A 118,574-nucleotide genomic window follows, 5' to 3' on the forward strand; every position below is an offset into this window, starting at 1 on the left:
AATTCCACGCCAAAGAACCCCTAGACCTTGTATAAATTCCCTTGCTTTTTTGGGCTCGGGGTCGACTTCCCTGTCTCCTGCTTGAGATAAAAGTCGTCCCAAAGTTTCGTCAATAAAGCCTCTTGTGATTGCAGCGAGTGGATCTGGTGTGAGTTGCTCAGGGTTGTGCCCGGTCTGGGAAAAGCCCTAGTTTGGGGTCTTTCACCTGCAGCCAGGAAACGGAAAGACATATTGCAATGGGAAAGTCTGTAACAATGTCACTATGGAGACTAAGGTGCGCCTGATACAGGCCATGGTCTTTGCATTCACTTGTTATGCATCAGAGAGCTGGACAATGACCAGGGATGGAAGAATTGATGCCTTTGAGCTGTGGTATTGGAGAAGAGTATTGAATATAACATGGACTGCTAAGAGAATGAAGTTTCATTCTAGAGGGTTAAATCAGGTTGCTCCTTGGAGGTAAGGATTCTGAAGCTTCGTCTGACATACTTTGGACATGTTGAAAGGAGGGACCAGTCCTTGGAGAGGGATGTCATGCTTTGGAGGGTAGAGGGATAGCTCAGGTGAGGAAAACCCTCTATGAGATGGCAGTGACTGGGGTAATGGAGGTAGGTGTGTTGGAGACAGATTGGCACAGGATAGAGCAGGGTTTTAGGGCTGTTGTATATAGGGTTGCTATGAGTCACAAGTGACTAGATGGCACATAACAATGTTAAGACATGTCATTACTAAATATATTTTCCCAGGCTGTGGCTTTCCTTTCTACCCTGTTGGAGAAGTTTTTTGGTGTGCATAGGATTTTATTTTTTTAAGGGATTGTATTTTTTTAAATTTAGTTTTTCATTTCAATGAACATCTACAGAGATTTTGGAATTCCATTCATTGTTGCACCCTTCTCTCCGCACAAACCCCTCCCCCTCCCCCCACCCGTTGCTCCTCTCCTTGAAAAGCAAAACTCCCTCATTGGTACACAATCCCCCCCACCACCTCCCCAAACCCCACCCCCTACCTCAATATAATCCACTCTGCAACCCTCATTGCGTACTCCTATGATAAAAATAATGCCCTAAAATAGAATACTTTTAGACTATTCTCTCCCCCATAGACTTCAATGTCGTAGGGATTGTATTTTTAAAAGGTCCCATTAATCTATTTTATTCTCTGCTGGTTGCAGGCAGCATTGTTTGTTGCCCTGCTGCACTTTGCTCTTGTGCCTGGGGTATTTTGTTTCTCAACCTTTTAAAACTCATGCGTCCTAATTAGTATTAAGATGTCCTTTTTTTAAAAAAAAATTATTATATTTTGTGTGCGTACCATCAAATCGGGTCTGACTGGTACAGGAGGAGGAGATTGCTTCTCCTTCTCCAGCAGAGCATTTGGTGGGTTTGAACTTTGTGCCTCTGGGATTGCAGTGCAGCTTCTTGCCACTAGACCATCAGAGCTCACTTAAGATGTTCTTTAATATTGGGTGTTTCAAAATCAACATAAAAACATAGATAGTAGTTAAGGCAATGTCTGTATTTCTTCTATTAACTAAAATTCTCTGCTCTCTTTCTCAACAGGTTTGGGATAAATGCTGTCACTTATCCCAACTGATGTCTCAGTTTCAGCAAGCAAGGTTGTGTCATCCGCTTAATGCAGGTTGTTGAGTCCTCCCTTCAATCCTGATGCCACACTCTTCCTCAGAGAGCCCAGGGTCCTGGATATGTTCTGCATATACAGTGGAAGGTATGGGGACAGATGCATCCTGTGCAATACACTGCCTCTGACAAACTGCTGGAGGGTCAGTTATGGGTCAGTTCTGCCCGGATGGCACACCACCACCGCAACAATACTTAAATATAGGAATGCTTAGTAGGTAATTACTACATTTGAAACTTTTGGTATTAGCATTAGATTTCCTGAGCTTCTGAAAACATAAGGAACAGTTAACCAACAGGGTCACTGGCAATATGTGGAGAAAACACACACATCTTTCTGTCACAAGCCTCTTCTGGCTCCCTCAAGTACTACAGAAGGTGTTGTACTCAGGAGGGAGGAGGCGCCACTCCCAGGGAGGCCTCATGTGGGAAAGGCAGGGCAAAGCCCATGTAAAAAGAATAGCACACATGTACATTAATGATAATAATTTATTTTCAGCGTTTATTACATTATATGATTCTACAGTACAGTTTTTTTACATAATGGTAAACAGTTCTGAAATCAGGATACAATGGATGGAATGACAATTTTGACGTCTTTTCTAAAACCAAGTGTCACAGTATTGAGTCACCAAAACCAGAATCCCAGGAGAGGGAGTGCAACCTGCCACCAATGAAGTTGGCCCCAGACACCCCGCACAGGTCTCAGGGCTACTGTGAACCCAAGTGTGCACCACACAACATGTCTGAAGAAACAGAGACAGCAGTATGGCTTACACGCTCAACCCCGGATCATGCATTAATGGACAGTTTCACAAATATCAAATAAGCAACTTGATTGATGCACTTAGTTCCAAGTCAGAGTGATGTCCACTGTGACGAACAGACTGCCTCTGTATTCTCTTTCTATCACAGCAGCAGCTCAGGTGTACAGTGTGTCACGGTGATCACTCCAGGCCAGAGCAGCCTCTGACCTGTCCACCTTCATCTGCCTTCACTGTCGCTGCCACCAGCTGACAGAGTCAGGCTGTCCAGCACTTCTCTGGAAGGAGACAAGCAGAGGTTACACTTGAGCTCAGCCTGGGGACTGCAGCTGTTGGTGGCTCACATGCTCACCTGTGACGTATCTACCATTTCTGGCATAAAAAGGGGGAGAAGCAATGACAGCCACATTAATCTTTAACAGGCCCCGACAGCATCCTTTCCTGGTATGAGTAACTCATAAATGAATAAACATTTTACAAGGATAGAATTAAGAGGCTAAAAAGCTAAGGATATTTTAAAGAACAAATGGCCCGCTACATTTTTGCCCTTTTCCTTAAACATGAAGACAGAACCACTTACTTCTGTTCCTGGCTGAGCGTGAAGTCTGTGGCCACTCTACGGGAGAGGTGCTCGCACACAGGCAAGCTGAAGGCACTGGCCAGCTGCACCACCTCAATGGCCTGTGTGGGGCTGCCTGCGGCTGCAGCACTGTCCATAAACTCATTCAGCAGTTCATTTCTGCAAACACAAGCCAATGTGAAACCTGCCCCTCAGGATACCAAGCCATGGGGCTGACCCTGGTTGTAAGCAGACAGTGCCGGCCAACAGCCACTTACCCGGGGATCTTATTGTGCTTCCTGAAAAGCTCCAACATTTTCCTGTTTATGGTGAGACAGGAGAAAAATTAGGAAGAGAAAAACAGAAGAGAGCCAGCTGATGGGCACATTCTTTTTCTGGAATCAGCAGTAATATGACTATTCACCACTATGGCGTTAGCTCCTGATGGTACTAATCTGTGGCTCCCAGCCCCATCTGCACCAGTCGTCTCCCCCACGTCTATGCACCTACTCTGCACCTTCATTGTCAATCTGTCATGCCACCACCTGACAGGCTCCTAGAATATTCAGCATGAAGGAAAGGAGACGGCAAAGAGAAAAAGAGAAGACAGCAGACAAGGAACAGAGCTTAATAGAACAGTTTGAGAAAATGCTGCATTCTGACCACTAAATGCACTCAAAGGTCGGCTTCCACCCAAGTGAGCAGAGGCGTAAGTGGTACAGAGAACAGGGATCTGGGTTCACTGTGGCTGGAGCACTGTGTCCCTGGGGAAGCCCTGTACGTGTGGAGCAACTGAGGCCCAGGCAGCTCAGCAAGTGTGCTCGGACAGCAGGTCCCGAGAGTTGGCTGGCTGTCCTAACCTCCACCATTGAGAGCAGGCTCAGATCAAGGCATCAGTCTCATGTAAGTGCTCACCATCCACCTGCCACGTGCAGGACGAAGGAGAGACACTGACATTCAGCTCCCATGGCTCAGCTGAGGTCCGTACCCCTGCGCCAATCATCACAGCCTGATCCATGGTGAAGGGTGTGCTTGCCCGGGTCAGGGAGCACCCAGCTAGGCCGTGCACCAATAAGCCCACTGCTCAGGCCAGGCCCCAAGCTCCATTTATTAAAAAAAAAAATAATCACATGGCTGGGTGATCACATTTCAAATAAGAAGTGTTCCTGCAAAGAAGCCACATACTCCCCTAAATTGTGACTCTCGAGTGGACATAATTAGACCTGCAACAAAACGCAGCAGACCCATCCTGAGATAACGCCCTTGGCTGACAACTCCCCCTCAGGAAAATCATCCTACACAAGGTCACCACACACAGCTACACAATGAACTAGGGGCTGGAAAGACATGCTAAGTGATGAACACACTCAGATGGATGCTCCAGTCATGAAGCCACACTTCAACGAAGCTGGGTCCAGAAGTCCAGGTACCCAGCCCACACCCACAAATAAAATGCTACACAATTTTCACCACCAAAACATTTAAAAAATTCAATTACTTATAAAGTTTCCACTGAAAACTCATTTTACATAAAACTTGTCACACTAGTTTCTAAAAGAAAAAAGAAACTATGATGACGCCACCAGTGGATTCTGAGACCCCTCCCTATAGCACACAGAAGTGCCCAGCGTGGGTTTCTGTGGCTCCAGTTCCATAAGTAGCGGACAGTTTCATCTACATCCTGCAGTGCAGCTGCGGTTTCAATCCCCTCCTTTTCCCCCAGACCAATACTTAACCCATTCTGCCACCAGAGCAGAGTTTAATTAGAGGCGTCTGCTGCCCAGGGTAAAAGCACACTCACCAGGCTTCCCGGGTTCTACCCGCCCTGAGGAAGAGGACAGCGAGACAGTGCAAAGGCCTGGCTGGCCAGTCCAAGGCAGGCTGCCTGGCATCTTGATGTTCATAAGTGGACTTGATGTCTGCGGCACAGTCAGCAAATGCTATCTGGAGCTGAGAGGCTCTGAGTCAATTAAATGGTGTGATTATCTGATGACTGACATTCTTAAGACATCACAGGGCCATTATGGTTTTGAAAAATGGATTCTACCATTTGAACATTCATGTCTACAACACTCAACTGACATACCAAACAGACTGCCAAAGAATACAACCTACTCTTGGATAAAGAATTCATTTTTCAACTGCGCTCTGGATTTTCTTGTAAAGTAACAATCACTTGAACATGCTGTTAATCATTAAGGCAGAGAAGCTATTTTTCATAAAGCTTGCTTTAGGCTGGAGTGACTGCAGAATTGGACTGTTAATGACTGGTCTGTTCAGGGCAGCCCAATTCTAATGTACTAATCTGGGCGGGACACTCTCCACTATCAGAGCCTGCAGTGTCTTTCAAGGACTTCTTCAGTTTTAAGGACTTAATGGTTAGTGCACATCTAGTAACACCAATTACCCTTACCTCTGTTGGGTGCTTGTCCCTGGCCATGAGCGCCAGGACCTCCCCTCTCAGATCACTGCGAAAGGTGTGACCATATTCTTTACTATCTTAAAACAGAAAGGAACATGACCGTCATCATGTGGGGAAAACGTGTTTTGGCTAAACCCTGTCATCCATTATTTCTCAGTGCATGAAACTAAATTGCTAACATTATCTATTCCAGAAAGCCAGCAGGATAATTCATTGCAATACAAAAAGCAGAGCATGGATATCTAATACCAGTGACTGTGCCCATCAAGTGCTGTCTAAGGGGCCTAGCGTCCTCCCCCTAACCCAGCACACAGTCTCCCTGGCAGCAACCACCTCCTGTGGGAATTCCTAATGTTTTTTGTTCACAGGCTTTTTAGATCAATCTTGTGAAGGAGCAAGGCACAGTTTCTGTTTCTCAGACATGGGAACTAGGGCAAACAGATAAGACTTTTTGCTAATACAATAAACACCTAGTGGAAGAGATAAAACCATCTATGTATTCCACAAATCAATTCCTGTACACAACACAGCCCAATACAGTCAAACCATGATAATGACTGCTCCTTAGAAACAGAAGCACCACCGACTCTAGTGAAACATTAAACCAACAGTAATGTAATGGGTCTGCAGTTAAGAGATGTGCAATCAAGTTTAGCTCCTGCCAATTAACTAGTATTCACATTAATCTTCTCTGGGCCATGCCACAGTGTACAAAGCCCAGCATCTCCCTGTGTCACAAACAGACTGACCTAAACGGTCTTCAGGATCTTGTTATTTACAAAATTCAATGTACACCACGAGCACATGACACAAAGAAGCTCTAACCAGCGCAGTCAACTCAGTCAGAAAGGGGCAGTTTTATCATAAACAGCAACATAACAAGTTTCTTAAGAGGCCTGGGCAGACAAGTAGAAACTGACCTTTCCAAATTTTAGGAATCATTTCTAGTCGATTGGCCACGTCTAATGCTTGGAGAAGGTTTATCAATGTTTGGGCACTGGGAAAGAAGACCTGATTAAAAGAAATTAACATTTTTTAAATCAAGAAAAGACACTCAAAGAACATCTCTACAATGAAAAATAAATAATGAACTATCTTACCGAAGGTATCAGGTCCTTATACCACTTCAAGGTCACATCAATTTGTTCCATCAGACAAAGCAAATGGAAGAACTTGGAACTGGGACAGAGAAGAAAGGTAAATTCAGTCTAAAACCCCTACAGCTCTCTTAACATTAGGGCAGTAAATGAATTAAGCACAGCTACAGGCTGACAAGTTCCACAGAAGGCAGACTACTGAATGCTGTAGTCATCTGAAAAGCATTTAACGTGAGATGCATGTGGTATGGAGGGCCTCAAACAGCCTCTAGCTGCACAACACAGGCTTAAACAGAAAAGATAAAGCAGGTCCTCTGCTAAAGCAAAGGCATATATTTCCAACACACTTACAAGTAGTAACTACATCGATGATCAGTTCCAATGAATTTCCGGTTCTCACCAGTATTTAAAAGGCCATGTACTTGGTAAGCAAGTTGCAGATCTCTGAGGGAGGAACACTAAAAATGTGCAAGCATTAATGTCACTCTGAGATAATCATAAATAAAGTCCAGAAACACAAAAGCCTAGAGTAATACTCAAGTAGTCTCATTATATTATTGGCTGATGGAAAAAAAGAAAACCATTAATTCAAGTTACTAATCAGGAAAAAAGCGGCATTCTGACGCCGTATGTGGACAGATACAGAAAAAAGGCAAATGATACAACAGTGATCACATAAAGACATTATATGCTTAAAAACTACAGATTTTAGGGAAAAAAAATTAGATATAAACAAAAGTTAGAAGTGAAAGGACCAGAGCAAGAACACAGGTGGAGACAATGAAGTTCAAGTATAGGGAAATTCAGGATGCAGGTTAAAGAATTACTGTTGTGTACCATCGAGTCGGAATCGACCCACAGCTGACCGTCTGGTGGGTTTTCAGAGGCGCTTCATTACACGGGAGATTGCCCATCCTTCTCCCATAGAGGGTTAAAGAATAGGGAGAAATAAACAAGAAAAGGTACTTACAACTCTCATTGCTGACTGAAAAAACATATCTGGAAAAAAATTCATGAGAGAAGCCTTGGTCACTATGGATTAGTTAACAGATTTCCCCAAGTAAGTTATATTTAAAAAGTCCTGGCAGTGGACCTGGTCACACGTTAAGGTGAAGCCGAAGGATTGAAAACTCCAGAGGGCAAGCACAGCTCACCTTTGAACAGCATGAGTCTAAGGCCAAGTGTTTTCAAGAAACACACAGCAAGGTTTTTTGATATCTGTGACTGGGCAACAGTGATAATTTCAAGGCCACCACTTGTTGCTGTCACACGCTCACGCATTATAAGGATCTACTTAAACTATATGACACTATCTCCTTGTGAGCCATGTGTCTTTTCAGTAAGTATCAGAATCACAGTTAAAAGTGACCCCTGTGGTTTGTGCAAAAGTTTCATCATACTTATGAGTGCAACACTGGAAACCCCAAGTAACCCCAAGGGATCCAGAGCTAGTGATGCCAAAGTGCCTCCAGGAAGTGGAAAAAAAGTGACCATCTGTTACATGGCACAGACCACAGTCTTTATCAGTGACCAATTCAAGAGAAAACCTAGCACAAGAGCACTTAAAAAAAAAAAAAGAAAAAAAAGGGAGGCTCATGAGGATTTTGTAAAACATCTTTTTATTTAAAATGTAGCTTTTCTGTGGTTGAAGAACTATTTTTAAACAAAGCAGAACAGAAGAGACAGGCTTTAGAAGGAGCTCTAGAACACAATACATAGCATGTTAGGCTGTTCACCAAGAGGCTTTTGGTTTGAATCTACTAGCGTCCCCAGAAAAGATCAGTCTCCTCCTGTGGAGACTGAAAGCATCAGAAGCCCCACAGAAAGATTCTGTGTTGGACTTGAATTGGTGAGATCTAGGGAAGACTGAACCACTTTTACCAAGTTAACTGCTGTAAGACAAAGCTGAAAGAAACAGTAAAGGATCTAAAACTGGAGAACTGAATGCTAGCAAATGATCTGATAATTTGAGGAAAGGTTTTGGCTTCAAGAATGCCAAGAATAACAGAAGCAGCTTTTGTGGATGAAAAGACAGCAGAGGAGTTTGCAAACATCATTTAACAAACCACTGAAGAGTGAGCTATTTCCCTGAGCAGACCTCTCTCCCAGTGTCCTACTCTGTTAACCAACTGTATGTGCTAGTGATTAAAGTTCGAACTTGAAGCGAGCTATTAGTTAATTGAGTTTGAGGGAAATAAAAAGTTACTGGTGGACCTTCTACCATGTGAAGGGTCAGTGTCCCTAAACTCACACTGTGTAAGAGTTAACTATTTACAGCCAGGTGGCCATCACCGTCCTCATGAAAAGAGAGTGAGCATTATCTGTACATACCGTCATCTAGGTCCTTTGAGGAAAATGTCTTCCCTGCAATTTCATTCATAATATCATAGATTACGTGGGAGAACATTTTTGAAGAGTCTTCTGCAGAGAACAGAAATGGATTTCATGAGTCCATTTTCCACATGACCCTAAACCCCTTTCCCCTCCACAGCGCAGGGCTGACAGAATGAATACACCCTGCAGTGTTGCTGACAAGTGGGTCCACCAGGAGCTCTTTTTCCTTTTGTAAGAGAACTGACATTAACTGGGGAATGGGAGAGAACCACAAACATCCACAAATCCGTACATCTCAAAGAAAAGTGATGAAGTACAAAGAGGGTAAGAAAATCAGGGGAAGGAGAGCAGAATAAATAAATATGAGCAGCCCTTTAAAAACCACATCTGCTGGCGAGCTTTGTGGCCTAGTGGCAAGAAGCTGCAACTGCAACCTCAGAGATGCACGGTTCTAAACCACCAGATGCTCTGCTAGAGGAGGAACAATCTCCTCCTGTACCAGTCAGATCTGATTTGATGGTACACACAAAAAATAATGAAATAAATTATTTTTTTTAAAAAACAAAAAACCACATCTGCTAAGTATGAACAAGTTAAGAAAATGTATTTGTGACAGTGTCACACAAACAAATCATTATCTACTACATTCTTAGCAAAGTGATCCCACTGTTTCAATGACAGCACAGATAAGCTTTTTCTTTTTTGAAAAACTTTTTTCTTCTTGTTGTGTACCATTGAATCGGATCCAACTGGCACAGTGGGACATTGCTCCTTCTTCTCCAGCAGATGATCTGGTGGATCCAAACTGTACCTTTGGGACTGCAGCACAGCTTCTTCCAACTAGGACATCAGAGCTCCCTTAGACATGCTTTTTCATAACACTTTGGCATGTTTCCATTTGTTGGAATTCCTAACTACTTTATTAGCTACATAATAGTCTATGTAAAATGTACTGCTTTCCTATTTTAGGTGTTCTCTTTGAAGCAAACTCTTAGAATTATTAACGGTCTTACTTTGCAGCCAATTAATAAACAGTACATTCTGTGGTTAAGTACACATAGAATATAGAGCAATTTCTACATCCTCTCGGAATATGAGCAGGGCCAAGACACTCAGAAGATGACCATGTGTGAACCGAGGGTTCTCTCCATATAGGAAGAGAATAACAAGACCCAGCAGGTTCCGAGTGCCTGCTGTGTGCCTCCCGCTGAGTAATACACGAGGTGTAATGAACATTATCAGTACGATGCTGGCAGTGTTGGTGAAGCAGGGAGCCATATAACGTAGTGGGTAAACGTCAAGAGTTGAAATTTCAACTCTGTTCCAAAGTCCATCTCATAGATCATAACTAGACCTAAAAGCATGGTGACTTTAAGAATCTATCAAAAGGCCTCAGAATAAGCACATGCAGATCTGGAGCAGACTGCCCAACTGGAGCCCCTGGCATCAAGCACTAGTTGAGCCAACTCTGGGACTTTTCGTATTACCTGTGTTAAACAGCTCCACTCAGCTCTCATTCTACAGGCCAACATAAGGGATTCCAGACAAAAATATCTAATGGAACAGCAGCATTCTTTTTCATAACCCCCTCTTCCAGTTCAGGCTGCACAGCACAAGCAACTTGCCCCAGGATGATAAACAGATTAAGTTGTTATTCTTAAATCATATGCAGAAAAGGTAACGTGGAGCAGCCACTCACGGAAATGGCAAAGGGCTGGTCAATTTGCTACCGGAATTAATATAATACAAGTAATACATACCAGCGGGATAAAAGATTTGAATGATATAGTGATATGTTGCAAGTGACGGTTCTTGAGTTATCCAATGGAGAGAAAATGAAAAAGAAAATTAAGTCAAAACAATGTTACCTGAAACACATACTAATATAGGTGCTGACCTAAAAACACACTGAGGCTGGTACTCATCAAGATGTGCAGAGATGAAGAGCTAAACCACAGCACTACTTCAAAGTCAAAAGGTCAACTACAACATGTTACAGTTATAAAGGCATGCTGGTGGCACAGGCCAGCACAGCACTACCAGCTGAAGGCCACACCGTCTGGCAGGAGAAGGATGGGCAGCCTCCTCCCGTGTGATTTAAAGCCTCAGAAAACAAACTGATCTGTTGAGTAGGCTCCAACTCAATGGCATGACTTTTCACTGTCTAGCACATGGTGCATTATATCTGATAATACTAAAGCTTTCTGAACGAATGCAAAATTTAAGTAATTACCAGGGAGAAAAGAAAAAGATATAAAAACACTAGCCCACATAGCGCAATTATGCTGGAAAATGTCATGGAATTAAAACTAGCTTACTCAAAGTGAACAATTCTTTCCAGAATTAAGAAACCCACAAACAAGTATTTAAAAGTCTAACAAATCTATTATGAGAATGAAGATGACAAAAGGGATCCCAACATAGTAATAAACATATTCATCAGTTATGTGAGATGTGAAAACAAAATTTATAACATTTCTGTGGTAAATAATAAAAATTAGCATTTACAGCGACCTCTATGAGCGTCTGGATGGGAAGCTGCCTGTCAGCAGGATCTTTGAGTGAATTCAACAGCATTCTTACCTATTCCAACGGCCTTCATTTCACGTAGAGTCTGCAAAGCTGGTACTTTCCCAAATAAACGAAACCTTCGAAGGCATTTGAGGATGGTATTAAAAGTCTGTAGGTTTGGTTGCACCTTCTGTGCAACCATTTGTTTCAAAAGCTCCTGGGTGGATCAAAAGCACAAAGGTGTTTTTATGCCAGGGGAGAGACGTCACCCAGTAGCCTAGTACCTCAACCTTAAGTAAGAAAATAACTAGGTATTCAGGTATTTCTAAAGCAAGTTAGTAAGTACATTTCTAATTTTAGAATTCTTTAATAGTTAGTGACTTTGCTGGAAAAGCTTTTGAAAGAAGCCCTGTCTGTGCCACCCTATGGCGGCTAACCAAGTGTCCAACTGTCGTTATCCTTGACCTATCTAGTCAGTGAGCCCTGGCAGATAAAGAATCAATACAAGGACATAATAAAATGGATTTGGTTTTGCTTTTTACAATTATTTTTATACTAATAATTGTAAAAATTGCTTTTTACAATTATTAGTATAAAAACAGAGTTTTGGCAGCCTAGTCCGAAGGGAGTTGTGTTGCTAAACCAAAACCACAAGTTTCCACGGTAGATAAGAAGCAATCCAGAGACTTCAATTTTTTTTTCTGAGACTTCAATTTTTAAAATCTCTTTTTTTTCTGAGTACAGTATACTTTATTGATGGTACATGACAAGATGGGCTCTCTAAGCCCCTCCCCTTGCTCAGGGCGACTGGATGGAAACTGTATCAAGGATGTGAGATTCTCAATGTGTGGAGGGACCGAGTTGGGGCAAGTACTCCCCAACAGCTGGGGGTCTTTCTCTCTTCTAGTGCTATTACTGGGGCTGGTGGTCCAAGGGGACAATTCTTTGGAGGCCAAGTGACCCATCAGGTCGACCACTTTTTTGCTGTAGCCAAATTCACTGTCATATCAGGAAACAAGTTTGACAAAGTGGTCGTTCAGGGCAATGCCAGCTCAAATATCAAAGGTGTAAAAGTGAGTGTCATTGTTACACAGGAGACAATAAATTTTTAAAATCTATCTGATGATAATTTTACAATACCCATGTGGTACTGTTATGATTAAATCAGAACCGCCTATAGCCCAGTCAACAGGAAACAAAGTGGGAGTTTCCGCTTACCTGTATATTATCCCATCTCTCCTCATATTTCTCATTAGCTGCCACTGCTTTTGCTTCAATCAAAGCATTAAAGGTGTACACATCAGCTATAAAAGAAAACGGTATTATTAACCTAATTTGGGGTTGAAGATCAACTACTAAGTAGCTCAATTTAAGGAAAAGTGGCCCTGCCTAAGGACTACTGCCACAGGTCCAGGACTCTCCTCTCTGAATCTCTGTGTTTGGAGTACAGAAAAAGAAACGCAGATCATGAGGCAACGCAGATCATGAGGCAAAAGTCAAAACCTTCACACAGACTTTCGGATCCGACTGGCACAGGAGGAGATTGTCCCTCCTTCTCCAGCAGAGCATCTGGTGGATTTGAACACGTGCCTTTGGGATTGTAGCGCAACTTCTTGACACTAGGCCACCAGAGCTCCCATCACATCAACTCTTGAAACAGAATGCAGAGGAGAAAAGGAGAGTTCCTAAAATACTCACCTCTGAGCCTGTTGTTCAATAATTCAGTGTAGAGATTTAATGCTTGCTCATTAGCTTGGTGCTAGAAGAAACAGAGATAAAAATGAGACCTAATTCCTTTCAGCTGTAGCTTGAGAATACAGCAGGAACAAAAAGTCCTTTTTCTCAGGAACCTGTAATATATCTACAGTACTGATGCTGAGAAACCCACATTGTTGATGGAAATTAGGGATTGAAAAGAAAGTTAACTTTACCTTCACCATTCCCCGGATCATTGTGCAGTAAGAATGGGCATTTTTCTCTGGCATTAAAGCAAAGATCCTCTCAGCATTGTTTTTATCTCTAGATAAAAGAGATAAAAGTGAGCAAAGGCAAATATCTATCTACCACAATGTGTGTGAGCTCATGGGTTCCAGGCCCTATGCCAACCCCTGAATTCTCATCACTGAAAGAGGAAAGTAGGGCTATTATAATTCTAAAACCAAGAGGCCTAGCACCCCCTCGTGTGTTTCTCCATGCAATGGTTTCTTCTGAATCCTAGGCATGCTGTAGTGCATGTACATTTATCCTCTTTTTAAGTAACTGTCAAAAGTACTCCACATTATATAAACAATTCTTGATGTCATTTTTCTGGAATCATATAGAACAAAGACTGGAGTCAAAGTCCATTTCTTTTTTTTTTTAATTTAGCAAAACAAGAGCAAAAAGTTTATTAAAGCAACAAGAGAGAGGCATAGCTAGTGTAAGGTGGATCATACAGGAATTAAGGTATAAAAGAAAAAGGAGGGAGGAGGCGGACAGGACCCCTGGAAAGACGGGATGAGCCTATAGACTTTACAGCATAGCATGCTGTCAGTAGAAAAGGAAACTAGAGGCCAAAGGCTATTTCTTAATCACTGTAAGTACAATCTTACTACAATCTACTCCAAGAAATTTTATTTTAAATTACATTAATCCATTAAAACAGATCTGATATGAAGGATGGCTTTCCTTCTCTAGATTTTACATAAGAAATACCTTTCTTTTATTTAGGTTCTTGAACTTAAGTTTGTTTTTTTTTTTAATCTATCTTTTAAAAAAATTATTAACTATTTACAAAACTCGAATACATTGTTTTCCAGAACAGATTCCTCCATTTCTCCCCCCATTAATACCCCCTCCCCTTGCACATCCTCGACCCTCTGCTTCCACCATCCTCCCAACCCCTGGATCCTTACATACATTCTACAATAATGGTTTTTTGAACTTAAGTTTTAATTTTCATATGTAACTAAATGTTACATGAATTTTCTGTTTGAAGCTGAGTTTTTACTTGTCACACAGTGTTTTTTACTTGATTTATTACCACATTCCAGTGTATATGTATTTTTATAAAAATAAATATATACCACACCTTTCTGAATAGAAGTGGTTTAGGCATGCACTGCAAGGCAGCACAGGTGATGACACTACCAAGGGAATCTTAATGTGTGTGAAGGTTATTGAGACTTAAATGGGAGACAAACAAAACAAAACAAAACAAAACACCAACCTGTACAGATTCCTGTGCTACTGGGATCTTACTAAAAATGGTCCAAATATATATGGATAGAAATTTATAATGTGCAGGAAGACAAGATATATTTATCTCAGAGTACGTTATATGGGTGGGGAAAATGATAGGAGGCAGTCAGTGCAGTGTAATGGCAAGATTGGCCTTTTGTTATGTAAAACAAAAATTCAAGTAAGGCGCCAAGGTGGAACACTGGTTAAGGAGCGCTCACCCACTCAAAGGAAGGTCAGCTGTTTGAACTGACCAGCTCTTGACGGACGCCTGGCATCTACTCTCCAATATTCACTATCACAGCCCCTGAGTTGGTTCCAACTCATAACCACCTGCCACCAGGTCTCTTAGGACTCTCATCATTCAGGAAGCAGACTGCTTTTCTCCTGATGACTGATGGACAGGAATGACCAGCGGTCTGAAGTCTTCTGGTCAGCAGCACTATGGACACACAATGGGCTCTGCACTAGAACTCTTTTCACAGAGATTAGGTGGGAAAAGCCCAGGAACTGCTGAGGGCAGTTCTACTCTGTCCTGTAGGGCCACTCACTTTAAGTCACAATCAACTCAATGGCACCAATCAACGTACCTCCAAGTGACTCCAAACTGATGACTGTCCTTCCTCCTGGGTTTCTCATTCTGTTCGTCTGTGGCCTCTTCCTGAAGTGAATAACCACCAGAATAAAGAAAAATCACCAATGGAAAGCAGTCATGCAGCTCAACTCAACTCCCTATGGTCAAGCTAGAACCGACTCGTAGCTGACCCACTAAGCAGGCTTCTGAAAGCTGCAAACGGCACAGGAGAATGCCACCTTTTCTCCAGGGAGTCACAGTGGACTGGATCACCAGAGGGACATCACTCTTATGTGTCATTAGCACTCTTCCAGGTGGACCACTCAAAATCAGGAAGGCCAAGTGAACGCCAGGAAAGTCAAGGGAAAAAAAAGATACAGCAGAAATCAAACAGGATATGGAATATACATTTATCCCCTAAGGGTAAATCAGCTAATTTACAGAAGAAAAGCTGGCTTTTCAGCAACAAGTGATGATGGGGGGGAGGGGAAGGGGGAGCGCAGAGACTAAAACCAAGTGGTTTCTTCAAAGGCAGCATTTTCAAGAGTCTGGCTTAAACTTTATAAAAACACTGTCGATTATCACAGTGAAAGAATGAGAACGTGTATCTGGAGAGAGATATCTGCTTTACAAACTGGGCTACTGCTGGAGGGGAAAGGGCTGTGGATGACAGGTGTGTATACACCTCACTGTCTATGCACTTTAAAAGCTTAGCTCCTGCACAGAAGTGAGGGGGGGAAATCCCCACCCATAATCCTATCACAATTTCATAATTATTCTTTTCTTATGCATATAGATTAACAAAAATAGAATACACAAAGTTACATGATGTTTCTCCGCTTATTAAATATACAGAAGAACGCTGGTGGCGCAATGGGTAAACACAGAGCTGCCAAACAAAGGCCCACAGACTGAATTTATCAGGGGGTGGAGCAGCTCACTCTGGAAAGATCAGCCTTGCAAGCCCTATGCCTTTTGCTTTGTCTTAAGTTCTCAAAACTGAAAGATACTCAGTAGCAGTGAGCTTTTAGGATATCCAAGTAGTGATACACTGGCATTTTCAAATAACTACTTAACACTCTACTATCATGATTGAGTCAGCCTCCCATTGGACATGGCCATTTTTCTTTAACAATTATAAATATATTTCTTTCTTTTTTTTTTTTTAAATCTTCTAAGGAACTTCACTTATAGATCTTTGTTCTTTGGGATCTACGTATAAAAACTGAGCTCTGGGTGGAGCCCAGCCATCAGCCCGTCAGCCCTAATTGCATACGCTGCCCAGACCTTTCCCCTCCCCCAGTCCGGCCTAGCAAGCTCCCTCTTCTCAGCCTCTGTGTGCATGAGGGCTGCAGCCAGATGATTTTTCTGTTTATGACACATAAGTGATAACAGAGAGCCTTACTGAAGAAATTCTGATCAAAGCTTTGTCTGTGTGTGGTGGGCTAGTTTAGGGTTTTTTTTTTTAAGTTTTAATTTTATTTGATGACTTATTTATTCTTGAGTTTTTGTTTCTTTAGTTTCTTCTGGGAGATCTTTTTCTTCTGGGCAACCTCCTCTTCTGGTTTAGGAACAATCTGTTCCTTTTCAGTAAGGATCATCTCAATATGGCAGGGGGAGCTCATGTAGGGGTTAATCCGACCATGAGCTCTGTATGTGCGGCGGCGCATCTTGGGAGCTTTGTTCACCTGGATATGCTCAATGACCAGAGAATCAACATCTAAACCCTTAAGTTCAGCATTACTTTCAGCGTTTTTAAGCATATGCAGCAAAAACTCGGCACTCTTTTTGGGCCACCGACCCTGTGTCCAACCCCACTGTTTGGCCTGGGCACACCTACCAACTCCACCATTGTATCGTCGGAAAGGCACACACTGCTTTTGCAAAGTGACATCTTTCAGATACTTGGTGGCTTTCCGGATATGCATACCCTTGATTTGCATGATTTTGTGGGGTTTTCCGGGTCAAGTGAGTAGCGAACCATGTTGGCAGATTACCTGAAGCCGCTCACAGGAAAAGGAAGAATTTAGGATATTTTTAGAAAAGGGAACTAGGATTAAAGTAATTGTTTAAATCTCGTTTCACATGCACAACCTTTACCAAGGCTCTACATCTCAGCAGGAGGCCCTTGCTCTGTCCTGATACATGGCAAAAGACTCTTCTGAAGATATTTAAACAACAGTATCTTTATGAATGCTAGGGGGTAATTACCGAGTCTTCCGCTTTTTCAGTTTGTTGAAAATTATAATCAGCAGGGGGCTCCTGGTCACCATAGTAACACAATAAATCCAAGAGACCATTAGTTGTTTCCAGGGACACGGAGGTTCCTTTGGGGGGGAGAGGGAGAGAGAGAAAAAAAGAGACCTTGAAACAGTGAAGAGTCACCAGCTCTTTGACAATCTTCTATGATATTGCTGGCCACACTTAATAGCATCCACCACTTTATCAATCTATTAGGTATTCATTCAATACTGCTGTATAAAAAAAAAAAAATTCAACCCCTATAACCATGTTGTCTGACACAAAACCTTCAGGTTGACCCTCCCCTCTCGCCCAAGACTCAAGTTCTTGGCTACCCTTCTGACCAGGAACTAAACACCCTGTGGCTCAACTTTCTGCCAAACAAGGGACAGGGCCAGAAGGTGACAGTAAAACCAAGCAGATACTAACTCTCTAGGACCACCAGCAACACAAGACCTACAGGGAGCGTCCCACAGGCAGTGTCCGCCTGGGATCCAGGGCGGACAGGGACAGAGAAGGACAGACAAGTTCCTCCTTTCCACAGCAAAGCACAGGGAAATAGCAGCTAGAGTGCAATTAGAAAGTGGACTGCTGAGGACTGTCGTCAAACAAAGGTGCATAAAACAGCTAAACAGAAAATCGGGTTGCTCTGAATTTTCACTTAAATCACTTGGGGTTGTGGGAGTGAAGAGGGATGGGACAGGGTGAGGAAGCTGAGCCCCAAGCTCACTTATTTCCCATATTCATACCCTGAGAGAAATCAGTTTCACCTTTCATCTGCAAAATGAACACTCTGCAAACTACTTGCCTTAATCCCCTCGGTCTAGTTTTATTTTCACAAATATGATTGGAGGGATTCTACCTGGCCTTAGGCCCCTACTGAAATGCTGATACAGAAAATCTAGCTGGATGTGCCCAATACAGAACTTACTTCTCAAAACATTATGTTCTCATCTTGAGAAAACAAATTAAAATATTCTGATAGTGTAAGTGCCCCTATGGACATTTTTAAAGGTATAAAGATAGAACAGAATGGAGGATACAGGGTATAGAATTCAAATGCAGCATTTCAGAGCTGCACTAACCTGGGAAAAAAATACTGAACGAATTATTTTCTTACTGACACTGCTGGCCCTGTTATCCAAATATACTTGAGGACATTCTGTGTCCCTTACAAAAAAAGGAGGAAAAGTACATATATGCAGGACATTTTAAGTTCAACTTGTACTCATCCAATGGTAAAAACTGACATGGAGCTCAGTAAGAATGGTTCTATAACTCCTGTCTGTAGTGAAGCATCAGAAGATGCTAGAAAATCATCAGAAACTAAGATAGTGGCAACTCCACCTCATCTGTAAAATGAAGTTCAAACAGAACCTCAATTTTACAGCCATCTAACAATGTAAGGACTTGGAACTCCACAAAACTCGTGAAATTAATGACTCACTCATCTTAGGTTATTTTCTTAGTGACTTTTAAATAAACTTGCTTACCTGCTTGTAAGAGTTGATCAAACATATCCACTGAAGCTTTAACTTTTTTGAGCTTAATACGTTCCTTCAGGGCAGCTTCACTTATGTCTTCAATCTGAGGTTCAAAGTATTCGGGCATTAAACACTGAAAAACAAAAACCAAACCACACCACTCAACAAATATTGAATGTTACTACAAACAGGTAAATGTAATATGATAACTAAGTATGATAAATTTTTATTACCTACACTGTCCCAATTTATGTTTCCTGTACTAGACTTATTTAGCATGTCTATCTGTATTCCTTTTATCTACATAATCACACTGGCATTTTAATTTTTATTTAGGAGTCAATGAAAAGCAGATGTCTTTTGTGGGAATGTTTTGGGAAGGAGAAATATGAAAGGAGGGAATGGTTTTGGACAGGACAAGCCTGGTTTTTACTGGTAACTGCAGGCACATGTCTGGCTTACACTGGACTGAAGCTCTAACCAACACTGCATGCACTCACTAAAGAGGCAAAGAACAAAGAGGAAGTGGGTGGCAGTGCTCCACGGAGGAGGGGCAGGGTTAGATATACAAAGACATCAGACAGGTTGCACATTTTATCCAAGCAGAAAAAGCACACACATGGAGTAAGAGGAAGATGTTGAGCAGGAAACCGCTAAGCAGGAAATCTGGTGCTCAAGGCCAGAAGTAGAAAAAAAGGCTCAGTTACAAAGTCAGGGGTCAACAGACACCAAATGGGGGAAATACATACTGCCACACCCCCAAAGGTTTGTCATTCAAGCGAGCAACCAGTATTCACGCTTGCTTAAATATCAGTCCCAAAAGTGAGATTTCACTTACATTTATAGATATTCTATCAAAATTGAATTACCTCTCCTTACCGGTATATGGGGTTCAGCTATGTCCTTCTGAAAAAATTTAGGATGTAAATTCATAATAAACTTTGCTGCATTTTCGCCAGACTTCTTCGCCAATAAAAATGAACGCTATTTGGGGGGGGGGGAGAGACAGAAATTGTTATTTACATCTAATTTACACCCATGGAGATCAAACAATCACCATAATCAAGTCCTCAAAAAACAAACAAACAAAAACAACACAAAACAAAAAACAAAGCACAATAACTCGGAAATTCAATTAGAAATAAATTACGTATCCATTTCTCCTATAGAGCATTCTATAACTTCAGTTCACATCTTTTAAACAGTTCAAGGTGTACAATGCATTTAAACTTGTGTGAAAAACCAATATATGTGTAAAAAAATCCTCTCCTCCACAGACAATGCTTTTAAATAGTTTTTACAAAATCACTAAAGAAAAGAGAAAGCATATGAAATTCTATTAGCATCTGTAAACGCTAAAAAAATTTTACAATATAATTAAGATGCAGATGCATTCTTCTAACGGATACTGCAAGACTGATATTAAAAACTCCCAGGAAGCACTCACAGATTCCACAGCAGATGTTGGTATGAGGTAAGGATCATCCTGAAAGGCATAAGGCACAGCGGTGGCATCCTGTGGAAAGACAAGAGAGGTCTCTACTGGGGTTTGGTAAGAGGGCCACAGGAGCTTTCGATGGTGATCAAAGATTCTATGCCATCAATTTAATTATACATGTATTATAATATACACAAGTGGCACAGAATAAAGATATATATACACGTTGTTATGTGCCATCAAGTTGCTTGCGACTCATAGTGACCCTATGTACAAAAGCCCTAAACTCTGCTCTATTCTGTGCCAACCTCACTGTCTCCGACACACCTAGCCCCATTACCCCAATCACTGAATCGATCTAGCTCATCGAGCTGTCTCATCTCATCTCCTGCGCTGTCCTTCCACTCTCCCAAACATGAAGTCTCTCTCCAAGGATTGGTTCCTCCTTGCAACATGACCAAAGTATGTCACTCAGACAAAGCTTCAGAATCCTTACCTCTAAGGAGCAGCCTGGCTTCACCCTCCCCAGGACAAACTCGTTTGTCCTCCTAGCAGTCCATGGTATATTCAACACTCTTCTCCAGCACCACAGCTCAAAGGCATCAATTCTCTATCATTCCTAGTCACTGTCCAGCTTTCTGATGCATAGCACATAACTGCAAAGACTATAGCCCGGATCAGGTGCACTTTAGTCTCCAGCTGGATGTCACTGCTCATCAATCTCTGGAGCTGACAACTGAGTTTCCCAATGCAACACATACACACAAATATATACTGACACATCCCCCCCACCCCCATCTTATAGAGGAAGTGACAGGAGTCCAGTGGTAAGAAACTGTGCTGCCATTTCAAAGGCATGAGATTCAAATCCACCATCTGCTCCATAGGAGGAGGTCAGGCCATCTCCTACAGGCAATCTGCCTCTGAAAACGCACTGGAGGGTCAGCTATGGGTCAATTCTCACTCAATGGTACACAACAACAATTCTCCACATTATGCACAGTTCCACAAAATTTGGCTAATTATGCAGTTTAAAGTCAACAAAGGCTCAATCACCTGGAACTGCTTTGTCAAAAATGCATCTTCCTATTCATTGTAATAGTTCCACTAGGAACTATTAAATTTTTAAACTTTAGGCAAGGACTGTCCAAGTTAACTAAACCCAAAAAAACCAATGTCCTTCCTCCAGGGTATGATCACCATCTGCACTACATTCAGCATCACCTAAGAGACCCTCCTCATATGGGCATGAATACACTGAGCCCTGAGGGTAGAACACAGGAATACTGGTCTCTGTACCCAGGTAGAACTTTGAACAAAAGCATTATCTGAGACCACCAAACCCCCACTTCCTTCTTCTTCTCCTCTCTCAGAACTCCCTTTCCTTGACCTTCTTCCTTTGGGAAAGGAAAGAGGAGAAGAATCACCATGAACTGCTCTGTGTCCATGCCAATTTGTATTAAGTTGGAGTTACCTGAGCCCACTTGCAGTGCTCAAAGAAGGCTATGCTCAAACCCAGGCAGATTTTTTGGTCCTAGCTTCCTTCTGCCACTTTCAAAGCCTCCATCCCTCTACCTTCATTTCTTCTTCAGTTAAGTGCATGGCTGCTAATGAAAAGGCTGGCAGCTGGAACCTACCTAGCAGCTTGGTGGAGAAAAGGCCTGACAATCTGCTTCCATACTGATTATAGCCAAGAAAATCCTCTGGGACACTACTGTAGCACTTGGGGGAACCAGGACAATACTTAAAATAAGGTATGCTGTGCAGCCAGACACACTAGGTCTACAAAGGCAAGCAAGTGACAGCAATTCTAGGCTCTGCATGACTCTCGGAAGACATGGAATCAGCTCTCATTCATCCTTAGAGATGACTGTCTTGGTATCTAAATAAAAACACTTCATTTTGGTGACACATCTGACTTCTTTCTACTCACCTGCCAATTCTCCTCCCTTACTGATGTGCATACTCTTCCTGACCTCAGAGAAACAGGAATGTCAAACTCAATTCTGCCTCAAGTGGCATTTCCCTGGCAACCTGCTCTTCTTCCTACCCTTTCCAGCTGTAAGTAGCACTGGATACTCTGAAGTTCAACCCCAAAAGCTTATTTCATTACTTCTAATCAATTCCTTTTGCAAAGTTCTTTTGCAGCATGACAAGTACAGAATTTCTTCAAGCTGTTCTCTGCATCACTTGAATTTTAGTCACCAAACTCAAACCATCCTCAAGGAGGACACATTTTAACGACCTATTCAGCTGCTGACATTTAGAGATCACTGCTGAGGACTGGTTAGCAGTGAACGTGGGGACAGGAGACAGGGACTCGTGCTAAGGCTTTAACATCCTAAGCAACCTTGGGTGCTCACCTCAAGTCTTTAAAAAAAGGGCTAGTCTCTTTTATCAAATAAAGAGAACTGATTAGAAAATTTCCAAAACTGTAGATAGGCGAACAGTTGAATTCTCAACAATGAGGAGGTATGACCATGAAATACATTATTACCTGTTAGATATAAAACTCTGTAAATCCTACTCACCCGGGTTACTGTGGATGCAAGTGCCTGAAGAACAGCCACTTTATCCCTAAGAATGAGAAAAAGCAGTCAGCCACACACTAGATGATTTCTAGTCTCTGCACAGATAGCCTTAATTGGCTATCTGTGCAGAGATTAGAAATTGTATGTTTAATTACATATAAGTCTCAACTGGAGGTAGTATCTATCTCAGATTAAATCACAAAACAAGGAAAAAGTCTAGTTCTTTTGCCTTAATGTAGTATGTTTCCATTAAGGTAAGCTTGTCATATCTGGATCAACATGTATTTATATGCCTATGCTATAAATGCTTTTCAGTTCAAAAAAAGGGAAAAAAATACTAAACAAACTAAACCAAAAGTTAACTCAGTTAAATACAACATGCACAAGATTGTCACTTAAAACACAAAAGTTTCTACTACATCACAATTAAATAATGTCAGATGTACAGAATACTTGTTGAGTTTATTTTTAAAAGTTACATTTAATATAATTTTAGCCAAGAGTGACAAAGACATTTTCTTTCAGTATTCTCTAATTAACACATTTTCACAACTTACAGAACAAATGACTATATGTTCTTTGCTACAGAACTGAGGATGACTCATAATGACCCTCAGATTGAACCCTGTCCTATCTTGTGCCATTCTCACCATCTCTAACAAACTCTAGTTCACTGCTGCAGTCATCTGTGTCAATTCATCTCCTTGTCAGTCTTATTCTCCTTGGCTGACCCTCCACCTTTCCAAGCATGGTAACTTTCTCCAAGGAACAGCTCCTCCTATCAACATGTCCAAAGGACATGAGATGAAAGCTTGCTACCCTTTTCTCTAAGGAGCACTCTGGCTGCACTTTTCCTAAGACATATCTGTTCTTTTGGTAGTCCATGGGATATTCAGTACTTTTCTCCAATATCAGAACTCAATGGCCTCAATTCTTCTCTAATTCTTACTTACTGCCCAGCTCTCAGATGAATAGCAGGTGGTTGGAAAGATCACAGGCTAAATTACTCAAGTTAGTCATTCTTTAGGATTTTATTAAAGCTATAGACCTCCTAATTGCCTTCTGACTGCTATTACCAAGGGTGCTGATTATGGATCCAAGTCAAGATGATATTGTTGACAATTTCAAAATTTTCTCCATCTATTATGATGAAACCTACTGGTCCAGTGGTTTTCATGATGCTGAGATGTAATCCATATTGAAGGCTGTGGTCTTGATCTTCTACATCAAGTGCCTCAAGTCCTTGTTTTCAGCCAGCATGGCTGTATCATCTGTGCAATGCAGGTTATTTAGTCTTTCTTAGTCTAATCCTGATGCCCCAGTCTAGATAAAGTCCAGCTTCCAGAATGATTTGTTCAGTATACAGGCTGAACAAGGTTTGGAGACAAGATACAGCCCCGATGCACACTTTGATTTTAAATCATCTGTCTGATGATATCAGTGTTCCCTTGCTGTTAAGACACCAACTTCTTGGTTTAAGTGTAGATTTCATATAATCGGAATTAAGTGTTCTGGGATTCAGAGTTTGCTATGATTCACACAAATGCTTTTACAGTCAATAAAACACAGACATTTTTTTGTCATTTTTAATTTTCAGCCAAGATCCATTTGACATCATCAATGATATTCATAGTGCCACAGCCTCTTCCAAAGCCACCTTGAACTTATGGCAGCTCTCTGCCAATGTACAGTTCTAGGTGTTTTTGGATGATCTTTAATTTTTTGAAGAAAATTTGCTTGTAGTCACAGAGACACAAATATTGTATTGTTACCACTGTTGTAGAATGGGACTGACATCAAGGTTGTGGTAAGACTGAGAAAAACTGAATAAATTATGTATACTGCATTGAAACAGATGAGGGAGAGAACAGTTTAAAAGCGATAGATGATAGGGTATTATGGCCATCACAGGAGTCCAGAATTAAGGTTGCATAGTGTACTCGGAGGGGAGCTGTAGTGGCCGAGTGGCAAGAAGCTGCACTGCAATCCCAAAGGTACGGGGTTCAAATCCACCAGATGTTCTACTGGAAAAGGAGGGACAATCTCCTATACCAGTCAGATCTGATTTGGCGGTATAAGCACACAAAGATTCTCACACTGGACCAACTGGTAGCATCAGGATGGATGGCAAAGAGATTGAGACTGTTCACAGCTTCAGTTTGCTCGGCCCCACAGTCAACACTCTCGGCACCAGCAGCCAGAAAATCAAAAAACGTATTGTGATGGGAAAGTCTGCTATTACGGACCTCTCTAAAGTACTCAAGAGCAACGGTGTCTCTTAGGAGACTAAGGTGTGCCTGATACAGGCCATGGTTTTTGCAATCACTTGTTATGCATCAGAGAGTTGGACATTGACTAGGGAGGATAGAAGGAGAATTGACGCCTTTGAGCTGTGGTGCTGGAGAAGAGTATTGAATGTACCATGGACTGCCAGGAAAACAAACAGATTCATTCTAGAGAGGGTTAAACCAGGCTACTCCTTGGAGGCAAGGATTTTGGGGCTTCGCCTGACATACTTTGGACATGCTGCAAGGAGACAGGTCTTTGGAGAGGGACATCATGTTGGGTAGAGTAGAGGGACAGCACAGGAGGGGAAGACCCTCTATGAGGTGGATTGATTCAGTGACTGGGGTAATCGGGATGGGTGTGTGAGAGGCAGTGAGATTGGCACAGGATAGAGCAGGGTTTAGGGCTGTTGTACATAGGATCGCTGAGTCGCGAACAACTCGACGGCACATCATAACAACAACAACAGTGTACTGGGGCGGCGGTGGTGTGGGGGTGACTGTATACCAATGAAGGAATTTTTCTTTTACTTTTCAGAGAGGAGAAAACTGGGGGGTGGGCAGGGAGAAAAATGCAACAATGAATGGAAATCCAAAATCTCTGTAAATGTTCACTGTTGTTGTTATGTGCCGTCAAGTCGCTTGCGACTCATAGCGACCCTATGTACAACAGCCCTAAATTCTGCTCTGTCCTGTGCTAATTGCACTGTCTCTGACACTCCTATTCCGATTATCCCAGTCACTGAATCAATCCACCTCATAGAGGGCCTTCCCCTCCTGCGCCGTCCCTCCACTCTCCCAAGCATGATGTCCTTCTCCAAGGACCGGTCTCTCCTCCCAACATGTCCAAAGTATGTTAGACGGAGCCTCAGAATCCTTGCCTCCAAGGAACCACCTGGTTTAACCCTTTCAAGGATGAATCTGTTTGTTTTCCTAGCAGTCCATGGTATTCTCAATACTCTTCTCCAGCACCACAGCTCAAAGGCATCAATTCTTCTATCCTCCGTGGTCATTGTCCAACTCTCTGATGCATAACAAGTGATTGCGAAGACCATGGCCTGTATCAGATGCACCTTAGTCTCCAGAGAGACACCATTGGTCTTGTACTTTGGAGAGGTCCCTAACAGCAGACTTTCCCATGGCAATACGCCTTTTAATTTCCTGGCTACTGGTGCCAAGAGTGTTGACTGTGGAGCCAAGCAAACTAAAGCTGTGTACAATCTCAATCTCTTCACCATCTATCCTGATGCTGCCAATTGGTCCAGGGGTGAGAATCTGTCTTCTTGACACTGAGCCTCAATCCGTATTGGAGGCTGAAATGTTCATTAAAACTAATAAAAATTTGCTTGTAGGTGAAATCAGTGATTTTTTTAAAAAAGGGTTTTTAACATGTTGCCACACTTAAATTGATGACTGTGCTTAGAAACACATTTTTTTGGTATTGAATAATTAACAAATAAATGCATTAGTACACTTCATATGAATGATGTTATTTGCAGCAACATGTTGAGATTTTAATGAAAGTTTATAGAGAATTTGAATTTCTATTCATTCATTCATTGTACATTTTATTCCTGCTCACCCCCCAAAATTAGTAATATTTTTCAATTATCACATTTTATTAGATCACTTTTCTCGGGAAATAGGACAAATATGGATCTCTTCTACTCACCTGGCCAGGTAGCTGTCTTCCAAATTTCCTTGCATAGACTGGTGAGCATATACAGGGCTGCATCTGTTACATTAAAACATGTCAAGTGGTTATCCTGTTGATTCCTGGGCCTTATTTTTTGCCAGTGCCTTCAGGGCAGCTTGAATCTCTTCCTCCATCACCATTGGTTCTTGATCATATGCTCCTAATGGCAATCTATCAGTGGCCAGTTCTTTTTGGTACAGTGATTGTGTTTTCCTCCTCTGTTTTGAGGTCTGTAAAAGACATGGTGTCTCAAAACCACTCAGCTATCACTGTAGACAACATATAACAAACGAGTCCCAATAAAACCTTATATATTCAACAAAAGCTGAAAAAGGAGAGGCTAATTTGTTCAAAAGGTAAATTCAGGAAATAAAGTGTTCAGCCCACACTATTTATGTACTCTCATTAAAAATGGCCAGTGCAACGAATGTGTCTGATCACCTGAGAGATGACATTCACAAGTAAAAAAAGCTTTTCTTACAGAAGTATTCATGACTTTTTATAAAGTCCTCATAAAGAATCATCCTTTGTTGAAGGACTTTTAGTTCTACTTTTAAGTCAGTCTTATTCCCTTTTACTCACTGGTCTCCAGGTTCCCCCCCACATAAGCAGTTCCTTCTTGTAGAATGTTCTCTCAATATTACTCATATTCCCATCTGACCTTTCACATCTAGTCATATTTCCTTCTAGCCCAACACCTAGATGACTGATCTATTTATTGACTTATTCTCTGATGCTTCCTACTAGAATTTAAGCAATCTATTGATGAACATATTCACACCCTATCCCTATTGTCAGTGTGGTATCCATTCTCCATACCTATTTAATCTGTTTGTTGAGCAAATTATTCGAGAAACTGGACTCTTCTACAAAGAATGTGGCATTAGGATTGGAGGAAAGCTCATCAATAACCATTGGTATATAGATGATGGCTCTGAAATTCAGGTGGGATAGACTCTAAGTCATATTTTGGTTGCCGTGGATTTGGTTTAATTTTCCTCAACTTCAGCTTGAACTTGCATATGAGTAGTTGGTGGTCTGTTCCACTATCAGCTCATGGCCTAATTTTCACAGCTGATATTGAGCTTCTCCAGCGGTTCTTTCCACAGATGTAACCGATCTGATTCCTATGTATACCATCAAGTGAAATCCATGTATATAACCTGCGTTTGTCTCTTTAAAAACTTATTTACTATGTATAAGTCATTGACTGTGCAAAAATCAATCATTCTCTCTCCAGCTCCATTTGTCACCGAGTCCATGTTTTCCAACTACTGAATCTTCTTCTCTGTTTCCAACTTTTGCATTCCAGTCACCCATTATTATCAATGCATCTTGATTGCATATTCGATCGATCTCTGATTGAAAAAGTTGATAAAAATCTTCTATATCCTTTTCCTTGGCTCTGGTTGTTGGTGCATATATCTGAATGATAGTGGTATTCACTGGACTTCTTTGTATGCGTATAAGTATTATCCTGTCACTCACAATATTGTACTTCAAGATGGATCCAGCAATGACTTTTTTAACCATGAAAGCAACTCCGTTTTTTCTCACCTTTTCATCTCTAGAGTAATATATCATATGGTCATCTGACTCAAAATGCCCCATGCCAGTCCATCTCATCTCGCCAATGCTTAGTATGTCAATATTTATGCGTTCCATTTCTTCCTTAACAACATCTAATTTTCCTACATTCATGGTTCTCACATTCCATGTCTCAATCACTAGTGTCTGCTTACAAATGCTCCTCTTCCTTTGTATTTCCATACTTGAAAGCTCAACTTCAGTTGCCCTTTCTGTTATCTACATGCATTCTGTTGTACATAGGGTTTTCAGAGGCCTCACCAAAGTACTGAAGAGCAATGGTGTCTCTCTGGAGACTAAGGTGCGTCTGATACAGGCCATGGTCTTTGCAATCACTTGTCATGCATCAGACAGTTGGACAATGACCAAGGAGGATAGAAGGAGAATTGATGCCTTTGAGCTGTGGTGGTGAAGAGTATTGAGAGTACCATGGACTGCTAGGAAAACAGATTCATCCTTGAAAGGGTTAAACCAGGTGGCTCCTTGGAGGCAAGGATTCTGAGGCTCTGTCTAACATATTTTGGACACGTTGTAAGGAGAGACCGGTCCTTGGAGAAGGACATCATGCTTGGAAGTTGGAGGGACAGCGCAGGAGGGGAAGGCCCTCTATGAGGTGGATTGATTCAGCGACTGGGATAATCAGGATGTGACTGTCAGAGACAGTGTGACTGGCACAGGACAGAGCAGAGTTTAGGGCTGTTGTACATAGGGTCACTATGAGTCGCAAGTGACTCGAGGGCACATAACAACAACAACAACATATAGATGATAAAACTTTGCTTGCTTAAAAGTAAGGAGGACTTGTACTTGCTGTGGAAAACACTTCAGCCTTCAGTATGGATTGCATCTCAATGTCAAAAAACCAAAATTCCTCACTACTCCATCATGGAAGGAGAAAGGATTGATACTGTCAAAGATGTCATCTTACTTGGACACACAATCAATGTGCTTGGTACTAGTGATCAGGAGACAAACTGCACTGAGAAAGCTGATCGTCAGAAAGTTCTCTAAACTACTGAGGAGTAATGATGTTAGTTTGAGGACTAAGGTGCACCTGATTCACGCTATGATCTTTTAAGACACCTGTTATGCATCTGAGAGCTGGATAATGTATAAGGATGACAGAAGAATTGATGCCTTTGAACTGTGGTACTGGAAGAGTAGTGAGTATCCCATGGACTGCCAAAACAACAAACTGCTATGTCTTGGAAATGGTGCAGCCAGAGTGCTCTTTGGAGGCAAAGATGATAAAGCTTCATCTCACATACGTTGAGCATGTTGCTAGGAAAGGTTATTCCTTGGGAGAGGAACATCATGTTTAGAAAGTTGGAGGGAGAGTGAAAGATAGGAAGACCCTAAACCAAATGTCTGACAGAGGATAGGACAGGGTTTAGATCTGCTATTTACAGGCTGCTATGAGCTGTACTCAATGGCAGCTAACAACCACAACATCCCTATCTCCCAACATCTAACATCATATTGTGCTCCTGAGGAGTAACCAACCACAGGCTAAATGAACAGGGATTTGAATACCCACCAAGTTTTCTTCCTTGGAATGACCACTTCATCAATACCTTAAAGTTAAAAAAAAAAAAAAGAAACAAAGTGACTCAAAGTGTCCTGATACTCTTATAACAAAGAAATACAATTTGTTATTTCTTTTTAAAAAAATTTTTTTTGTGTGTGTGCCATCAAATCAGATCCAACTGGCACAGGGGGAGATTGCCCCTCCTTCTCCAGCAGAGCATCTGGTGGATTAAAACCAAATGCCTTCAGGATTGCAGCGCAGCTTCTTGCCACTAGACCACCAGAGCTCCCTACAATTTATTATTTCTTAAAAAGGAATAATTACAGCAAGTTTTTACATACTTGTTACATCATCTCCTTCAACTTTTGAGAGGGATGCACTTCCCGAATATAACCTGCAAAAATCAAAAGGAGAAAGATAATACACATTAAAATAGTTATAAGAGCATGTCCATCTCTGCGAATCTTGATCCAAAGTTTCAATACAGTGGACGGAAACGATGGAATAATTTATGGGTTTGCAGAACATTCTCTACTGGAGACACTGCAGAGTGATCAACACTCACAAGCTATTTGTTTCTTACAACAGTAGGACACAGATCACTGTTGACTGGTGGAGGACAGCTCAGTGAAAGCAGCTGTGGTTGGGCAAAGAAATGGACAGAAAAATGCCAACACTAGGCACTAATTCCCCAGAACAGGAGGACCTGAAAAATGAGGGAGGACTACAGCCGAACAGTAACAGAAGCTATTCCTATGTATAACATTTTCTTCTTTGAGAGAGCAAAGGGGTGATGTTTACATATATAAAATAACTAAATTGATATAGCTCCTAGGATTATATGTGGAGCAGCTCACAAGGACTATACCATCAGCCACTCTGCAGGAAAAAGATGAAGTAGTTTGCTTTTCCAAAGACAGCCGCAGGAGGACCACTAAGAAATAATAATCACCAGAAGTCGGGGGTATTTTTCTGGACCAGGGCCCAGCATGATGAAACTTCTTGATATTGGAGGTCAGAACACATACATACCTCCTGAGAACTCCAGGCCCAGGGTTCTGAAAGAAACAGGGGCTTTCTGCCACAACCGAGAGAGAGAGGGGCTTTCCTTAGAGTTCGCATCCTGAACTTGGACTCCTACACTCCTAACCTATGGACTTATGAAGAATATGGCTCCAGCATCAGCAGAGGAAACTCATCAACAACCTGAATTATGCAGATACAACTCTGGTTGCTGAAACTTGAAGCACTTAGTGAAGACCAAAGCCTTCAATATGGATTTCATCTCGAAAGAAAGAACACAAAACACAAACCCACATCAAAATCACTACCACTGGAGTCCTCAACAAGTAAATTAGATTTGGATTCATAAGCAACTCCCATGATAACAGTCAGGAAACCAAAACAAGTGTTGCATTGGGAAAATCTATTGTGAAAATCCTCTTTATAGACATCACTTTAAAGACTAAGGTTCAATTGTTCTAAGCCATGGCTATTTTCAATTGCCTCCTACGCATCTGAAAGCTGGACCATGAATAAGGAAGACCAAAGCCTTTGAATTGTAGTATTGGTAAAGAGTACTGAATACCCCACGGATTGCCAAAACAATAAGCACATTTGTCTGGGAAGAAGCATAGCCAGGGTGATTTAGACGCAAAAATGGTGAAACTGTCTTAAATATACTGGGCAAGTCATCAGGAGAGGCCAGTCAATGGAAAAGGATTTCCCACTGGAAAGGTGGAAGGTCAGTGAAAACAGGAAAACCTTTAAAATACACAGTGAGAGAATACAACAATGAATGAGCTTAAGCATAGTGAAATGAGGATGGTACAGGATTAAACAATGTTTCCTATCTGCTGTAGGTAAAGTTGTTGTCAGCTGACATTTACATATCATTAAATTACTAAAAACAAAAAAAGGCCTCTGTTAACTCTGAATTCTATACCCCAAAAGAAGATAAAATACTTTACTTCCACAAAGAAAAACTGCAGTACAAAAAAAAAGTTATTCTTGACACCTCAAAGCCAGAAATGTTCACACTGTACATAAAAAAATATACAACTGTAAGTTAAAAGAAAATGAATATAGCTATTTTATTACATGCCATATAAAACTCAGTAACATGGAACTATACAAGATATAAAAAGGGACATTACATAATTATAAAAATAAAAGATCAACTTACCAAGAAGATAAAACATTCCTAAGTATTAAAGGATAGTATGTAAATACATGTACAGTCATGGAACATTTATGTATAGGATCAAATTAGTAATTCTAGTAAGAACTATACACACAAGCACACAATGAAATTCTAAATAAATATGTGATGAACGAGGTGAAATAGGTCAAACAACAGTATCACAAAAAATACTAAAGACAAAACAACTACGAGATATCATCTCCAACCCAGTAAGAATAGCAAAATTTAGCAGAACAGTAAACATCAAATGCTGGCAAGGTCGCAGAGAAACTGGAACCCTTATTTACTGTTGGTGGGAGTTTAAAGTGGTGCAACCACTATGGAAGGCTGTGTGGCGCTTTCTCAGTAAGTTGCAAATAGAAATACCGCTTGACTCAGCAATTCCACTACTGCAAATTTACACTAAAGAATCCTTAACGGCCACTGAAGCAGATATTTGCACACTCATGTATACTGCAGCTTTGTTTGCAATAGCAAAGAGCTGGAAAAAACCCTAGTGCCCATCAACAAACGAATGAATAGATAAGCTCTGGTATACTTACACAGTAGAATACTATGTTGCACTGAAAAACAAGGAACTCATGAAATATTATACAAAATGGGTGACTCTGGAGGACATTATGCTGATTGAAATATCTGAGTCACAAAAGGACAAATATTGCATAGGGCCACTGTTGTACAACGGGACTGACACCAGGGTTGGGGTAGACTGTGAAAGATGTGAGGAATGACGTATACTGCATTGAAACAGATGAGGGAGAGAACTGTTTAAAAAGAATATATGATCGGGTATTCTTGTCATTACAGAAGTCCAGAATGAAGGCTGCACAGTGGCGTGGACTTGGGGGGAGGGACTGCGTAACAATAAGAGTTTTTCTTTTACTTTTCAAGGAGAAGAGTGAATTGGGGGGAGGGGTGGACAGGGAGAAAAGGGCAACAATGAATGAATGGAAACCCTGAACCTATTAAAGAATAAAAAGCCTTAAACATACAATTATTATGCAGCAAAACCCAATATTCTTAAAATCTCAATTTTCTGTGATTTGGTGAATAATTGCTGAAAATTCAAGAGAACTATTAACAGATTTAAAAAAAAATCAAGAAGCTTGAATGAAGGGAAAAAACCCTCAACCAAAAATATTTTAAAAAACCACAAAGAAAAACACCTATACAAAGAAGGGGCATTTTTTTTTTTTAAAAAAAACAACAACAAAGATGAAGGACTTTAAAAAAGTCCCAAACAGAAAACCAAGCTAAACCGTTGCTATACACACTCGACTGATAGTTAGCTTTAGAATAGCTTCAGAGGATGGAATCTTTACTGAAGCACAACATATTCTATGGAGTGGCTAGGTTTATTTGAACGAATGACCTTTTGGTTAATAATCAAGTAATGATAAAAAATTCAGAACTAGAACCACAAATGTATAGGCACTGATTTTTAAAACAAAGTGCTTAATAATACAACAGATAAAAAAGGGGGACTTTTTGTTCTTCTCAAAGTAATATAATAATCTTTGGACTGGTTACCAAGTACTTTGTTGTCAAAACGGACTTAGCTGACTCTCCAAGAGGTTTTCAGAAGCTGTAAATCACAAGCGAAGTGAGTACCCATCCTTCGGCCTCCGAACAGCTAGCGGATTTGAACCACGTGTCTTTGGGTGGGTAGCACAGTTTAACAAAATTGTGATTTTTACCAAAGTTTACAGAAATGTTGGATTTTCATTGATTGTTGCCCATTTTCCTTCCTACTACCAGTTCCCTTTTAAAAAACATTTATGCGTTGTTGCATGGCAGCACAATTTCTTTACCCCTGGGCCACGTATGGACAATTAACAAAACATCTAGAGCCTCGGAACTGAATGGAGTTGTGACTCAGAAATGACTATGGCCATGGGATTTATAACTAATATAAATTGTAACTAATACAATGGCTCAGAAGTAGTAGAATTCTGTTGACATAAGCCTTTGCAAGTTGCGCTGTTTGCCCAAGGAGGGCGGTCTCTGATGGTTCGAAACCACCAGCCTCAAACACTCGCTGGAACGAGTCAATGAGCAGTGAGCTTGAGGGTTTTTATTTACGTGGAAAAAGACTCTCCATAAAATGGAACGGCATAGTGACTGCAACCACGGATTTAAACATAGCTGAGAATGGTGCAGATCGGGTAAGGTTCCTTATTCCATTTGTGTGACACAGGATCGCTGTGCGTTGAAGTAGACCTGAAAACATCTAACAGAATGCAAGCGCCACAAAAGCAGGCCACGTTTTTTTGCTAGGAATCCTAACTCTAGAGTACCTGAATAGCCAAAATCTTTCTAATAATTCTATTTCAAGGACATGGGCTCTGCAGCACGCGCGGGACAACAACGCACATGCGCATTTCACCACATCGCAGCAATTGCCAAGATACTCAAGAAAAAATGAAGATAGAACTAATTTGAACCTCGGGGATTTTTCGTGGGCTGCTTAGGTTTCTCTTACCTCCAACTAATGGCCCGTCCACTAAGACTTGCGCCCGATCCGGTCAGCAGGAAAGGTCTGTAATAGCCACACCACAGCCTACACGCCGCGAACGGAGCCATCACACCCCCTCCTCGCGGAGAATTCTGGGAAGTTACGTTCTCGTCACTAAAACAGCCGGAAGAGGAGTGACTGAGACGAAACCAAATGAAAGGTAACACAAAATGGGTGGTGAGAGGTTTACCACTTAAAACACTTTATTATACAATATAGAAGCTCAAAACTCTTCACTTATCATGTAGAAAATTTCCATGTTGGTTCTTTTACTGTTTTATATATCTTTACGAGTTTTAAAAAAATGTTGTTATTCTGCTCTTTCCCCATTTGAAAAATGGACTCGCCCACGTGAATCACATTCCAGCTAGCGTTTCTCTCGCGCTAGTTCAGTTCCCATCACATGGTTGTGCTGGCGGCTGAGTCTGAAGTTTACTGGTGGTGATTTGGAACATCTCTCCGGGTATCGAGACTCCTAGCTGACAGGGATGATGCTGGACCCCAAGAGCATGCCCTGGCGGCGGCTTCAGGGCATTTCCTTCGGGATGTATTCGGCCGACGAACTCAAGTAAGGAGTTGGTGGAAAAGTGGGCACGGTTTGTCGCTTGATGTCGGTGCTTAAACTACTGTTCCTAGAAACTCTTGCGCCGGTGTGTCCTCTGAGAGCATGGCGGTCTGGCCTGTGGCCTGATGGAATCTGTAGTTCTAGCCGGCGTGCTTTGCCTGGGCGCAGATTGGGCGAGGAAAAGCGGTCACGGCAGCGAAGGGGGTGACTCTAGCTTCTGTACTGCAGCATTGCCATTTGTCCCGACTCTCGCGGCTGTAGGGCTACACTGATGTCTTTTTGTGTGACTAACATGTTGCCTCTGAACACTTTACCACTCTGTGATTACCCTTAAAGACCCTGAGTTCTTCGTTACTGAATGCAGGCCACTTTTTTTTTTTTAACCTTATAAAGAATATTTTCTTTCTCCTCCTTGGAACGTCAGGAATGTGACATTTATGCAACTAAGTGCTTACTTAGCTCTCCACATGTGTGCCGTCGTCGTCCCCATCAAAGACAACCTTTTTAAAAAAAGTGTATTTTTATTTTATGTTAGTTTGCTTACAAAGTTCGTATATGTGTTATGTTTCACACTATTCTTCATTCACACTGGGTTTCATAAAATCATTCTCATGTTTTATAAAATTTATCAGCATTAGACTACGCCCATGCCCATCATTACTCTGTCCTTTCAGGTCCCTGCGGGATCTTTCCTATTTCCTTTACACCCTCTCTCCACCACCAGATTGTGAACACTGATTTTGCCCCTACCCATTCTCACCTCTCTGTGTCCACCCCTTATCCCCCAGCTATTCCACTACTAAGAATATACCCTAAGGAAATTAGAACTGAGTCACTAACAGATTTTTACACAAGTGCTCATAGTGGCATTATTCACCATTGCGAGAACATGGGAACAGCCCAAGTGCCAAACCATAACTATGGATTGAGAAATTGAGGTACATTCACATAATGGAATACTATGCAGCACTCAGGGGCAACAGTTTTAAAAAATACTACATAACTTGGGAGAGACTAGAGAGCGTTATACTGAGTGAGAAGAGGTCGCGTGGTACTAGGGATATTATAGCTAATGTTAGATGGATCTTGGCAGAAAGCAGAGAATACCAGAAGAATGTCTATCTGTGCTTCATTGACTATGCAAAGGCTTTTGACTGTGTGGTTCACAACAAGCTATGGCTGACTCTGAGAAGAATGGGTATCCCAGAACATTTAATTGTGCTAATGCGAAACCTATACTTGAACCAAGAGACAGTCGTCAAAACAGAGCAGGGAGACACTGGATGGTTCAAAATCAAGAAAGGGGTCCGTCAGGGATGTATTTTGTCTCAAGATTGGTGGAAGATCTATCAACAGTCTGCGTTATGCAGATGACACAACCCTGCTTGCTGAAACTGAGGAGGACCTGAAGCGCTTGCTGCAGAAGGTCAAGGACTGCAGTCTTCAATATGGATTGAAGCTCAATATTAAGAAGACAAAGATTCTTACCACTGGGCCAATTGGCAGCATCAGTATGGATGGTGAAGAGATTGAGATACAGTTTTAGTTTGCTAGGTTCTATAGTCAACATTCTTAGTAACAGCGGGCAGGAAATCAGGAGACAAATTGCATTGGGAAAGTCAGCTGTGAGGAACCTCTCAAGGGTACTGAAGAGCTACGACGTCAGACTGGAGACTAAGGTGCACCTGATCCATGCTATAGTCTTTGCAATTATGTGCTGTGCATCAGAGAGTTGGACAGTTAATAGGGATGATAGAAAGAGAATTGATGCCTTTGAGCTGTGGTGCTGGAGAAGAGTGTTGAATAAATATACCATGAACTGCTAAGAGAGCAAACAGGTTTGTCCTGGAGAGGGTGAAGCCAGAATGCTTCTTGGAGTCAAGGATTCTGAAGCTTCTTTTGACCTACTTTGGACATGTTGCAAGGAGGGACTGGTCCTTGGAGAGGGACATCATTTTGGGAGAGTGGAGGGATGGCACAGGAGAGGAAGACCCTCTATGAGATGGATCGATTCTGTGAGTGGAGTGGTGGGAATGAGTGTGTTTGAGACGGCAAGGTTGGCACAGGATAGAACGGCATTTAGGGTTCTTGTACATAGGGTCGCTATGAGTCGCAAGCGACTCGATGGCACATAGCAACAACAAGAAGGACAAATCCTGCGTAAGACCATTATTATAAAAATACAAGGATACACGTTAGTCTTTATTTGATCATGGGTACCATTTGATTGTCTTCACCACACTCTCTTATTGACACTTCTACCTGTAGTACCATATTGTCCTCAGGTTCATCTCCTTTTATGAAAATAAACCCCTGAAAGTGTATCTTTTACTTTATTTACGCAATGAAATAGTTACATTCTATCTGTTTTATAAACATTTTGTTACTGTCATTCATTTGGCAGAATATATGTTGAAAATGTGTGTGTGTCTATATATATATGTATATATATGTATATGTATATGTATATATATAGACACACACACACACACACGTATGTTGGGCACACTATTATGCTGAGGTGAAGTGTTCAAGATAGATGCAGATTCTGCCCTGTGGAGCTGTGTTTGAGGAAACAGGTAGTAAAGAAAGGCTTTACTCCATTTTGTATGAAAAAAAAAAAAAAGGAACTTTCAGAGAAGCTACTAAACTTAATTTTCCTTGACCTTTTTTTCTCCCTTTTTTAATCTCTTTAGGAAATTAAGTGTAAAGTCCATTACAAACCCTCGGTACTTGGACAGCTTGGGGAACCCGTCGGTGAATGGCCTGTACGATTTAGCTTTGGGCCCTGCAGACTCCAAGGAAGTGTGTTCCACCTGTGTTCAAGATTTCAACAATTGCTCCGGTCACCTGGGCCACATAGAGCTCCCACTTATGGTGTATAACCCTCTCCTTTTTGATGTACGTCCTGGCTTGGTTGAGTATATGGTATAAGGGTGCTCACAGGATTTGTGAGTTCCACTTATCTTCCCACAAGAGATGTTTACCAGGGCTAATCTCCAGACCTCAGGTCCATAAAGAGTTGTGTTCCTTACCAAAAGACCACACCGCTCCATTTCAGTTCAAATCTACCAGCAGGTCCAAGGGAGGATCTCTTCCTGTGTCACTTAACAGCCTTGGAAATGTAATGGAAGAAAGGCTGTGGAAATGTAATTTGAGTTGGTTCCAGATTATGCCACTGGAGATGGGCCCAGTGGAGTGAATTTTTGGTTGTGTGGTTCTAGATACATGAATGAAAATGTTCAGATTCTCCTGTATCTTTTATTCCCAGAATTTTGATCCCTTCACAGATCTAGGCAGTGATACCCTGGCAATAGAGAGACCTTTGGTGTTTTCTGGGTCAGCTTTCGAGTCTTCCAGACTTTTACTTGGAGAAGGGAAAGCAACAGAAGACTAGACAGATAAGAACTGGTTTACTGTGAATGTAACTGATAGTTACATGTGAATGTAACTGATAGTAAAAGCTGTCAATTAACAGCTTTTGCCATTAATTAGCCATCAGGATTTTTAACGTTATAAGGATGCCATTGTCTGTCATCTCTTGTTTGCTCTTTATATTAAAAAAAAATTTAATGAAGCACTCTGATGAAGTGGGTACCTCATTTGACTTATACACTGAAATAATTTTACTCGATTAAAGATGGATTTTAATGAATTAAAATGAAATTAAAAGAGAAAATAGAGGGGAATATTTTCTTAATGCTTGGAACCTGGAAGGCTTTTTTGAACATGGAGACAGAAGTGTGAAATTGAGAACAAGCAGTATAATGCTAAGATCATGTAAAAAGTATAAGTACATTTGAAATCACCCTGACTTACATGATTCTCTCTAATAATCCTATTTCAACAGAAACTCTACCTGCTGCTCCGAGGCTGCTGTTTAAACTGTCACATGCTGACTTGTCCCCGGGCTGTGATCCACCTTTTGGTCTGCCAGCTTAAGGTTCTAGAAGTTGGGGCCCTGCACGCAGTCTATGAACTTGAACACATTCTCAGCAGGGTAAGTGGAGAGTGGCAGTTACAGAGAGCAGACTGGTAGTGTGCGAGACATATTTCTATGTTATTTGTAAGAATTGCTATCCTCATTGACATTAGAATTTGGAGCTTTATATCTTATGCCAGGTTGTGGTGTTAGCCTAAAAGTTGGCTTTTTTAGCCATTATAGTTAGCCTCTTCTGGTCTTTACCTACCTTAACACATGGTCTTGCAAATCATCAACAGTTGTGGGACTTGGATAAGAGAAAGAGTGCTTCCCACACCAGGAAGCAGGACTTGAGGTGAGCAATGCTTGTGGTGGCAAAACTTGAGGGAGACTAGAACGAGACCTGTGTGATGGTGGTGAAGAGACTGGCAAGGTTTGACATGAAGCTGCTTAGATTTATTTTGGCCACAGTTAAAGATTTTTTGCTGTTCTTACCAGATGTTTGAAGGAGAAGCTGACTTATAACTGCTCAGAGACGAACCTTGCTGTTTGATTTGGATTTGACTGGTGAACTGAAACCAGAGCTTGGACTAATTGAGGAATTGTGCGTTGGAACTTGGGCTAAACCCTAGACTTGCATCTTTGCCTCTCCCACTCTCTAACTTACTTCCCTAAGTAAACCACATTGTTGGTGCCATAATTGTGAGTCTGTGAGTCAGCAAGAAATAAATGCACCTCTTGCTGCTGGAAGTGCTCCACAGGCACCATTGAGCTGGTCTGTGGGCTCTTTATCTGTTTTCTGCTCTGGGGTGGTAAAGGGCTGTCTTATTCTCATTCCCTCTGGCCCTTTCAGAACGACATTCATGGTCCTGTATCCCTACATCTCTTGAACTTTTTTTTAATCTGTCTTGTTGTGTGCCATTGAGTTGGGACTGACCCCTAGCTTACCCTCCCAGTGGGTTTTTTCAGGGGCAGTTAATCACACGGGAGGAGATTGTCCATTCTTCTCCTGCTAATCTGCCTTATATGATAGTAATTCTTTTCAAGACCCAGTGTCAGTTGTAAGACATCTCATGCTCTGGATTTTTCTGAGTATTTTTGTGTCTGTGTTCATTAGGGATGTTGTTATGTAATAGCTCTGAACCCTGCTCTATCCCGAGCCAGTCTCACTGCCTCCAGCACACCTACCCCCATTACCCTAGTTACTATATCAATCTATCTCCTCCAGGGTCTTCCTTTCCTGCGCTGACCCTCTACCTTTCCAAGCATGATGTCCTTCTCTAAGAACTGGTTCCTCTTGGCAGTATGCCCAAAGTATGTGAGACAGAGCTTCAAAATCCTTACCTGCAAGGCACAGCTTGGTTTCACCCTCTCTAGTACAGACCTGTTCTCTTCGTATTCCTTGGTACGCTCCATACTTTTCTCCACCACAACTCAAATATCTTGATTCTTCTATCATCCTTGTCATTGTCTAGCTCTCTGAGCATAGCATGTAATTACAAAGACCATAGCTTGGGTCAGGCATACCTTAGTCTCTGACATTGTTGTCCTTCAGCATTCTGAAGAGGTCCATGACAGCAGATTTTCCCAATGCAATTAGTCTTTTGATTTCCTGACTGCTGGTACCAGGAGTGTTGATTGTGGAGCCAAGCAAGCTGATATTGTTAACAATATCAATCTCTTTTCCAATTATTTTGATTCTGCCAATTGGCCCAGTGGTGAAAATCTTTGTTTTCTTGATATTGAGCTTCAGTCCGTATTGAAGTCCATATTTGCAGTCCTTGACCTTATGCAGCAAACACTTCAGGTCCTCTTCAGTTTTGACAAGCAAGGTTGTGTCATCCGCATAACACTGGTTATTGGTGAGTCTTCCTCCAGTTCTGATGGCACCTTCTTCATAAAGTCCAGCCTCTTGAATGATCTGTTCTGCATATTGATTGAAAAGGTACAGAGATAGGACGCATTCTTGATACATAACCGGAATTCCTGATTTTGAACCAGGCCATATTTCTTTGCTTTGTTTTGACAACTGCCTGGTTGAAGCACAGGTTTTATGTGAAAACTATTTTGGGATTGTTGTTGGTAGCCTTTGAGTCGAGCATGACTCATGGTGACCCTATGAACAAAAAGCCCCTCTACAACTATTGACATTTTTCAAAGTTCATAGTTTCTGGAGGCATGTTATTTAGGAAGTGGATGCCATGATAGAGGTCTATAATTTTCTCTTTTAGGGTTATCTTTGCCTGACTTCAGTATCAGGGTAATGCTTCATAGAATGAGTTTGGGACCATTCCATCTGGATGCTGAAGTAGTTGGAGTTATATTAGGGGAAGATCTTCTCAAATATTTGGTAGAACTCACCAGTGAAGTCTTCTTGGCTAGGACTTTTTTTGGTTGAGAATGTTTTTATGGTCTGTTAAATTTCTTTTGTGATAGATCTGTTCAGATTTTCTGTCTCATCTTTTAGGTAGTTGGTCAGATTATAAAAAAATTTGTCCATTTCCTGTAGGTTTTCAAATTCATTGTAGTTCACTTATTCACAATTCAAACTTAATTACTATTGAGTTGGAACTAACCGGGAGCTGATCCCAGCTGTACCTTGCATGGGAGGAGACTACCTGTCTTTCTCCTACAGAGCAACTGGAGGTTGCAAACCACAGCACAACATTTGGGTTTGAGGCAAAACTCTTTACAGACTGTTCCACCAGAGCTCCCTATAATTCTTCATAGTATTCTGTTCTGGTTGTTGTTATTGTTGTTGTATGCCATTGAGTCTCTTGAAATTCATAGTGACCCTATGTACAATAGCCCTAAACCTTGCTCTATCCTTAGTTCTTTTAGTTGGAGATATGCTGAATGAGGTATTGTTTGTTTTGGTGTTTTTTTTCACCAATTCTAGCTCTTTCCACATTCTGTTACAATATAATGCTTTGTCTTCTCGAGCTGGGCTTTGAAATCATCTATTCATCTCTTTTACGTTGGCATCTTTTCCCTTTATTTTGACTTCTTTATGCTCTGGTGCAATTTTCAGTCTCTTCTGATACCCATCTTGGTCTTTTCTTTCTCTCCTGTCTTTGTAATGACCTTCAGCTTTTTTGGTAAATGTTATCTTTCATGTAATCCTGCAACTCAACTGCTCTTTGATCATTAGTGTTCAATGCCTCAAACCTATTCTTGAGATGATTTTTAAATTCAGTTGGGAGAGATTCAGGTCATATTTTGGTTCTTGTGGATTTGTTTTCATTTTCTTCAGCTTATGTTGGAACCTGTACATGAGCAATTAATGATCAGTACATGGCCTTGATTTGACTGCTGGTATTGAGCTGCTCCAACGATTTATTCTGCAGATGTAGTGTGTGTGATTTATGTGTAGTCTTAATCAGGTGAAGTCCATCTGTAGAGTCACTATTTTTTTTAAAAAAGATATTTAGAATGAGTACATAACTGATTGTACAGTATTCCATCATTCAGTCTCCAGCCTCATATTTGTTCCCAAGTTCATAAATTACACTTACTGGTCTATCTTAATTTGTTTCCAGCTTTTGCATTCCAGTCACTACTTATTAATGCAACTTGATTATGTGATAGGTCAGTTCAGACTGTCAGTTTCAGAGAGTTGGTAAAATCCTTATCTTTGGCTTTGGTTTTTGGTGCATATATTTGAATAATAATGATATTAAGGGTCTTTTTGTATTTGTATGGATAACATCGTATCAGAGCATTGTATTTCAGTATAGATCTTGAAATGGTCTTTTTGACTTTGAATCCAACACATTGTTTCCTGAATTTTTCATTCTTAGCATATTAGATCATATGATTGTCTGATTCAGAGTGATCAATTTCAGGCCATCTCAGCTCACTAATTCCTATAATATTGATATTTATGCATTCCATTTAATTTTTTACATTGTTTTCCTAGTTTCATACTTTGCACATTCTGTGTTCCAGTTGTTAATGCAAGTTTTTAAGTCTTTCTTCTCATTTTTGTATGACTTCCAGTCTGGACTCTATCCTGCATTTTACAATTTTTTTTTAAAAATAATGCTGTTGCTTGTCTTGTAGACACAGCTGCCCTAAGATTTTTTGAAACACAACTAAGAGTTTAAAAACTCAGCTGCCTTCTTACCTTCACATTGGCTTCTCCTGCCCCAGAGAGGCTGACCTCAGTGGTGCAGCCATCAGATATCTTTACGATACTATATATTTTTTTCTTCTTTGCTTTCTAGTTTCTGGAAGAAAACCCTGATCCTTCTGCCTTTGAAATCCAGGAAGAGCTAAAAGAATACACAACCAAAATTGTGCAGAATAACCTCCTGGATGCCCAGGGAGCACAGGTGAGTGGTCCCTGTCTCTCTTTTCCCATCATGCTCTGTACTCAGCACAGCCGTGTTCAGTCTCGGTGTGCTGTCAACTGTGCGTGCTGTTGACTTCCCAAGGAGACCTGAACTTGAATTCTAGCTCTGCCACTTAGTTGATTGGCAACTTGACAAGTTACACAGCCTTCTCTGAGTAGCCCCTGTTTTCTCATCTTGATTTCTGCCTGTAGGGCTAATGAGAGCCCGAGGAGAGCTGGGGGTTAGGCCTGGCATCTGGCTTCTGGCCTGCAGTCTCTCACTGTGAGCATGATATTTTTGTTCCTCTTTAAGACTTAGCTAACTCTCTTGGTACACTCCTTTTCCCGAAGCAAATGCCTGTCAATTTGCTTGATGAGTGAGTGAAGTAGACTGTTGGCTTGCTGTCATTGTTGGCTGCCATTGAGCAGTCTCCTGACTTGGTGCCTGGCCAGGTAGGACTGATCTATGGGATTATGGCAGTACTGTAAGCTTTATGGACGCAGCGTTCCGTGTCTTTCCTCAGAGTTGCGAGGTGGATGATTCAAACCATCATCACCACTGATCGTAAACCACTTAGGATACCCACACACCTCCTAAACCTGAGGTTGATCTTGAGGGTGCTTGGCCAGGTCTCATAGAAGAGGTTCTGGTTTAGTTGGTCTGGAATAGATATAAGCTGACAGCACCCAGCAGCAGGAGCTCAAGTCCAGGATACTGAAGCCGTCAGGTGACTTTTCTTTGCAGCTGGATATAGACTTACACATGTGGCTCGCTTGGTGTTGTCAGCTGCCCATCCTCTGAACCCTCAGTGGGCCAGCCCTCCACCTTCACGTGGAGACATTTATGTCAAATGAAAGTAACGTGCATATTTGGAGTGCTTCGTGGAGTCCAGACACTGTGTTGTTGCCTGTCTTTTTACCTCACTGAAAACTGTAAGATGTGATTATTGTTCTCATGTTACTTGTGAGAAACTTGAGGCCTGGGGAGCTAGCGGAACAGGGCCATGTCGGGGTTCTGTGGAACCTTTGTCTAAGAGGTGAATCTCAGAGTCAGTACGTGCTGGATTCGCTTCCAGGTGGCACTCCCTGATTCCCTGACTTCCCTGACAGGTCAAGCATGTCTGTGAGAGCAGGAGCAGACTTATTGCCGACTTTTGGAAGACACACATGAGTGCTAAGCGGTGTCCCCATTGCAAGTAAGTGCTGGACCTCTCCCTCCGCCCAGGTGGGAAGGCTGTGGCCAGGGTCACCCCCAGCTGTTGGCTTGGGCTTTTGTTTTGTTTTGTTTTCTCTCCTCACTCACTCAATCCTGTGCTTGTGTGCAGGACTGGGCGGTCAGTTGTGCGGAAGGAGCACAACAGCAAACTGACCATCACGTATCCAGCCATGGTACACAGGAAGAACGGGCAGGAGGACACGGGGAGCCTGGGTAAGCTGGCCAGGCGAGGCGGGGGCTCCCCGGCCACTGACTGTGGCCCAGACCTTCAGAGTACTGATCCCCTTTACCTCACGTCTCTCAGCTTTGCAGCCTGTTACCTCATGGTGCTGTGGGGCTGAGGGGCAGCCTGTGTGTGCCTGCAGGCTTCCCCCAGTGTGTTAAGGAAGGTGCCTCTTTCTTCATGTGGACGTTTCTCTGAAAGATTTTTTAAAAAGCAGCTGACATTTATATGGCAAATATTAATAAGCTTTTTTTTAATAAAGCAAATGTGACTTTCTTTTTGAATGAAATGTAGGTGACTTTTAAAGAAAAAGAGTAAGTGTTCAGAGAGCCCTGGAACCTGCAGGCCTCTCTGCCCCGAGGAAATTTGTCAAAGCTGACTTAATACTGCCACTTTTGCAGTTGTGTGTGTGGTTGAAGTCTTTTTAAAATTCTTCTTAATTTGAAGTGAAGAGTGTTGGATAAGCTGAGCTTCGTGAAGAAGATCTGAGACCAGTGCTCGCTCTGCAGTCACGGGCTCTGTGAGTGCGAAGGGGTGATTTTCGTTTTACAGTCAGTGCGCTAAGACAGCAGGATGGCAGCCCGTGGTCCACCCTGGTTCTGCTCCTGATTCTGCGTGGTATAGATGAGGTCACCTCTCTGCACCCCGACTTCCAGTTCTGTAGAGTAGAAATAACAGAATGTCTTTTTCAAAGTTGGAGGAAATTTACAAGTATAAAAGCTGACAGTACACTGTTACCAAATTTTATTTTAGAGCTTGGGATGTAGATGTAGATTCTAAGTTAGTTGGTGGGCAGGTAAGTTCTTTCCTGACAGATGAATGTGTCGTTTACGTTCAAGGCTCTGGGAAAGTCTCTTGATGTTAGATGGATCTTAGCTGAAAGCAGAGAATACCAGAAGAATATCTATCTGTGTTTCATTGATTATGCAAAGGCATTTGACTGTGTGGATCATAACAAACTGTGGCTGACTCTGAGAAGAATGGGAATCCCAGAACATTTAATCGTGCTAATGCGAAACCTATACTTGGACCAAGAGGCAGTCGTCAGAACAGAGCAGGGAAACACTACATGGTTCAAAACTGGGAAGGGTGTACGCCAGGGATGTGTCCTGTCTCCATACCTTTTCAATCTGTATGCAGAGCAGATTATCCGAGAGGCTGGGCTCTATGAGGAAAAGCGTGGTGTTAGGATTGGTGGAAGATCTATCAACAGTCTGTGTTAGGCAGATGACACAACTTTGCTCGCTGAAACTGAGGAAGACCTCATGCACTTACTGCAGAAGGTCAAGGACTGCAGCCTTCAATATGGACTGAGGCTCAATGTCAAGAAGACAAAAATTCACACCACCGGACCAGTCGGTAGCATCAGGATGGATGGCGAAGAGATTGAGATTGTTCACAGCTTCAGTTTGCTCGGCTCCACGTCAACACTCTTGGCACCAGTAGCCAGGAAATCAAAAAACGTATTGTGATGGGAAAGTCTGCTGTTAGGGACCTCTCTAAAGTACTCAAGAGCAATGGTGTCTCTCTGGAGACTAAGGTCCGCCTGATATAGGCCATGGTTTTTGCAATCACTTGTTATGCATCAGAGAGTTGGACATTGACTAGGGAGGATAGAAGGAGAATTGACGCCTTTGAGCTGTGGTGCTGGAGAAGAGTATTGAATGTACCATGGACTGCCAAGAAAACAAACAGATTCATCGTAGAGAGGGTTAAACCAGGCTGCTCCTTGGAGGCAAGGATTCTGGGGCTTCGCCTGACATACTTTGGACATGTTGTAAGGAGAGACAGGTCTTTAGAGAGGGACAGCGCAGGAGGGGAAGACCCTCTATGAGGTGGATTGATTCAGTGACTGGGGTAATCGGGATGGGTGTGTCAGAGGCAGTGAGATTGGCACAGGATAGAGCACGGTTTAGGGCTGTTGTACATAGGGTTGTTAAGAGTTGCAAACGACTCGACAGCACATAACAACAACAACAATTAATATGTGCCTTTGAGTCAGTACCATCTCATAATGGAGCCCTCAGCTGATGGATTTGAACAACCTGCCTTTGAGTTGGCAGCATAATTCCTTACTCACTAAGCATCCATAGCTCCACTACTAAGGTTTTAATCTCTGGAATTGTTTAAACACCTACAGTATAGCGTAACATCATTAATGCCTTAATTGTCTATTACTGGAGAGTAGGTTACGTGGGACCTCTGGTGGTGCAGGCAGGCAGTATGCTGCTGGTCAGCCCATGAAGGGTGCTGCCTGGGAGGTTAGCAACATGTGTCCACACACCCGGCGTGGCTGGGGAGACCAGCCTCACAGTCTACTTCCCAGAAATCAACCATGAGAGCTTTGTGGAGCTCAGTTCTACTTAGACACACCTGGAGTCTCTGTAAATTGGGGTTCACCTCAGTGGCAGTGAACACTGATGCCTTTATTTGACTAATTGTTAAATAAATTTTGGTCCTTGGTGGCCTAGTGGCAAGAAGGTGCACTGCAATCCTGAAGGCACGTGGTTCAAGTCCACCAGCTGCTCTGTGGGAGAAAGATGGACAGTTTCCTCCCATGTAGTTAACTGCCTCTGAAAACTGGCTGGAGGGTCAGCTATGGGTTGATTCTGACTTTATGGTACACAGCAACAACAATAGTTAGCTAGGGAACTCTGTTGACCAAATGGTTGAGTTGCACAGCCAACCCAAAAGCACATGGTTTGAATCTGCCAGCTGTTCTATGGGAGGAAGATGGGCCATCGCCTCTCCTCTGATTTTACTGCTTCTCACTGGAGGGTCAGCTATGAGTCGGTTCTGACTTGATGGTACATCACAGTTGTGTGGTTAGCTAAGTTATAGATGCCTCTAAGAAAGAACTTGTGATATAATCTTTTAAAAGTTAATTTAGGCGAGTTCTGGTGGCCTAGTGGCAAGAAGCTGCCTTGCAATTCCAGAGGTGTGCAGTTCAAATCCATCAGATGCTCTGCTGGAGAAGGGGGACAATCTCTTCCTGTACTGTCAGATCCAATTTGACAGTACACACACATAAATAATAGTAAAATAATTTAATTATAAAAACCTTAAAAAAATGAATTTAAAAATAGAAGGTGAATTCAAGCTTTAAAAGAGGAAAGAAAAATGTATGGGTTTTAGTAAGAATGGCCTTAAAATACTCGAGCTAATGAACATTTATCTAGGGAGCTCTGTTGGCATAATTTGTAGAAAGTTTTACTCCTGACCTAAAGACAGCACCTCTCCAACAGTTCAAACACACACCAGAGACTCCTAGGGAGATGGACGGACAGGCTACTAGGAGATGGACTGATGCGCTTCTAGGAGATGCACTGACAGGCTTCTAGGAGACAGACAGGCACCTAGGGAGATGGACAGACAGGCTCCTAGGGAGATGGACGGACAGGCTTCTAGGGAGATGGATGGACCGGCTCCTCTCGTGCCATTTACAGCCTGGAATCCCACTAGAGGGTCAGCTGTGAGTCCCTTCTAACTGAATAACAATGAGAAGATTTATTTAATACCTTTTATGCTAGGAATACATACAAGGTGTAGGTGCTACCCTGATAAGTGTTGTTTAATTTTTGTGAGTATATCTCAAAGAAAGTGGATACTTTTTGACTTGGATTTTTAATCAGCCGAATACGTGGAACTCCACCTCCTGGATGGCAGCCCCAAGTCTGACTTTCTGAATATACCACCAATACGATCTTTTTAAAAGGAAATAGACTATGTGTATGTTTATATGGATAAATGTAAATAATATATTCATTAATTTAGAATTCTGTGTCAACCTTTTGTGCATAATACCATGTGCATAAAGATGCATAATGCCATCTATAAATTTGTAATTTATACAGTTTATAAATTGTAGCCTACCCAGACGTTCGACTGTATGCGTGTGGCTAAATAAACATTCCCTCTACTGACTATTATTTACTGACTATGGAATTGTTAATAATGTTGGTGAAGCAAAAGCTGCGTAGTAATGTGTGGACATGGTCACAAGGTGACACCAAATGTGGGACAAAGTAGCGATCAGACTTTGTCCATGCTTAACGATGAGAAGTAATGTAAAATGTACTTTTCTATCAAAGGACTGGAAAAGAATATATAAAAATGGTAGTAGGTTAGTGTGGTGGTGTTTGTTGTTGTGTACCAGTGAGTCAGAATTTACCTCTAGCTCACCATCCAGTGGGTTTTCAAAGGCTATAAATCACCTGAGGAAACTGCTCATCTTTCTCCAGCAAAGCAGTTGGTGGATTCAAACTACATGCCTATGGGTTGACAGCACGGTTACTTACCACTAGGCCAGAGTTCCCTGTTAATGTGGCGGGAGATGATTTTAGTCTTTGACTCACCTTTTTAGATCTTGCACAGTAGCTGTAATACTTTGTGTCCAAAATTATATTTGGGGGGAGACCCAGAGTTGGGGACACTCTGTCCTTGGTGTTGATTTCTTTGGTCAGATTGAGGTCTTGGCAGGGTGGGGAGAAGGAGGGTGCCTTTCACTGAATGTGTTGTGCTTTGGTTCCTTCAGGGATCGAGGATGCACAGCTGGGAAAACGAGGGTACCTGACCCCCAACAGTGCCCGAGAACACCTTGCTGCACTGTGGAAGAATGAAGGTGCTGTACTGATCTGAGAAGTAGTCTGTCTTCTCCTGGCTTTGGCTTCCTGCACTCATTTACCCTCCTTGTACTTTTTATTCTCTTTAAGCTGTGCTTGGCAGTCTCCCCAGAAATCAGTCTGTTGTCCTGTTCTTGCCTGATGGCCTAGTGGTAAGGAGATGCACTGCCAATCCTGAAAGCACGTGGTTCGAATCTACCAGCTGCTCCACAGGAGAAAGATGAGCACTCTCCTTCCTATGCCATTAACTGCCTCTGAAAACCTGCTGGAGGATCAGCTGTGGGTTGGTTCTGACTTGATGGTACTTAGTGACAACAGACTTTGGAACAATCACTGTTAGTCCTTAGCTGAAACTCACTGTCGTTGAGTCAGGAGTGACTCCTAGTTGACCTTCTGTTGGGTTTTCAAAGAATAACAGGAGAGAAAGGCCCATCTTTCTTTTGTGGAGCTGCTGGTGCATTCAAACAGAGAGGCAGGACCAGCAGTGTACCTCCCTGTGGGCGAGGCCACCAGGGCTGCCATTAATCCCTGTGGTGCCCGTTTTTATCTTTTTACCTACCACGTACATATTTTTTTTTTTTTTAATAAAGCGAAGTGTGGTCTTATTCTCTACTCCCCTGCTTTGTAGAAATTCCACTCTGCTATTTTAGGGATCATCCTTTCATGCCCTTGTTTATTGATATATGCCTTCTTCTTGGTTTCTTTCTTTTGAACACAGGATTCTTCCTGAATTACCTCTTTATGGGATTGAAAAATGTTGGCATGGACACCAAGTTTAATCCCAGTATGTTCTTCCTAGAATTCTTGGTGGTGCCGCCCTCAAGGTAATGAATGCCCTTTAATGAACTTGTTTCACTTGAGAAAGCTTGACCAAGTTCTGAGTAATGACCTGTGGAGGGGAGCGGCGGGTTACCGGCACTGGGAAGCACTCCTGGGTGCTGCATTCTCTCCTGGGTCTCAGGATGTCCAGCTCCCATGTGACCTAAGTCTGAGAGGAATGTTAACTGTGTTTCGAGCGTTAGGAGTGTGAGTTGCTTGCTGCAGTGATGGTGGGAGGATGAAGACCATGACCTTCCCTCCCATTCAGTGGTCACTAACCTCATGTGTTTGCCTGCAGGTATCGCCCTGTCAATCGCCTGGGAGACCAGATGTTTACCAATGGCCAGACCGTGAACTTGCAGGCGGTCATGAAGGATGTGGTTCTGATCCGGAAGCTGCTGGCATTGATGGCCCAGGAGCAGACCCTGCCATGTGAGGTGACGGCTCCTCTTGCAGACGAGGTGAGCACTGTGTTGGAGCTGGTGGCATGTGCACTTGCCCATTTAGTTCTGACTTGGTGTGGTGTGTAGAACACTGTGTGTGCTGGGTGATGCTGTTGGGTTGTTCTGTGTAGCGGGCAGCACCTCTTGCAGGTGAGGTAAGGGCCGTCTTAGAGCTGATGGCACGTGCACATGTCCATTTAGTTCTGACTTGGTGTGGTGTGATATGATGTATAGAATACTGTGTGTACTGGCTGGTGCTGTGGGGGTGTTCTGCACAGCGGGCAGCACCTCTCGCAGGTGAGGTAAGGGCCGTCTTGGTGGCATGTGCACTCATCTATTTAGAACACTGTGTGTGCTGGCTGGTACTGTCAAGGGTGTTCTCTGCAGTGGGCAGCACCCTTAATGTGAACTGTGCATCTGGGGGCCCCTGCACCAGAGACCAGAGTTTGCTTCTCAACCAGGGTGCCTCAGGGGCAGTCTCCGTGCTTCGGGTGTTGTCACTGCTCACCTGCCAGTGCCTGTGATGCTGAGTAGGTTTCTTTAGCTCCTACATTAAGACAGACTAGGAGGACAGGCCTGCCAATCTGCATCCCTTAATTAGCCCATGAAAACCCTAATCACAGTGGTGTGATTGCATGGGTGTGGATTTTCCAGGTGTCTGGGCCCAGTACTGGCACCTACCTAGTTGGTATTTTAGGGGAGAGTGGGAGTAAAGTGTAAAAAGACTGAGGTCAGCCCCACAGTCTGGGTGACCTTCACTGAATAATTTCTGGGCTAGTCTGTGTGGTTTGTGTTGTTAACAGATATTTCTGGGTCCTACCCTCACAGGAGCATTGGCAGCTCTTTAAGGAACAGCCCAACTCTACCTCAGACAGCAGGGGTGTGATCTGGCATTGGAGCATGGATGGCAATGCTGTGGAGTGGAGAGTTCTCACAGTGGGAATGTCCCCTTGGGCCTCAGCTGTCTCCATTACAGAAATGGAACTGTATTCCATCTCCCATCCAGCAGGCATGTCCTGTGCCCAGAGGCTGCTGGGGGCCACACTTGGCCCACAGTGGATGTAGAGGCCTCAGAACGTGTGCTGAGATTACTGAAATCTGGAATGCTGTCTGGATGCAGATAGAAAGGCCTACAGGGCTGCTGTGAATCCTTGTTTCCTTGGCGGGAGCTGTTTGGGTTTTGGGCCATTGTGCTCGTGGTGCAGAATGTCTGCTGTGTGTAGGGTTGCCGTGAGGTCGACTCTGACAGCAGCAGCAGCAGCATTGGGCAGACCGCTTGCTGGGCCTTTCTCTGCCCAACCGTGTGGGCAGTTCCTGTGAACCAGGCTTACGAGCAGCAGCTGAGCTCAGCATCCAGTACTGAGCATTTTATTTTGGTATCCTTTGAAAATAGAGCAACCCTTCACCCAAAAAAGGAAAAAGCGCACACATTCTCTGCAGAAGCAACATCATTGTGATTCCCAAGTTCTTCCTGTTGAAGTCAGCACCGCCTTTCTCTCTGATAGGACTCTAGGGCATATATGCTCTTCACTGTCTCTTCCTTTGCCTCTCACCTTTCATTCCCATGGCAGCCCTCTGAGCCTCAGGACCTGGAGTGAGCCCCGAGGTGTTTTGGGCACTGGGTACACGGAGAAGCCAGAGAGCTGAGTTCCCACAGTGGACCCGTTCCCTGAGCCAGGTGACACAAGGAGCAGTGGCTGAGTAGGATGTTTCCCTGGCTGTATAGCAAATTCAGACTCATTGCTGTGGAATCAGTACCAACTCCATAGCTCATCCTACAGCAGCTTCTCAGAGGCTGTAAATCACACAAGAGGAGATAGCCCAGCCTGGCGTGGAGTGGCTGGTGGACTCATTAGCTTTTGGGCTGGCAGCACAACTCCTTACCCACTAGGCGTCAAGGATGCTGCCATCTCTCTGTGAGGCTCCTTCAGCAGAGGAGGGAGGGTCACCCAAGGAAATAACTCATTTGTGTGATGAAAGAAGACCTGTTTCTCAGGGTTAGAGACCCCTATTTCTCAGTACATCCTCACTCAGGACTCTTGTGGCATTCTCATTTAGTGGCTCTGCCACCTCACCTGATCCCCACCCAACACAATGTCCTTTCTCATCTGACCCATGCGGAGGACAGGACCCGCTGCCTCCCGTGTCCTCCTTGAGGGCCTGTGGTCAGTAAGTGGAGCTGTAAGGCAGCACAGGACTGGTTCTGGCTCCTGGACAGGAAGGGGAGGCAGGTCCTCCCCCTACAGGAACACAGTGAAGGACTAGCTAAATACTCCAGGGAGTCTTGAGGACCAGCTTGTAGCCTGGTTGAGCCCATTTAGGGACCTTAATTATGATATACACTATCATGTCAGATGGTTTTCCTTTCAGGAAATTATTCCACCTGCATTTTTATCAGTATCTTGGGTCAAGTTTTTGTAAAACTATAAATAAAGCTGAAATTTCTCCTGAGACTGGATTATCTGGGAGGATAACAAAGCTTTAGAACAGAACTGCTTGGTATAAACAGGATTTCCGGGGCTGCCTTAAGTATTAGGCACTTACAGCAGCTGCTTTAGGAGAGAACCTGCTTATAAATGGAATTTTTGAGTTCACTTTATCTCCAGGAAGGGACAGGCTGGAGAACATCTAGTGAGGGTTGAGAGTTTGTTGATGTTTAATTACATGATTATTTTATTATCACTTTGTCAAAGGTAGACTCCAGCCAGAATTAATTTCTTATGTGAGAAAGAAAATCAAATCCACATGCTTTCTCTGGTGATTTTCCCATCCTGTCCGTGTTCTGTGTCTCATCTTGGCAGGAAAAAGACTCCTCCACTGTTGTGGACCGCTCCTTTTTAAGCACTCTCCCAGGCCAGTCCCTCACAGACAAACTCTACAACATTTGGATCCGCCTTCAGAGCCACGTCAACATTGTCTTCGATAGCGAGATGGACAAGTTAATGATGGAAAAGTACCCTGGCATCAGGCAGGTGAGCATTGAGGCAACATCTAGGTCCAAGCTCAAGGAGTGGAAATAGAGAATGATGTGTGTAGTAGAACCCCCTCCCCCCTTTTAAAAATACTTAATATAGCTTCTCCTTCTTCCCCCCAATACAGATCCTAGAGAAGAAGGAGGGTCTATTCCGGAAACACATGATGGGCAAGCGAGTGGACTATGCGGCCCGCTCCGTCATCTGCCCAGACATGTACATCAACACCAACGAGATTGGCGTGCCCATGGTGTGTGAGGGCTGGGGTGGGAAATGTGGGGCAGGTGGTGGTGGCCGGAGGTGATGGTCCCTGCCTGTCACGGATGAGCCCTGTGGAGGGCACAGTGCACCTTGCCAGGCTATGCCCTATCAGGCCACTTCTACTACATCTCAGAGCATGGGAGAGCTGAACAAAGGGCATCCCTGGTCTCTGCCTGTGGATCGTCCTCTGCTCCTTGGCATTGTCTTTAAGCCGTAATAGTCCAGGTGACTACATAACAGGAGAAGAAACCAGAAAGGGGGATTTTGGCCTGCATGCCTTTTGACATCAGGAATGTGGTCCTGGGTGCCAGAGAGAGGAAGGGCCCGCTGCTCTCCAGCAAACCCAGTGGAGGGGAGTGCACGTGTCCCTCACTGCCCCTCTCTGGGGTGGACAGCTGGTCCATCGCTTGTTGGTGCTTCCTCAGCATCCACCTTCTTTTCTCCCCTCCAAGGGAAGCAGTGGGTGCTTGTTCATCTTGCACTCCCTGGGTAACTGGTTCACCCCGTCCGCTTATTGGTGCTTGTTGGGCAGCTGCCTCCTTTCACACTCTCCACCAGTTCAATTTGTGGAGCTCATCAGAGCAGCCCTCTATCTGTATCCTCCTTAATGGGCTTTGAGGTCAGTGATGTGCAGATGGTTTAATTCCCTCTGTGGAGTGCCTCCTTCCTTGGGGAAGTGTTATAATGAGCACAACTCAGCTGTTCTGGAACTGTTCGGCTGCCACCCGTGTGCATGCTGCCTATCTCCTGGGCGTGCTGCTTGGCCTTCTGGGCAAAGTTGGAGTGTACCTGGGGGACTGCTGTCTCCAGGAACCTTGAGATCGTTCTGGCCTAAAGTGAGGCCATGGGACAGCATGACTGTTGAGTCTGAGCCATTCCTCTCCAAAGCCCTGGAAAGAGAGCTTGTTTAGCACCGTCTCCGGACACAAGACTCTTGGCTTGTCAATCTGAACTCATTAATAATAGCTTGTCTTCTGGAAAGGACTGGAGTTACACTCAGCCCACTTCCTACCTGCCGAAGATCTCAACCATGGTTGATTTGGAAGAGATGGTAGTGGTTTGGGGCGGGGGGTGATGGGACTTATCTCTCCTGGAAAAAGCCTTCTAGAGGGGCCTTGAGGCCATGCAGTTCCTCAGCTCACCTAGGCTCTGCTCCGCCAAGTCTGAGTACAGAGCAGAGGAAACCACCTCTTGGTCCCTGTGAGTGTGCTCTTCCCGTATAACCTTGTTATAGCTGTTAAAATGGCTCGGGTAGAGGTGGAGGATAAGCTAGAGGTCAGCAGTGAACCCAAGAGACCAGTGACACTCCTGGTGCTCATGTTCCAGCAGGACCAATTACACATGCAACACAGATTGTCCGATGGTGGTAAAATACTCAGCAGGAAGTAGAGCAGGTGCTGGATGGACGGGGAGCCCCACTCCCTGGCCCTTAGGCCGTTGTGTCACTAATCCAAAGGCTAAGCTGCTCTGAGGGTTCAAAGCCATATTTCTCTTCAGGAGGAATATGGGCAGTCTCTTCTTGTATGATTAACAGCCTTTGGAAACTCGCTGGAAGGACAGCTTTGAGTGGGTTCTAGCCTGCCAGCGTTGAATTGGGTTGAATTGAAGGGGTGGAGAGCCCAGGGGTTGCCAGGAGAGACTTGTCCTAAAATGTCATCTGAGCAGAGACCAGGCAGAGTTCTGTATGGTTCTGCAGAGTTGGCTGTGCACTTGGGACTACCGAGGGCTGCATATTAGCATTACATCAATCAGGGCTCGTTTAACCAGAGAGCTCTGTTCTGCTGTTGAAGTACCCTCATTTTCTCACATATCGAGAGAGCAAATTGGTTTTGTCTTAAGTGCCACTTTAAGTGTGGTGTTTGTCGGAACTGTTGAGTTAGGATACCTGACACCATGTCTGGGCTCTGAGAAAGGGCTGGTGTCGACAGTGATGTCTGCTGGGGTGTGGGGTCGGCTGGGGGTGGTCCAGTGCAAAAAGCCCTGCTGTTTTTCTCTCAAGGACGGATGAAAAATAATTATGTTTTTATAATGGACTTAAAAATCTAATGTGAAACTTGTAACACTGAAGTGATCCTCCTCAGACTAACTGCCAGGGCAGGGAGTGTGTCTGGGGAAAACTGAGGACCACGTTGGTTCCTGAGCAGCTTGTGAGGAAGTCACCTGCCTGCTGGGACACACTTGGGGTCTGCACACCCTGAATTTTGACAGCCTTGCCTTGTTTCTAGGTGTTTGCCACAAAACTTACCTACCCTCAGCTAGTCACCCCTTGGAATGTCCAGGAGCTGAGACAGGCCGTCATCAATGGCCCCAATGTGCACCCGGGAGCCTCCATGGTCATCAATGAGGATGGTAGTCGCACTGCCCTCAGTACCACCGACATCACCCAGCGAGAAGCGGTAGCCAAACAGCTCCTCACTCCAGCCACAGGGACACTGAAGCCTCAAGGGACAAAAACTGTGAGTAGGGGGCAACTGGTTGGGCTCAGGAGGCTCCTTGCTGGGTTCTGTGGTGCTTTCCTTCTCTCCCAGCTGTAGCCTGAGCTCCAGCATTGGAGAGAGACCATAAGAGGGCTTTGTTTCGCTAGTCCACACAGCCCCATGCTGGACATGGGGTCTCAGCGGATGCCCTTGGGAAGCTCACCTGTGCTTCTGAGGAGTCCTGGAGGCTTAGTGCCTGAGTATTGGACTGCTTACCGAAAGGTCCACAGTTAATTTCTATCTGTAGTTCTGTGAGAGGGAGACAGGCAATCCCTCCTATATAGATTTACCACTTCAGAAACCTCGTGGAGGGTTCCTAGAAATAGATAGACTTGACGGCAGTTGACCATCTGTGGTCCTACACCAGGGAGACGTGCTGTTTTTATATAGCTGCTGAGAGCTGGCACCTCAGGCTGTGGTCAGCTGCAGCTGTGGAGCTGGTGACAAGAGCAGACTTCCCCTCCCCTGCCTGGGAGCTCAGAGAATGTGTTTGATCAAGCCCTCCAGGGGGTAGTGTGCAAAGAGTTTTGAGACGACCTGCTCTAAAGGAGGTGTGTACTGTGTCACATAGAACCACGAACACAGGCTTCACACTGTGCTCCAGGCCCAGGAGTTGTTTTTCTGTGTGAGTAATTCTGGGGCTTTCTCTTGGCCCAGCCAGGAAGAAGCCTATGATTGATAGCAGTTTGGGTGGGTGAGGGAGCCCACCCAGGCCTCAGTGCTCCTGTTTGGGTTGCCCACTGGCCCTGTGTTCTCCCTGCCGTGGACCATGTCACAGGTTTGTGACATGGGCCCCTCCAGGGTTTTGAGCCTGAGCCGCAGGTCTGAGCAGTTCTGCCCAGGAAGCTGAGGAAGTCAGACCTTGAAGGTCACCTTCAGCTGTGTGCTGTACAGAACCAGCGCCTGGGCAGATGCTCAGCGACCTCTGAGGTCTTCTCCCTGGGACAGGATCTAGGGGTGGGGAAGGGGAGACAGGGCTTCCCTGGGGAGCCAAAGCTCTACCTCTGTGCTTGGGGCTGCAGGCTGCCTGTCCACTGCTCGGGTTACAGCTGCGTGACAGTGTGATAGATGTGACAGCATAGATGTACTGTGGTCCCTACTTCTTTAGCTGAACAGGACTGGGAAGGGATTGGGGGCTTCCTCTCGTCTGTTTCTAGTCAGCTTTCTGATGCATCTTCATAAATGGGCAGCCCACCAACATGCTAGCCTTGGAGTACTTCATACTTTCCCAGCCTGTTACCTGCTGGAATTGAAAGGGGTTCATGGTTGGAGGGTATCGCCAAGTCTCCACACTTTGTCTAGACTGCTGCGGGAGGACCTTTCAGTAACGGAGGTGGTACTTACCTTCACACATTTGTTCTTAAAAAGATGCTGTTGCTTATGTTCATTCTTTAGGCATCCCAGTAGTCATTACAGTGGAGCATCAGATAATAAGCCTTAGGCCAGAGTTAGCTTGTGACAGGTCATCTGTCAGAGGGGCAAGGTTGAAGCCAGCAGTGTGTGAACAGTGGTTTATGTGAGAGCAACATGAGTTAAGGTTTTTATTCTCTTTACTTTTTTAGTGCTTTCTTTCCCCTCTCCCAAGAATGTCACCCTGTCCATCATTGCCGTTGATTATGACTTGTGATGGCCATCTGCCCGATTTTCAAGGCTGTGAATTGACAGGGAGATGGCCTGGCTTTCTCAGAGCCTTTTGGCCAGCCTAGCACACCACAGCTGCCTCCTCTAGAGCTCTGTTGCTTGTGTAGCTTCATTTAAACATTTGGACAATACTTTATAAAACTAATGTGTGTTATTAGATAGATAGAACATAGAGGAGACCCCCTGGACTTCCTCATCTGCCCAGGGCATTGTCCCAGGTGCTGCTTTGTGTTTTTAAAAATCCTTATTCTGCCAGTCTCCATGGGATCTAGATTTATTATTTTATTATTCTTTTTTTTTTTTATCTGTGTACCATCAAATCGGATCTGACTGGTACAGGAGGAAATTGTCCCACCTTTTTCAGCAGAGCATCTGGTGGATTTGAACTGTGCACCTCTGGGATTGCAGTGCAGCTTCTTGCCACTAGGTCACCAGAGCTCGCCTTATTTTATTATTCTATTAATTCAATTCTATTCTAAATTATACTATATTATATTGTATTGTATTATATTAATCATTGTATATATTGTGTATTATAATTACAGATACTATATAAAAAGGAACAAACAGATATGTTTTGGAAAAGGTGTAGCCAGAGGGCGCCTTAGAGGCAAAGATGGCAAAACTTGTCTTCATACTTTGGTCAAGTAGCTAGCTAGGCAAAGCTTGGAGAGGGACAGCATGCTTGGAAGGATGGAGGGTCAGCGAAGGAGAGGAAGACCTCAGTGAGATGAATTAACACAGTGACTTTAGCAGTGGGCTCGAATGTATCAGAGATGATGATGGTACAGGATAGGTCAGAGTTGTATTCAACTCAAAGGCACCTAACAACAACAGTTGTTGTTGTGTACCATTGAGTTGGAACCGACCCATAGCTGACCCTCCAGTGGGTTTTCAGAAACAGTAAATCACACAGGAGGAGATTATCCGTTCTTCTGTGGAACAGCTGGTAGATTCTAAGCTTGTGCCTTTGAGATTGCAGCGCAGTTTCTTACCATTCAGCTACCAGAGCCAATGGTACCAACAACAACAATAGTGTATGTTATTTTACCAGGAAATCGTTATTGCCATCACTTTTGGGCTTAAAAAGATTTAGCTCGATCTCTTTCCTTTTTTTTTTTTTTTTTTTTGATACTTTGTGGAGCAATAGAGTAGTATCACTTTCTTCAGTCATGTCCTCCCTTTGGGCTGGCTGGTGACTTCCCATTTTTGCCTCTGTAAACACACACACGAGCATATCTGTACATGTACTCCTGCACTGATGTTCTTTTCCTTCTGAAAAACTAAGGATGTGCATTCTGAATGTTTCAGTAATTATTTTTAGATTGTTTTGCCAGAGGACTGGCAATTTACTCTTCTTACTAATTTTCTAAGTACAGTAAAGTATTTCGGAGACCATTAAACTGGGCATCAGGAAGCCTATGTTCCAGGCCCAGGTCTGCTGTGTGAGTCTGTGCCCATTCTCGCTAAAACCTGGTGTTCAAATTTAGAGTAATGTTCTTGTGTGAGATGCCAGGGTAGGTGGTGAGTTCAAGTGTTGCCAACTTCTTTCACACCCCGGGGTTTGTGGTTTCTTGCAGGTATGTGGTCTTCAAAACAGGTATCCATATCTTCCAGTTAATTTTCTAAGGAGTTCAGTAACCTGGAAAGGCTTTGTGCTTAGAGACAGCTCATCTGCTTCTGGTGTTTAGGAGCCCAGAGCAGAGATGGGGTTGTACAGTACCAGAAAGAGGCGTGTAAGCTCTCAGGTTCAGAGGTCCTTCAGGGTTTGCTGTGGCCTGGACATTTTCCTTTTGTTTAATTGGGTAGAACTGAGGCAGACGGAGGGTGTCCGTGAAGGGCACCATGCTGACACTGACACCAAGCCCAGACTGCTCTCTGCTCTGCGTCCAGGTGTGCCGACACATCAGAAACGGGGACGTCCTCCTACTGAACCGACAGCCAACTCTGCACAGACCCTCCATCCAGGCCCACCGCGCACGGATCCTGCCTGAAGAGAAAGTCTTACGTCTGCACTACGCCAACTGCAAGGCCTACAATGCCGACTTTGATGGAGACGAGATGAATGCCCACTTTCCCCAGGGCGAGCTGGGCCGGGCCGAGGCCTACATCCTGGCTTGCACCGACCAGCAGTACCTGGTCCCCAAGGTAGGTCTCTGCTGAGTCATCCTGCATGTGGCATGAATGTTAGATCTGGTTGCTTGCCACCTTGGGGTCACAAGTGGGGCTGGGACCAGTCCTGGGAATGGGGAGGAGATGGGTCCTGGCTTCTCCTAGGAGGGATTTCAGCCCTGTGGCTACTTGGAAGCAGGTCTTGCTGCCTCATAAGTCAGGGAAAATGATAACAGCCATCCTACAGAGTCGTGGTGAGTGGTGTAAAGGATTTCGTCTTCCACCTGGGGCAGCATGAGAACCCTTTTCCTGTGCTTCTCAGCTGTGTCTCCCTTCCCCTCGTGTCAACTGTGCACCTGAAACTCATAGGCACTTGAAGATGTTGCCAAGTGTGCATATCTGGCTCAAATGGCAATAAGTGAGGGGCTTATTTGTTTGTTTTCCTGGTTAGCCTTGTAAAGTACACTTCCACTTGGTCAGTTTTTATGGTTTTAGTAGTGTTTGTATTCTACTCTTAATTAAAATATGAGGCAAATGGAGCTTTATACGTTTATGCTCCTTGTGAATTAATCGTCCTCCCATTTATTGTATCAATGCTATTGTATCATATTTTCAACAAAGCTTGAGACACAATTTCTTGATTTCTCCTCAGTTAGAACATTCTAGTCCCAGAACACCCTGTTCTCTAAGGATCCTGGCCAAGGATGTTGATTTGTAATGACATTTTGCTGGGATACTGAGCAGAGTAGAATGGCTGGCAATTTTCTGGGTTTTTTCCAGAGATGGTCTTTTTGATCCTAAGCAGGAATTAGGAAATTCAGACATATAAGTATATCTTTAGTAATTGCCTTACTCAGTATTTCAATCCAGAATTGATGGTTACTGCACTGAGAGCATTTTAGCTATTAAAGTAATTTTCTAGTCAGGGAAAAATCTGGATCGAGATAGGAGGAGGCACTTAATAGATCTGTACCTTGTAATTATGTTCTTTAAAGAAGGAAAACTCTCGGCCACCACAGACTCTGGGAAGAGCCAGCTGCGTAATACTGGTTTGGGGTTCCCTCAAGCGAAACAAGACCCTGGCTTTGGAAGCCGAGGTAGAGGATGGTCTTTCAGTTGTCTTGATTACACAGAGCTGTCAACAGGCAGGCTGGAGTGGGGGCCTCTTTCATCTGTGGCACCTTTTCAGCCGATCTGTAGTCCTTATCCTTGGCATTTACACGAAATCCATTGCCACGGTATTTAAACGCTTTGACAAGCATCCTTTTGTTGCCTTTGAGTTGGTGTGTGTGGTTAAATCCTTGGCATTTCTCCACGGCCTCGTTCACAAACTCTGGAAGCATAACCATGATGTTGGCAGGCATTTAACAGATCATCAGATGATGGCAATCTTTAGGTCCAAGACATGAATTTTTCTAAAGTTCCTGTAAACATTGAAAAGTTTACAAAAACTACTTTGTAAAGAAACATCTGTGTACTCAGCTATTTTTACTTTAGTGTGCCTTATGTTGCCATGAACACAGACTCAACAGATAAAGGTTGAAGAGCCCAGGGGTCAGAAAGGCTCTGAACATGCCAGATGAAATGAATGAACCCACCAGTTCTGGACCTTCTGCCCTGCTGCCATATAGTTCCAACTCAGCAGCTCTCCAGGGGGGTGCTAAGCCTGTCAGTCTTAACAGAGGAGACTGCTTGTCATTCATCAGCTGGTAGATTCAAACCATAGACCTTTTCATTAGCACTCAACATGCTACATGCTATCTGGAGCCGCTTGAGACTTTTTATCTAGGCCCTGGTTTTGGCTTCTGGTAAATAGTAATCTTGACTTGAGATCCCAGCGTGAACTATGTGTTGCATTGTGAAGAGAGATGGCCGTGGATATGTGTTCCTTTGGAAGTCCTGTCCATCTAGACCTCTTGGGTTCTAGCATCTTTGTGCTGCCTCATCCAGGTCACAGGTCACCTCTCAGGCCCCAGCTGTTGCTTCTCGTAGGAGCCCTGGGCCTGACAGTTTCTCCACCTGAGCCTTGTAGTCCTGCTCTCTGTTTTCCTTCATGGTGTTGAACATACTTTGCAATGTTGTATTTATCCATACCATGGTTTACTCTCTAGCTATAAAGTCATAAAGGACTCTAGTCATAAAGGACTTTGTCTGCCTGGTCCACTGGAGCCCACTGTCTCGGCATACAGTAGGCGCTCAATAAATATTTGTTGAATGGATGACTGATTTACAGGAGGACTGGGCCAGAAATGTGTGAAAAATACTAAAGCATAAAACCAGAGTATAAAAACAAGAACACAGCTAACATCAACCAGACAGAATTTGTGCATGAATGCCAAAAATATGCTAGTGTAACTAGAACCAGATGGGAGTAAGTAGAGATGGCTTGGAAAAGTGGATGTGTTTGAAGTGGTTTTAATATAGAGAAATAGTGAGGGAATGCCAGCAGGAAAGCTGATCAGGCCTTGGGCATGTGCTTCAGGCACCTCAGGCCAGCACTTATTGAGGGCGTGGGGTCTCCCAGCCCACTAGAACGTTGGACAACCTGTTAGAAGGTAGCTTTCCGAGCAGATGATCGGGGTTAGGGTTGGACTTAAGTTTAATTTTGTTCTTGTATTTGTTTTGGTTTGCAGGATGGACAGCCATTGGCAGGGTTGATCCAAGACCACATGGTCTCAGGGGCAAACATGACCATCCGGGGCTGCTTCTTCACCCGGGAGCAATACATGGAGCTGGTGTACCGAGGCCTCACAGACAAAGTGGGGCGGGTGAAGATCCTGCCCCCTGCCATCCTGAAGCCCTTCCCCCTGTGGACAGGAAAGCAGGTAATGCAAGGGAAACAGCCAGCCTGCAAAAGCTTTCTGAGACATCTCTCATCAAGCGGTAGTCTGACTTTGGACTTGTTCAAACTCCCTGGGTCTGGATGGCTTCAGGGACATGGCCAGTGGAAGCGGGGTGCGTAGCTTCTAGCCTTTGCCTCTCCGTAGACCTGGTGCCGTTATAGTTGTAAGCATGATGGTGGTGGTGGGCAGGAGTCAGGTGGTGGTAGAAATGATGTGTCTTAACAGCGGGCCCCCAGCTGAGAGTTTCAGAGACAGCGTCTTACTGAATCTTCACAGCCAGCCTGCAGTGCAGATAACAATGATTTTCAGTTAGCAGGAGAGAGTACTGAGGTGGAGAGAAGTTAAATTATATACCCCAGGATATAGGAGATGGAGTTGGAATAGAAACCCAGACTTTTCTAAGTCTTAGATTCTTTCTGTCAAAGAAACAAAATGATGGTGTAAGTCTATTAGATGGAATCCATTGAAATGTGTGCTGCTGTTGGCGGATCTTACTTGCAGACTCACTCCCTGGTTGGCTGTGTGCTCCTTGGTCTGTGGTCTTGGTTCTTCATTTATGAAACAAGAGTTCTGGTTCTTTAAGTCTATGGACCTGAGACGTCTCATTTTTCATTGTTAAACCAGCTTTTCCTTCCTGTTGTTTGTTGTTGAGTACCATCGAGTTGGAACCAACCCATAGTTAACCCTCCATTGGGTTTTCAGGGGTAGTTAATCTCATGAGAGGAGATTGCCCATTTTTCTTCCACAGAGCAGTTGGCGGATTCAAACCACGTGCCTTCTTCAGGACTGCAGCACAGATTATTTTTATTATCTTTTTTTCTATATTATTAAGTTCAGATTGGTAAAATTTTATTGCTGTTGTTACTGTGTACCATTAAGTTGGAACTGACTCATAGCTGTGGGTTTTCAGAGGCAGTTAATTGCACAGGTAGATTGCCCATTCTTCTCCTACAGAGCAATTGATAGACTTGAGCTGTGTGCCTTCAGGATTGCAGTGCAGCTTCTTGCCACTAGGCCACCCATTGTTGTTATGTGCCATTGAGTTGCTTGTGACTCATAGTGACCGTATGTACAACAGCCCTATATCCTGCCCTGTCCTGTGCCAGTCTGACATACCTACCCCCTTTACTACAGTCAGTGAGTCATTCCATCTCATTGAGAGTCTTCCTCTCTTGTGCTGTCCCTCCACCCTCCCAAGCATGATGTCCTTTTCCAAGGACTGGTCCCTCCTTACAACCTGCCCAAAGTATGTCAGATGAAGCTTCAGAATCCTTGCCTCCAAGGAGCAACCTGGTTCTTCGTTCTCTTAGATGAACCTGTTTGTTCTCCTAGCAGTCCATGGTTTATTCAGTACTCTTCTCCACCACAGCTCAAAGGCATCAGTTCTTCTTCATTCATCCCTATTCATTGTCCAGCTTTCCAGTGCATAGCAAATAATTGCAAAGACCATGGCCTGAATCAGGCACACCTTAGTCTCCAGACTAACATTGTTGCTCCTCAATACCTTGGAGAGGTCTCTGACATTAGACTTTCCCCATGCAATTTATCTTTTAATTTCCTGGCTGCTAGCCACCAGAGCTCCATAAAATTTCGTTAGATCATTAGAACTTTCTTTTTATGAGGGATACTAGTCTGTCGTTTTCTTTTTTGTAGTGTTTTTGCCTGCTTTTAATAACAGGATGATGCCAGCCTTACAGAATTGAGTAGGAAGTTCTTCATCTTCAGATTTCAGATAATATTTTATATAATTATAACATTCCTTAAATTCTTGGTAGAATTTACTAGAGAAGACATCTGCGTATGAAGTTTTTACTCTGGTGAGATTTCTAATGAAAATGTCTATTTTTAAAATAAATTTAGGGCTATTCAGATGATTCATTTCTTGGTTAAGTTTTAGTAGATTGTCTCAAGGAGTTTGTCCATTTATCAACATCAAGTTGTTCCTTATTAGGCTTTTTAATGTCTGTTAAGTCTGTATTGTTTTCACCAGACTTGTTACTTTGTGTTTTCTCTTTTTCATGATTAGTCTACCCAGTTGTTAGGTGCTGTCAAGTGTGACTCATAGTGACCCTATGTACAGCAGACCTGAATCCTGTCCTACACTTGAGCCCATTGTTGCAGTCACTGTGTCAGTCCATCTCATTAGAGGTCTTTCTCTCACCCTCCACCTTTCTAAGCATGATGTCCCTTCTAAGGAATGGTCTCTCCTAGCAATAGGCCAAAAATACATGAACCAAAGTCTTCGCATCCTAGCCTTCAAAGAGTGCTCTAGCCGCACCTTTCCCAAGACATACCTGTTCAGTTTTTTTGACAATCCTTGGGATATTTAGTGTTCTTCTCCAACACCACAGTTCAGTGGCATCAGTTCTTCTGTCATCCTTATTTGTTGTCCAGGGATCTCTCTAAAATGCTGAAGAGCAACGATGTCACTTTGAAGATTAAAGTGTGCCTGATTCAGGCCATAGTCTTTTCCCTCACTTGCTGTGCATCTGATAACTGGACATTGAATATGGATGATAATTTACCTAGAAGTTTATAATTTTTATTCCTCTCAAAGAGTCAGCTTTTGGTTTCATTTTTTATCTCTATTTTGGTTTTCTGTTTTACTGATTTACATTTTTCTCTTTATTATTTCTTCTTTCTGTTTCCTTGGGCTTATTTCTCTCCCCCGCCCCCAACTTGAGAATTTTTTTTCTTTAAATGGACATTTTGTGTATTCATTTCTCCTTTGAGCTCTCCAATAAGGCAGGCCAAAAAATGTTGTATTTTCATTTTTAGTCACTTAAAAATACTTTCTCATTGCCCTCTGTGATTTATTTCTAGACGTGTGGATTAGTTAAACCAGTTGCTATTGGGTTGGTTCTTATTTATGGCCACTCATGGGTTTCAGAGGAGAATTTTGCTCCAAAAGTGCTTTGTCTTTCAGAAGTAGTTCACCAAACAGTTCTTCTAAAGTCAACCTCTGGGTAGATTTGAACCATCAACTTCTCCATCAGTAATTGAGCAACACTTTACTGATTATACCATCCAGAGACTCACCTAAAGGTTATTGAAGAGTGTGCTGTTTAGTTTCTAGATATTTGGAGGTTTTCTTGGTATTGTTGTTGCTGATTTCTGACTTAATTTCAGTGTGACCAGAATTGTTGACTTGAATTTATTTTACAATTTATTTATTACTACTTGTATTTATTGAGATCTGTTTGAGAGCCTTTAATCTAGGAATCCAGCCTATGGAAATAATGTGAAATGTACAAAAAACTACTTGAAAGAAATCCATTACACCATAGTTTATAGAAATGAAAAAAAAATTTAGAGAAACCACAGGCCCTTAGGCGGGCTAAGCAAAGCATGACACATTTACTTGGTAGGATAATCTGTAACTGTTAAAAATCATGCTTTTAAAAGCCTATGTAGCAATCTGAAAATGCTTTTGATGCAATTGAAAATGTATTACACAATCACAACTTTGTAGAAAATAAATGTGAAAAAAATTTGGCATTAAAAAGATTAAAAAATTTTAAAATGAAATTCTTTTATTTTTTTATTATTATTTTTGTGTGGGTGTACCGTCAGATCAGATCTGACTGGTACAGGGGGAAATTGTCCCTCCTTCCCCGGCAGAGCATCTGGTGGATTCGAACAGTGCGCCTCTGGGATTGTAGTTGTAGGTCCTTGCCACTAGGCCACCAGAGCTCCCCTTAAAATGAAATTCTTTTAAAATAATATTTTAAAATAAATTCTTTTATGTTAATGGTGAATTTTTTTTTAATTATTATTTTGTGTGTGTATGTGTATACCGTCAAATCAGATCTGACTGATACAGGAGGAGATTGTCCCTCCTTCTTCAGCAGAGCATCTGGTGGTTTCGAACCACACACCTCTTGGATTGCAGTATAACATATTGTCACTAGGCCACCAGAGCTCGCCAAATTATTTTTAAAAATATTTCTGGACCTGATTATTACTCTATAACTAAATAAAATTGAAAGTTTCTACTGCAGATTTTTCATTGTTTGTTGAGAGGTTAGAACAAGCTATTATTTCTTTGCAAACAAGTGAAAAGGAAAAGGTGCTACATACAGCTCAGCAGTAGCTTGCTCTGCTCTGCGTGACAGTGAAGCCATGCTTAGAATCAGGAGATAAGGAGCTCAACTCCAAAGAAGCAGAAGCCTTAGGCTGTTTCTGCAGGCCACTTCACTGACTAGAAAGTGCTGGCTTCAGCAGCATCTAGCAGCAACAACCAGACTGCATTTTAGTCCCCTTAAGAATCAGAAGTCTCTTTTTACCCTGTTGGTGGAGAAGTTTTTGGATGTGCATAGGGATTTGATTCTTAGATGGTCACATTCATCTATTTTATCTTCTCCTGGCTGTAGATTTTTCAGGATGCTTGGGACACTGTTTATATTGTGGATTAGGACTTCTAGAATTCTTCCAAGCTTCTCTTTAATGAAGTTTATAGTCCTTGGTTTTAGTTCTTGGCCCATGATCCACCTAGAGTTGGTTTTTGTGTATGGCATGAGGTGTGGATCTTGCTTGAGTGTTCTGCAGATAGTTCTCCAGTTTTGCCAATACCATTTGTTAAAAAGGCTGTCGTTTTGCCACTTAAATGATTTCGTCTTCTTGTCAAAAATCAGTTGTCCATGGGTAGATGGGCTAATTTCTGGATTCTCAATTCTATTCCATTGATCTCTGTGTCTGTCATTGTACCAGTACCATGGTGTCTTAACCCCCACGGCAGTGTAGTAGGATTTGAAATCAGGGAGTGAGATGCCTTCTACCTTGTCTTTTTAAGGGCCTCTTTCCATTCCAAATGAAGTTGGAGATTGCCTTTTCCATCTCATTGAAGAATAGAATTGGTATTTGTATTGAGATTGAATTGAACATGTAAATTGTTTTTGGTAGTATTGTTATTTTCACAATATTTAGTCTTCCTATCCAAGAGCAAGGGATATTCTTCCATTTCTCCAGGTCTCTCTTTGTTTCTTGTGTCACTTGATTTCTTCCTGTTGCTTCCATAGGCATTGATTGTGGATCCCAGTTAACAGTGTTTTCATGATCATGATATTGATTATTGCTTCAGTTTTGACCATTTTTGTTTAACGATGAGCTGCACTTGATACTAAAGGCTGTAATTTTCGATCTTTATTAGTAAGTGCTTCAAGTCCTCTTCACTGTCAGCTGTTATTTTTTATCTTTATTATTTTTTTTATGTGTATCGTCAAATTAGATCTGACTGGTACAGGAGGAAATTGTCTGTCCTTCTCCAGCAGAGCATCTGGTGGATTAGAACCGCTCATCTCTGGGATTGCCTTGCAGCTTCTTGATACTAGGCCACCAAAGCTTGCCTGGGTTCTTAAGTTTACAAAGCATATTGATTTTTCATTCCGTTATTTAAGCACATTTTGTTTTATAACATTAATTATAATACTCACAATGTCTGATTATTCTCTTTATTGTCTATTGCCTACTTTTTCATACAGCTTTAATAAGATAATATGACCTGAGCATTTCTTCACTGGCTGACCATCTGAATGTTCTCTTGTGTGAAGTGTCTTTTCACGTCCTGTGCCCATTTTATGGTTGGCTAGTTTGCCTTGTTCTTGTTAGGGTGTTAGCCAGATGTCACCTGAGTGGCCATCAACTTTAGGCATGTAGCCTGTGCACAGTGCCTCGTGGCAAAAGGCCCATCATCACGCCGTGCTCCACACTCATGCTTTAATAGCCACTTTAAAGGGTTCTTCTTTCTTATCTGTGTTCCTTTTGGGGCTTAGTCTTTAAGGCATTTATTTAACCTCAAAGTCTAGACCAGGGAGGTATTTAATACACATAATCCTGCTGAAAATGTGATCAAAGCTTACCAAATCGCATTCCTTCATCCTGTGAGTGAAGGCCTTTGCCTTTGCTGTGCCTTTGCAATACACGACCCATCTGAAACGGCTCTGTCCTCACCCCTACCCTGTCCTGTTGTGAGCAGCTCTTCAGTGAGGCCTTCCCTGACCACGTTGTTTAAATCACAGTAATATAGTACTTCCCCCTCTCCATCCCCCCAGTACTCCAAATACTCTTCCTGCCTTTATGTTCCCCTCTGGAATGAAGACTCTGCTGAGGGCAGAATATCTGTCTTGTTCAAGGCTCTGCTCCTAGTGCCTGGCTCATGGTCAGCACTGGATTCATATTTGCTGAACAAGTGAATATTCTGTTTACAGATGAGTAGTGCAGGGGCTGGGAAGAGTGGGCGCTGGAGCACCCCACCTTCTTCTGAGGCTCCTGGGGGAGCCCTTGAAGAAAGCACTCTACAGCCTCTCCTTTCTTGAGTCCTGCCTGCAGGGAGGATGCTGTTGTGCGTGTGCTGTCCTTGTCGTGTGTTTGCTGTGGCCTAAGATGGGGCAGGATGGCACAGAGGAGCAGCTGGCCTTCTGGTCCTGTTGAGTCTGATCTGCTGGTGGACGGTGGGGTGCGAAGCTCCGCCGTCTGTGTGAACGCTGCTGGCTTTGTTTTCGTTTTTCATATCCTCACATTCTCCCTTACCGTGACCTCACGGCAGTTGACTCCACCCATCCTTGACCTGTTTATGACCTTAATGCAGACCGGCAGGATTTTTTTCCATTTTAAGGGAACAAAAAAAGAATCTCAGTGAAGTTTATATGGATCTATTGTCATGTCTAAAAACGTATATTTTTTCTTTTTCTTTTTTGACTTTTCAGAATAAACACGAGCAGAGGAGACTTCTCAACTTGTCTTCCTTTCATAAGCTTTGTCCTTGTTTTGTTTGCAGGTTGTGTCTACGTTGTTAATAAACATCATCCCAGAAGACCACATCCCGCTGAATTTAGTGGGAAAGGCAAAAATCAGTGGGAAGGCCTGGGTCAAAGAGCCTCCTCGCCTTGTTCCAGGATTCAACCCTGACTCCATGTGTGAGTCCCAGGTATGCAGCCCCGTTTTGTGCATTTGGGACATTTAGTGGGGCCTGGTGCGTAGTGAGTTGCACTGTTGGACACACAGTCCAGGCCTCTGGTGGTTCAAATCCACCAGTGGCCTGTCCCTGGGAGAAGGATGGACCGACTCCTTCCATGTTATTTACAGCCTTGGGAATACAGTTGAGGGTCAGCTAGGAGCCATTTCCACCTCAGTGGAAGTCAGTTGAGTTTGAGGAGATTTTTTTAGACACAGTAATTTGGAACAGGCAGAAGTGGAGGCACAGCCAGGGAAGTAGTGTTGTGCCTCAGGAGAGAAGAGTTTGTGCCTACGTTGATGTTGGCATTTGCTTTTGGAAGTGTCACGGTTGGTCTCTAGGTATCTTAGGTTGGGCTCTCTACTGATGTGTGTGTACATACACACTTGTACATATATCCCTTGCACTTAACCCGTATCCATGCTGACTCACAAGCTAGGCTGTGTCCGCAGTCAAGATTGCCAGGGCCTCTGGCTGTTCTTTCCGGGAGACTGCACTTGACCCACCGTGTTCCACAATCCTTCACTCATAGCAGACACTCTGACAGATTCTTAATGGACCATCTAGCCCTGGAACTTTTATTTCCCTCTTTGGGATCTTTTGCTTAATTCATACTTCACTATACAGATGGACATCTTGATATGTTAACTAGTTTATAATGCTGTAGCTTGACTTTGTGAAGGTCCACCTGAGGCCTTAAAGGGTGTTTGCAAAGTTCTTCTACTCTCAGTCCTGCAGGACAATGAGGGCCAGGCCCAGAACTTGGGTATGGTGTTTATACGGGTTCTTACAAATGACACAACCTTATTTACTGGAACTGAGGAGGTTAGAGATGATGAAGTTGGCCCAAGATGGAACAGGTTTCAGAGTGTTGTACATAGGGTTGCTATGAGTCTCAAGCTACTTGATGGCACATAACAACAAAAACTGCTAATTCACTTTTATTTAAGAAAAGTTTCATGCACTGCTTCTTTCTGTCTGGGATTTGGGGTCCCAGGGAAGAGGCATACACAGCAGGATTACTAGGACCCTGAGCTGAGGAGAGCAGCTCCCATGGGGGACAGACCTGCCAGCCCAGGCTTAGTGGCTTCTCCCCTTGCAGGTGGTTATCCGGGATGGTGAGCTGCTGTGTGGCGTACTGGACAAGGCGCACTATGGGAGCTCTGCCTTCGGCCTGGTGCACTGCTGCTGTGAGGTCTATGGAGGCGAGACCAGCGGCCGCGTTCTCACCTGCCTGGCCCGCCTCTTCACTGCCTACCTGCAGCTCTACAGAGGCTTCACACTGGGTGAGTACCTGCCAGGAGGGCTGGGCCTGGCTGAGATGTTGGCCTGACTGGGATGGTGGCTGTTTCAGCCAGGCCAGCCACCAGGCTGTTTTCCCAGTTGTATTCACAGACTCCAGGGTGACAGATCCATAGACATCCTTATTTAGCCGCCAGTGACATCATACAGCCTCTGTCCCCTCAGTGCTTTCCACACCCCCAGTCCGCAACCGCTCTCTCACCTTCAGCAGCACAGTGACCCTGCCACCTCATCCAGTCCTTTTCCTGCTCCACCTCCTTGTAGCTTTGTGCCCCTTGCTCATGCTCACAGCCCACTGTCCTGAAGTGGCCCTGCCCCTCATGAAGGGCCTCCCCAAGCGGGGGACCTTCATTGCTCTTAGAAAGCCCTTCCCCAATCAGAGCTCCTGGGCAGCCTCTCCATGGGACAGGGCTGCTGTGCTGCAGGTCAGCTGTGAAGCAGATTCTCCATTCTACCTGTATATGTCAGTGTCCTTCTGGGTCAGTTTCTGTACATATCTATCTTCATGGCTAATGGCTACAGATGGCTTAGTGCACTTGTGTGGAGGTGCAGCTTAGTTAGCCAGTTCTTGTCATTAAACATTTAGGTTGTGTTAAGTTTTCACCATTATTACTGTGGTAGGCACCTGTTAATAGTGTTTTGGACTGAATATACTCTGAAAATAACAAAATATGCATCTGTTTGGGGGCTGAAACCAGCCTTCACAACTGGCCTGAACATCAGCCTCTTCAATTGGCAATTAGAATAGAGTCTCTCTCAGAGCAACTGAGGAGAATATTAGATGATGATTGATGATTCAGAAGGTCGTTGAAAACAAACATAGGCATTTCTGATAACAGGGGAAAGTTCAGAGAGCTGCACGGACAGAAAATAGGGAATTCCACCCCCCCTCACCCCCACCCCCACTCCCATCATAATGAGGAACAGGCTTAAGGCATTGTAACTGCTGTGTTGTAAGGTGGACAAGGAGAAGTGATCCCTGAGCATGCCGCCACCTCAGGTGTCAGGAAGCTAGGCCTCCAGGGCAGGGAGGAAGGCCAGCTGGAAGCGGGGCTCCAAGGAGGGGCCAGCCCGACATGATCCCTTCACACAGTCCTTTAGTCCAGAGAGGGTCAGTGAGCAGACAGTAAACTGGCCTGGAGCCGACCTGCTGAAGCCCACAGGAGTGGTTAGAAATAACCTGGAGCCACTGTGTCAAATTCAGTATCTGCCCCATCCATGGCAGGTGCTGGCCCGAAAGGCTGTGCCACAGAAATACTCTAATTCATGGACCCTCTTCCTCTTTCTTAGGCCTCAGGGATAAGTTTTGTTGCTGACTTTTTTTAAAAGAAAGAACTTGGAAGAGTGTTTCTTCACAAGGCTTCTGGCTTCAGCACATTACTCTGGCGATGCCAGATACTTAGCCCATCCTTTGAAACCTGCTTGCTGTGATGGTCACTGCTAACAGCCCTAGGCTCTGGCTACTGTCCCTGTGACAGGAGACTTTGGGAACTAAAACCAGGTGGTCTACTGTCCTTAGCTCAGTTGGTCATCAGAGTCCTCTGGATGCACTGATGAGATGAGATGATGGCCCTGAGTTACTATTACATCAGTGTTGTCAGAGGCATTTAAGCCCTTCTTGTGTACAGAGCTCTGCCCTCCACCCTGGTCTCACCGAGTGGACCGTCTGCTGAGGTTTCATGCCAAGTCCAGTCTGAGTTTGCCTGTTTGCCTTCACAGATGTGGAAGACATTTTGGTTAAGCCAAAGGCAGATGTCAGGAGGCATCAGATCATCGAAGAGTCCACCTGCTGTGGGCCCCGGGTGAGGCAGGGGGGAGGTCCGGCTTGTGTGGAGGGGCTATGTCACTGCAGGGGGACCCACATGCTCCTTGCCCACCTGCACCCTCAGACAGGTTCTTTTTCTCACTGCAGGCTGTCAGGGCGGCGTTAAACCTGCCAGAAGCTGCATCATGTGATGAAGTCCGAGGGAAATGGCAGGATGCCCATCTGGGCAAAGACCAGAGGGATTTTAACATGATTGATCTGAAGTTCAAGGAGGAGGTGAACCATTACAGCAATGAGATTAACAAGGTTAGCCCAGCAGTGCCTGTGCTCATTACCACCACCTTGAATGCTGATTTTTAAAACATTACATTTTGAGTCTGTCTCAGGGCTCTCTGGAACAATTGTTTGACTGTCTAACAGCTGATAGGTCTGGGTGTGTGATGGGATGAGGTGAATCCACCATTTTGAGGATAAGGGCCAAGGGCTTCTTTTCCATACATAGTCTGGGAAGGTCCTGTTAATAAAATGCTCAGTCTGTGTTTCTAGGGGCATTTTCCTCTGGGGTGACAGCACAGAAGAGGCTGGAGGAAGTAAGTCATCCATGCATGGTGAGCAGGGTGAAGGAGCAGAAGCATCCCCTGACAGGATTCAGGGCTGAGGACCAGCTGCCCGGGTTCAAAGCCTGGCCTGCTCTGTGCCCTCAGGAACCATTGATCTCGGCAGTGCCTTCAGACCCTCCCTATCAGACAGATGAGGGCGAGAGGAGCACTGTTTTCTCGGCTGCTGAGGGAATTGTGAATGGAGCAGCCCTGTGTGTTACTGGGAGGGCTGCACCTGGATTTTCACAGTTTCCACCTTTCAGGAACAGATTGCAGCCTTTTTTTCTGTGGCACCTCTGAGCAAGCTTGAACCACCAACCTTAATTGGTAGTTACCAAGGACTTGTACTGCAAGGCTTACAGACCAATTATGCTTAATCTTGGTTAGCATGGGGCAACTGCTATGCAAGTTCTCTGGGACCCCATCCACCATGTGTGTTCCTGTGAGTTTGCTAGAAGATAGAAACCTGTTCTCCGGGATCCCTGGTCAAGCAGCTTGGGGGGCATTTTGACTGGCCCACCCACCTCCTTGAGGCCTGGCCCTGTGAGAAGTGAGGTGGCAAGGCCAGCTCCATAGGAGTGCTGATTTGTCAGGGTGGCCCTGTGACTGCCTTTCTGCATTCATTAGGGTGTCGGGAAGACAGGCCTCTTGTCAGTCCATGCTCAGCCCTCGAGAGGGCTTGTTCAGAGGCACCTTCCCAGCATTCCTAGAGAGAGCCAGGGGCCCAACGCCTGGGGCTGAGCAGGGAGGTGAAGGCAGGGGGGGCAGCCTTCAGAGGAGTTTTGAAATAACTGCCTGCTCCTCAGATCCCACCACCTCTCCTGACCCAGCGCTCCTCTCCCATGCTGGCCGTGTGTCTCTCTAACCCTGGGCAGACCACTCCCGCCTCACTCCCATTTTCTCCCTTGCTCTCACTCTGCTTAGCAGATGTGCTGATAAATGCAGACGAGCCAGGGTGGTAATTACAGAGCACTCAGAGACCAGGAGTGGGCTCTTCTGCTGGGTGGTGCCTTAATTTTTCCTTTTAACCAGCTCTTTGTTAGAGAGCCACATAATGTGTTTGCTGGCCCCTTGCCTCTTCCTCATCCTCTCCAGTTGGCCCCTCAGACTTCCTGTCGAGACTGAGACGATCCCACGTCTAGGCCCATCACTGAGGCTCCTTGGTTTCTGGGTTTGCTGGGACTTAGAGCTTTTCTTGGCTTTTCCTAGGAGCCTGGGTATTCCCACAGGACGTGACTGAAGTCGTGACTGTGTGTATCTTTAATCCACAGGCATGCATGCCATTTGGCCTGCACAGGCAGTTCCCCGAGAACAACTTGCAGATGATGGTGCAGTCTGGAGCCAAAGGCTCAACTGTGAACACGATGCAGGTTTGTGCTGATGGTCACACACATGCCATTCACCCGATATGCAGAGGTGGGTGGCGGCGGTGCCACACTTGATGCTGCACTCAAGGTTGCTTCTAATTTTGAAAGATCCCAGGTTTCCTAGAAAATGAGACAAGAACTGAAGAATGTAAAAATGCATATGAATCACTCACTGCAGAAGCTAACCACTGTTAACAAGTCAGCATTGTAGAAATGTGATAAAGTATCAAAATAAGATCATTCTTAGAGTTATACAGTAAACCTATGAAAGCTGGAATCTTTGTAAGATAGAAACTGGTCAGAGAGAGAATGCTCAAATATGTACCACTGTAGGGAGCTACAGGGAGTGCTGGTGGCTTAGTGGTGAGAAGCTGTGCTGTAATCCCAGAGGCACACAACACAGTTCAAATCCACCAGCTGCTCCTTGGGAAAAAAAGGACAATCTCTTCTCATGCGATTTACTGTCTCTGGAAACCCACTGGAGGGTCAGCAATAGGGTGGTTCCTACTCAATGGTAAACAGCAACAACTAAGCGAGCAATAGAAAAAGTGACAAGACTGTAATGTCAAGGGTGGAAAAATGTAAAATTTAGTTTTGAAAAAAAATAGACATTTCTGTCAAATATCAGCTCTCGTAGGTTTTACTGTGTTGTAGATAACGATGATATCCGCTTGCTATATCAGCCACCTTTACATTAAATCTAAATACTGTGTATATGTGATCATAGCTGAGATGCTGTTCAGCATTATCTGGCTTGTTCACTTGTGTTCATGATGCTTTGCCCTGGAGGTGTCCTTTTTTCTATCACATGCATGCTTATTAAGCTATAGCCCAGGACGTGGCTGAGGAACTGGAAATAAGTAACGGCAAGAGCCCCCAGAGCAGCTTGGATCACATCCTGAAGTTTTCTTAGCCTTTCTTTTAACTCAAGAGCCACTCTTGCCTCAAGCTATCACCCTTCCATCCTGGCAATTTTACCATGTCAGTTTTTTGGTTTTTATCTTGACGACCTTGAGCATCTCCTTATTGAGCATCATTTCCTTGATTGGTGAGTGCAGTGTTAGAGCATAGGTTTAAAGAGCTGAAGGTCATAGGGGACACAAATAGACACACAGATAGAGCAACTGATGTGAACTCCAGACAAACTGCTGTCTATCCCTACCCTTCTTTTTTTTTTTAATTTTTAATTTTTTAGTTTATTTTATGTGTGTACTGTTTTAATTTTTAAATTTATTTTGTGTGTGTGTACTGTCAAATTGGATCTGACTGGTACAGGAGGAGATTGCCTATCTCTACCCTTTTAAGAATATCAAATAGTTCTAGCAAGTGCCTGGGTGACTTTTGGAGTTTCCTTTTTATTGTAGAATTTAAGGATTACAATAAATTCCTTTTCTCTATGGGCCCAAGCTTCCTCATTTGAATTCGCAGGCCCCTTCCAGCATAACTTTTGATGATTCTGAGATAGCTTTTCTTCAAACATGACCCGTTTTCAGCTGGCCCTAGACATGCAAATCTAAGTCTGTCAACAGAAGGAAGGTGTAATTGTTGAAAAGCAAGCTTCTTGGTTGCTATTTAAAATCTAGGTTGACCTTCACCAGTCTGGTTTCTACATAGTTTTCTAGGAAGAACAGGCTTCCCCTTCCCCACCAGAACTAAGCACACGTGTCTTGTAGTGCTAAGTCTGCAACACACAGGTCTTGTAACACCAAGTCTGTAACACATGTGTCCCATAGTGCACAGTCTGTAACACATGTCCTGTAGCGACAAGTTTGCAATATGTGTGTCCCATAGTGCAAGTCTGTGTAACACACGTGTGTTATAGCACCAACTCTGTGTAACACACTTGACCGCTATGGTACAAGTCTGTGTAACATGGGTTTTGCATGCATCTGGTTGTCCCCACAGATCTCCTGCTTGCTGGGCCAGATTGAGCTGGAAGGCCGGAGACCCCCACTGATGGCATCTGGCAAGTCTCTGCCGTGCTTCGAGCCATATGACTTCACTCCCAGGGCTGGTGGCTTTGTCACTGGCAGGTTCCTCACTGGCATCAGTCCTCCCGTAAGTATTTTGGTTTTTCCTTTTGACTTTTTGTCTTAGTTCTAGATGTGATGTGGTAGGAGGTGACCTGTAATTCCAGCAGCTTTGAGTAAAAAGGATCAAACCCTGAGCTGCTCACCACTTTAACTCACCACCTTAGGGTCCTGTCAGGGGTCTGGTTTTGGCATGGTCAGCAACAGAAGTCACTTCTGAGAAATTTCTCTTCACATTGGTCAGAAATTTCTTTTTAAAACATTTCATGAAGTGACAGTATCATTTGTTTCTAGGCAGAGAATGGTAAAGAGAACATATTTGCCCCAGGGATTTAGAATGCTTTCTTTTAAATTGGTTTCTCTTTAGAAATTTACTTTGTTGAGAATGAGAATGTACACAGTAGAACATACACCATGTGTTCCAGCTCCATGTACAGTTCAGTGGCACCAGTTGCCTTCTTCCACCTGCACCCCTCCCCGCTCCCTTGTTCTGCCTGTCCTTTCCTGTGTAACCTTTTGGCTACTGTTGTTAATTTGATTCCACAAAGCTCTTAAAAGAGCATCATGTTCAAGGAAAGCATTTTCAGTCACTTTAGGAAGACCTCAGGGGACGTTTGATTTACAGCTGGTAGTTTCAGGGCCTCATCTGGTCTGAATCCACAGCTCCAGAAAGTCTGGATTCCATGAGAATTTGAAATTCTGTTCTGTGTCCTCTCCCGCTCCAGGATTCTTTAGTCAAAATGTTTGGTAGCAGAATCTGGGCCCTGCACATTGTTGGTCTGGTGACAGGACGCAGTTTGAGCTCTGTGTGTGTTTGCTAATGACACCTGTTTCTTACTGTGGGTTTCTGTTGATTGACGATGGTCACCTGTTTAATTTGAGGGTTGAACTGGGCCATGCCAGTCAGGGTGGCTTCAACGCACAGGTGTGGTGACCCCTCTCAGCAGTCATTGTTCCTTCTCACTCACTCGTGCTTTCACATTAACAAAGGAGGACAAACCCCCACAAGTTGTGAGGGAGGGCAAAAGTCACGGGGGCCATCTGAACCCTCAAAATCACAGCCTGGGGGTCAGAGGAAGGAGTATTGCTGTGTGGTTGGACCGGCTCCTGGAGGTGCTGGCCGCTGAGCCCCTCGTGAAGCCCATCTTCTTCCCCCACAGGAGTTCTTCTTCCACTGCATGGCTGGGCGAGAAGGCCTGGTCGACACAGCCGTGAAAACCAGCCGCTCTGGCTACCTCCAGAGGTAAGCATGTCTACTCTGCCATCTGTGGCACCTGTGGGTGGACGTGCCTGTCCAGCCCTCCATTTAATGACATTTAACCACATTATAGCTTGAGGGGGCAGCTGAGGTAGTACAGGAGGTACCAGGTGGCTGGGTGGCACTGGGGAGGAAGGAGCTGGAATGAACAAGGAACAGCTAGTGAGGATGCAGGAGGAAGTGGCCGGGAGGTGTTGGACCTGGCCAGGTCTCTAGGTATGAGTGGCAGCACTGTTGACAGCAGGATGCCGCAGAGGGGAGAGGATGGGTGGGTGGGATGGAGGTGGTAGTCGAAGGACACTGAAGTCAGCACACCCTGTGGACACTAAGTGACATGGCCTGCAGCTCAGAAAGGGGCCAGTGGCTGGTGGTGATATTGAAAGTTTGTGAGTCGAGGGCCAGATGAGCAGCCGACCAGGGGCGGGCCGTTCCAGCAAAAGGAAGTGGATGTTGAGTACTAGCCTTTCCTGGCTGGCTTTCAGGACAAAATGCTATTAGTGCCAAGCATGGGGATGGGCCCTCGGGGTTCAGGGGATGCTGGCTCCTGGAATAGGCCATCTGAAGGTGGCAGGAGGACAGGCAGAGGTAAAGCAGGGGTTGAGGGAAGCAGTGGACCACGTGGAAGACTGGGCATAAAGGCTAGGAGCGGCAGGTCAGCTTTAGGTTCCTAATATTCTCGTCAAATCCTGACTGACAGTGGGAGGCGGCCCCCTTCTGTCTTCTCTACCTGCTCGCCTTCCCTTTAATACACCCCCCCTTCTCCATCCACCCACCCACCTTCTCCACCCGCCCGCCTTCCCTGCCCTGCACCCCTACATTCTCCAGCTACCCGCCTTCCTTGCACTGCACCACACTCCCACATTCTCCTCCTGCCCACCTTCCCTACCCTGCACCCCCCACCTTCTCCAGCCACCTGCCTTCCTTGCACTGCACCCCTATTCCTACCTTCTCCACCTGCCCGCTTTCCCTACCCTGCGCCATCTCCGCCCTCTCAAAGACTGTTTGGAGAGCTAAGGCTGACATTCTCCTTACAGGTGCATCATCAAGCACCTGGAGGGGCTGGTGGTCTGTTACGACCTGACTGTGCGTGACAGTGATGGCAGCGTGGTGCAGTTCCTCTACGGGGAGGACGGCCTGGACATCCCCAAGATGCAGTTTTTGCAGCCCAAGCAGTTCCCCTTCCTTGCCAGCAATCATGAGGTAGTGTGCCAGGCCCCCCCAGGGATGGGTGTGGGGGACGTGGGGGACCAGGCCTGTGTGGTCATTAGAGAAGTTGGGCTCCTCGAGCTTCATGATGCCGCCAGAGTGGGCACTGACAAGGAGAACAGGAAGAGTTTGCAAAGACTCCCTGTTCGGTGCCTGCAACAGTCTGTGGTTTCTGAGTCCTGCTCTGTACTGTCAGTGCTCCTGTGGCTTTAGTTCTCAGTGAGATGGTGTTCTCACCTCATTCCCATTGGAATGGACCCAGAGCTGACCCTCCAGGGGTTTTCAGAGGCTGTAAGTTGTGTGGCAGGAGATTGCCCATCTTTCTCCTGTGGAGCAGCTTGTGGATTTAAACTGTATGCTTTTGAGATGGGAGCATAATTCCCTATCCACTAGGCCACCAGCGCTCCCTCAGTGAGCCAGCAGGTGAATATGAACTCCCGCACAACAGGTGCCATTTACTGAGCCTTGAACACTAATCTCTGCCAGTCTTCATCCTCATTAAACCCAGGAGAGCTATTGCTCTGCCCATTTCATAGTCGGGACCACTCAGTGTTGGTATTTCAGTAACTAACTGATGGATGACAGAGACAGAATCCGAAACTGGTCCCTTATGACAGCCTCACACAGCGCCTCAGCTGTGACTGCCTCTTCTGGTGACTGAGAAACAGGCTGACCTGTGTCCAGGGCCACCTAGCTCTCTGGTGACGTGAGGCTCACCAGACCTTTCCCTTCTGAGGCTTGTCCGGAGCTCTGGCTGCCACCCTTCCTCTCTGCCTTACTTCCCCTCCCCAGAAACTCCTCATGTTCCTGGAAGGACACAGGGACCTGGTCATCCAGCTGTTGGACATCACAGCTTCCTAGTCTGGTCTGCACAAAAGCAAGGGTCCCAGTCAGAGGGGGCTCAGCTCTCCTGAGCAGTGTCCTGAATGGCTCTTGATCTTCCTGTCAATGGAAGTTGTGTAACAGGGCTTCTGTGTCATTCTTTCTGCTCTGGTCTTGAATGTATTATGGGTTTATTTATTTGTTTGTTTAGGCTATAGTGACATCCAAACATCTCCGTGAAGTTTTGTCCAAAGGAGACCCCCAGAAAGTTCTCCGTCACTTCAGAGCCATCAAAAAATGGCAGAGCCAGCATCCTAGCCCCCTGCTGAGAAGAGGTGCCTTCTTGAATTACTCCCAGAAGATGCAAGCTGCCGTGAGGGCCCTGGGCCTGGATGAGGGCAGCCAGAACGGCCGCAGCTCAGAGACGCGGGAGGTGATGCGAGGGTGGAAGTGACGTGGGCGGGCACACAGGGACAGGTGTGTGATTGCAGGCGGGAGTGGGTGATGTCTAGTGAGATGGACATTAAGACGTCATCAGGTATGGTCCTGGCAGAAAGCAAATAACACTAAAAGGCTCCACGAAGCTGTGAGCAGCGTTGGGAAGCCAGCTGGTAACGTTAGGGTTCACCCTGACCCTAGGCCTGAGTAGACGGGCAGGAAGCAGAGTGGGATGGGTGACTGGTGGTGGAGGCCACGCCACGGGAGTAAGTGAACGGGTGTCACTGTCACGGACCTTCCTTCCCCTCTCCCGCGGCTGTGGTTGCTCCCATTGCCCAAACATCTTGAGAGCAGAGGGAGGCAGGAGCCAGTGGAGCACGCTGACTAGTCTCTAGGGCTGCTTGGGACCACAGAGCCGAGGGAGAGCGTGCCTCTGGGGGACCTGGGACTACGGCAGCCTGTGACTGTGTGTCTTGGTTTCCTGGCCTCTGGTCCTGCTAGTGTTGCAGGGACATGTGCCCAGCTCAGCTGACACCCCCCCCCCCTTTCAGATGCTGAGGATGTGGTACGAGCTAGATGAGCAGAGCCGCAGGAAATACCAGAAGAAGGCAGCCCCCTGTCCTGACCCTAGTCTGTCTGTCTGGCTCCCGCATATATACTTTGCATCTGTTTCGGAAACCTTTGAGAAAATGATCGATGACTACAGCTTTGAGTGGGCCTCAGTGAAGAGTAGTTACGAGAAGTCGAAGCCGTCACTCAAGAGGTACTGGGGGATTCAGTGTCTAGTACAGGTTGAGAGGATGGGCCCTGCCTTCCGCACTGCAGACAATGGGCAGCCTGCTAGATTCCAGGATCCGGCAGGGGTCTAGGCCGGGTGTGGAGGGGCGGCAACAGCAAGGTGGAGAGCCAGGGGTGGCTTGGCGGGGTCCGAGGGATGGGCGTTTGACAAGGACACCAGCAAGCCCAGAGGCTGGGAGACCAGCACAGCAGAGAAGGAATGGAGGTCCCAGATGATGCAGGGCCTCCACTGGCACAGAGGTATACTGTTCTCCTGAGTTGGTCATGGTGGGTATGCTGGCCGAGGTTCAAGGAGACAGTTACTCCCTCCTCTAAACTTCAGGATACGTGTCCACAGCCTTGGTGTGGGCTAGGATCTGTGGACCCCGTGGCCCCTTGAGCTTTGGGCTGGAGGAACGTGTAGTTCCAGGAGTGTGGTTAGGGTTGTCTTGCCCCCTTGTATGTCTGTGCTCTAACGTTTCCTCTCCTGCACTGGCCCCAGGTTGCGGACGCTGTTGAAGCTGAAGTGGCAGAATTCTCTCTGTGCCCCAGGCGAGGCAGTGGGCTTGCTGGCTGCCCAGAGCATCGGGGAGCCCTCCACACAGATGACCCTGAACACTTTCCACTTTGCTGGCAGAGGCGAGATGAATGTCACCCTGGGCATCCCAAGGTGTGAATCCCACTGAGGCCAGACTTGTGGCTTCTGTCCTTGCCCTCCTCCTAGGCTGGGAAAGTGGTGTGCTGAGTCATTGAAGAAAGGGGCGGGAGAAATTGGGTCTTTTCAAGGTACAGAGTCGGGTAGCATTTCTGGAGCCCCTTGGAACCACCCTTTATCCTCCTGGAATCTGCGTACACCTAGGCTAACCTGTTCTGGAGTGAAGACTCAAAAGTGACATTGTGTTAGCACCACCACAGGCCACCTCACTGTCCATCTTGCAGTCCAGCTCCAGGTTGCCATTCACACAGAATGTCACTGTGAGGCGTCCTGGCCTTGCAGTTGGACGTGCACATATTGGGGTGTGAGGGTCACTAGGAACCAGAAAGGCATTCTGGTGGTGTAATGGTTCACTTTTTTTACTGCTACACAGAAGGCTGATGGTTCAGACCCACCAGCCACTTGATAGGAGAAAGACGTTACAGCCTATTCTGTGAAGGTTTATTTCTGTAGAACCCGCGAGGGCATCCGTGCTCCATCCTGCAGGGTCTCTGAGAGTCAGAATTGATGGCAAAATCAAATGGCGACAGTGGTTCTGAAGTGGGGGGGAGAGGGCCTGCTTCAAAAGAACAAAGCCCTGCCCTCAGGGTTGTAGGATTCACGGGTAGCCTGCTCACTGTCACCCTGATCCAGCCACACCCCACGAGATCCTAGGACCTCCCAGAGCCAGACAGAATGTCAGTGTCCTTCACAGAATGGAATGGAGGTATCTGGTCACCTTCCTCGGATGCTGGTGGCAGTAGCCCTTGCTTCCCCACAGATTGCGGGAGATCCTCCTGGTGGCCAGTGCCAACATCAAGACACCGATGATGAGTGTTCCCGTGCTCAACACCCGGAAGGCCCTGAGGAAAGTGAGGAACCTGAAGAAGCAGCTCACCAGAGTGTGCCTGGGGGAGGTAAGTGCTCTGTGGCTGGCTGCAGGCCATGTCTGCCCCGTCCTCGAGACAGGCAGCTGGCTGCACCTGAGCCTGGGCCAGTGAGAGATCCCAGCTGGGCGCTGAGCAAGGCTGCACCAGGAAGCTTTTAAGGTAATTGCTAGTTCAGCAGATCCTCATGGGCCTTGGAAGTAAAAGGTCTCCCTGGGTTAGCCCAGGTCCTCTCCAGAGAGCCTGGCATGGTCACCAGAGGTGACTAGCACAGTAGGTTTCTTGGGGCTTTGGTCCCTGGTACTGGCTGCTGTCTCCTTAGGTTTCCATAGCCCATTCACTGCACAGTCGCCTGGGGCCTGGCCAAATTGCGTTCTCTTTGCCTGTCTTGTTCTAGGTATTGCAGAAATTAGATGTCCAGGAGTCCTTCCGGATGGAAGCAAAACAGGAGAAATGCCGGGTGTACCAGCTCCGATTTCATTTCCTGCCACATGCATATTACCAACAGGAGAAGTGCCTGAAACCCAAGGACATCCTGCACTTCATGGAGACAAGGTCAGGGTATACATTGTGTTTGCTGTTGACCTCAGTCCAGAGGACCCTCCTGACCTGAGACTCCCTACAGTTGGCCACACTTGCCTGCATGAACCCATCGCGGAGCCCATAGGGCCTCTGTCGCATCATGGCCCTGATCCCGGCTTGTGGGTGTGACTGGCTTGGCCACACAATTCTCCCTAAGCTCTTTTCTCCTCTCACTTGATGAGTCAAGCTTCATGTCTTTTCTGGTTTGTGATGGTTGGAAGACATGGGAGTATGTGTGTGGTGAGGAGAGCCAGGCCCTGTTGCTGAGTCAGACAAGGAGGACTGCTGGTGTCTGCAATGCCATCAGCCCAGTGGTATTTGTGATGTGGTTGCAGATACATGTACACTTCGTGAGTGCAGACAGGCGGTGTATCAGGGGCACGCTGCTCTTAGACCCACTTTTATAGCTGGGTTCCCTCTGGTAGAGAATTGAATATGTTAGTCAGAAGTTAGACCAATTCAGGCACAGTACTGGTGAAGGGCTGGCTCTTTTGGGAATGGGAGGCCATGGTTGCACACACAGAAAATGACCCTGGGCCTGGCAAGCACAGAAGCTGATGAAGCCAATGGCAGCCCAGCTGATGGGAGCATGGGAACTGTCAGGGTGGCGCTCACCAGGCCAAAAAAAAAAAAGACTTTGTTTACGCAGTTATTTGGAATTTGTTGGTTGCTTTTTTATCTCCTGTTTTTTCAACGTTAGCAACTAATTCGTAAATTCTTAAAAGCCTGGTAAGGCCCAACCAAATAGATTCCGTCTGTCAGCAGGATTTGGTCTGCGGCCACCGGCCACCATGCTTAATGCAGACCAGCCCTCGGGTCTTCTCGGCCAGAGCTGCTGAGCTATGGGAACTGGGCCGAACAGAAGCAGGAGTCTCCACCGGGCCCATTTGTTCTCCACGTGTTACCATGTGACCTTTGTGGGTGGCTGCAAATGTTAACATGTGGTTCTGACAGTTGGCTGAGTCGTGGGGGCCAGTGTGGCTAAGTATGCACTGCCCTGTGCTGACTGGCTGTGCCCTGAATGGGCACCGGGCGTGCTCCAGTGCTCCAAGCAGGTGGAGTTGGGGATGGGTGTGTAGATGAGCCTGTGTGTGGATGTGAGCCCTGTAGCATCTTAAGTGTCTGCCTGGATTGAGAGCAGTCAGGCCTGTGGCCTTTAGTGGAGGCAGGATCACAAGGCCCGCCTGCCACTCCCAGATTGAGGGTGAAGACTGTTACCACCAGACGTCCTGGGTACTCTCCCCTACTTGCCTCTTTTGCTCAGCCCTTTGTGGGAAATGGCAGTTGGGATCATATGGCTTTTTGGCAGTTAGCAGGAGCAGATGTAGTCAGGAATTCCTTTTTATTCACCCAGAGCTTGTCCTACCAAGCAGGTGGGGCAGCATGAGGCAGGTGCCAGACTCTGCTTCCAGCCCTTTTTACTTCCATCCCATCTTATAGGATTGCAAATAGGAAATCACCTTTCATTTCTTCCTTTTAAGCAACAGCCCTGGCTTCCAAGCAATGCAGTGCATTTTCAGCTCTTAGTTGTGTTTTATTTGTCCACTTTAGAAGCTTATAAACTAAGCCATGTGCCCCGCTGCAGTTCTTACCCTTGACTTTGGCATAGTACACCCCTTAGCACTCAACCACAGATGGGTGGGGGAACATTGTGTGTGCTGGGCTATACTGAGGGTACCCTTCTTAAGGCCCCAACAGTGCAACAGCCACATCAGGGCTGCTTACAGACCAACAAATATCAGAGACTTTTCCCCGACTCTGGTCTACTCTTCTCTTCAGCCTCGTCTCTCTTTGGCTCGCTGCGTGCTCTCCCTCCTGGCGATGAGACTTTGGTTCAGGTTGACGGGGATACATATAAGCACGGAATGCCCCTCAGTCTGTTACACTGTTGCCTGGGGGTGGGTGTGGGTGTGGATTGTCCAGCGGGCAGGGTTTGACCCGCAATGGTGGCCAGGTGGTGTGTACTCTGGCCTGGCCCACCATGGCCACGTGGGCAGCCTCTGCATTAGGGCCGCCATGGATCTCACTCTCTGGCACGCAGCTGGTGGTGGGATGTTAGCCAGGCTCGTTCGGGTATGGCCAAGGGTCCTTTTCCTGTTTTTTATTCTGTGGGGTGAGTGGTGTCTGCAGACTGCCCTACCTGCCGTCTTTCTTATATTTATGCTCTCTTACATTTATATAATGAAACAGTTCGTTTTGGGATACTTCTATGAGTGGAAAGACAAGAAGAAGAGAGGCAGGAGGCTAATGAGCAAGGAAACCAGGGAGGGAACAGAGGATTGTGGGACGGCTAACGTGTAGGGAGTGCCTCCTGGGTCCTCGGCACCAGGCTGGTTCTTTTGAATTGATTTTGTTCAAACCTGTTGATAAGATTTATTGTCACAAAGTAGTCATCTCTGTCCTTTGAAATTCTGATGCCTTCTCTCACAGCCCTTAGTTCTTTGGATTGTCTGGCTCCCCGCCCTCTGAGGAAGGGGATAGTGTGGGTCCTGAGTTGGAGGTGATATCTTGGGACCTGCTGTCCTTGTGTGTGTAACCGTCACAGCAGCCCAGCCACCTTTAGTGAGCACAGCTTTCGCTGTCACCCACGGGGTGATTTCGGCTCCTAGCTGCATGTTGTTAGTGGGGATGCATGTTGTTCAGTCGGCCGGCTCCTGCCACGCTGGCTGCCGGTCCCTTGCTCCACAGGGCTTTCACTAACTGGTTTTCAGAACTAGATCACTTGGCCTTGCTACCTTAAGAGACACATCAGCACCACGTTTTATAGGTGAGGGGTGAATGCTCTGAAGCTGTCTGCTGTGCTACGTGCCGTGGGTCCCAGGAGTGGCAGATCCCTTTTGCTGTGTAGCTGGGTTCTTTCTGACAGACCAAGGTGGGCCATTCAGAAACGGTGCAGGGAGGAGGAAAGGCTGGGTCTCAGTCATTCATAAATGCTGAGGAAGCCCCAGCCTTTCCAGGGGCGATATGAGCTCCACCCCTGAGCAGACCACAACACAGGAGATGCCAAGGCAGGCACTGAACAGGCCACCCTGCTGTCTTTGTGTTTTAGATTTTTTAAACTTCTGATGGAATCCATTAGAAAGAAGAACAAAGCTGCTTCAGCTTTCAGAAGTGTGAATACTCGAAGGGCTACCCAGAAGGATCTGGACATCTCCGGGGAGTCTGGGAGGAACCAGGTGAGTGCGTTCCTGAGAAGCCAGCTTCAGCCCTGCCTGACCCGACAGGGATGGCCGTGATGTGGTGACTTCCAGTCACCTGTCCTGGAGAGATGTCATGCTATGTTTCCAATGCTCCTTGGGTCCCATCAGTGCATTCTGTAGTCCACAGGCCTTGACTTGGGTGTGAGGTTGGCGGGGGTGCCAGTGCTGTCCAGGCTGCTGTGCCCTTGGGTGATTTGTCAGAGGACCAGCTCAGAGGACTTCTGCAAGTTCTCCTCCTGGTTTCGTTTGACTTTGCCTCCCTTCCCCAAGCCAGATGGATGGAGGCCTACAGTGGAGACTAGCTGGTGGGGACTAGAAGGCATTTGGAAGGTGGGAACTGTAAAGAAGGAAAGGGAAGGAGCCAAGGAAAGCTGTAGGTACTGTATCTGGGGGTGGTGATCCCACATCTGCTGGGAGGCCCAGGGCAGCACCTGAGGCATTTGTGGGGAATGAGTCCCATTCTGAGTGTGTTCTGAGCCCACAGTGCTGGGCTTTGAGAACATGTGAGGCCACGTGAAAGCAGGGCACAGTGGGTATGGCAGTATGTCCAGACCTTGTCCCTTCCTCATGGAAAATCAGGTCAGTCTAGACCAGAGAGGTCATGAGAGCTCTCTGTCTTGGGGTTGCCAGCCAAGCGTTAAGCCGGCTGGGCTGTCCTGGCTATGCGGCTTGGTCCTAGCCAAGGAGGCTGACGAATGGGACCCAAGGCCAGGAGAAAGGGATCACTTCTCCCACCAGACCCCCTTCTTGCTCATCTGCATCCACAGCTCAAAACATTTGGGATCGTGTTTCTAAGGCTGTGCCTTCTTCTTTTAATGGCTTGGAAAGCCCTGGCCCATTTTTCTCCCTTTTTTAAAGTTGAAAAGACTTTTGATAAAGGCACCACATTTGGAGCTGAAGACATCAGGGAAGGAGGCATCTGATTTGGGACAAGCACAGAGTAGATGATGGTTGAGTGTGTGGGTGGAGGGGTGGGTAGAGGGGTAGTTGAAGAGTGGTGGGTGGATGGAATGATGGATGGGTGAAGGTAGGTAGGTAAAGGGATGGATGAGTAGAAGGTTGGTAGACACCCTCCACTTCCGAGATAGGCTGATAGATAATCTGAACACTGGGTACTAACACAGATCATTCTTGCTTGTCCTCAAACCTCAGGAGCAAGAAGACAATGAGGAAGAGGAAGGACACATTGTGGATGCTGAAGCTGAGGAAGGGGACGCTGATGCATCTGATGCAAAGCGCAAAGAGAAGCAAGAGGAGGAGGTGTGGGATCACTGGCTGGTGGGAGGGTGGGTGGTCACACCATACCCCATCTGACAGGCGTGTCCCAGTACTCAGCCTGCAGCTCTGCATCCTGCCGTGGGGCGAGCCCTGGCCAGCACAACCCAGTCAAGAAGCTGTGGTTGGACAGCAGGGTGTCAGAGGTCACACCAGGGTTGCCATTCTGCTTCTCCCTGGATGTGAATCAGACTTCAGGGCCCAGAAGCCTTTGTCACAGAGATCCCTCCACCCCTGCCCACAACCAGTCCCTTCCAGTCATATTGCTGTAAGGTGAAAAGCAGTTTAAAGGACTGACGGTATCCAAAATAAGAGAAAGCACAAGGTCAAGTTGATGAGCCTGGGTGTGCAGTATGGAGGGCAGGCATTGGCTCTGAGGTGGGAGACATTGGTGAGATGGAGTTGCAGGGATCGGGTCAGGTATGCCAGGAGGCAGGACTCTTGAGTGATACAACCATGGCCATTTCCTGCCAGGTTGATTACGAGAGCGAGGAAGAGGCAGAGAAGGAAGGGGAGGAGAATGAGGATGAGGACATGCAGGATGACCGGAGCGTCGCCGGTGATGGCCCCCAAGAGCAGGATGGAGAGATGGGCCCTAGCCCAGAGGAAGACACAGTGCCGCCACCGCCCCGGAAGTCCACTCACAGCCAGGGGCCCCAAGGAACACAGGGGGCCGAGGCAGTGGAGCGCCGGATCCAGGCTGTACGGGAATCGCACGAGTTCATCGAGGATTACAAGTATGACGTGGAGGACAGCCTGTGGTGCGAGGTCAGTGTGCCACTGGGTCAGGCCCAGCACTGTCCGTGTCTCGCCCTCTGACACAGGGGCTTTGCCTCTGTTATCCCAGGTCCTTTCAAGATCTGGTGACAGCTTCAGATCCACTGCTCTGACCACACACCTTCTGCATAGAAATCCCAGATGGCCAGGTTCTCTGTTTCAGGAACCGTTTCAATGCAGATCTGACCTGTTACGTAGTTTTATTGTTACTTTGACAGCTGTGTTAACAAACCTCCCTGCTCCAGGGAACCACTCTGACCACTGATGCAGACAGGAAAGCATTTGACTACCAAAGGCTGATGGTTGGAAGCCACCCAGAAATGCTGGAGATTGACCAGCCAGCTGCTGCTGAACTGTCATAGTATGAATGCACATGAGAACTGCGTGGAGCGGTTCTTCCTTGTACACGTGGGAGAGCTCTGGAGAGGTGGTGGCCCACACACGCAGGACTTCTGTGGAGCATTTCTTCCCTGTGTATGCGGGAGCCCTGTGGAGAGGTGGTGCCCCGCACACGCGGGAGTCCCATGGAGTGATTCTTCCCAGCGCGGAGGAGCCCCATGGGGCAGTTGTTCATGTGCACGCAGGAGCCCTGTGGGGCGGTTCTTTCCTGTGCATCCAGGAGTCATGGTTGACCCTGTCGCAGTGCAGTGCACTCTCCCATAAGCACAGCCTTGTACTCACCTCTGCTCGCTCTCTTAGGGACATAATAGTATCCCTGAAGAGTAGCTTGGGTGCTTTGACTAGTGGGTGCTGAGGAGTTGGTTTCCACTCACAACACCCCCACATGACGAGTAGAGCTGCCCCATGGGATTTTCTCAGCTGTGCTCTTTACGAGAGCAGACCACCAGGCCTTTCCCTCATAAAATGACGGGTGGGTTCAGATTGCCCACTTTGTTGGGTAGCAGCTTGGAGCTGAGCGGTTGTCCCTCTCTTGTCCTCTAGTGCTTCGACATCCATGAACACACGGTCCTTTCCTTTGGTCCAGTTCAGTGGTTCCCTAGTAGTACTGTGAATAGTGAGGACCACTTGCTGGGGTCACACACAGGAGACCAGTGTGGCCAGACCCTGCAGTGACTGAAGGTTGTCAACAGTGATGTTTCGTGCATAGCGGCCCTACTGGGCACACCTTCCATCTGGTGACAAGTGCTGCTCCTTCTGCCATCCAGTGTCCACCTGTGCAGCCCCTTCTCCCGCCACCCAGGTGTTCACAGAGATGACCTGGCAAGTGGCTGTCTCCCCTAACCTGACCCTTCTACCTCTGCAGGTGACCGTGAAGCTCCCTCTGATGAAAATCACCTTTGACATGAGCTCCTTGGTGGTGTCCTTGGCCCATGGCGCTGTCGTCTATGCAACCAAGGGCATCACCCGCTGCCTTCTGAATGAAACCACCAACAAAATGAATGAGAAGGAGCTTGTCTTAAACACAGAAGGCATTAACCTCCCAGAGCTGTTCAAATACGCTGAGGTGGGTGTGCTCTGTGCAGGTGGTCTGCTCGCCAGGACCTTGCTGCCTGTGTGGTCCTTCATACACATGGTCTCAGGGTCCTGCCTCTGGGAAGGGGTCATTTCCTGGGGACTTCCTAGGCCAGCTTCTCCCCTCCCCTCCTGACAGCTTTGTGCATCCACCCCACCTCCTGGAAACTTGGGTGCACTAACCTGAGAAGGGACTTTCCAGCAAGAAACTGCTGAAATTCCTCTCCCTCAGTGTTTCCCAAACTAATTTGAACACAACTCTTAACTGTCCTTGAAGTTCGGACTTACTGTAAGTAGAATTGTGAGAAATAACTAGGAAAATTATTTCCACATCCCTTTGCTGACTTGGTTCCTGGGAGCATCTGGCTTAGCACAGGCAGAGGAGGCCCCGCTAGCAGAGCTCTGTCCCCTCTCATCCAGCCATTTGCCTCTCCTCAGGGCAGATTCTCCCCCAGGACTCTTTTTTTATTTTTATTTTTTTATTGTATTATTTTTTACGTGTACCGTCAAATCAGATCTGACTGGTACAGGAGGAGATTGCCCCCTCCTTCTCCAGCAGAGCATCTGGTGGATTTGAACCATGTACCTCTGGGATTTCAGTGCAGTGTCTTGCCACTAGGCCACCAGAGCTCCCTTCCCCCAGGACTCTTAAAGAAATGCTCTCAGCCCCAGCACAAATGTCACTGGACACCTGGGCATGGCCTCCAGTAGCCACCCTTGTCAGAGCTGAAACAAGTTGCCAAGAACTGGCTTCCCCATCACTCTCTTCCTGCCCAGTGCCTGGCTTCTCTGCCAGGTGCTTCCTGCCCAGCCTCTTCCTTCCCTGGAGCCATTAACCAGGCCCTTCCCCCAGAGAATGGAGCTGGAGAGTGTGCTTTCCTCAGACTCAGCCAGGAGTGCTCCGCAGGGTGTGTTTCCTGTGGTGCCCATGTCCTTCCTGAAATAGGCCAGGCAGGTGGCCAGGGCCTCACTGTCCGTGTGGGCCGTGACTATTAACCGAGCACACGGCAATGGCAGCCTCTCTAACTTGTTTGTCCTATGTTCCCACCTGGGGCTGACTTGCTCTGTGAAGCTGACTTGTCCCACTCCATGTGTGTGTTAATTGACCATGGCAATTCTGTGCCTTCCAAAGAAACAGGTCTCTGTTTTAAAAAACAGTAACTGAAAAATGCCGCCTTCACTGTTGAATGAAAACCATATACCCAGCTCTCTGTCACATCTGGTAATGAAAACAAGGCAGCCAGTGCTGGCCCGCCAGCATTCCATCAACAGCCTTGCTTATGCTGTTTCCTTGTGCTAATTTTGGACCACCGCACAAGCACTTTGTTGTCAGCTGTCCTCAGCTGCCGGCCATGGGAGAGAGTGGGGCTGGAGACTTGGGTGGAACGGGGACCAGGCCTCATGGCAGAACCTCGCCTCCAGGTGTTGGACCTTCGCCGCCTCTATTCCAACGACATCCACGCCATGGCCCACACGTACGGCATCGAGGCTGCGCTGCGAGTGATTGAGAAGGAGATCAAGGATGTGTTCGCTGTTTACGGTACGAGGACGCACCCAGGAGCAGGGAGGGTGGGGACTCTGTCAGACAGCTTCAGGCTGCAGGTGGGGATCCCACAGCTGTGGTGGAGGGAGGTGCAGGGCAGCATCTGTGGGTCTGGCAAGTGATGCTGCCCCCGCCTAGCCGTGTGATTTTGCTGATGTTACTTGTGTCACAGGCATCACCATTGACCCTCGCCACCTCTCTCTGGTCGCGGATTACATGTGCTTCGAGGGCGTCTACAAGCCACTGAACCGCATCGGGATCCGGTCAAACTCATCCCCTCTGCAGCAGATGACTTTTGAGACTAGCTTCCAGTTTCTGAAGCAAGCCACCATGATGGGTCTGTCCTGCCGGGCTTGCTGGGTTGTCAGGCTCCGGTCCTCTCCACAGTGTCAGAGAGACCTTGGGAGCCAGGGAGTCTGGGTGGTGGTAGGGGTTGCTCAGTGCTGATCACTTCCCCTTCCCTTCCCCAGCTCTGCTTTCATTGGTCTGATACATGCCTTTGCCTCCCCCAGGTTCTCATGATGAGCTGCGGTCTCCTTCTGCCTGCCTGGTGGTTGGGAACGTGGTCAGGGGCGGGACCGGCCTCTTCGAGCTCAGACAGCCCCTGAGATAGCCCCTGGGTATCGCCTGCGGCTGGGAAGACTGGCTGTGATCACCGCGCGGACTGCCCTGTGCGTGAGGGTCAGGCAGCATAAAGTGACTGGAATTGTTGGGGTTCAGCGGGTAGCTGGCCTCTGGACTAGACCAGCTTTACCTGGAAGGATGGTAGTCCCGTATCCGGATTGTCATCAGATTCAGGACATTTCTGAGACTCTCCCTAGGGATGAAGCAGGATGGAATTCCTAGGAGAAGCCCAGGGCTGGCCTGGGAAGGCTCCAGGGGAGCAGCTCGTTGATGCCAGAACTGTGGAGTGTGTTCAGGCTTCCCCCGCACGGCCTGCTACAGCTCCCGGGCAGAGGCCTGAAGAGGCTCCCCAAGGATTGCCCAAGCTGAGTGTCCTACAGAGCACCCCAGTGGCCCCTGGCTCTCCTCCGGAGCTGCCCACACAGTCGGAGAACTTGGGCAAAGGTTTTGTAAAGCCAGAGGCAGTTTCTATTTTAGTCTAATGTTTTTCCAACTCAGGCTGAGTGATAAACATCACTGGGATTGACTGTTGGGAGGGAAGGGGGAGAAAGGAAAAAAAAAGCTTTGAGACTTTCAGTTTTTTCTGACGTGGTTTGTGGCTACTGCATTTGTCAGTCCAGGACTGAGATTTCACAGCACATGTGAACCCCTCTCTGCTCTTTTTGGAAGAAGTGAAGCAGCTCAGCTCCTGCTGCATGAAGGGTGACCCTGTCAGCATCTGGCACTGCCCCGTTAAGGGGAGGGTTGCTGCCGACACCTAGGCCTTGTTGGTGGGATAGTGTCCAGTCAGTAAACGTCCTGTGCCAGGATGCACTCAGGTTCCCAAGAAGAGCTATGGGAGGTCTAAGCCAGATCTGGTGAAGAGCATGGGTCTTGCAGCACTGTATCATTTTCCATTTTTAGACCAGTTGGAAGCACTTGAAATAGGAAAAGCTGGCCCTTTAGGGATGAGGAGTCATCTGGCGGCCCACCGACTGGACAGGTCCTAGACTGCCCCCAACCCTGGTGAGCAAGGCCATCTCATGTCTGAGGTTTAGTGAACAGCTGCGGGAGCCTGCGTTCCTGGTCCGGGCCGTTTGCTTCCCCTTGCCTTGCCTGCTTAGGGCTTTGTCCTTTGGGTTACAACCACCAATGAGGAGTTTCAAAATTCCCACACCATCAAGTCCCTCTTTCTGCCAAAGACTGAACAGTGTACTCAGCTCTGCACACTGAAACCTCCTGGGGAAGGTTTTTTGTTTGTTTGTTTGTTTTTTTCTTCTTAAGCTTTATTTTTTTTTAAAAATAATTTTAATGAGCATTTACAGAAATTTTGGATTTCCATTCATTCATTGCTGCACTTCTCTCCCCGCCCAGCCGCCCCAGTTCACTCTTCTCTTTCAAAAGTAAAAGAAACACTCCCTCCCTGGGACACAGTCTCCCCCACACCCCTCCCGCTGCCCCAAGTACATTCCACTATGCAACCTTAATTGTGGACTCTTGTGATAACCATAATACCCTATCATACATCACTTTTAAATTACTTTCTCCCTCATCTGTTTCAGTGCAGTATATCCAGTTTTTCTCAGTCTTACCCCAACCCCGATATCAGTCCCATTTTACAACAGTGGCACCGTGCAATATTTGTCCTTTTGCGACTGAGATATTTGACTCAGCATAATGTCCTCCAGGGTCACCCATTTTGAATAATATTGCATGAGTTCCTTGTTTTTCAATGCAGCATAGTATTCCATTGGGTGAATATACCACAGCTTCTCCATTCTTTTATTGATGGGCACCTGGGTTGGCTCCAACTCCTTGCTATTGTAAACAGAGCTATGATAAACATGGGTGTGCATATATCTGCTTGGATGTCAGTTACGGTCTTTGGGATATATTCCCAGTAGTGGAATTGCTGGGTCAAATGGTATCTCTATTTGCAACTTTTTGAGAAAGCGCATACTGCCTTCCACAGTGGTTGCACCATTTTACATTCCCACCAACAGTGAATAAGGGTTCCAGTTTCTCCACAACCTCGCCAGCATTTGTTGTTTGCTGTTCTGTTAAATTTTGCTATCCTGACTGGGGTGAGATGATACCTCATAGTTGTTTTGATTTGCATCTCTCTCAGAGCTAGGGATTTTGAACATTTCTTCATGTGCTTGTTGGCCATCTGAATGTCTTATTTGGTGAAGTGTCTGTTCATATCCTGTGCCCATTTTTCAATTGGATTATTTACCTTTATCTTGTGGTGCTCAACTATTTTATAAATTCTAGATATAAGTCCCTTATCTGACATGTCATTACCAAACACTTTTTCCCAGTCTGTGGCTTCCCTTTTCACCCTGTTGGAGAAGTTTTTGGATGTGCATAGGGATTTAATTCTTAGAAGGTCCCATTCATCTATTTTTATCTTCTGGTTGTAGACTGGGGAAGTTTTTACATCCTCATTCCAGGGATCTTAGATTTAACTGTCCTGGGTGTGGCCTGGACAAGCCAGGTTAAAAGCCTCTCCAGGAGGGTTGTGCGGTGAGCATCCCTGGCTTGGACCAAGCACTGGACCAAGAGCTGCAGTCCCGTCTGAGCGCTTGGAGAGCTATGCACCATCGAGGGCGCTGCCCCTAGGTGTCCTTAGTCAGTGTGTTTGTGGTGTGTGACAGAAAACACGGTGCCACGGCAGATGGTGCAGGGACGTGTGTGGCTCCCAGGAGGCTGCCTTTCCTTGGCTGCTCGCAAAGCCTCAGATCAGATAGGTGTGAGGCCCCCGTTCAGAGCAAACTAGCTGCCAACCCACCTGGCAGTCAAAGGCTGCGAGCTCACCCTCGGCCACCCTGCACCACAAGGGGACTCCCACTGGGCCTGCACTTAGAAGGCCCTCCACTAAGAAACCCCCCTTTTAAAGTCACACGTTCCTTGTTCCATGAGGACTGAACCTCATGTGTCCCTGCCTGCCCGTGAATGGTAGATAATCCAGGAGCTGCGTTTAATTTAGAATTTACAGGCCCATGGAAGGGCCCGGAACCTGGTTCCAGAAGCAGGGCTGAGCACTCCGTTCACCTCAACAGCCTTGTTTGCTCAGGAGTACGACCTTGAACAGCTTGCATTCTGACTCGGAGGGCAGTTTCCACCCCAGAGCTCCTTTAATATGCTGTCCCTCACCTCCCACTCTGCTGTCTGTCTGTCCCTCACCTCCCACTCTGCTGTCTGTCTGTCCCTCTGTCCTTCACCTGCTCCCACCCTGCCGTCTGGCCTGCTCCCGCCCTACCGTCTGTCCCTCACCTGCTCCCACTCTGCCATCTGTCCCTCACCTACTCCTACCCTGCCGTCTGTCAGGCTTGGACATGGAGCCAGCACCTGAAGGTGAGTGGGCATTGTGAGCCCCGCTGGCTGCCACACCACAGGCCCTTTCTACGTGGACAAGACAGCAGGAAACAGTTTTGTATGGCTGTAGACCGAATGGGGAGCCCTCCCCCAGCTTCATCCCCTCTCCCCCAGTTGCTCGTGATGCTGCATGGAGAGGGCAGAGGACAAGCCCTGGGTGCCCAGGGACTAGGAAAAGAATGAAAACTAGTAATGACTGTACCACACCCACTCCCCCCCAGTTCAAATCCACCAGACGCTCTGCTTGAGAAGGAGGGGCAATCTCCTGTACCAGTCAGATCCGATTTGACGGTACACACACACACACACCACACACAATTTAAAAAAAAGAGGAAGCTGCCGAGCTCCATGCTGCACACAAGCTGGCCTCACCACAGAGTGGCCTGCCCAGTGCTGTGGGAGGAGGCCTGGTGTGCACACGTGGGGTCAATGCTGCTGCTTTTACAAAATCAAATACTTGAATTTGTCATGCTGATAACTAACAGTGGTGTCCCATTGTAATCCTGAGTCTCCCTCATCAAAAAAAGCTGCACTTCATTATCAGTAAAGCTGAACACATGTTCCTGTGTCATTGGTTATTCTGGTTTTACTTCTGAGAATTACCTGTTTGTGTCCTTTGCCTTCTTTTATCTTGTTTCCATGACTTATTTCCAATTAAAAAAACAACAACAACAAACTCACACCTTGTTGTAAATTGTAAAGGTAATCTTTTGCCATCCATATTAAATACTTAACCACTTTACCTCCAAAATTCAATGGATGAGATAAAAGTACAGGCCAAGAATTGGACACAGAGTCCTGCACAGTGGCTAGAACTGGCAGTTCACTCCTCTGCCCTGGGCAGTGGCATCTCGGGCTCTCATCAGGGCTGCTGGGGGTATGTTTTTGAGGGATGTGGAATTGGTAGGTGCTGTTTGAGTTAACTACAACTCATAGCAACCTAAACAGCAGATCCAAACCTTGCCTTCTCCCATGCTGCTCTGTCTTTACCGTGATCAAGCTATTGTATCCTCTGCTCTCATCCACCTTGTCGAGGGTCTTCTTTCACAGACCCTCTGCTTTTCTCAGCTTGATGCATTTTTCCATTGACTTCTCCTGAAACTAGGCCCAAAGAATGTAGTATATGTATCTCTAAGGAGTACATAGGATACATTTCCTCAGGATGCATTTCCTCCAAGACATTTATTTTTTCTTTTGGCAGTGCATGATTTATTCAATACAGTTCAATCCTTTGGTCTTCCTTATTCATTGTCCAACTTGATGTTGATAAGTAATCCATATTGAAGGCTGTAGTGTTTGATTTTTAGTTGTTATGTGCCATCAAGTCTCTTGAGACTCCTAGTGACTATGTACAAGAACCCTAAACCCTGCTCTATCCTGTGCCAACCTCATTGTCTGACACACCTACTCCCATTACTCCAATCACTGAAGTGATCCATCTCGTCGAGGGTCTTCCTCTCTTGTGCACTCTTATCCACTCTCCCAAACATGATGTCCTTCTCCAAGGACTGGTCCCTCCTTGCATCATCCCCAAAGTAAGTCAGATGAAGCTTCAGAATCCTTGCCTCCAAGGAGCAGCCCGGCTTTATCCTCTCCAGGACAAACCTGTTTGTTCTCCCAGCAGTCCATCATATAGTCAATACTCTTCTCCAGCACCACAGCTCAAATGCATCAGTTCTCTATCATCCCTAGTCATTGTTCAACTCTTCCAATGCACAGCACACAATTGCGAAGTCTATGGCCCAGGTCAGGTGCAGTCTCAAGCCTGACGTCCTTGCTCTTCAGTACTCTTGAGCGGTCCCTCACAGCTGACCTTCACAATGCAGTTCATCTCTTGATTTCCTGGCTGCTGGTACCAAGAATGTTGACTGCAGATCCAAGCAAATGAAAACTGTTAACTATCTCAATCTCTTCACCATCCATACTGATGGTGCCAATTGGCCCAGTGGTGAGAATCTTTTTCTTTATGTTGAGCTTCAATCCATATTGAAGGCTGCAGTCATTGACTTTCTGCAAGCACTTCAGGTCCTCAGTTTCAGCAAGCAGGGTTGTCATCTGCATATAACACAGGTTGTTGATGAATCTTCCTCCAATCCTGATGCCACATTCCTCCTCTTAAAGCCCAGTGTCTCGGATGATGTGTTCTGCATAAAGATTAAAAAGGTATGGAGACAGAATACATCCCTGGTGGACACCCTTCTTGATTTTGAACCATGCAGTGTCTCCTTGCTCTGTTCTGACGACTGCCTCTTGGTTCAAGTATAGGTTTCGCATTAGCACAATCAAATGTTCTGGGATTCCCATTATTCTCAGAGTCAGCCTTAGCTGCTTGTGATCCACACAGTCAAAAGCCTTTGCATAGTCAATGAAGCACAGCTAGACATTCCTCTGGTATTCTCTGCATTCTGCCAAGATCCATCTAACATTAGCTATAATATCCAAGTGTTTCCAATCTTCACTTTCTGCAAATAAGACAACACCTATTGCAGTAAGTCTCTATGTGCTGGAGTGTCCTGAGTGATAGCAGGGAATTACTGGAAGTCAGGTGCAGACAGGGAAAGCTCTGCCCACCTCCCTGGTTTCCATAGAGCTCATTACAAGTATGGAAGTGCAGGTTTACCTGCTCAAGTCCAGGTCCACTGACATTCCAACCTTGTCCTCAAAACAACCCAGCGAATGAGGTAAGGTGTTGGACTTGTTTCCCAAGACATGGTCAACAAGTGGTGGATGAGGACCTGGAGCGAGGCAGCCCACTGAGTCGGCTCAGCCCCTTGCTCTGCCTGTTGAGTGTGCGCACCTCACAGCCAAGCATGGCAGGCAGTTGGCAAATACTCCCCAAGACCTAACTGCTCGTATGTCTCCAGGAGTGACTGCAGAGGACTCAACAATAGCCTAGTGTTTGGGGCTGGAAGTTCACAAGAAATCACCTTCTAGGATTTAGAACCATGTGTGATGGTGGATGTATAAATTAGAAAGACACTTGAAGAGTTTAGATATTAATACAAGTTATGAGGATCATGCATTGCCAAAAGGACTCTTGAGAACCTTGGGGACAGCTGTTCTGGGAGGGAGATGCAGGCATACATTGTAACAACACCAGAGGGGTCCAGTTCTGAATGCTCTCTTCGTTACAGACTAGAATAGCCCCCTGAAAGGTCTCCTTTGTGGTTATCTTTATGAGAGCAGATCTCCAACATCTGCAGGGTACTGGGTAGTTTTGGACCTCCAACATTTAGAAATTGAGCCCAAACTGTTTGCCCCAGTGATGAGCCTGAGCATGTACTATACCAATTACTGAAGACAAGTATGATATTACCTAACATCAACAGCCCTGCCTCACACATCCTATTGGGCCTGTTACACAGTTGAAGAAGATGGAGAGAAGGCCAAAGTGACCCCAAAGAGCCAGGGCCACCGTGATATGACACCCAGGTCTATGCCCCACTCAGAGCCACACCTTTGCCTGGATGTTCCAAATGACATGAGGTGACAACTAGGGTTCCATTGATGAGATTGGTTGGCTGTTGCTGTTGACAATTACAGGGGAAGTCCTGATGGATGAGACCCAGGCCAGCTAGAGAGAGGTGAGAAGTTCCTCCAAAAGTCTAGTGGATGCGCCTATGAGGAGAAAGTGGACTTGGGGTTCATTGTGGGTCACAGGTGGGAGACACGATCGTGGAGCATTAAAAGGTAGTATTTAACACTTGGTCATCTAAAGGAGAGTTGACCAGTGCCCATGGGATTTTCCCCACCCCCTTTTCATGAGGCCTCTCAGCCTGCTTTCCAGCCTTCCACTGTTCTTGTTCTGGGGATCAAGTGGAGGGGGCCTGGGGCCTGACATCGTGACAGGTCCTGTTCCACAGACCAGCTTCCTGCCCAGTGTCCTGCTTCTGGAGACCATCAGCCCCGAGAGGGAGGCTTCTCCTGTCCAGTGCCAAGGGTTGTAGTAGGGCCTGAAAGGTTGCTCTGGCCCCTGGCCTGGAGCACGGTGTCTTCTCTCCATGGATGGTCTGACTCATCCAGGTTCCTCTGTGTCCAGTTGCACCGCAGACAACAACCCTCCAGGCAATGGCCTCTGGCTAGTCCATTTATGGACTCTGCACCTCTTTTTTTTCTTCACTTGCTCAATAAAGAAACATGAAACAAAGGAGAGAGGAGGAAAAGAAGGAAGGAAGGGCAGGAAGAAGGAAACACGTCCATGTTCTCCAAACAGAAGGTCTTTCTTCTGCATCTTCCAGGGCAATAGGGGTTGTTCTGTAGCCTCACTACAAATTGGAATTGACAAATTGAATGGCAATCGAATAGGTTCTCAAGGTTGAGTCCATACACTGTCCAGCAGCATAGACATTCTCTGGGAAAGTGTTATAAATGCAAATTTTGGGAGTCCACCTCAGACTTCCTGAATCAGAAATAGGGTTAGGTTCACCAGTAATCTGTTTTGATAAGGCTTCTGGAAGATCCTCACTCATGCTCCAGTTTGAGAAAACATTGCTCTAGAGCTGTTGGTAGGAAGTGTCCTTACCACATCTTATCCTCTCCTCAGTTGTTTTTGCCCAGGTCTCCCTACATGGGCTCCCCAAAACCCCTCATCCTTCAATGACTGTGGCCATGCCAGCACCTCCTGTGTGCCCCATCTTGGCCAGGGCTGAGCAATGCCCCACATGGCTCGATGTGCTCTACTGGCCAGTTCATGTGGGCCCCTCAGCAATCAGTCCTGCAGGCTGGGTGATAACAGTACCTCTATTTTGTAGATGAGGAAAGGGAGGTTCGGAAAGGTGAATGTGGCTCTCAGTGAATATGGGCTCCTACGGCAAGTCAAGGGGGACATAAATCAGGACACCCTGTGAACTCAGAGAGGAGGCTGCTGGAGTGATTGGGCGACCTTGCCAGATAGGCCTCCATCTACAACAGAGTTGGTGTGCAGCACATTTCCCTGGACCCCACAAAGCCCCCAGCACCTGTGACCCAGACAATGGCCTTTCATGTTGAGACAGTGTCCAGCAATATATAGACCCATTTTAAAAAACCCTTTATGACCACGAATCTTCATGACTTCACTGTGGCAAAGAGAGAAAGCCCTAGTATGTGTGATATTCTTGGCACCGCCGCCCCATGGACATTGGAGCTCTGGAGGTCTAGTGGTAAGAAGCTGTGCTGCAATCCCAAGATGGTTCCAGTCTGTCAGCCGCTTCTCGGGAGAAGGATGGGCAATCTCAGGGATTTACTGTATCTAGATTTACAAACCCACTTGAGGGTCAGTTATAAGTTGGTTCTGACTCTATAGCACACAACAATAACATGGACAAAGAGTACAGATAGCATGGGGATGGAAAAGTCTGACCTCTACAAACTTCAGAAGGGATAACTGTCCCCAGCAAGAATAACTACAGCACAGAACCAATTCCCATAAGGTCAGAAATAGCCTCCTTTACCACTAATTCCAACACCAATCATATTGCTTTACTCTTGTTGTTATGTATCATTGAGTCACCAGTAACTCAGAGTGACCCTATGTACAACAGCTACAGAGTCTGAAATCTGTTGTAATAGCCACACAGATCTCACAGAATTATACTCTTGGCTGTGGGTTTATTAAGGAACAGGTTACAATCTGAGTTGGTGACAGAATAAAATTCCTCAGTTTGGACAACTTCTCAAGTGTCCCCAAGGCCCTTTGACCTTCAGCCTCACAATTAACATCAGTCTTAGAAAGTTCGTCCTCTGACTTGGGCAACAGCCCTTGGCTCTGACTCCATGGACAGCAGTCCCAACTCAGCTCTGCCTCGTGTTAGTCTCTGCTAACTGTGGCTGTTCTTGTGTAGATCCTGTTCTGACAGGTTCGAGAATCTCTTTTCCTGAAGGACTTGTGCTGTACTCTGTTTCCTTTGCTTTGTTGATAGTGAGATTCCCACTTTCAATGCTAAATCCACTCAAAATACCTGGAGATAGGAAAAATGGACCAATTCCAGAGTTACTTTATACACATCCTGTTATAAGTTCCCTTCCACTCATGTGGTGAAAGTCAAAGCTGATGGATAGGAAAACCATGCTGAACAATAAATCCTTGACACTTTCTGACCTTGTGTCCTTCAGGAAAAGTGTCAGTTGATCTCAGGCTCTCATTTTCCTCTCATATAAAATGGACAAATGATATCTCAAGGGTTCTTGTGAGAACCAAATAGGAAACCCCTTGAAATCTTCCAGAACACAGTAACAAGGCAGTGCTGTTGTAAAGTTCTACCAAGTCTGTTCTTATCCATAGGAAACACTACCAGTCCTTGCACAAACCTCACAATTGTGCTTGAGTACATTGTTGGAGGCTCTGTGTCTGTATTTTTTTTAATGGTTTGTTTTAATTTTTATTATTTAATAAAAAATAATTATTTATTATTTTAATTTTTTATTATTACACATTTTCATCCTCCCTCCCCAACCCTTCCTGCAATGCACCCTATTTCAGATTGTTGTCATACATATAATGTCTAATCATATATTCCTTTCAGACAGTTCTTCCTCTCATCTGTTCAGTGTTCATTATCTGTCTACCCTTTTCACATTCTCTCTAAATCCCCCATGGCTGTCCTAATTTATAACAGTAGTGTTATGCTGTATTTATCCTTTTGTGACTGAGATATTTCACTCAGCATAATGTCCTCCAGGCTACCCATGTTGATGTTTTACAAATTCATTGTTTTTCAATGCTGTGTAATATTCTATTGTGTGAATGTACCATAGGTTTTCTATCCATTTGTTTATTGATGGAAACCTAGGTTGCTTCTATCTCTTTGCTACTGTGAATGATGCAGCAATAAACATGGGAGTGTATACATCTGTTTGAGTCATGGCTCTGGTTTCCTTAGGGTACATTCTTGGTAATGGAATTGCTGGATCAAATGATATTTCTATTTCCAACTTTTTGAGAAAGTGCCATAATGGTTGTACCACTTGACATTCTCACCAGCTGTGTATAAGGGTTCCAATCTCTCTACAGCCCCACCCATAACCTTGCCAGCACTTGTGGTGTGCACGTCGATTCACCTTGTTGATGATCTTCCTCTTTTTCACTCACCCTCTGCTTTACCAAGTCATCAGAACATGATCGAAGTAACATGATGTCTTGTCAGCCTTACTTTCAAGGAGCATTCTGGCTATACTTCTGAAAGACAAATTATCTGTTCTTTTGGTAGTCTGCAATATTCACCAACTCAAATGTATAAAAATCATCATAATTCAAGCATATCAACTCTTCTTTGGTCTTATTTATTCATCGTCTTGTTTTCACATGCATATGAAACAATTGAAAACACCATTATTTGGTTCAGGCACTTCTTAGACCTCAAAGCAATATCTTTATCTACAACCAGAAAAGAATAAAATAGATGAATGGAACATTCTAAGAATCAAATCCCTGTGCACATCCAAAAACTTCTCCAACAGGGTAAAAAGGGAAGCCGCAGATTGGGAAAAAGTATTTGGTAATGACATGTCAGATAAGGGACTTATATCTAGAATTTATAAAATACTTGAGCACCACAAGATAAAGGTAAATAACTCAATTGAAAAATGGGCACAGGATATGAACAGACACTTCATCAAAGAAGACGTTCAGAGGGCCAACAAACACATGAAGAAATGTTCAAAATCCCTAGTTCTAAGAGAGATCCAATAAAAAAAAAACTATGAGATATCATCTCATCCCATTAAGAACAGCAAAATTTAACAGAAAAGCAAACATCAAATGCTGGCAAGGTTTCAGAGAAACTGGATCTCTTATGCACTGTTGGTTGGGATGTAAAATGGTGCGACCACAATGGAAGGCAGTGTGGCACTTTCTCAAAAAGTTTCAAACAGAAATACCATTTGACCCAGCAATTCCACTAATGGGAATACACCCTAAAAGAAACCATAACAACCACCCAAGCAGATATATGTACACTCATATTTATTGTGGCTTTGTTCACAATAGCAAAGAGTTGGAAACAACTCAAGTGCCCAATCAACAAACAAATGGATAGAAACGCTGTGATATATTCACACAATGGAATACTATGATGCATTGAAAAACAAGGAACTCATGAAGTATTATACAAAATGGGTGACCCTGGAGGACATTATGCTGACTGAAATATCTGAGTCACAAAAGGACAAATATTGCATAGTGCCACTGTTGTAAAAGGATACTGACATCAGGGTTGAGGGGAGACTGAAAAAAAGGGGAATAAATAATGTATACTTCATTGAAAGAGATGAGGGAGAAAACTGCTTAAAAGGGATATATGATTAGGTATTATTGTCATGACAGGAGTCCAGAATGAAGGCTGTATAGTGGAGTGGACTTAGGGGGAGGGATTGTATAACAATGAAAGACTTTTACTTTTTAAAAAGAATGAATTGGGGTGGTGCAGGGATGGGCAGGGAGAAAAGTGCAAAAATGAATGAATGGAAATCCAAAGTATCTGTAAAGTTTCATTATAATTAATAAAAAACCCCTAAAAAAAGATATAAGAATGTAAGGAAAGAGGAAAGCTAGATTAATGGATATGCAACAGCTAGAGTGAAATATTGAGAATGTTCATATATTATGAAAAATGTCATTATTATCACCAAATAAACTATGATATATATTTAAAAAAGCAACATCTTTGCTTTTTTCAACATTTTAAAAAAGAGTTCACTTTCCATTTACCAGAATTATCAATGCTGGTATCTTGATTGCATGTTTGATCAATCTCAGACTACAGAAATTGATAAACATCTTCAATTTCTTCATCTTTGACATTGGTGATTGACGTGCAAATTTGAGTAAGAGTAGTGAAAACTATAGGTTTGTGAACATTACCCCATTGCTGATAGAGTTGTAGGATAGATTTTGAAGTGTTCTTTTTGGGAAACTATTCCACCATTACTCTTCAATGTATTATTCCCAGCATAATAGGCCATGTGATTAATATGGTCAAATCCAGTTCATTTTCAGCTTACTAACACCTAGTGATAGCAATCTTTATGCATTTCATTTCACCTTCCACTTGTTAGATTAATATTTCACACATTCTACATTCTAGTTAATAATATATGTTTGCCTATTTCTTTGCACTTTGAGACATGCCACATCAGCAAATGATGCTCCTGAAAGCTTTTCTCCATGCACATAATTGAGATTGAGTATTTGAGAAGGCTGCTCTTCCCACATCATATTCCTGAATGGTTTCCCATATGAAGAGCTGGTCTTCTGACACCGTATCAGACAGTGTCCTGCTGCTATTCCTAGAGTATTAAATGCTATTCCTAAGGTTTTCAACCATTCATTTATTTAGATATAGACCATTTTGTCTTTCTACCTAGTCTGTTTTAGTTTGGTAACTGATGAAATCTGTTGATGATGGGTGAGTCCCATATGGCATGCAAATCACTATACAACGAATTGACAGATGAATGGTGGTCCTAAGCCTTACCCTAACTCTAATCCTGGACCATGCTTTATGTCTAGTGCTAGCCTAATTCCTAATCCTAACCCTAACAATAGATAAGACCTTGGCCTAACTCATACCCTTACACTAACAGTAACACCAACCCTAACCTAAATCTTACATCTAAAATCACACACAAGCAAAATCTTGCTGAAGATTATCCAGAAATGACTGGAACAGTACAATGACAGAGAGCTACCAGAAATAAAAGCTGGATTTAGAAGAGGTTGTGACACTAGAGACATTATTGCCAATGTCAAATGGATCTTGGTAGAATACAAAGAATACCAGAGGAATGTCTATCTGTGTTTCATTCACTATGCAAAGGCATTTTACCATGTGGATCACAACAAATTGTGGCTAACCTTGAGGAAAATGGAAATCCCAGAACACTTGATTGTGCTCATGTGAAACTGATACTCAGACCAGCAAACAGTCCTCAGAACAGAGCAAGGAAACACTGCATGGTTCAAAATCAGGAAAGGAGTGCATCAAAGATTCATACTGTCTCCATACCTTTTCAATCTGTATGCAAAGCAGATCATTTGAGAGGCTGGGCTTTATGAGGAGGAATGTGGCATCAGGATTGGAGGAAGACAAATGAACAACCTACATTATGCAGATAACATAACCTTGCTTGCTGAAACTGAGGAGTACTTTGAAGTAAGCACTTGTCACAGAAGGTCAAGGACTGTAGTCTTCAATAAGTATTGAAGCTCAACATCAAGAAGATGAATATTCTCACCACTGGGCCAATTGGCGGCATCATGATAGATGGAGAAGAGATTAGGGTTATTGACAATTACAGTTTGCTTGGTTCCACAGTCCACATTCTTGGCACCAGCAGTCAAGAAATCAAAGAGTCTTGAACATACCATGGACCTCCAAGAAAACAAATAGGTCTGTTTTGGAGAGGTGATGGATTGGAGGCTAGGATTTTGAAGTTCCGTCTCACATACTTTGGGCATATGGCCAGGAGGGACCAATCCTTGGAGAAGGACATGATGTTTGGAAAGGTGGCAGGACCGTGCAGGAGAGAAAGATCCCAGATGACATGGATGATACAGCAGTAATCGGAGTAATGGGGGTAGGTGTGTCAGAGTCAGTGAGACTGGCTCAGGACAGGGAAGGGTTCAGAACTTTGTACCTAGGGTGGGCTGCTACAAGTCACTGGTGACTTGATGACACATAACAACAATAACACCAAATTGACTCTTATGTTTAGCCCTAGCTTGTCCTTAACTTCACCCATCATTTAACCTGAACCCCAACACTAGACCAAGCCCTATGCATAGGCCTACCTCACTACCATAAACTAACACTAACAGTAAACATTACCGTAGCCCAGTGCATAACTCTAAGTAGCCAAACCTAAGTATAGACCTTGACCCTAAATCATAAGGTTACCCCAACCCTAATCAAAACCTAAACCCTAAGTCCTAGCCCTAAATTTAACCCTAACCCTGAGCCCATAACTCTACCCCTCACCCTAAACGTAATCCCCAATCCTAACATTATCTCACAGTGTAGGTTTAGCCCTAGCCCAGCCTCAAAGTCTAAGTATGCCCCAATCTTAACCTGAGTTGTTGTTGTTGTTGTTATTGTTATGTGCTGTCGAGTCGTTTGCGACTCATAGCGATCCTATGTACAACAGCCCTAAACCCTGCTCTATCCTGTGCCAATCGCATTGCCTCTGACACACCCATCCCTGTTACCCCAGTCACTGAATCAATCCACCTCATAGAGGGTCTTCCCCTCCTGCGCTGTCCCTCTACTCTACCCAGTATGATGTCCCTCTCCAAAGACCTGTCTCTCCTTGCAACATGTCCAAAGTATGTCAGACGAAGCCCCAGAATCTTTGCCTTCGAGGAGTAGCCGGGTTTAACCCTCTCCAGGATGGATCTGTTTTTTTCCTTGTCAGTCCATGGTACATTCAATACTCTTCTCCAGCACCACAGCTCAAAGGCGTCAATTCTCCTTCTATCCTCCCTAGTCATTGTCCAACTCTCTGATGCATAACAAATGATTGCAAAGACCATGGCCTGTATCAGGCGCACCTTCGTCTCCAAACAGACACCGTTGCTCTTGAGTACTTTAGAGAGGTCCCTAACCACAGACTTTCCCATCGCAATACGTTTTTTGATTTCCTGGCTGCTGGTGCCAAGAGTGTTGACTGTGGAGCCGAGCAAACTGAAGCTGTGAACAATCTCAATCTCTTCGCCATCCATCCTGATGCTACCAATTGGTCCAGTGGTGAGAATCTTTGTCTTCTTGACATTGAGCCTCAATCCATATTGTAGGCTGCAGTCCTTGACACTGCAGCAGGTGCTTCAGGTCCTCTTCAGTTTCAGCAAGCAGGGTTGTGTCATCCGCATAACGCAGATTATTGATAAATCGTCCACCAATTTTGACCCCACATTTCTCCTCATAGAGCCCAGCCTCCCGAATAATCTGTTCTGCATATAGGTTGAAAAGGTATGGAGATAGGATGCAACCCTGGCATACGCCCTTCCCAATTCTGAACCATGCAGTGTTCCCTTGCTCTGTTCTGATGACTGCCTCCTGGTCTAAGTTTCGCATTAGAATGATCAAGTGTTCTGGGATTCCCATTCTTCTCAGAGTCAGCCATAGTGTGTTATGATCTACACAGTCAAATGCCTTTGCATAGTCAATGAAACACAGATAGACATTCCTCTGGTATTCCCTGCTTTCAGCCAAGATCCATCTAACATCAGCTACAATATCTCTAGTACCACGACCCCTTCTAAACCCAGCCTGGACTTCTGGTAGTTCTCTGTTGATGTGCTGTTCCAGTCGTTTTTGGATAATCTTCAGTAAAATCTTGCTTGCATGTGAAATCAGTGAGATTGTTCTGTAGTTTCCACATTCTTATGATATATTATTCTGAAGATGAAAAGGTGAGGAAAAATGGAGTTGCTTTCATAGTTAAAAAAGAAATTTCTAGATCCATCTTGAAGTACAACATTGTGAGTGATAGGATTATATCCATATTAACCTGAGTGCTCTTTTTAAAACACTGGGGTTAGCTGTAGCTACCCTAGCCCTAACCCCAAACTTGCACTAGACCAAGTACTAAGTACGAACTTATCCCAACTGTTAATCTTGTTGAAGTGGAAAAACCAGTAACTACTGCAGTTGAAAGAAAACAAAACAAACCATGTAACCTTAGAACAAAACACCAAAACCCAACAAAGTAGTTAATTTGGCACACTGTGAAAAAGGAAAGAGAGAGGTAAAGAGAGGGGAATCTGGACTGCCAACAAGACCGTTTCTCCTGAGACCCAAATGACTACATCTTTCTGGAAATTCACACAAGTTTGAAGACCAAAGTGTTCCTCTCACATCACAGTACTAAAATAAGATGCTTGTATACCTTGCTTATGGGAGACGCGGTAGGTTTGAGGACTCCGAACATGTGTGGTGGTTCTTTGGGGCCCATGAGGGGGTTGACAGAGCAGACTAGCCAGATAAATGGGGGTCTGGGGCAGTGAGTTTCCCAGCAATTGGGCGTGCCAGGCTGCTAAGACACTGAAAGGTCAAGCCCGCCTAGGGTCTTGGGATATTTAATGCCAGCTGAATCCAGTCTCTGGCTTCTGGGGACAGGAAGAAAGACACCCAAGCCTGTGACTCGACAGCACTTAACAACAATAACATCAACAGAGAGAGAGAGAGATCAACTGGCCCAGTGGACAGAAAGCGATGTTACCAAGCCAAAGGTGACCTGTCTTTCATTGTTTTTGTTCCGACATTCCTCTAGGTGGTTTAGCCCTAGTGTACAAGTTGCCGTACAGCAGTCACTTGTCGTTACTGTGAGGCTGAACACTGTGACACTGATGTGTCAAATGTGTTAATGGCTGGTTACCCAATGCAGACTGAGAGTGGGGTGGAGCTCCCCGGTGAAAACAAGCTTGGAAGGAGGAGTGGCATCCACTTCCATAATAGCTTGCCTCCGGAAACCCTATGAACCTGGAGACAGGATGAAAGGCACCCAAGCATCGAGGACTCTCCTTCACAGGGTCGTTATGAGTCAGTCGCCTGTGACTCAATGGCACTTAACAACAACAACAAAAACAACAACATATCTTGCTTATAGGTTTTCTTTGTTATGAGAGACCTTTGATAATGGTCTTTGATAATCAACCCAGTGTTATGGAGTCACAGGATAATCACAGACACAGAAAGGAGGAAAAGTATCACTTGAGGGGGTATCCTTTATTACTTAGAGCCAGAAGGCTTCCCTTCAACCTTGGTAAGGGATGACAAGGGGAAGGAAGTAGGTGCTAGGTGGTATTCTTTGTTTCTCAGGGAGATTATTTTCTTTAAATGCTGTCACTGTATGAAGGCTGTGGTCTTTGATCTGCTGCCACAAGAGCTTCAGTTCATCCTCAGTTTCAGCAAGCAAGGTGGTGTCATGTGCGTAACATGTAAGGTTGTTGATGACTCTCCCTCTAATTCTTAGGCCTCATTCTTTATAGAGTTCAGCTTCTCAAAGGATTTCTTTAACACTGAGATTAAATAGATATGGAGAAAAGATACATCCCTGAAGTACACTTTTCTGGATTTTAAAGCATGCAGTGTTCCCTTGCTGTGTTCAGATAAGAGCTTCTTGGACTATATATAGGTTTCACATGAGCCCAATTAAGTGTTCCAATTCTTCTTAATGTTAGCCATAATTTGTTGTGTTTCACACAGCTAAATGCCTTTGAACAGATAGACAGCCTTCTGGTATTCTCTGCCAAGAGCTATCTGACATTAGCATAGATATCCCAGATGCCAGGGTTTCTTCTAAATCCAGCTTGAATTTCTGAAAGTTCTCTGTCAATGTACCATTCTAGCCATTTTAAAATAATCTTTATCAAGATTTTGATTGTATGTGCTATTAACAGTATTGGTTGATATTTGCTGTATTGTTGATATTGTAAGGATATGGCATTAAGATGGGACCCAAGATCCACCCTCCTTGAGTGCTCTCTGAGCTCAATGAAACTCAGTGCTCATTTTAGCGGGGTACACTCACTCTGCTGGGCCACAGCAGCCGGCTCTGGGCTCACCTCACCCACAGCCATGTGAGTCACTTCCCTGACCTTCCAATGAACGACAAACCCAAAAAACATAGACACGAGTTGGGGAATGGAGTGGAGGAGGAAGAGTGAATGTCAGAAATGAAAGAGCGGTATAGCTGATTGAATACTTGGCATATTGTTGACCTCTCTGCCTTTTAGTAATGAATCTGATATTAATCTTACAGAACAGATTGTAATGGTACCATCTCAGCTCGTTAATGCCCAGAATGTCAAGCTTTATGTGTCCCATTTTTTAAATCTCCAATTTTCTTAAATCCATCCTTTGTACATTCCATGTTCCAATTATTAATGGATGTTTGCAGCTGTTCCTCCTAATTTTTTAGTGTTTTCCAATCTGAGGGCTCTCTATCCATAGCACTCTCTCTAATCGTGTTCCTCTATTGTCCCGACGAAAATGAAAGAGTTCACAGGAACCAAGATATGATCTTTAATTCATTCCATCTGAATTTCATAATCGTCTTAAGATAGGTTTGAGGCATTGAACACCAATGATAAAAGACCAGATGAGTTAAGGGATGATATTAAAGATATCATCAATGCAGAAAGCAAAAAGGCCATTACAAAAACAGAAGAGAAAGAAAAAACCGAAATAGATGTCAGAAGAGACTCTAAATATTGCACTGAAACTTCAAGAAGCCACATTTAAAGGAAAACATGTCAAAGTGAAAGAGCTGAACAGATGATTTCGAAGGGAAGCTCAAAGAGGACAAAGCAAAGAATTATAATGGAATGTGCAAAGAGCTGGAATTGGAAAATAAAAAGAGAAGAACTCGCTCTGCATTTTTCAAGCTGAAAGAACTGAAAACCAAATTTAAGCCTCGTGTCGCAATATTGAAAGATGCTATAGGCAATATTCACTTCCTAAATAAACATGCCTAAATAAAAATGCCTAAGGCCATTTGTTCATTATGAGTTGTGCTCTATATGAAGGCAAGCACCTACAACAACAACATGGGCAATATATTGAATGACCCAGGAAACATCAAAAGAAGATGGTGGGAATGAATTTCAGGAAGCACCATATAAACAGGAGCCAGTGGTAATGAAGGAGGAAGTAGAAGCTGTATTAAAGGCATTGGCAAAAAAAAAAAAAAGGCTCCAGGAATCGAAGGGATACTAATTCACTTGTTTCAATTAACAGATGCAGCCTTGGATGTGCTCACCAGTCTATGTCAGGAAATTTGGACAATGGCTGTCTGGCCAACGGATTGGAAGAGGTCCATATTTGTTCTCATTTCCAAGAAAGGTGATCCAACTGAATGTGGAAATTATCAAACAATACCCTTGATATCACATACAAACAAAATACTGCTGAAGATCATTAAAAACCAGCTGGAACAGTATATAGATAAGGAACAGCCAGAAGTTCAAATGGGATTTAGAAGAGGTAGTGGCACCAGGAATATCATTGTTGATGTCAGATAGATCCTGGGCAAAAGTAAGAAATACCAGAAGAATGACTATTTGTGCTTTATTTACTATCCAAAGGCTTTTGTGTGGATCATGACAAGTTGTGGCTGACACTGAGAAGAATGGGAATCCCAGAGCACTTGATTGTGCTCATGTGGAACCTATACTGGGACCAGGAGGCTGTTGTGCAAACAGAGCAGGGGAGCACTGCATGATTTGCAATTGGGACGAGAGTGCATAAGGGTTGCATTCTCTCTCCATAACTGTTCAATCTGCATGCTGAGCAAATTATCCAAGAAGCTGGACTCTATGAGGAGTGTGGCATCAGGACTGGAGGGAGAGTCATCAATAACCTGTGTTAAGCAGATGACACAACCTTGCTTGCTGAAAGTAAGGAAGGCTTGAAGCACTTTTTGCAGAAGATCAAAGAATGCAGCCTTCAGTATGGATTGCATCTCAATGTCAGGAAAATGAAGATTCTTACCACTAGACCAATAGGCAGTGTCATGATGGATGGACAGGAGATTGAGGTTGTCATTAGCTTCATCTTGCTTGGATCCACAATTAACACCCTTGGTACAAGCAGTCAAGAAATAAGGAGATGTGTTGCACTGGGAAAATCTGCAGTTAGGGGCCTTTCTACATGATTGAAGAGTAGTGTTGTCACTTTGAGGACTAAGGTGTATCTGATTCAGGCCATAGTCTTTCCGATTACTAGCTTACTAGCTATGCATCTAAGAGCTGGCCAATGAATACGTAAGAAAGAAAAAGAATTGATCCTTTTGAGCTGTGATGTTGGAGAAGAGCACTGAACATTCCATGGATGGCCAAGAGAATGAATAGATATGTCTTGGAGAGGGTGCAGCTGCAGTGCTCTTTGGAGGCAAGAATGATGAAGTTTTGCCTCATATATTGTGGACATGTTGCTAAGAGGTGCTATTCCTTGGAGAGTGACATGATGTTGGTAAGGGTGGATGCGAAGGAGAGGAAGACCCTCAACCAGGTGAATTGACAAGGTGACTGCTGCGATGAGCTCTTGTGTGTCAAGAAGTGTGCAGATGGCACAGGATAGAACAGGGTTCAAATCTTTTGTTCATAGAGTCACTATGAGTCGTACTCGACCTGATGACACCTAACAACAACATCACTAATAACAACAATTGTTCATAGGATTTTCAAAGGTCTGTTTCTTGCACTCTTAATCCGGGAGCTCTGCTTTAATACAGCAACTGACAGATAAGTGCTCTACACATAAAAGCAGATAATAAATAAGAACACATATACATAGCCAAGCTAGAAAAAGCAACATGCGAATCACTCCTCCAATACAAGAAACTGACAAATAAGTGTTATACTCTGAAAGCAAACCCTAAAGACATGCAAATGTACAGATATCACGGTGCAGACAGCAGACTCCTCAGTGAACAGGGCAGGTCCAAATGTCCCAGTATTAGGCAGGCAGTGGGACACCCTCAATGAATGTCAAGAAAACCAAAAATTCTCATTGCTGGACTAATAAGCAACGTCTTAATAAATGGAGAAGAGACTGAAGTTATACAAGATTTCATCTTAGTTAGGTTTAAAATCAACACCCTTGGTACCAGCAGTCAAGAAATCAAAAGATGCTTTCTGTCCTTCTTGGCTGATGGTATGCTGCCTGGTTTGGCTTCATCCATCTTTCCAGGGCTCCTTTTCCCTTTACCCCCACTCTCTCTTTTTCACTTTAGCACAGTCTAATTGTCACTAGATGTAGCCCTGTTTTATTGACTTAATAAAGCTTTTTCACTTGTGCTAAAACAACAACTAATAACTAATAAAAAAAGAAATCAAAAGATGAGTCACATTGGGAAAGTCTGCTGTCACAGAGTTTTCTAGAGTACTAGAGAGCAATGGTGTATGTATGAAGACTAAGAGATGCCTGATTTAAGCCATGGTCTTTTCATGTATCTGAAAATTGGACAATGAGTAAGGATGACAGAAGAATCATCAGTGCCTTTGAGTTGTGGTTTTGGAAAAGTATGCTGAATGTCCCATGGACTGGTGAGAGAACAAGCAAATATGTCTTGAAGAAAGTGATACCAGAGTGCTTCTTGGAAGCAAGGATGGTGAAGCTGTGTCTAACACATATTTTGGACATGCTGTTAGAAGCGGGACAGTTCTTGGAAAAGGACATCATGCTTGGAAATGTCAGTGCAAGAGAGGAAAATGGATTGACACAGTGACTGTAAGAATGGGCTCAAGTGTATCAGAGATGACGAGGATAGCACAGGGTAGGGCAGGGATCGGATCTGTTGTTCATAGGGTTGCTAAGAGCTCCAGTCAATTCAACAGCACCTAACAGTAATGATACAATATGTACATAATACAGCAAATTTTCTAGGAGGATGAGTGGATGACTTTTTGAGTTGTTGATTGGATTTTTATCAGCTCAATTTTTCCTGGGCTCCAGCAGGTTATGCTTTTATTCTAAATCAATTCTAACTCTAACACCAGACTAAGGGCTAGCCTAGATTTAGCCCCAAACATAGCTCTGACATTAATTGAAGCACTAGGCCAGGACCTAGACCAACCCCCCCACCCTAACCATTACCTCACCAGAACCCAACCTCAAACACTAACACTGTCTTTACCACCACACCGAGCCCTAGGCCTAGATTTAGCTCTATCCCTAACCTTAGCCCTGATCCTAATGCTAACACTAGACCAAACTCTAGCCCTCACACACAAGCCCCAACTGAAACTCTATCAACAGACAAAACACACGCATAGCTCTAATCCTAACAGAAGATGAAGCCTTGGACTTTTCCCTTCTCATACTTTGACATTAACCTAACCTTAATCCTGACAAGCCCTAGTCCTAATCCACTAATCCTAACACTATTGTTAACCATAACCCAACTCACAGTTCTAAGGCCTCATCCTAAATCTTAACCCTAAGACATGTTAACCCAAAATTCTAACTTTAACCCTTAAAATAAATACAGCCACAACCCTCACTCCAAACCCAACTCCTAATCATAATACTGAGTCGAATCATAGGCCCATACACAATCTGAATATTAACCCTAACACTAGACCAAACCTTAGGCTGAGTCCTTGACTGACTGACTGTAACACAATCTTTATCCCTACCTTAACCCTAAAATAAAACCAATTATAAACCTTAACAGTAACATCTTAACCCTTTCCTAATTCCTCACCCCATCCATGATACGTGATCAAGCCCTAAATCTCAACTTTTAACTCTAAACCTAATCTTGACTCCAACAATCTATGAAGTCCTCATCTATCCCTAGCCCAGCTTCTAGCACCAATAATACCCTATTAATTCTATACCAATCATTGCGTTGTTTTTAGATGCTCTCAAGTTAACTCCAATTCATAGTGATCTTATGGACAGCAGGCTGAAACTCTGCCCTGTCCTGAGCCATCCTCACAGTCTGCCATTCTCAGGACCATGGTTGTAGTTAGTTCATCTGTGTCAGTCAGTTTATTTCATTGAGGTTTATCCTCTTTTTTGCTAACCTTCTACTTTTCCAAGCATTATGTCTTTTCCCAAGGACTGGACCCTCCTAAGAACATGCCCTAAGTATGTGAGATGAAAATTCACCATCTTTGCCTTTAAGGAGCAACTTGGTTGCACTTCTTTTAAGACAGACTTGTTTTTTCACGATTCAGTGAAGATTTTGCCTGTAGCATCCTTTGTTGTAGCAACTAAAGGTTTGAATTTGTTTTTTTATTTCTTTCAGCTTGAGAAATGTCAACTGAGTTCTTCCTGTTTTATTTTATACCTCCAGCTCTTCGCACATTTTGTTATAATACTTTGTTTTTCCGTCTTGTGCTGCACTTTGAAATCTCTGTTCATCTCTAAGGGGAAGTGACAGGTAAGCTCACTTTGGTAAGCTCAGAGAGGTCTGTCAAGCATCTCAAGAAAACCCAGCTCAGATCATGGACAGACTGACAGAAATACTCAAAGCTCACATTAGATTAGACCCAGTCTCAGAGGAAGGCAAATTCTTTCTAAATACAGCCTTTATTTCTCAAGCACCCTCAATATTTGGGCATTTCAGCATTTCTCCCTCTTTGTTTTACATTCTCAGTGTTCTGATCCAATTTTCAGGGTCTCTTCTGATATCTACCTTGATCTTTTCTTTCTCCCTTGTCTTTGTAATGACTTTTTAGCTTCTTTGTGAATGAGATCCTTGGTATCATCCTACAACCCAGTTGGTCATTGGTCTTCAATGCTTCAAATACATACTAGAGGTGGTTTTTAAATTCAGGTGGAATAGATTTAAGTTTGTAATTTGTTTCTTATGGACTTGTTTTCATTTTCTTCAGCTTCAATTTGAGCTTGCATATGAGTAATTAATAGTCTGTTCTACAGCTAGCAAGTGACCCTGTTTAGACTGCTGATACTGAACTTCTTCAGTGATTCTTTGCACAGATTTAGTCAGTCTGATTCCTGTGTAGTTCATCAGATGATTGAGAGGCATGAAAACCCAACTGGGAACCTAACCCATCCCAATAACTCAGTGCTGGGTCTCTATGGGTTCCTATGTCAGTTGTTGACTACACAGTCTTCGGTCACTTCCCCTCAACCCTCTCTTGGGCCTTAGGGGACGTTCCCCAACTCTAAATAGAGCTATGCGTGCCAGATAGTCTACCTCCTCCCCAGTTTCTCCCCTCAGTGGCCTTTCAACTAATCTTTCCAAATTAAGCCTCCAAGATTATATTAAGCCAAAGAAATGAATCTTTTTTGGTAATGTTTCTTGGCCATGATACAAATTAGATAATTCATAGTGGCCTGAAAATGACATTTTTTATTTCAACATTCTCCAGGGGCCTAAACATGTTTTGTCAGCGCCCAGGCAAGTGGCCAAAGGTTCCCTGTGTTCAGGTCTTCTTTCTCCACTCATGGCCCTCTCTTTGCATTTCCTGCCCAATTTTTCACATTTTCTTAGCACCCTCAATCCCCGCTGCCTTATACACTCCCGTCAAGCGGGCCTCTCCCAGCACTTCTGCAGAAGGAATCAGCTCTCACCTTAGGCCCCCCTGAAATTCAAATGCCTCCTGTCATCCCACATCCAGACCCTGATCCTTGGTAGAACCCAAACCCTCATCCTCATGGGACATTTCACCCTAGCTGCCTATCATTTCCTTTCCTCTCCTAGAACTTGTTCCCATGCTCAGTGAGACAACAACCCAAACTCTGTCTTCCTCTGGGCTTGTCCCCCTTTGCGTAAGCAAGGTGCTGATGAGAACAAAGGCATTCCGGTGCATGTCCCATTTTCACTCACTGATCTATCACAGATTCAGAACACCTGGTTCAATTTCTACCCACCTCACTTAGTACATAAAAAAAATTAAATCTTTAGTTCAGCTATAGGACTTAACCTGGTATGATAATTATAGTATTCTTACAGCCTGTTTAATTCCTGGAGCGAGAGAGACAAAAATGTGGCAAGCTGCATGAAGGGGAACCGAGGAAATGCACATCACGGGTCATACCCAAACTCTAGGCACAGAAGCAGTCCCCACAGTGGATCCCCACTCGAAGACTACCTTCAATACCTTGAGAGAACAACACCTGTGTTACTGAATGCATTTTGAGAGGCCTGGACTGGGCATCCCTCAAAGTAATGCACTTTGGTAAGCTCAGAGAGGTCTGTCAAGCACCTCAAGAAAACCCAGCTCAGCTCTTGGACAAACTGACAGAAGTACTCAAGGTGACACTATATTAGACCCAGTCTCAGAGGAAGGTGAATTCTTTCAAAATACAGCCTTTATCTCTCAAGCACCCTCAACATTTGTGCAAAACTAAAGAGTTTAGATGACGAATCTCTAATCCTCACTGAAACGCTAATGAGAGTTACCTTCATAGAAGTTTTAAAAAACCAAGAGGTAACAAATAAGGCCACTGAGACAGAATGAAGCTCAAATGGAATGAGACAGGGAAGAGGAGGACAGGGCAAAAGCCCGAATGATAGCTGTGGCGATTGTGCCCACCAAGAGACTAGCCACAGGAGGTCGGGTAGAGCTCCCAAAGTCCTTCAGAGGTACCCCACTGGGCCATGTTCTCAGTGTGACAAGTCTGGGCACTGGACAAAGAAAGGTCTCTACCTTTGTCCTCTGATCAAAGTTGCCACAATTGTAGAATAAATGGACATTGGGCTGAGGACTCACGGTCATCCTCCCAGCACCAGCCCACACACCTTGGCGTAGCACTTGAGGACTGAGATGGCCCCGTGTCAGAATCCTGTTGACCTTCCAGGGTCTGAGGCCCTGTTGACCTCATGCATGGCAAGCTCTGGATAACTCTCTTGATAGAGGGCAAAGTAATTTTATTTCTCCTCAACACGGAGACTACCTACTCAACTCTTTGTCAAATATATGTATATATATAGTTGTTGTTATGTGCCATCAAGTGGCTTGTGACTCATAATGACCTTATGTACAAGAGCCCTAAATGCCATTCTATCTTGTGCCAACCTCGCCGTCTCAAACATACTCATTCCCACCACTCCACTCACAGAATAGATCCATCTAATTGAGAGTCTTCCTCTCCTGCGCCGTTCCTCCACTCTCCC

The 118,574-nt window shown here is 44.9% G+C and overlaps 2 protein-coding genes across 2 annotated transcripts; one reads left to right on the forward strand and one right to left on the reverse strand.

The window, feature by feature from the left end:
* Nucleotides 1-2,980: 2,980 nt before the first annotated feature.
* Nucleotides 2,981-34,696, reverse strand: PTCD3 (pentatricopeptide repeat domain 3). The gene is made up of 23 exons (XM_006900386.1): nucleotides 34,596-34,696; nucleotides 30,252-30,304; nucleotides 29,920-29,956; nucleotides 22,815-22,860; nucleotides 20,293-20,361; nucleotides 19,725-19,829; nucleotides 18,855-18,978; nucleotides 17,332-17,447; nucleotides 15,137-15,207; nucleotides 13,259-13,346; nucleotides 13,026-13,086; nucleotides 12,546-12,631; nucleotides 11,400-11,544; nucleotides 10,577-10,627; nucleotides 8,814-8,903; nucleotides 7,453-7,481; nucleotides 6,834-6,940; nucleotides 6,486-6,564; nucleotides 6,306-6,396; nucleotides 5,377-5,462; nucleotides 4,765-4,907; nucleotides 3,242-3,283; nucleotides 2,981-3,143 (listed from the first exon to the last, which is right to left on the reverse strand). The coding sequence occupies exons 1-23, from the start codon at nucleotides 34,694-34,696 to the stop codon at nucleotides 2,981-2,983; spliced, it is 1,983 nt and encodes a 660-aa protein (XP_006900448.1).
* Nucleotides 34,697-35,119: 423 nt separating this feature from the next.
* POLR1A (polymerase (RNA) I polypeptide A, 194kDa) lies at nucleotides 35,120-92,637 on the forward strand. The gene is made up of 34 exons (XM_006900368.1): nucleotides 35,120-35,196; nucleotides 37,890-38,094; nucleotides 39,044-39,193; nucleotides 43,342-43,449; nucleotides 44,559-44,644; nucleotides 44,774-44,877; nucleotides 49,422-49,508; nucleotides 50,228-50,333; nucleotides 50,627-50,789; nucleotides 53,573-53,743; nucleotides 53,871-53,993; nucleotides 56,230-56,460; nucleotides 60,016-60,270; nucleotides 62,868-63,059; nucleotides 69,853-70,002; nucleotides 71,132-71,315; nucleotides 73,051-73,133; nucleotides 73,244-73,402; nucleotides 74,967-75,065; nucleotides 76,968-77,120; nucleotides 78,253-78,335; nucleotides 79,385-79,550; nucleotides 80,590-80,811; nucleotides 81,368-81,579; nucleotides 82,096-82,263; nucleotides 83,069-83,204; nucleotides 83,572-83,729; nucleotides 86,806-86,932; nucleotides 88,109-88,216; nucleotides 88,706-88,999; nucleotides 90,273-90,473; nucleotides 91,904-92,021; nucleotides 92,197-92,361; nucleotides 92,537-92,637. The coding sequence occupies exons 1-34, from the start codon at nucleotides 35,120-35,122 to the stop codon at nucleotides 92,635-92,637; spliced, it is 5,145 nt and encodes a 1,714-aa protein (XP_006900430.1).
* Nucleotides 92,638-118,574: the final 25,937 nt, after the last annotated feature.

This window comes from Elephantulus edwardii, unplaced genomic scaffold, assembly GCF_000299155.1.
Source record: "Elephantulus edwardii isolate Elephantulus edwardi_28Jun2011 unplaced genomic scaffold, EleEdw1.0 scaffold00283, whole genome shotgun sequence".
Taxonomy (NCBI): Eukaryota; Metazoa; Chordata; class Mammalia; order Macroscelidea; family Macroscelididae; genus Elephantulus; species Elephantulus edwardii.

Excerpts from the sequence above, each read along its gene's own strand:
- POLR1A (XM_006900368.1), top strand. The coding sequence starts at position 35,120 with ATGCTGGACCCCAAGAGCATGCCCTGGCGGCGGCTTCAGGGCATTTCC. Across the intron at positions 49,509-50,227 it reads TGCACTGTGGAAGAATGAAG|GATTCTTCCTGAATTACCTC; the intron begins GTGCTGTACTGA and ends TTTTGAACACAG. Across the intron at positions 53,994-56,229 it reads ACGAGATTGGCGTGCCCATG|GTGTTTGCCACAAAACTTAC; the intron begins GTGTGTGAGGGC and ends CCTTGTTTCTAG.
- PTCD3 (XM_006900386.1), bottom strand. The coding sequence starts at position 34,696 with ATGGCTCCGTTCGCGGCGTGTAGGCTGTGGTGTGGCTATTACAGACCT. Across the intron at positions 15,208-17,331 it reads CTGAAAAAGCGGAAGACTCG|GAAGAGGCCACAGACGAACA; the intron begins GTAATTACCCCC and ends TATTCACTTCAG. Across the intron at positions 3,144-3,241 it reads AAGCACAATAAGATCCCCGG|AAATGAACTGCTGAATGAGT; the intron begins GTAAGTGGCTGT and ends TTGTGTTTGCAG.